The following is a 144,179-nucleotide window of genomic DNA, read 5'->3' on the forward strand; positions in this document are numbered from 1 at the left end:
CAAAGGTAGCCGCTACGCGAGCGTCGTTAAAGTACCTCGGAGCGGTCCATTGGGGCGGGACACTGGCCTGGACAGTGGGCGTCTACTTCCAGGGACTGCCGAAAGACCTCCAGAGAACATTTAGAAAGAGTTCCGAAGAAGTACTCAGTAACTTGAGACCGAGAGTGAGATCACATTTTGGTCTTGAACGGTCCTTGGAAACACGGTCAATAGGTCACGATTTGATTTTTTTTGTTGTTGTTGACTGTTGAAAGGGGGGCAGAAACAGACCTCTTTATACACAAATCGTAATATAGTCATACGGAAGTCACTAATGTGCCCGAAGCTCGCTCACTGACGCCAGCCACCCATCCTGCGTGATGCGCAAATATACGCAGTCCGCCACCGAGGAGCACGTCCCGCTGACGTTACATGAAGTCGTCGTGCCCACCTGGTTGGTCCATGTAGCGATTCAGTGCGGCGACTGGTACGTGGTCGGACTTAGTTGGCAAATTCATAACTTGTATCCTACTATGGCAGCATACCACACAAACCGGATCAATGACTATCAGCTTTATATTGCAAAAATGGTTTGAGGATGTTTGACAAAAATGTACACCGATATCCGGGAACGTTCTCGGGAAAAAGAAATAGATTGCACCAAATGATGGCACGGATGATCCAAGCAATGGTGTTGTGGTGTCACGCGTCTTGAACAATTGCCCATTCAAAGTCACGGATAAACAAATTAACTCAACACATGAGAAATTTGAGTGTGAGTTATACACAGTGTGATTCGTGTATAAACAAAACATGAACGTATTGGTACAGCATTGTTCTTCTTCGTTTAGAATCAAGTTGATTAAAACAATAATTGGCGGTTACAACACACCTCACCCTTTGGCCTTTTTTTTTTGTTTCTATATCTTTGTGTGTTCGTTGGTTTAAGTGGTGGCTTCTGTAGCAAGTTCTATCGTGATGAAAACAGCGTACACCATCCTTCTTTTGCTTACACAATACACTGCACCCCGAGCGCGAACGTCGGGTGCAGACCGCAACACTTTGTCCACTAGAGATTACGACTCCGCGACCAATCCGGAACCCACCCCTGCCTCGCGACTGGACGAACAGAGCCGTCATTAGTGACAATTCATTAGTCGCCGAGTGGATATCCATTCGATTTCCTCAGCACCGGCGTGTTTCCGTGCCACGATACATCGTTCTATGAGCCATTATGCAACCCTTTTTGCTTCGTTGTTGCTACTTTTCTGAGAGTTTTGATATCCGCCGAGACACACATCGATAAACACATCGGAAATAGGCAGCGCCCTTCGGCACGGCGGGAACATTTCCCTCGGCGTCTCGAGTACACGGGTCGTGCGTGTTCCTGTTCGGCATTGCTGCACCCAAGCTAAACCAAAATTGTCCCAGTGCTCTTAACTAATGTAGACATGAAAGTCATGCGTTGCGGCTGACATTCATTTTTATCTAACTTTAGCCTGATACAAAGAAAATCTCAGGCTGAAACAGTTATTGAAACAAATCTTAGGAAACAGGCAACCTGCTGACTATTGATCCTGCAAAAGAAAAAAAAAAGGAAAACGTTCCAGATAACAAATGTAGAGCATACGCCATAAGGCTCTTTCTCCGTTTTTTTCTTTTCTTTTTATACTTCGTTTCGCCATAAGCCCCGACGCAGCCGACGCTACGACCTGATGGTACCAATCAGAAAGCGTCGAAAGCTCACAATCATGGTGCTCGTCTTGTTTCTGCAAATGTTCTATCATCGCTGAACCAATCATAAACAAAAAAGGCCCAGTGACTTTGCTTTTCACGCAGCTTCATGGTCCCATTACGTCGTAGCGTCGGCTGCGTGGGAACTTAAGATAAAACAAAGTAGTGTATGGTTTTTTTTTTATGTTGTATCGTCTGTTTTATGATCGAAATATATTTTATTTGTGCTGCGTAAGCTTTTATCTTCGTAATGAATTTGCCATTTATAGGTAAAACGGACGACACGCTAAACCATCTGACGCCATAGTCAAGCTTTTTAACTTGTTGACTACACAATAGACAAAACCAGGACCTTACAGTGCTTTGTTAGTCCCTGGTTTTGTTTTTGTTTACATTTGTTAGCAGTCCTGTATTTGCCCTTGTGTGCTTGGCGCATGCCCTTTTGCGTCATTACTTAAGAAACTGGAGCGGTTTTTGTACTTGAGGAAGCAGACTTAAGTCGTCTTCATTTGACCTCTAGGATCTCGAATATCGAACATATTTTATTAATTTGGTGCATGGAGGCTGCAGAAAATCATTTTCAAAGAACCGCCGAAGGCCATCCTTCCCGGAGCGTGACGTCACTAAAGGAGCTTTCGGAATCTCGATCCGCTCTCGGGCGGATCGGAAAGGGCCGAAAAAGACGTCATGAGTGGCGCCAGTTCGGGGGAATATACCTGGCAAGCTTGGAGTTACACGCGTTTCCCGTGATAATCAAATTCATGGATGAAACTCCGCTAGAATAAACCTCTATGACATTTTTTTTTTTTTAAGAAGTGTTTTAGCTTTTTATGAAGAATTTAACTATAAAAGTCTTTGTGTTTAGATTTTAGCGTGGACCGTAACAACACTTATGCCACTGGAAAGTACGTATCGCCTCTATATACGTCGTTATGCCTAGTTTTCCATTTGATGTTCGTGTAAAATATATTTTCTGTATGACTTTGTCACCAGCATTACGACTCAGGAAAAACTCATATTCCTCGCTACATCTCTTTTTCCTTTTTGCTCTTATGAACGTTGCACTCTTCACCAAAATAAATTGCGCTACTCCAAAAACTAAATACACAAATGTGTACGTAAATAATAATATCTCGAAGAAAATAGAACAAAATGGTGAACCCTCTCCCTAAAACAGTGCATGAGGGGGACGATGTGAGGAGGTGCAGCAGTATACCCGGCGATTTCCCTGCGCAAGACTCGAAGTGCACTTGCACCGCATGAATGCGAGGCATTTTGGAGGGAAAAAGTGATGTCAGCAATATATAGACCTCTGGCATAATATAACGAACACCACAATAAGTAAGTCTTCCACTCCATCGTTGAAATGCGTATGAAAATGCCGTCGCTGCAACGTCTAAGTGCAAGTTTCAAAAGAAACCTATCTTCCAAGAATATACCTATACAAGTATCGGTGGCAGTATACAATCCGGTCGTGCTGGTAAATGATTCGTGACGTAATGTTGACATAAAAATTGATAAAAATGTCGTACAATGTGGACGGGGCGCATCGGAACGTTCAACACCATATGCGCAAGCGCGCACCGACACCATTTAAAAAAAACACAAAAAAAAAACATGCGTGGTAACAAAACGTTGAGGATCGGGGGCGGACACGTGAAGTGTAAGGAAGGGGTGTGAAACAGAAAACTGAAACTCAAGGCCACCACTTGACGGACAGTCGTGGACGATATGGAAAAGCCCAAGCGAGCGCGGGCCCCCGATGACCTCAAGTGCTATCTAACAGGGGGCAAGAGGCTGCCCTAAATAAATTTTTGGAGAATTTTAGGCGGGAGTCGAACCCACGACCCTTCGATTGAGAGCCAGACACGCTACTATGCGCCGCACTTCCTGCTCAATGGCAGGAATATCATGAGAAGGCGATGCGAACGGGGCCCAATAACATTATCGCGTTCCACTCGTAAAGGCGAAGCTTAAGCGCCCTCCAAGTTTTTTTTTTTGTTTTGTGTTTTATCGTCCGCGACTGTACCTACCGGTTCGTAACTCCATCGGAAGACGTGTTTCACCGGTCGTGATAGCATGCCAAACATTGCCTTTCCGTTGAGAATCTCAAATTTGAGTCATGAGTACCGTACACTGGAGGCGACACCTTGAGTTAAGTGTTCATAGCGCGTGCTCGAAACAAGTTCCCACCTGCATTCAGCAACAAAGACACTCTTAATAACGCGCGAAATGCAGGTTATATGCAACCATACTGGGGTGTCATGGTCAGCTAAATAAACGCGGGCTGTGATTGGTCGCCTTATTGTCGCTCCCCTGCCAGTTATATCGCAACATTGGCCGATCAAAGAGGAGCCAATCACGAAGCGAGAAGTGTAAACGTAACCTGGCGTTTCTTTAACTCACAGTGACTATTAGCGACGAGATGCTTCGGTGGCGCCCACTTATAGTTTCCGTTCGTGACGTCAAGACTTTGCCTCGACGTGGTTGGCAGAACTTGTCTGTGACTGGCCGTGGTTGGCAGAATTTTCCTTGCCGTGAGCCGAGGATTGGGCTGGCATTGTCAGTGTACATGAAGCTATGGCTTGGCCACTTGCGAACTTGGAACACGGCGACGCTTTCGGTCGTAGATGTCACTAATAGCGCTCATCATGAATTTACCCAGCTATGGCAAACCGTATTTTTACGTGGTGACGGGGACTGGCTAGAGCACTTTGATAAGTTTCTATTTTTTTTTCTTATAATGACTAGATGTGTGACCGCCGTACAATGTTGTTTTAACTCGTAAGGATCTTAAGTGCTACTCAGGTGGGTTCGGGGTCTTAAGTTTTGACCTTGCCATGACCGGTGAGGCACGTCTTCTGGAGCATCTAAGGCGTTCTTCTTCTAGGCCTCATACCCTGAAGCCGCCTTGAAGCGAGAACGTTTCGTTTGGTGGGAGGGTCCTCATGCACACGACACCCTTGTTTATCAAACAAACGTGAGTCTGCTCCACGGTCCTTAACAAACTTTGTCAGCATCCCTCTGCTTAAGCTTGGTCTTCCTTACGTGATCTGCTGAACATGGACATCGCTGCATTCCAGCAGTTCCTTACTTTTCGAGTCCTCCAGGAGGAAGTGTTTTCTTAGGCATCGTTTCTAGCGTGTTGATGTGGACAGCAACTATAGGCACGACGGAAGTCATTTTCCGCCTTGGTTCGTGTATCAAAATATACGTTGTTTTGAGTTTGAAAGACATGAACGAGCACTTTTTGACGAAAGCCGCCTATGGGCATGCACCGAAGACCGGCATACGCGGTGGGTGGAAATCCGGATTCCACGAAAGTGCTCGACCGCCGACACCCCTTCCGCTCAGGTCGCATTGAACCAAACTAACAACGCTTCGAGCAAGTGGCTAGCCCGCCTCTGAGGTCATCATTATTAGATAATCGCAGCGCCAGCTCGCGACAGGTATATGAACCTTTTCGCGAATATCTACATTAGAAATGCAGGTGAAATGAGCCCTAAGGCTGGGTTTACATGAATTCGATCGTAGAGGATCAAATCGATCAGAGACCAACCGCACACACTCTATCTTCCTACTTCTTTCTCCTCTACCCATCTACTACAAATCAAAATAGTCAAATCTCGATTCGATGTGCAACGGTCGCATTCATGTAAACGCAGACATTGACGCCTTAAATCTGCGCTTTAGATAGTGTATATTACTTTTTTGTTGTAAATGCATCAGGTAGAAGTAACGTTACTTTGTCTTTTTTTATAGATAGTTACCTAGCAGGTTAATAAAACAGTAGCAGGTTCGTGTCCCACACGAGCCTTCTACTTCCAAAAACATTGATGTCTCGTGTGCACGCACAGCCAAGGCACGATGGAGGGTAAGGCTTCTGCTGCATTCTCAACCTGTCAGCGACCATAGATCATCAGGCCATCTCAACATCATAAGCCTATAAGCTACGAGGCTCCAGTGCCAAAAAGTGCGAGCGACTCTACCTTTCGAACAACCGCAACGTCGCGACGTGCATCCAATCACGATTCAGCATTGTCCTATATCTCGTGACATCGTGGTCTTTAGCATCGAATTTTCACGTTGTACAACCGTCGCCCCATTTCCGCGTAAACGACGTCGCCCTCGGTAACTACGCGCAATAGCAAAACTCCAACGACTAAACTTGGCGGAGTTGAAATGCTGCACAAAACGAGGCGGCCAACCATCCGGCACGGAGGTCAGCCAGTGTGCATTTTCTTCGCCCTTGCCCGAGTTGTCAGCGACATCTTATTCTTTGGAATGAAGAGTCCGACTTGTCGTGGTGGATGGGTGTTCTCGAAGAGAACTAGAGGAGGTCGTCCCGTTTCGCTGGCTGTTCAGTCTCGAACGCTGCCACTCCTGGGAACTTGAAGCCGGAGACGCGGGACAGGCTTTGGTCCTGGACAGGAGGGAAAAAAAAGAAACAAAACAAGATCAGACGATTTCGTGTGCGTGCGTTTAGCTTAACATCATAAAATGGGTCACACGGAAAAACAAAACAAAAAATTTAGCGAGACGAAGAGACCCTTCTGAGTTTGCCCCTTTTTCTGTCCCTGCTGTCCCGTTTTGTGTTCAAGCCACAGGTGTTTGCTGTTGTTCTTATTGCTATCCAGTTGAAATCTCAGAAGGCACGCTTTATGACGCGAAGCTGTTTGCGTAAAAGTACTGGCTCCGAAAGGCGAATATTCTGGAAAGTAGAGAAAGTAGCAGAAATCAATTGAGGACGGATGATGAAGCCGACCTAATATTGACGCAAACTTGCAGAACCAATCTGATTCGCTGCGAAGCGACGTAAAATTCGCGGGGCTCACCGCGACATGCATTTCTATGGATGTGACTATATATCTTTTTCGGAGAGAACCCTTGGACAAACAACGCTTACCGAAACGAAGGGCATGGCGCGTTCACGACATCTATATTATCGATCCTCCGCGGCGAATGACAAGCGGTATTGGCCGATAAAAAATCACCGAGAAATAAATCACAAAGCAAGGAACATTATAAACACCATCCTGCGTTCGTTTATTTTTATTTTTATTTTTACTATCGATGATTTTTTTTTTTTTATGTTTGTTGTCATTATGTGGCTTCCAGAAGTTTCCAGAAGTAAGGTGACGGCGTTCAGAGCGACGACCTCTTCTCTGATGGATTAGGTTCGCGCAGCGCGTCGACGCGTCTCTCATTATGAGACGGGACTCATTACTCATCAGTCACCGCGAGGCGATCCCACCTTCGCGCCGGCTTCATTCATTTTGAGCCGGGGGAAACCGTAATTAATGCACGAGTCACTCCCGTATGTCACTCGCACGATTATGGCGCGTGTCGCGTTCATCAAACGATCTGCTTCCGAACCTCAGTAACAAATGAACCGGGACAGTGTGTGACCTCCTCGCTGATAAACCGTTTTTCTGGAACCAAGCACTACAGCTAAAAAACGGTTCTCCGCCAATATCATTTCTTGTTACTTGTTTTTCGTCAGTGTAATGCGTTCTGACATGTGTTTTCGGCCCCAACTAAGATAAGATGAGCCGTGCAGGAATAATCATGTATACCTTTAGGGCTCTAACCTCGGTGCGTTCTGCAGCGTCCTGAAATATTGTACGGGGTGCCGGCCGAGAAATAAGAACAGGGTCTTCTTGTTTTCTTTTTGCACTACTCGAATGAACTACGCATCACACAAAATCTCAAAGTCCGCTTAAGCGTAAAAGCCTGTTCACACAGGAAAATTTGCTTACGTTTTTTTACGCTACGCTAATAGTCGCCGGGACATTCGTGCTCTATACGGGGTATTTCACGAAAGATGGACAAATTCGATATTGCAAAAACAACGCGACGCACCAAAAAAAAAAGTCGTTTTGATCCTAGGCCAGGGGCCTATTGAGGAAAATTGTTAAAGTTCGGGATAATTAGGAAAACCAACCTCTGCTGCGCTGTCCTCGCGCAAGGCGGCAGAGGCTGGTTACACTATTTCTCCATGGGGTGCGGTGCCGTCGGTGCCGAGAGGCGCTCCGATTGCAAATTGAAGCTTAAAAACCCGTCGAAGTTGTGCGGTTTTTCAGAAAGCCATAAAATACCGCGCGTGCCTTCTATCGTTCCGCCATTTGTTGATTTGGTGTTTTTAGATGATGCTCAGCAAGATTCTAATTGAAACGAAACCCTCAAACTCAATATTTAAAAAAAAAAATAATTACGCGAAAATAATTAACAACTTAATTATCCCGAACTTTAACAATTTTCCTAATAGGCCCCCGCCCTATCACCAAAACGACACAAGCTTTTTTTCTTCTTTTTTTTTTCGTGCGATGAGTAGTTTGAGTAATATCTAATTTGCCCACCTTTCGTGAAGCCCAGTGTATTGCCTGCAGAGCTACTCGTTGGGTAGCTGTTCCGGCGACTTTGGACCTGAGCAGACGTACGCTCCCGCATCGTTTCGCAACGTAAGCGAGTGGTTCCGTGTGAACGGCCCTTAACTCTAAAGGCTCAATTAAAAAAAAAAGCCTGCATTCAATTGAGACGATCGAGGCGATTTGTTTTAGAGCCCATCTCTTAGGCGCCCGTTTCTGGGTTGAGCGGCGTCGGCGTAACCGCGCTAAATTCAGCGGGAAAATTGACGTTACGGGATTTCAACGCCAATTCAGTTTCCCCGCTAAATTTAGCGGGGAAAAAAGCGTCACGTGTCTTGGTGTCACGTCCCCTATGAGCAAATTCAGTTTCTCCGCTAGATTTAGCAGGAAATTTGACGTTACGTGCGGAGGAGGAAAAGGGGAAGGTACGGAGGAGGAGGAAAGGAGGAGGAAGAGGAGGGCAGGCGAGGAGGAGAAGGGGAGAGGAGGAGTAGGGGAGGAGGAGGATGGAAGGAGGAGAACGAGGAAAGGACGAGAAGCAGAGGAGGACGGGAGGAGGAGGGGCATAAACCTGCCCTCCGGCCTTACCCTTCCCCCTCCGCCTCAAGAGCTCCGCTCTGATTTCGCGTTACATAGATTTGCAAACGTCTAATTTTTTCCTAATTTTTTCATGAAAACATGGTGACGTGCACATGAGAAACAACAAAGTGGTTAATTGGGCAAGGTGGTTCATAGCTTTAAAAATATATAAAACGGCCGAAAACAACAGGGACCAGTAGGAAGTAAGTATAACGATACTAATCACCGGAGAAGGGGAATAAGGGGCACAAAGGAGAAACGCAAATCACCAAAGACAGCAAACACATTGGCTGGCTTGCGAGGGGAAAAAATCCACCTGGTCCTTTCAGTCGCGCACCAGTCACACAGCTTTGTTCCGAGATTTGTGTTCGTCCTTTGTCCCCCTTGTTCCCCCTCTCCGGGGATTATTATCGCTCTTCTTGTCCAGCTCGCTCGCACATTCGCGCTAGTTGCATTATTATCGAGGAGTAAGTATTACTTCTTGGTTTTTGGTGTTTTCGGCTCTTTTATATTTTTTAAATCGTGCGAAAAGTCCCGCTCAGTGTTCCATCGTTGACTTTTATTACTTGGTTCCGCAAATTTTCTACCGGAATGAGGACGCGCGCGTATTTTTGGCCGTGTAGGAAAAAACAAAAGAATTAAGTCGTTATTCTATTTTATCGTGACGAAGAGAAAGCAAACAAAACAAAAAAAGAATGCCGGGAGGAGAAAGAGGTTGCGCCAAGTGAAGGCGCGGTAGAGGAAAACATCCAAAGCGTCCCTGAAGATTCGAGGCGTCGCACGCGTCCCGCCCTTGAACGGGTTCGGGCTCTGTTGACCCACTTGTACGACCGGGTGTTGCAGCCCCGATAGCAGAGCCTGGGCCATCGAGACGAGTGGCGCCCAGAGCGGCCCAGAGGAGCTAACGCCGCGCGTCTTGCCGTTGTGCGGTCGACTATTGCGGCACTCAATCCGGTATTTGGAGCGCGTATACAACACACTCGAGAAACAATTCAGTTACGGCAATTAAATTACACCTCGTACCCGGTGTATAAGTAGCGGTTTCTTAGAAAACTTTCCGTCCGTGCGTCTTATACAACGGTGCGACTTCCATGCATTTCAGTATTTTCTTTTCTTCGAAAGTAGGGACAGTACATCGACATTAAGTCATTTCAAATAGTGTTTCGCCCTCGCCGGTCGTACAAATATATATATGTCCGACGCGTACAAAGGTCCAACTTTTTTATATTTATTTGAATGTTCGTTTTTATATTTACTTTTATATTTAGCTTTACATTTATATTTATATTTGTTTTTATTTCAGTTTTATTTATATATTGATTGATTGATTGATTGGTTGATTGATTGATTGACATACTTTGATCACCCATGTACCGTCACTTCCCGCATACTTTTCTGACAGCCGGTGGTGTGCGACTTATGGAGCAAAAGTTACGGCACTGTACTTTATCTGCTTTTCTGGGCAGTGTGTAATTCTCTTAACTGGTAGTAATTAAAGTTGTAGCTGAAACTGAGGACGCTCAAACGTGATGCTCAGTGTCGCAACGCTGACTTTTGTTTTAACTGGTGACGGCCAAGTGAGCAGACAGTCGGCCTTAAGCTGGAGCTTTAGGCCTTTGATAAGGTCAGAGGCGGTGCCGAGGCGACAAGCTCCGACCGTAGATTGCAACGGTTCGCTTTCCCAGCTGTTCTAAGAAGAAATAGACGCTCTATAAAAAAGAAAAAAACGCACGCCCAAACATTATTTTATTTGTATTTTTTTCTCAAGTTCGCTGCTCTAAATTGTTTTGCAAACGAGCTCACGACACCCGAATAAGTCATAACTCGGTGAATATGGGATATTCACTGAGTTACGACGAAAGCAGAAAAAGAACAAGCGCTTCGGTTTGGCGGGATATTACGAATCGGCTTAATTGAGAACGTCGCGAGAACCATACGCAGTTAGTTTTCAAATAGACGCTGGGAGATACCTTAAAATGACGTCTGATCCTGGAAACAAAACGCAATACCTTAGCTACGTAAAAATGTTTGCTTACACAAAAACGTGTTTCAGCCCGAATAAAGAACCTGGTCCCACAAGCACAACAAACGCTGCTCTTGGTCCACTAAAAACAAAATAATCTAAACCAGTTTCTTTTTTTTTTTTTTTGCTACTTGAACAATGTTACCTTGGATACTTCTCCGATATGTACAGTGTGCGGCACTGTTAGCGCGAACACAACATCGGCACTTTTACGCGATGTACTTCGAAATAGGCGGGCATAAAACTTTTCAGCTTAGGTAATTAGTGCCCATAGTGAGCACTTCCCGTAATACTAGCAGTTTTTTTTATGACAGTCTTTGTATTATAATTAGGGAAACTGAAGAAAAAACTGCGATTGCCATGTTCGCGCTAACAGCCTCGCGCGGTGTACTTCAGTGGCCGATGCATAGTGCTTAAGTATGAAAAACACGGATATGCATTCGGCGTGTTGTTCGAACGCTGGTCGGTTGCTCTAGCGAAACGAGGCTCGAAAGCCTGAACGATAAACCGCTCGCGTGACTGCATGTCATGCAACGCGAACAGTCAGCAGCGGCTAAACCAAGTTGCGCGTGATTCAGCTATCGATTAAGCTATTGATTGCCGCCATTGCCCCACGTGAACGCGGTGAAAGCCCCAGAATGGCTGGGCGCAACAGACATTCGCTCGAGCAACAACGTTCCGCGCGGAAATCAATCACGGAACCGCCTCACGCCCGCAGAGTTGGAGACAGACTGGAAGACGCGAAATTCAGCTTGGAACTGATGTCACGTACCGTTCGCGAATCAAGCGTCCGAGGAAGAAGATCCTAAAGCAGGGGCAAATTGTAAAAAAAAAAAAAAAAAAAAAATCCTCACGGGGACTTTTTTCTGGAGAAAAACTACACACACCAGCTTTTTTTTTTTTTTTTTGGGGGGGGGGGGGGGGGAATTGTTTAATGTTTCGTTAAAATGGTTGTTATTAGTTTAACAAAATAGAACTTGGCAATGCTTCGCCGGTGACGTCAAACCCCCTGGACACCCCCAAGCCTGGCTTACAAATCCGCCCCTGCCCACACCAATTAAATATGCCGTATACACGATTGCAAAGAAAGCATCTGGCCGCCGCCTGCCTCTGCTCGTGCGGGCAAGTGCGTGCCATTACAAGCTTGCCAAAGCATAGCCTCCTCTATACTCACGAAGCCTGGCAGTTCAACGACAGAGCATTTCTCGGGGAACCTGGACGGCAGCGCAAGGTTTTTGCAGCGGCGAGGACCCAACCCAAGCAGCACATAAACGTGAAGAAAACGTCGAAAGAACGTCGAAGACGTCTGTTACGTGACGTCGTAAAACGTCGAAGGTCCGGACGTTACCTTCTTTCGACGTCGATGAAACCTTTAAATGTCCGCGAGAAAAGGTGCACAGAAGGTCGAGGGGACGTTCCAAATGACGTTTGTTGAACGTCACATGCACGTCTCAGTGGGCCGTTGCGTCCTACCTCGACGTTTATGATACGTGTGTTTACGACATCCGGGCTACCAACGACGTTCACAGAACGTCGAGAAACCTTTTCAAATTACGTTCCCTAGCCGTCGTGGGAAAACGTTGTGCCCCCCCACCCCCCTCTAAAAAAAAAGTATTTTTTTAGTATTATTGCGAAGGCAAGTTGCTATCATGCAAGTTCGAAGGAAGTAACTAAAACACAGGTTTGGTACGAACTGTTTATTTGAGCATGTTCAGACACGAGATGCAATACGGAGCGCCTCCAAAAAACGTCCCTGGATGTGCCAGCCTCAAAGATATAAAAGAACAAACAAATTCACGTAAATAAATGAACAAGAGACGATGTCACGCGGCGCGGAATGTTCCGCCGCTTACCTCGTTCTGCTTCTGATTAATGCGCTGACGCGCGTGATTTAGCGCGTAACTGGTACTCTCGCTGCGTGCACGGGAATGGTTTCAGAAGGGGGATCCCGTCCGCTGGGCGTTCATGATTGGGATCGTCGGAGGCGTCTGAAGGGTCTTGATCGGAGACTGGACTTGACGCGCCGTTATGCGCACTGAAACTTGTTTTCTTGGGGGCGTCATTGATATCCTCACAGGCACCTTGATCCGAGCAGTAGTACGATTCAACGTGTGAAGCGTTATGGCCTTGAAAAAGGTCCTCGAGCCGTGACTGAATACGACAGCGTTTTTGGCGATCACCGACTTCTTCATGGGGGCGACTTGAACGACTCATCCAATCGCAGCACTTATACTGTATGCAGACTCGAACAAAAAAAATCACGGCGACATAGCAGCTTGCCTCGTAGACCCGTAGACGTGACGGCCGGTGCTAGTGACTGGCTTTAGGAAAAAGCTGGACCGGGTCCCAGAGCTGTTCTCTCTGGGCCAATTCGAAGAACAGAACATTCAGTGAAATATTTTGGGAACGACTGGGAAAATAATACGTGCCCCCGGAACTTAGGCTTGTCAATTGTTCGTCGTCGCATCTTCCCCCACTTTTCTCTCTCGCCCTCTTCTTGCCGAGTTTCCCGACGCATCGCATGGGGCTCTATGGAGATGCCATCTCCTCTGCCTACCTTTCCCCCTCTCTCTCGCGCCATGCCGGCTGTTTTTTTTTTCTTTCTTTTTTTTTTCGTGTTTTTTTTTTTTTTTTTTTCGGCACGTAAGTGCGGACTGGGCTTGAACGCTTTTTGAACCGTCATCTGCGCCATTCAGGGGTTGGCATCATGAATGTCAATTTCCACAAACCGTTGACAGTATCTACCGGATTTCGTCATTGCCGGGCATTCTATTTATCTTTTTTTTTTGAGTCAACTCCAAAAATGCGCAAGTGTGCAGTGAAGTTGTGCTCTGATATAGTGTGTGCTGACATGCGATTTTTGTCTGGGTACGTCACCAGTGGCCACGAAAGCCAGATCTGTACTGACAGTCACGTGACAAGACTTTGCACTCCGATCTACCGAAAGCGCTAAGGCGCTGGAAGGTGGTGTTATGGGTGAACTGTGATGTTGATGCGAATTTTTTGGTTGTGCGCAGGTGAGCATGGGTTACAAAATACGAAGAGAAATTGACGAACCTTAAAACAATCTCGGGTGGTCGCGGAGCAGTATGGATGCTCCTAGGAAAGGATGCAGGCCTGAAATCACCTGTGGAGGGGATAGTGTAGCGGCGCCCCTGAGGCGCGTGCCAGGGCCCAGGACCCATGGAAGACGACAACGCGCGTGCAAAATGCAAGAATGGTAAAATTCGATCCGTTCTAGACGCCATGGGCTTCGCAAATTAAATCCGTAACAATATTTTAAACAAACCAAAATTATAACAAGCACATCTAAAAGGAATGATATTCCCAGCATGCTTTCATATTATTTTTTTCCTTCCGTGTACATTGAGTTTTGTAAACACCCTCTTTAGCGTCATCGATGTGCAATTAATAGCTTTTTGAAATACGCAAATTAATGTATAAATGATTAAACTTCTCAACCTCTCAAAAATTAAGTTTTGTTTGCGGCTCTTGAGCACTGTCACCTTGACCACAGTGATTCTGCGGCTGGAGATTGAGCTGGAAAATCTAAAAACGACGAACAAAACGTGAGTGGTCGACGTTGCCAGCACGTCTTGTATGACGTTTACGACATTTAGGTGGGAACGCGACGTCGCAGAAACGTCACTGACGGGGCAATAATGTAACGTCACCATGAACTTTATTTTAACTTTGAAGACACGTGAGTGTTCGACGTTGCTAAAACGTCTTGTCTTGACGTCGTGGCGACGATGACGACGTTAAAGTTGAAACGCGATGTCGCCAGCACGTCACGGACAGGACGATAATGGGACGTCATTTATGAACTTCAGTTCAACGTCAAAGAAACGTGAGCGTTGGACGTTGTGAGAACGTCGTGCATCGACGTCGTGGGAACGTTGACGACGTTTGAGTTGAAATACAACGTCGTCACAACGTCACCGATTGGACTCTAATAGAACGTTATATTAGGACGTCACCTCAACATCGAAAAAACGTGATCGAAGTCATGCGGGACGTCACGGACGTCCGGGACTTTTTCTCGACGTTTCCACGACGTTTTGTGCTGCCTGGGAATACAAGGTTTTCAAACCCAACGAGAAAGGAAGCGGTAGCCCGAGGAACGCGAGGAGCACGAGCGGACATTCCATCGCTCGGGAGAAGTGTTTCGGCGTCTCGCCGCAGCAGGGCGCCCGTTATATTGTCACGGGTGGTGACCAATAAACAAGATATAAACAGGAATAAATAAACGTTTAATGTGGCGAACTTGTGCCAAAAATAAAAGGGTACAAAAGATGATAAGAGAGCGTCGCGGGCGTCGAAGTCGGCGTAACAGCAGAGTCGAACGCTGGGGCGAAACTGACTCCGCTCGCCTTGCGGAATCCCTTATGTACTATCGGGGAAAAATGAAATGCGAACAGAGGAGCGCGTGGCTCGCGGTACAGGCTGCGCCGCCTGGAAGTAAACCTAGGGGCGAGGGTGCGTGGCCTACTTCGATGTGTTCACGCTCCTCGATTGGCGCTCCCCCAGCTTCGGCATTGCGCCTCTCAGTGCACTGAAAGCTGTCACCGCTATCTTTGCCGGCGAGTGCGGCGAGCTTCCTTGCACCGCACGCGCTGAGCCAGCAAAGATAGCGGTGATAGCTTTCAGCGCACTAAGAGGCGCACTGCTGAAGCTTGGGGAGTGCAGATTGAGGGGCGTGAACACCTCAGAGTAGGCCACGCACCCTCGCTCCTAGGCTCACTTCCAGGCGGCGCAGCCTGTACCGCGAGCCACGCGCTCCTCTGTTCGCATTTCATTTTTCCCCGATAGTACCCTCGTGGGTTTCTGATCGTTCGGCGTAGAAGGTTTGGTGTGTAGAACATTCTAACCTCGAATCAGTAAGACGGTTCTCGAATTCACTAGAACATCAAATTACACTGTCAACAAAAATGTTTAGTCGCGGCCAGGAATCGAACCCTGGCCTTCTGCGTGGGAGGCAAGCGCGATAACCGTTAGGCCACGCGCGCGCTGCCTACTTGGCTAGCTGCGCGCGCGGCATTACTCCCCCCTTTAAAAAGTGCATCGTCCCGATGCAACCCAAAAACAAAACGAAGCAAATAAAACAGAACGGTAAACTAAAGGGTCATTTGGAACACATAAGGTCACATTAAACGTTTATTTATTCCTGTTTATTTCTTGTTTATTGGTCACCACCCGTGACATTTTGGTAGAGGTGCGGGGTACCCGCATGCCCGTGCAGCGCTCCCCTCCGAGTTCCCGCAGTGCACGTCCGGACCCAGCCTCCCGAGGACCGAGCGAAGACCATATCGAGACCCGATCCAGTCGCCGCACCCAAGGTCTACCCCCGGAACACGGACTTCTGCTACCCCGCACCTCCACCAAAATGTCACGGGTGGTGACCAATAAACAAGAAATAAACAGGAATAAATAAACGTTTAATGTGGCGAACTTGTGCCAAAAATAAAAGGGTACAAAAGATGATAAGAGAGCGTCGCGGGCGTCGAAGTCGGCGTAACAGCAGAGTCGAACGCTGGGGCGAAACTGACTCCGCTCGCCTTGCGGAATCCCTTATGTACCCTCGTGGGTTTCTGGATCGTTCGGCGTAGAAGGTTCGGTGTGTAGAACATTCTAACCTCGAATCAGTAAGACGGTTCTCGAATTCACTAGAACATCAAATTACACTCTCAACAAAAATGTTTAGTCGCGGCGAGGAATCGAACCCTGGCCTTCTGCGTGGGAGGCAAGCGCGATAACCGTTAGGCCACGCGCGCGCAGCCTACTTGGCCAGCCGCGCGCGCGGCAATATGACTCTCCTCTCATCCGCTGTCTGCCGCTCTACCTCTTCACCTTTGGCGGCCGCTTCTCGTGGTGATCTACCAAGCTTCGCCAGTATAGAGGAGGCTAGGGCGAAAGCTATACTTTCACGCGCACGCTGCACATGCTTGCACGCATGGGGCGCCAGTGAGTCGCCGACCTATTGCTAAATTACCCAAGTATCCTAAAAATAATCAAAAATAATGCTGGGAATGTAAGTACACGCGCCGAACGCGCTCGACATCCCGGTATAATTGATTCGAAGAAAATAACCAAAATAAAGCCTTGACAAACGCGCGTGCGAGAAATTTGTTTTGGGCTCTTGCTTTAGAAAAGTTACTACTGCAGACACCAGCATGCATGTGCAGAGCCTGTATCTAAGCTTGCATCATGACCCTTTGTGCTTGCGTTTGGGCATAGCCTCTTCTATACTGACAAAGCCCTAGCAGATCGCCACGAGTAGCTCCGCCGAAATGAAAAAGGTGGAGCGGCAGACAACAGAGCAGAGGAGAGCCACGTGACTGGCGCCCCGCTGCGGCAAGACGCCGAAACACACTTCTCCCGAGCGAACAATTGTGTTTCGGGTCCTCGCCGCTGCAAAAGCTGTGCGCTGATGTCTAGGCTCACCTAGGGTGCCTACATGTCTGTCTGTTTAAGGGTGAAGACATCCATTGTTGCCCTGAATGTGCCAGTGCGTGACGCTCTCGCGCACTCGGTGCTTGACTTGGGCGGTAAAATGGCGTCTATGCATTAGCCAAAGCTACGCGCTCGAGCTGAGTGACACCAGATTAGGCGCGCTTCAAAATGCATGAAGAAACGATTGGGCGAGAAAATGGCTGAGATGTCACCACTCAAGCAAAAGCGCGCGTGTGTATGAAGGCACTCTAGGCTCACCGAGAAATGCCTCTTTGATGCTCTGTGCTACCAGATCCTCGTGCTTCAAATCAGCGACCGGGCACTCTACGGCTCCGTCGTCCAACTGCCAGGATTTGTGAGTATAGAGGCGGCTATGGTTTGGGTATCGCCACCTGGCGGAATTGTTTTACAACCCAGAAACTTTAACTTTCTCTGCTGGTGCAAGAGCTACGAAAATAAAATATAACAACGTGGGTGGCACGTGCACTGTCCATAGTGAGGAAAACACAGTCGCCCCTAGCGAGCTTCTCACGACGAATAGACGCTTTGCAGCAGCTAGCAAGGGCACCACCCTAATCGACCTCCAATTTTCGTTCCCTCTTATTACGTTCACTTCGCTTTATCGTGACCCCAGCAGGGCAGGTTAGTGCCATTTTAGATTCTACCATATATTTCTCCCCAGCATTGGCCTTTGTGAAGGCTCATTAGCAACCGCTTCAGTGGCTCGGCATCTAGCTAAGACGAGAGAAGGTAAGGAATGGCGGCTGTAATCTGGAACGTATGCAAAACGTCCATACTTTTCTTGAGATACCCTCACTTCCTTGTATAAAATCTGATTTTATGACAGGTCGAGCTGGCAACAACATATGTTCACTATAATCTTTAAGAAAAAAACGCAAAGTATGGCTCATTATGATTTCGCCTTTTTGTTTGCTATTCTTTCTTCAGAATCGACTCATGTCTGAAATCTCATTGGTTGCGGAGGGACGGTAACATGCTTGGGTCACGCCCTTGATTTCTTCAACTTTCAGTGAAATGTATGTTTTTTTCTAATAACACTCGGAGGCTTTGTTTCCGCCAGACTATTTGCAAATTGTAATCTCATGGCGCATAGAGGTAAACCTGAGGCGGAGATATTTAATGACAGCGTCCTGAACATCCCTTAACCCTTCTCTGCATAAAAAGGGGAAGAGGGGAGGGGGGAGAGAGAAATGTCGCATTTACATATATGACCGATCGTTGGAGCGTATAGAGTGCAATACATCGACAAATACTCCAAGTACTCCCCGGGGAGAACGGAAGAATCGATATGTAAAGTGAGGTCGCTCGTATACACCAACTCAACTCTCCTACGTCACGCCGTGGTGGTCGCGCGCGGGACGCACTTCCGGTCTGTGGTGGTGGGCAGAAGTCGCCGTGCCAGACATGCATTCCGGTGTTCTTTTGGAAGAAACGAGACAAAAAACCTGCCTTCTCGTCAAAATGCTGCGACGGGGGCTGTACCAAGAGGGCTTGGAAAGGTGTGAACATCAGTTTTCATCTGTTTCTGCCCCTTCCGTTGGTCCGAGAAGGTGGATAGTAGCCGTGAAAAGGGCAAACCAGACGCTGTCAAACTGCGATTGCGTGTGCGGGCAACACTTTGTGGTCGCCAGATGTATTTGCTTTGTTCCACATGAACGAGAGAAAACCGCCAAGCTGTCCGGACCACCCACGGGTTCAGTGCGTCTTCAAATTCACTCGGCCGCCCGATCGTTCGAACTTTCGTCTGCTTTTTCAAACTTGTCTGCTTTTTGTCGTCTGCTCGTTCAAACAAAAGCGGCCCGTAGACCAAACGTTGAGCCGGTAATTGCAATAAGAAGTAATTGCAGGCCTCAAAAGACTTAAAGGAGCTGTGCAACGATATTCAATTGGAATGTTTTTCTCTCTACACGAGCTTACTGGCACACCTGGGACTCAAGGATACTCACACGCAACGCCACTGGCCAAGAAACTCCTTTGTTGTGGTGTAATTTCAAGGACAAAAGCGATCACTTTCATTCAATCTCTCCTTTGCAAAATTTGATGACGTAACTCGGGGATCGCAGTACACCCAAGTGACGATATTTGAATGCGGTTCATAGATTGGACCCGAGCATTGCGTCGGCACTCGATTTGGGCTCGTGACAATTGCTAGCTCGAGAAGCATTCAGGTTGTGACGTTGGTTGTGACCCGTGCCCAATCGCTGCAACGACGACAACAGCCGAGCCATAACAATATCTGGAACTCAGCGCGTGTCCTGCGCTTTGCCAACCCCAGCGCGTGGCTATGATCAACATTGGCGGCATATAATCGGCTCCAGATCACGTGGCCGCTTGTTCTGGCTGCGAGTTGAGGGAATGAACGCTGCTCCTTTTTCTTAACATTTTTTCTGGGACTTCTATTGCGTGGGGTGAAGTACGAACGCGTGTTTCATAGGTCATTAACGTTATGGATCCGTTTTAAGGGGTATTTGCGTAAAGTACAAAAATTGTTGCATCGCCCCTTTAAGTAGGCTCGATGTAAACAGTAGATACAAGATGTCGATCATTGGTACCGGTGGCCATCACCGACTTGTTACGCTATCCCGGCCGAGGTGCCCGCAATCTGACGGAGGCTTATTGCGGAGAAGGCGCCGTGTAACCGAGCTTTCGGTTGCACGCCAAAAGATCCCCAGGTGGTCTAAATTAATCCTCAGTCCTCCGCTGGGGCGTGCCAGATGCCCTTCGTTGGTTTGGCACGTAAAACCCCCAAATTTGACTTTCGACTTGTTACGCTTGGTTTGTTCCCGCTTCCGATTTTCAATATCGACGTCGATCATCGCCGCTACCTTCTACACTTTTGCAACACGAGCGACGTCGCGTCCGAAAATAGCTAGAAGAATCTCATCATGGCTTTGGCGTCCATTCTGCGGCGTTCACGCGAATGAATCGCCGCACGTCAAATTATTTACGGAAAGTTTAGCGGCGTAACGAGAATTGATAATTTCGCTCAGCCGATTAAAGTGGTAAGAAAGACATTGCGATGACGACGTAGAATCGACAATTCCAACCCGAAAAAGAGTATGCAGACTCACACAATCACCGACAACGAAACATCCGAATGGTTTGTTGACGCGGGACGCGGTGCTTCTTGCACTTACTCCATTGCGCATGCGTTCGAACTGTCGTCTGCTCTTTCAAACTTGGCTGCTTTTTGTCGTCAGCTCGTTCAAACGAAAGCGGCCCGTAAAATAAACGTTGTGAAACCAAACGTTGTGAAAGAACTAAGTGCAGGCCTCAAAACACATTTGAAGGTTGGTTGGGGTAAGTAGGCTAAATGTAAACAGATACAAAAAGATGTTGATCATTGTTACCAGTGGCCATCACCGACTTGTAATGCCCGATTCTACTTGCGGTTTTCAGTATCGACGTCCACCATCTCAGCTACGGTCCACGCTTTTGCAGTCCGAGCGACGTCGCGACTAAAAATAGCGAGCAGAATCTCATCGTGGGAGTCAGACTTTAGCGCCCATTCTGCGGCGTTCACGTGAAATGAATCGCCGCACGTCACATTATTCACGCAAAGTTTTGCCTCGTTAGTTTTGCTGAAGCCGCACAAGAAGTCAGACATTGTTAGGAGGACGTGGAATCAACAATACCAACGCGAAAAAAAGCACGGGGACTCCCACCGACGCCGACAACAACGCAATTCAATGGTTTGTTTATGGGTGACGGCGGGCTTCTTGCCCACCATCCACCGCTAATGCGCGGCGCCGGTGGCGTCCGCTAGGGGCGCTCCGGTTTGTTTGTAAACATGAGTTGGTGTATAGATTCAATTTTGATTCCGGAGCCAAAACAAAACCCGCCAACGTTTTGAGCATGGCCTATACGAGAGGGCGCAACTTCCCGACCATTTCGCCTCTTCCGCTTCCTTTCCATCCCTCTCTTTCTCTCTCTCTCTCTCTCTCTCTCTCTCTCTCTCTCTCTCTCGCTGTCTCCCACCCTCTCCTTTCCAGAGTGCGCGAACGCAGGTGGAGAAACCCAGCTGTTCTTTGCTGTCCGTTGAACCTTCGGATGCGCTTATTTTTATTTTTTTTATTATTAATAATATTATTACTGCACGCGACGCTTTTGTCTGTTGTTTATCCGCGTGATTTACGGATCACCAAACACGAACGTTTTCGAAAACGAAACCAGAAGCTAGAAAAATAAAAAGAGGTGAAAGCGGCAACCCATGTCTATAGCCCCTACTGGAGTAAGAGCGGCAGCAGGAGCATAACGGTAGTCTGGAGTGAACGAATGGCGAGCCAACGCGGCACGGCGGCACGAAAGAGAAACCTGGAAGCACAGAGTGCATCGACATTTGAACCCGCGGCGCGCGTTCATCTGCTCTTCACCAGTTGTGGGGCCTGCGGCGCGCCGTCTGCTCGCTCACGTGGCGTCTGATAACATACGCGTACGAGTATTCCATTCTACAGTGCAGTTATACTCGGATTCACCTCAAGAATCATAGTGGAAAAAAGAAGAAAAAAAATCGAGTTTCTCGCGGAGCGTTGCTACTATTCTCCTTCTCGCGTTGGATTAAGAAATGGAAGTGCATCTCAGATTAGATTTGTGTCATTCCATCAAGACGCACACGTTTCAATAACCAAAGGCGTCGTTTCCTTCTTCGACAACCAAATCTTCTAAGAACTACTTGTCGAAGCGCATGAATAATAAAAAAAAAAAAAAAAAAATTTCTTTCTTCGTGATGTCACAGCGAGTATAGACCGTTTTCACTAGAACTCCGCCATCTTGAATTGTCGGCACTTCCTGTATGGGCGAAAAGATTGTTTTGCCGTCGCCACGCCAATACAAGAGGTTTCAGATATAAGCGTAACCGTCACACATTCTCGTTTTGCCTCCCCTCTATTTTTTTTTTTTTTTTTTTTTTTACTATTTATAGATTGAAACGTTTTATTACTTATTTCGTCGCCTATACCAGATACGCATTATAAGTGGCTGGGGACGAGAGTACGCGAGAAGGCATTTTTAGTAGATCGTCCCGATAGCAGTGCACGATACTCCGCCAGCGCCTTACCACGTGCATCGTATCGTTATCGGGTACCGTTATCGAAGTAATCGGGACGATCTACTAAAACTCTTTAATCTCCTGTTCCACAGAGCCAAATACGGCCACGAATGACGAGCAGACAAAGTCGAATACGGGGCACAAGTTCGTCTGTCTCTTGCACAGTGGTTGCAGTGATGTCAAGCGCGAAGCTCTTATTGGCTAATGAAAAAAATAGTTAGTAGACCTTAAGGCATCAGGGTCCATATCGGATGAGCGAATGATAATTTAACGAACAGCGAAATTTGAGCGAATCGATGTTTTAGCGAATAACAGGGGTGCGTGTTAAGCACCCCCCCCCCCCCTTTTTTTTTTTTCCCCGCGCTGTGCTAACGCCGCTTCGCGGCCGCAGTCTGCGGCGCCACATTACAAAAATGTTAACCCCTTTGTCCCGCCCTTGAACGCCGCTTCTCGGCGGCCGACTAGTCGCTACAGTGTCATTAGGTGAAACGTCGGCGTTCGCTAAATTGTTATTCGATCAAGTGAGTGCCTCCCACCGCAACCCCTGCGCTAGAAGCGGACGACTTGCTCGCCGCATAGGGAAGATGCGTAGAGGCCTAAAAGAACGATAAAGCATTTTCTTTTTTGTTTTGTGTTTTCAGCCCTGGAGCCAACTTAGTGGCCATTGCGGCCACTAGAAAAAACATAATGCGAGCTAATTAGTTAACTAACTAAAACGGTCTAATTAACGTCTTATCTGTTTAAAGGGTAGCTTAAATACTTTCTGAAAAAAAAAAAGAGTTAGGGGTGATTTCTGACGTATTTTTATCCCGCGAATCTGAATATCACGTTCGTTTTCCCAGAAGGTGTAACTAAACGTGAGAAAACACGAAAAAAGCCTCCGACCAGTCGTGACGTCATACTAGGATCTTTGGACCGCCAAGCGTGTGTCGCTCGTGTGGGCAGAGCGTGCAACTGTATAACCCCAGTCGCGATGCCTACTTCTGACCTTTATTTAATTTTTTTTTTTTTTTTAACAATAGCAAGAGTGCGCGTGCATAGCTTTGATAGGCGCTGTAGATGCGCGAAAGCTGAGATTCCGAAAACTTCTAGTATGACGTCACGGCCCGTAACGTGGCCTAACGTGTTAACTAGGGGTGTGCGAATACTCGAATATACGAATTCGAATCGAATAGAAAGTTCCCGAATAATTTGATTCGCAAATATTCAGCGCTGCTTTAAAATTTAATTTCTGCAACCTCCGTGCACCAAACTGAAAAATAATCTCGATATTCATGATCGTAAAGGCCAAATAAAAACGATTTACTTTTTTTTTTGTTTTTTGTTTTTTCACAAAAATACAAAATTGTTTCATAGTCCTTTTAACAAAGAGTGTGTTTTAGGCGTCATTTTCGATGAAACAATTGTCACGGACAAGCGTCACGAGCGAACGTTACACAACATTAATGTTATAACTAAAATAAAAAGCGTACAAAAATAACAAAAAATAATTTAATTAACAAATTAAGTGTGCGGTTTGTGCGGGACACATTCTGTGCTCCTGGTCTTTTTCAGCGTGATCAAGCTTGTGTAACTTTTATTTTCTGGGGGTTTATTGTATTCGCTGAATCGACGCTCGACTTCAGTACGGTCTGGCTAGGCCATGTTGAAGCCAAGTGTCACGCCCCAAATACATTATTAAGGCGAACGCCTTATAGATCTCATCGTTCAGTCCACCTTCAAAGTCCTTGAGCGAAAACACGTCGATGATAAGAAAACGACAAAAACACGCCAAACGTGCGTCAAAAGTCCATCGTCAGAGAGCGCGCTGTCTTCGAAGGTTCGCAATCACGTTTACATCGGCGCTTGGGCTTTGGCCCTTCAAGTCGTCTCAGGAATAACATAGGAGAGCTTGTGACTTTTTATTTATTCAGTTATTTAGCATACTGCCAGCCATGAAGCCACAGCAGGTTCGTAGGCAGTATCATCAGCATTTTTTATGCTCTTTCTGTTATATGAGAAGACCACGAAATATATTTTCAGATATAATTCTACCAAGGTACCTAAACTCACGCACTAGTAAAGTGGAAGAGTCAGTGATCTTGTAAAAATACTCTAAAAGTTTCTTTCGTTTTTTTTAAGTGTAAGAGTAATGTCTTTTGTAGAATTAGCTCCATTTTTCAATCATAGCACCATGGCACAATAGATTGCAAGCTATGATCTAGCAAAACCTGATCCGAGCTCGAAGTTGCTTCATCAAAAATCGTCTACAAAAAGAGGCACGTTAACACCCGTATCAATTACCGGTACAATAGCATTTATGTAAACTAAAAATTAAAGCGGGCCTAAAACGCTCCCCTGAGGGACCCTGGACGTGACTGGCAAAACTGGGGTAGCGCTACGCCCGACGGTGACAGATGGCGTACGATGAGTAGGCGTCAACCCAGTTAACAAATCCAAGTGGCAGACCAAGTGCTTCCAGCTTAAAAAGTAGCAGAAAATGAGGTACCTTATCGAAGGCCTTGCTAAAGTCTAAAAACAAGTCAACTTGGCGGCCTTTGTCAATAATTTGTACGAACTCATGAATCGTTGTGGCAAGTTGTGTTGTTAGTAGACAGGCCTGTACAAATACCATGCTGGAACGGAGTTGGGAAATTCTGACTATCTAAGAGCTGACTAATATGGCTGCGGATAATGTGCTCCATCAATTTGCACGACGAGGAAGTTTACGAAATGAACGGTAATTTTCAAGAGCTAAGCGATTCCCTTTCTTTTGCACAAGAACTCACCTGGTAGTGAACCAGAACAAAATGATGCTTGAAGGATGATTAGAAGGAAATGGGCTAAGATCAGGCCCAACACTAGATTTGGTTTTCAGTGATAACAGCATGGAAACTATGCCATGATAAGATATGAACTCTAAGTAACAAGGTGGAATGACAGAAGGGACATGGTAAAAGCCACTGGCATCAGAAAACACTGACTGGAAGTACTCGTTGAGCCCGAAACGCCATCGTTTCAGGATCATTCATGAGTCATGGCAGCATCATTCACCTGTATTTGCCCTGCTGGTTTGTTTCTTTGGGCTAACGCCAAAACTTTTGATGGTCACGTTTAAGAAAAGGAAGAAGTGTCCCTGAGAAATAATTTTTCCTTGCTTAAAAAAAAATTGTTTATTGAGGTCGCTCTGCAAGTTCAACCAGAACACTTTTTTTTTTTTTGCTCGTTTAAATTAAGTTTTAGGCGTATGATGCTTCTACAGATCCACTGATTATCACAATGTGCCCGCTTATATTTCGTAAGCACGTATTTGTGAAGATAGTGCATACAGATGAACTTAAATTTTACCCAAAGTGCATCAACATTTGCGACAGAGAAACTATAAAAAAGTAAATCAAGGTAGTCTAGGATACTAGTATCATTGGTATTTGAGAAGTTATTGTAAGACAAATATATAGTTCTTTTCTTAGATGATAAGCGCTCAAGTGTACAGGACATCGGAACCTAGTAGTGGTCAGATATACCCTGTTCAACAGATCAAGGACAATCAGTAATCGAACTGTTCACGAAACAAGATCAAGAATGGAGCGAGTTGAAGCACACATTACGGTGAGATCCTGAACTAATTGCTCTAGATAAAAAGCGAGCATCGTATCAAAAATATTATCAGTGGAAAAAGGTGAACTGCACAAACTTATAGGGGCCATGAAACGATATCGTGTTTGAATGTTCCCGACTTTACAGAGGCGTACTGCTCCTTGTCTGACCCAAGTATACTGTCACGGATTACCATTGATTCAGAAGCCGCTTGGTCGCCGTGAAATTTTGAGGATAAAAGAGGACCACTTCTTTCGGTCTTACTTTCGCAAAGCTTGATGACGTAATTATGGGATCGAAACCACCCGCCTGACGACAATCGAGCGCGATTCAGAGATTGGACACAAGAACTGCGTGACCAATTGACTTCGGCTCGTAACGATCAACGCGTCGGTGGACACTCGGGTAGTGGCTCAAGTTCAACCACTGCGATGATGCGAATAGCCGAACACTAGCAATGCCTAGAGCTCATCACGCGTTTTCTACTTTGCCGACCCCAGCGCGTGGCTATGATTAACGTTGGCGGAATAGAATAGTCACCAGGCCACGTGGCCGCTTGTTCTGGCTCCGAGTTGAGGAACGGATGATACTCATATTTATCAAATTTATCTGCCGACTTAGAAATTAAACAATAAACTAAGGCATGTTTATTCGGCTATCAACGTTAGGGAGTGACTCTGGGTATTATTTAGTGAAAGTAGAAACATCGTTTTTTGGCCCCTTTAACCAGTCAATCGACGGTACATTGCAATCGCTCACGGGGATTAGCAATTAACCCAGTGAAACAAAAATGTATTTCATGCACATCCGTATTGTGAGTGACTTATTTATGCTCGTAACCGACAAAACTACGCGTTGGAAGTTGTAAAAGGAAATGGAAGGAAAAGCGAGAAGCGTTTACCCCGCCATTTCGCGGCCGGGCGGCCACATGGTCCGTCCGGTGCCTATTACGTGCCACCAACGTTTATCATAATCATGCACCGGGACACGTAGAACACCACAGTAATGTACAAAACGCGTCTTATGCTACGGATATTATGAAGCCGCGCTCATAATACTTTATATAAAATTCAGTCTGCCAACACTGTCTCGGGCCTTGAAAAAGGCACCCTCATGTTGGCCATGCAAAACTGCCTGCAGACATATTCGAAGCATATGAAGCCTTTGAACATGCTTGAGGCGTAGAAAGTTCTGCTATTATGTCTGCAGCAGCGATCACCACGTCTTTTGTATGAGCAGTGTGTGGGACTGTGGCGCTACTTTGTCAGTAGTTTGAACTTCGACACATGAACATTATTTGCCACCATTAACATTATGGCGCCACCATTTGGGGGGTGACGGCTGATATGATAACTGCAGTGTATCCTTTGAAATGCGCATGTTTCGAAGCGCAGCGTCTAGATGGCGTTTCATCGTTCCACCAGGATTAAGGTTGAATTATCTTTATAACTTAAATTACACCGCATAATATCAAATAGTTAGAGCTGGCCACTGAGAAGGAAGACTTCTGAAAACCACAGAGCCTCACTTCCTGTGACCAAGATAAGCCTTGCAGCGACATATCGGCAGCCATTTTGAAGCTTCCTCGTTTGTCTATTTTTCGTTTCTTTTTTAAAAAACCACATACGTAACATTCTCTCTTAATTCCGATGTACACGGTACAAATATGTTTGAGCCGTCATCTGGTGAAGAGGCCTATCATCCCCAGACCATCGTCCGCCTGATAGCGTCGTCTACTACCACCCGACGTCGCTGTTTTGGCGTTCCAATGCTCCTTTACACAACTTGCCCTGGAACGCTCATTGGAAATTCTGGCCACGCGTTTCATCGATTTATTGGTTCACTGATTAATGAAGCCTCTTTACAAGTCGATCCTATCGGACGACATCTCCAGTGGACATTCACCGGCGGCGGTTGGTCCGTCGCCGCGTGTAGCAGTGGTCAGCGGATTGATCCTTCCCGCTTGTTCGACGCTCCGTTCCACCTTACGACGGAGCGCAACGGACGCTACGGGACATCCTAGCCAATCCCAGTGCCGTCTGAGTGTCACGTGACATTCGCGAGCGGCGCAGGGACATGCCAGGCCGCCGCCGGGCGGGGGGCATCGGTAGCCGAGTGTGTTAGTAGACACTTTTAGATAATGGGTCCCATACCGGACGCCCCATAGGGGTTCCCGACGTGTAAACAAACACGTAGCACAATTATGAGGCGCCGGCCACAGAGTCACGTGATGCCTACACAGTGCTGGATTGGTTCTGATGGCTCGTAGCATCCACTGCGCTCCATCGGGAAATGAAACAAGCTGCGCCTTTTTTCTTCTTGCGGCAGATGAATACTGCATAGGGACTTCGTGTTTTATGATGCCCCGGGCCACCGCTCTGGCCGGCGGCGTTTTATCATTCGAGTTTTTTCCGTCGGTATGGCCGGTCGGGTATTTGTTTGCTCTAGCTCGTCATTAAGGGTACACCGTGCGGGCGAGATTAAGTATTCACCCTAAGTCGCGGAACTTTACGTCGTGAACTCCTGCATAATGAATAACGATGAAAATTCGAGCACACTACCTATTAACGCCGACATGCTCTGGTGGCGCCCTCTTATGGCCACACTCCGTGACGCCATGACCAGGACTGGTCTCCCCGTGACGAGACAATCTTGGTATGAATGTTGACCAGTTGGTTTGATCGAACGTTGCTAGACCAGCTCAGTTACGAAACTAACCGCAGGCGCTGCTTCCACGAGCGACCTCCCCCCACGTCTCGCCTCCCGTCGTTCGACGCGCCACCATTTTGGGGTGACGGCTGCTATGGTAACTGCAGTGTATCCTGTGAAATGCGCATGTTTCGAAGCGCAGCGTCTAGATGGCGTTTCACCGTACTTTATGGAACACACAGTTTGAAACAAAAATCTAAATGCCGCTTCAAATGATGAGATGTGGACTGAAGCAAGTGAAATTTCCTCAGTCGCAGAACTCCCCTCCAAGGGAGTTCCACGCCTGAGAAAATATAATAAAGTTGGTTTAGCCTCGCCATTACGAGACCAATACTGTCGTGATGTTGAGTAGTGGGCGTGTTCGTATTTGTCTTACAAGTAGCGCAAAATGCCCTAACGTAACAGGAGCCCGTGCCACCTCCTGGCTTTCGAAGCAAATAACGGCGAGGTACTGAAATGAGCTGCCCTTGGAAGCGAGTGGCGGCGGAGCACTTACTCCTGGCAAGTGTCTTGTGTACTCTCGGGACGATGGTTGTCCATACTTGAAAAAAACGCGCAGAGCAATTTTCATCAATGTGCTTTAGCCAAACGTTGTGGTATCTCTCGAGACACATGCCGTGCGCTACTTCTGGGAAGATCATGGCGTCTGAAATCTAGCTTAGTGCTGCGCTATGCCGCCATGATCTTCCCAAGGGCTGCACGTTGCACGTGTTCCATGCATCGACGCACCTTGCGCTACTTTTGAAACATGAAGGGGCTTTACTATGCTTTACCGATAACCATTGTAGTGGGAACGCGCGAAACTCGTGCCAGGAGCGAGTGCTGCACCGCCATTCGCTTCCAATGACTGCACGAGGCAGGGAGCTCGTCCTTTGGCGCATTTCACGCTACTTGCAAGACAAACAAACACGAGCACATGAAGTGGCTCTACGCAGCATTCACATTGACGGCGGAACCGCATTCGCAAAGTGGTTGCGAATACGGTTGCTTCAAGACACAATTTAAATTCACGCGCATTTGAAGATGAAAACAAGCGGATCCGCTTCGCAGTTGCGATTTGAAGGCCAGTGGGAATGCAGAATTACTTTCGGCTCTTAACATCAATTGCGAACGACGATAAGCTTCATGGCTTAAGCGAAGCTTCGCGTTGTCACCTCCAACACTCTGTGGCTTTGGGGCGTATTTCGAGCGCTTTTCTTTCTTTTTTTTTTTTTTCTTGTATCTTCTCGCGCGTGCAAGCGCGCGCTAGCATTTATCCCTCTAAAATCTCGAGCATGGAGCGCTTTTGGAGCACTCCAAATTCACCAAAGGATTACCCCCTAACTTGACTTTCTCAAATTGTCCTTATTTCCGTCCATTACAGCGGAATAAATACTGCGCAAGACGTCACGGTGTGCCCTTGACCAATCGTGAAAAGTCGACAGCAGCGACGCTTCCAGCGGCGCAGTCGCCACCATGCGTGTAGGAAACGAACTAACCAGAAGGACAGGTGTGAAGAGCGCCTTGTCTCAAAAGCCTGGTCTGCTTTCGTTTTTTCTTCTTTTTGTCAAGCCAGCGTGTGAGCTTTGGACTAAAGACTACAATTACTAGTAGTCTTCTATGAGAAGTGTAAGTGCGTCTGCTTCTTGCACAGGGGTTGTGATGATCTCAGAACGCCGAGCTCTTATTGGTTAAATGAAAAACAGAATAGTGGGTAGACCTGAAGGCATTTAGCATTCAGGTCTACCCACTATCCTTTCAATCAAAGTCAATCAGAGCTCGACGTCCTCCTGACGTCACCTCAACTCCTGCGCAAGAAGCAAACGACTTCCTCTCCGAATTACTAGTAAATATCGCGCAGTGATTCCGGAAATTAAGTTGTCACACCGGCCGTATAAGACGAAAGTCGACCCCTCCATGGTACGCAAAATTCGAGAAACTGCCACAATCCCATGCTCGCGCTAAAGCATCAGTTAATGACCTGTAGCTCTCAAGTTATGAACGGCGCCCCTGGCGAGAAACATCGGATATTTTTAGGTCGCGTTTTCACTGTGCGTAACGTTGCGTCCTTTCAAACGCTCTGTTAGTGAGCGTGAACCATGAGCAGACGCCGAGGGAAACTTACAGACGCTAGTTTATGCCCGTGGAACGTGCACGATGGAACGCTAGGACGCCGTTTCACGCTAGCATTAAACGGTCGCGTCTCGCGGACGCTATCGGAGGCGCGTCTGTTGTGGTCGCGTCTCGTGAACGCTACAGCGCCCCCTGGCCGAGAGAAACAGGCATATAACTGCTGGCACATGGTTCAAAAGAACCGCCCTATTGGAAAAACCGGCATGAAAATCAAACTGGCCAAGCTGGTAACTAAGCTGGTCAATCTGGTCAATGTGGTAGTCAAACTGGTTTAACTCGCAATCAAGCTGGTTTAAGCTGGGCAAGCTAGAATTTAAGCTGGTCAGTCTGGTTTAAGTAAAAGCCATCATGGTCTCACTAGAATCTGGTTTTAGATTCAAACTGGTGTAGCTGAGAGCCAGTCTGGTCTTAACTGGTCAAACTGGTTTTCCATGGAGCCAATGTGGTCAAGCTGGGAGACAAGCTGGTCATGCTGGGAGACAAGCTGGTGAATCTGGTCGGACTAATGATCGTGGTGGCCAAGCTGGTCATGCCGGGAGCGCGCACGCCAAGGTCGGCTAGAGATAGACGAACTGGCGTTGCTGGGAGCGCGCGCGCCAAGGTCGGTTTAGGCTGGAACGAGGCCACGTCATGTACTTTGCTCTCTCGTTTTTGGTAGACGACCGGGCGGGTTAGGCGCGCCGGAAGCTACCTTTGTGTGCGAAAAGAGAGAGAGAGAGAGTGGTAGGAACGGAGAATTTGCGACGCGTTTGGCTATCTTGGAAAGATTTTCGAAGGGACGGCTGTGTGCGCGTTGTTTGGAGACAAGTTGAATGACGGTGCAAGCGAAGCGGGTTTTGAGGAGACGGCGAGCGGCAGTCCGTTCAGTGTGGCAAGATAATGGACGTCCCGACTGAGGCGTCGCTTCATGTCTTCGAACGTGTGTGTGCTCAAGAATGATGGCGGTGCCGAGGAGTATCGCCAATGCCATCCAAGCCACACGGATTTCCTCGCCTCAGCCGACCACGCAAGTTGCCGCTTCGCTCCCATCACGGGCGGGACCCAGGTTCGCTTCTGTCATCCGTGTAGTATTTTCGTTTGCTATTGCCTGTTTTTGGCGTGTGTCGAGTATTTTTCGTGTTGAAAGATAAGCAATCTGGTTTTATTAACATTGTAGGCTTTGCACCGAGAACCACTGTCTGTGCGTCGCTTAGTACTGTGTCAGCGCCGAGGATGTGTAGCATCTGAGTTCATGTGAGGCGGGCGCAAGTACGAAAATAATAAATTTGATGCCGAGTTGGCTTTTCTGAAGAGCTTGGCTTGTTTACCCTGTGTATTAATTTAAACAGGTTAAACTGGTTGGGAAGTCCACCAGCATGACCAGCATGCAAAACTGGGCATGCTGGGGCAATAACCCAGCTTGAAGCTGGGACCAGATCAACCATCGTGACCAGCATGCCAAACTGGGCACGCTTGGGCAATAACCCAGCTTGAAGCTGGGACCAGATCAACCAGCATGACCAGTATGACCAGATCAACCACCATGACCAGCATGCCAAGCTGGGCATGCTGGGGCAATAACCCTGCTTGAAGCTGGGACCAGCTTGAGCTGGTTTTTTCAATAGGGCGGTGCTCGCTGCACCCATGAATTCTCCGCGAAGACGCCTCAAGCATATTCGAAGCACGTCTGCATCGTACATTTCTTCCAACATGTCACCAGACAGTGTTTGTATGACCATTCTGACAGGATATTCATGCAGGGAAGAAACGCACCTCGGGGTATGACTGCATTTCGTACGATGTGGTCGCAGAGGGACCGCTTAAAGGGGCGGCGCAACGATCGTTGTACTTTGCTCAAATGCGGCTTCGCTTATAACCAATAAATTACGCGTTAGTTTTTCTCTCCCACGCAATAATAGTCGCAACAAAAAATACTGGGTTCTGCAGCGCGACAAAATGAAGAAACACGAGCGGCGTCTGCTCCTTAAAGGGGTCATGAAACGATTTTTCTAGTTCTTCCTCCTTAGCTTTAAAGGGACACTGACAGCGTATTTTACTATTTATGGTCGCCAAGGTTTTTATTTGCACATTACATATGAGAGCCCAACTACCCTGGACAGAATTTGCGGCTCGAAATTCGGTTTCTTTCCGCCCGAAAACCGCCGATCGAGAACTGGCCGGTGTGAGTCGCGCTCACTCTCTTTTCCGTGGTCACGGGCCGTTTTTTAAGGTTTCGACGCAACCACCAAATTTAATCAAAGTCGTAGGTCATCGAAGGAACGCGCACAATATTAAAAATAGAAAATAAATATCATACTCATGCTTTAGCGGCCTCTAAAAAGCTGCAAATGCGTTAAGTTTGGGGGAAAGAAAGTATCACGGCCACGTGACTTCCGCCACCCCTCTCCTCCTCTATATTTCTTCTTCCTCCCCAGTCCAGTTTCGGTTTGGAGCAGTTGCGTTTTTTTACTTTAGTAAAAATATACGCGACGCTGAGGCAAAATGTTGATAAGGTTGTCTTCTGACACCATACTGAATCGCCTGGCAAAAAAATTAATAAAAAACTTTTTTTGGAGGGTGTCAGTGTCCCTTTAATCCCCAGCTCAAAGGCCAGTTGAGAAATTACGTCGTCGTGACATGCTTGGGCACCGGTGCGATGACTCCAAGCTTCCACCGCGCTTTTTATGCTCACCATAGAACTTGTCATTTGTAATTGAAAGTTCCGTCCCGGCACTCATTGGCACGAACGCCAATTCAAATATTCGTCGACGGATTGATTGTTGACGAGCGCATACGTCCGAGTGACGCAGTGGTCGTCTCCAACGCGGCTCCCTTTCTGGCTTGGAGAACTTGCGTTTCCGGTAAAAAGGCACACTTTACGTCGCGGCCACGTGATTTCACAAGTTGGTGGCCGAGTCCGGTCGAGTCGAGGAAAAGAGCAGACACGAGTTTTCATCTCTTTCATGCGTGCAAAACTGGAGGTAATATAACAAAAGCAGATTCCTCCTCCGGGTTTCATGAAGCTGAAAAATCATATCATGGTCCCTTTAACTCGCAGCCAGAACAAGCGGCCACGTGATCTGCATCCGATTATATGCCGCAAACGTTCATCGTAACCACGCGCCGAGGTGGGCAAACCGCAGGACACGCGCTGAGTTCCAAACGTTGTTAGGGTTAGGCTATTGTTGTCATCGAACCGATTGGGCACAAGGCACTACTAGAATCCTTGTCAAGTAATTGATAATCACGAGCCCAAATCGAGTGCTAGAGCAATATTCGCTGGTCCAATCTATGTGCCGCATTCAAATGTCACTGGGGCACACTGAGACCTTCAAATTAGGTAATCACGTATTTGCGAAAGGGAGATTGTAAGAAAACGACGCTCGCTTTTATTCTTGAAATTACTCCGCAACAAAGAGGTTTCTGGTCAATAACGTAAGGTCGTAAAAATCGAAAAAAAGAATATCCAACTAAATATCGTTCCACCGCGCCTCTTTAACTGGGCCGAGCGCTGTAAAACAACACGCAGAAACACCGAAAAAAATACAACGCGAAAAACAAACTCTACTTCGTTTCAGCTTCGGTCCAGACGCAGCCGATGCTACAAGCGCGAGCATCTGGCCAAGAACAGTGCTTGCACTGCACGAGCGCGCGTGCTTGGCAGGGATGCTGAATGCCCGGAGCTCGCGCTTGTAGCTTTGGCTGTATCTGGACCGAAGTTGAAACGAAGTATCGTAACCGGGTCTAAAAAAAAAAAAAGTAAAAACACAAACCAAAGCTTTCTCCTCCCCCCCCCCCTCTTTTTTTTTTTTTTTTCTTTGTTTTCGTAGCGTTTTTTTTTTCGGTTCTTCTTGCGCTCTGTTCTTTTTAATATTTTGCGTCATTCATTTTTGTTTTCTGTTTGTCCTATGTCCGGGCACCGAGTGGCATCGGGACTCGATGGTTTGGGTGCGAAGCGGAGAGCGGCATATGTTCCCATCAGCTGTCCGCCGGCTCTCCCAGGTATAGGGAGAGGGTCGTAGACACGGCGTCAGTGGGCCGTGGTTCGCGGATGGGGGCGCCCGGCCGGCAGCGCTGCGAACGCGGCGTCAGCTTCGATCAGCGTTCATGTGCGGGCACGTCGCCCCAAACTGGAACCGACAACTTCGCCCAGCTTTCCCTTAGCCGTTTAATCCCTGTATACAGTCACGGCTGGGCGTCGCAGGGGCGGTGAGCAACACAGGCACCGATTCTACGAGGAATCCCGTGGCGTTCCTCCGGGGCTCAAAGGATCTTTGTGTTGTTTGCCTGCTGTTTAACAGCGGCGGCGAGCAATACAGACACCCATTCTATGAGGAATTCCGTGGCGTTCCTCGAAGACTCGTAAGATTTTTCTGTTGTTTGCCTGCTGTTTGTTGGGCGGGAGTTCCCCATGTGGCACTAGGCAAGTTCAAACTGATTGATTTGCCTGTTAACTTGCCAGAGGTGGCACTGGCGAGGTTCAAACTGATCAGCCCGTTAGATGGCTGAGAAAAAGAAGCTGGAACCATACAGACGCCGCAGACGCGCGGGAAAGTTCGATTCTAGAGTGGACTCGAGAACGTTATCACGCGTCAATAATGCCGCGATTCTAAACTTCGCACGAATAATTAGATGTGCATAGTTTGTAAAGCTAAATTCAACTAATTTAACCTTTGGCAAATTTAGGACTTTGATTATCTCCAATTCGTTCTCTTCCCCCGCCTCATTTTTGACGCCACGGAAGGAACCAACTCTGCCTGTGCCAAGCCGTCATTTCCAAAATCGAGCGAATCTTTACTCCATCCGTCGCATATGTTGCCTCCATTGCCCCGATTACGCCATGATTGGCGTTCACATCAAAGAACGGAGTTTTATTCGAGGAAATTCCACCCACATTTCATTAACCGATTTTTTTTTAGCGAGTGCCGTCTGCCATTTTAGCGAATGATGTTTGAGAGCTGAAACCGAAAAGGGCTAAAATGCAAAAAACAAAATGCCGTCACATTGTAAAAAAAATTGCGTTGTCTATTTTTTAGCTGGTCACGCGCGAGGCGATCACTTCCGTTTAAGTGAGGAGCTCGCTGAGTGACCAGACAGAAACATGATTAGCGACCTTTATTTTCCGTGTAATTAACTGCAATTGTGTATATTCATACAGCCGGAAGTTAGTCAGCGCCAATGAACGTCTGGTGCCTCAGCTGTAGATGAGAAATTTAACCAGAGCAGTTCAACCGCTAGCCTGGCGTCTTTAACATGCATCACGCAGTAGTGATACACGGTCGCACGCCGGTACGGTGCCCATATAGATCGAAACGGGCAGGAGAGGAGATTGACGACCATTGAACCCATGACCCGTTCTGCAGCGCGAACTTTCGCTCCACGCGTTCCGAGCTGTGGCCAACGAACCCCCCTCTTCTATCTGCTAAGATGCAAAGAAAGCAGTATTCTGGGAATGATCGTTCAAATTTGTTTAGAACACAATAAACGGTCGTTTCGGATAATAAAGAACCTATTGTTAATTTGTTTCCCCGCTAAATTTTGCCGGGAAAGGTACGCCAGAGTTTCAGGTCGTCGTGTCACGTAATACGTCATGCGACGCCAATCTCCCCGCTAAATTCAGCGGGGAAATTGACGACACGTAATCTGAAATCACGTGGAATGGCCACGTGACTTGACATCACGGTGTCAAGTCGCGGTGTCACGTAATACCCTAAAGCAACGTGACGTCGATTCCCCGCTAAGTTTAGCGGGGGTACTACATGCACGGACGGTCGGACGTACAAATGTTTGGGGCTAGGGAGTTCCTCTATAACGCATTCCGAGCTCTAAAAGCGAAATTTCCGGTGGCAGTGCCTGAGGTAATCGGCTGTAGCAATACAGCCGGGAAGACAATGGCCTGGCCCTTTCCCCCTCCAGGCGTCATCACTAATGGAACCAGGCAGCGCCACTTTGCTTGCGTCAGCACCGGTGCCAGCGTTTCTCGCAGCGCCTCGCAACGAGCTCGACGCTAACACACGGCAACGCCAGGACGCTCGCGTTTGCCGCTTTGCGGCGTCCCTCGCCGATCTGGAGCGTGTTTGCCGCTTGGGCTGGGTCGGGGTCTACTATCGATGACGTCATTCGCAGGCCTTGTCTTTTATCGGCGGCGTTGGCTGTGGTGGCAGACGTGTATATAACGGCGCCACGCCACTCTCGCGTCCCAGTACACACAATAGACCTTTTCGAAATATCCCAGAAGGCCTCACGGCGATCCCCCATTGCACCGCGCCGAGACGCGGAGCGTTCGCTCCGGCGGGATTCGGACACTTCGTATATACTCGAAGCGGCACGATCCATGGACTCTTATCACTGAGGGTTTGGAACGTGAATAAAATAAAACTAATGCAACGCAAAGTCGATACGTGCTCAGTTTTGCTATCTATGTGCCTTTTCTTACGTTCTGATATTACAAAACGTTCAACCAACGAGAAACATATTTTATTCGTCCGTACTCCTTCGCGTGCCCTACACTGGATTGCACTAATGTGCCGAGAGGACGTCGGGGGCGCCGCATATATCTGCTCGGTCCATTGCTTGAGTTGAAGTCACTTGACCGATATTGGCTTTTTTACGCCTAATTATGTTTGAAAGATAATTGTTTCTTTCCCTATATTACAGCGATGTTTTATTAATGCTTCCTCACCTCCGCTATGATTACAAACGGCGATGTAGATATTTGTGTAGATAAAAAAAAATATGCTAGGCTCACCGTATCCCCATTCCATACTTTCCCGTTATCTTTTTGGCCGCCATTCGAACGCCTCATGAGTCTTTCTTGATTTGTTTTAGTTTCCATAGCGTGAACATAAGAACTGACCCCTCGATTAAGTTTCCGTCCTGGCTTTAGCGAAAAACTTGTGTCGCGAGATTGATCGAACCACACTCCTAAATAAACGCTTGCGCAGCCCTCGTGTCTAATTCGTGTCTCCTGTTGTACCAACGTCTCCAACGTACAGGCCTCATGTATCTTCCGCTTGGTAGTATCAACTTTCTTGATCAGCCTCAAGGAGGACGCCATTAGCTTAGTACGGAGGGCATACACTGAGGCAACTTAACTAGAACAACTCAGTTGGGAAACTGCCATAGAGCCTGCTTTCAAAAATTGACTTCGATCCGTACTCAAGAACCGAACTACTGGCGATCGCAACGCCACCATTTCTCCCGCAGCGGCCACTCCGGGAACTGCACGTCCTCATGCGTCGGTGCAAGTCGAGTCGCGCAAGGGCCGGTGGCGCGATCTTGCAATGCCATTTCGCAGTAGCAATATGAATGAACTTGCATGTTTTGACTAGTCGCTAAAGGGTGGCGCTCTTATCGTATTTAGTAACGTCTCGGTGGACGGAGCGGTCCGGGCTTCAAGGGTGAGTTTCCCAACTGAGTGTTTTAGTAACGTTGCACTGAGGTGATAAAAGCGATCAAATTAAGTTGCCCGAGTGCATTTTCAAAAGCGTCTATTGGTCATAGTCACGATTCGAAAAATGCGATTTCCTAAGCTTCAGATGCGGCGTCAGGAAGCTCGGGCGGTATGGATTTTGCTCTGTTGCAAACTCTTTTACCATTTCGGGAGGACATGAAGGCGTTTCCTGCGATTTCAGATAAAGCTTCAAAGGACTGGCAACCATGATGTTAAGCAACAAGATGGTGGAAGTGTTGTTACTCTGCAGTACGATGTCTAAAACGTGACTCCGACTGGTGTGTTTACCGCGTCCTAAAACGTGGCCCCTCGATTTCCGCCCCATGACGTCACGGAAGTGTCACGCTGCCGCCGACCGCGATCCTGGTGGTGTCACAGCATCGGTGGTGGATGGGGCAGACGCCTGCTCTGCTGCGCTTATGATCAAAACATCCAACGGCTCATAACATCCAACGAGTCAAAAAATACATTAGGTCACGTGACTCAAGAGTCAAAACATCCAACGCTTCGAGAAATCCATCCGAGTCAAAACATCCATAGAGTCAGAACATCAATTCCGGAGGCTTGAAAACCCTGAACCTTGAAAATTTGGAAGATTATATATATATATATATATATATATATATATATATAGCCAAAAATTAGCGGAGCCGGGATTTGAACTCTGGGCCTCCCAATGTCCGGTAGGGTGTGCTAACCTCTACACCACACCAACTTTTTTTTTTTTTTTTTTTTGCAAACGAAACTGTTTATTTACATGTTATTTACAGACATCCTTGCAGTAGGTTCCGCAAACATTATACAAGGCCAAATGGAAAAGGAATTCAGAAAACGACAGGTGGATAGCTTGTATAGAAACGTTATACAAACTGTAGAGACGAATGAGAAAGCAGATACTCCGAGAAAAAGAGAGAAATAATAAACTATCGCCGTGCGGTAAATAGCTGTCACACAAACCTGAAGTGCTTAGACCAGACTGGGCAGAAACGATTGAGAGGAAATGCAAACGATACAGTATGAGACCGCGTCAGCGGTTATGCAATCTGTACGAAAAAAAATATATCAATAAATCGAAACAATATAGACGCGCAATTCCAAGGGGGAAGAGCCACGGTCCGCTTTCGCGCACCGCGCACCTCATCCAAGAAACGAAATGTATCCAATCGGAGGTGTTCTGGAAACACACACGCCGCGTGGAACGCGGTACGACGCTTAGTGTCACGTGGTACGTGCTCGTTTGTGCTCCAGAAATCCTCCCACTGTTTGTCTCGCCCCGTGTACATGTAGTATTCTTTGTTTATGAGCTTTAGAGACACGGTATCATCATCATCTACGAGAATCAAGAGCCAGGTTATTGAGTATACAACACGGCACTTCACACCATCGTACGTGGTCTCCGAGGAGGATATGAACGAATATGTGCAGATGAATGAACCATACTTAATCCAATGAAGCAAAGAATCAAAGTTTTCAGGAACCCGCCGAAAGCCAGAAATTGGCGGAGCCAGGATTTGAACTCTGGGCCTCCCAATGTCCGGTCGGGTGTGCTAACCTCTACACCACTCCACCTTGGCTTTCTGGCGTTTCCTACCTGTCTTATTAATGCACGAGAAACGAAATGTATCCAATCGGAGGTGTTCTGGAAACACCTCCGATTGTGATGTGGAGGTCAGCCCACCCGACCGGACATTGGGAGGCCCAGAGTTCAAATTCTTGCTCCGCCAACTTTTGGCTTTCGGCGGGTTCCTGAAAACTTTGATTCTTTGATTCATTGAATTAAGTATGGTTCATTCATCTGCACATATTCGTTCATATCGTCCTCGGAGACTACGATATATATATATATATATATATATATATATATATATCTTTTTTTTGTTGAGTTGAGTCACTCATGTACACATAGCTATCATATTGTTTTTAACCTTTCTCTATAATAAGGTTGTATTCGTGGATGTTAAGTGCCTTATACAAAGACTTTGGTCGTTTTCGGACGCAAAGAACCAAATCAATAAATAACTTATAAGATTACTCTTGTACTTCGCAATGATGGTTCCGGGAAGGATGCAACTCCTTCTAGACGGATTGTAGAGCGAAATGTAATATGCTGCAACCGGTAAAGAACAAATATACGCATTTCCATTTTATTTTTATTCCTAATTAGGCGTTCAGCTAAAATAAATTGCTAAAATTTTTCTCCCATATATTTAGAATCATAGGTTCTCTTTAAGCCTTCTTGGAACATACCCTTCGCATACCTGCATGGTAAAGAATATTTGATAGGCCGGAAGCTTCATTATATCGTTTTCAAGCATGCAATCCGCTCACCCCATTATGGAGCCGGCCCCGCTGCGTATGACTGTTCCTCCTGGGTTGAATACGAAGCGGAACGCTAGAAGCGGTTTTCTCGAGCTCTGATGAGATACGACAGTGGCAGGGTGTACAGCGTCGCGAACCAGTGTACTGTACACTAAAAAATGATAAAACAAAAAGTAGAAATACATATTCCACTCATTCTCTGCGCTTGGCTTCTATTTCCTGAAAATGTGAAAGCATTGTTCGTCTCTTCGTCATTTATACAGGTTTATCGAGGAACATGTGGCCTTTGCTTACCGTATTTTTGAAAATTCGGTGACACAAAAGAACAACCGTTTCAGGTAAAATAGATCTAACACCCCACAAGCAAACTTTATATACCTGAATCGGATCCTGGATCGCGTCAAAACATTCAACGAGTTGGAACATCCCTGCGAGTCAGAACATTAAATTATTCAAACCGTCCATCGAGTCAAAACATCCATCCGAGTCAGAAAATCCAACGCGTCAAAACGTCCAATGAGTCAGAACATCCATCGAGTCAAAGATCCATTCGAGTCAGAACATCCAACGCGTCAAAACGTCCAACGAGTCAAAACATCCACGGATGGATGTTATGACGGGTTGGATGTTCTGACTCGGAATCCTCTGCTGCAGGTCGCTTTCCAGCTTGACAGTCCATGGAAGCTTCGGCAGAGAGGAGTTGAAACGCAGCGATGAAGGCGACACTCTCGTTCGCTCGTGCTTTTCGCCAGCACTTCTACGACCAACCGCCAGGTTCGCGACATGCGTGACACTCCGGCTCTTCTGACGTCATCTCTCGCCACTTCGGGACCAGTGTTGACGTATGGGCGGGACAGGACGCTAAAAACGCACCAGTGGGAGACTCATTCGAGGCACCATATTCTGAAGCGCAGCTTGTTCAGTGGCTCATAGTTTGAGCCGCGCGAACCACGACCGCTCGATTCCTCCGCTCGCTCAGCACAGACTGCTGCAGAAAAGCGCAGGTTGTACGAAAATGACGTCCCTTTGATCAGCGTTGCTTCAGAAGCAGCATATCCGCTGACTGCCCTCGAGTTTTCGATGCTTCTATTTTAATGGGGAGTCCAACCTTCATTTTGACATAATCCTGGGGTTGTGATCAAGTTACACTCTAAACAAAGTCTGTGAGTTAACTCTCCTGCAGAACATGCCGGCAGCCAATCGGCGCGAACGATACAATAATCCCAGAGAATCACGTAGCTCGGAATATAATCGGACTAAAAAATGCGACGTGCACAAAGATAATTCGCATCACGTTTCACTGGCTCATTATCCCTGTGCTCATCGCCCATGTTTCGGGTCCACAAATCTTATTTCGTGCTCCGTCATTCGCTGTGATTTTTCTTTTCTTTTATTTTTCGCCGTGACTGGCTGTTTCCGTGTTCTACAGGCAAGACAACTCACCAATGTTTTTTTTTGTTTTTTTGTTTGTTTTTTAGAGTGCATGTCCAAGCAAAGCGATATCGGCGGTTTCTGTTCACTTTCGAACTTGCAGCGGAGTTGCACTTTCAACGATCGGCAACAATTCAGTCGCTTGGTATACAGTTTGCCCATTATTGAGTCGAAGCGGGATTAGAAGCTACCATCATCGTCGTCGTCAGACTCCTCCAACGCCCCCCCCCCCCCCCCCCCCCCCCCCTCTTCCCCACCCTGTCCACTGGAGAATGCAGCGTGCGTCTCGAAGGGGAGCATTGAAAAACGCTTACTGTCCCTCCCGCACACTCTGTCCCGCGGTGCGATAAGAGCGCGTTCCATCGCGATAAGGAACGCACGCTGTGTGCCAGGGGCGACCAACCGCTTCCTGGCCTCGTCGCTGTTGTTCGGGTTCCGATATAAGCGCATTATACGAGTTCGATCCTCTCCCGGCATTTTCCGTAAATTCATTCGAACGCAGTGAAGCCCATTTCTGGACTGTGGGGTTGGCGACCGCAGAGCCGTATATTCGCGACTCCAGCAAAACGGACGCCACCAAGCGGGAAAACCGGGAACCAGCCGGAACAGGTCGCTTTGCGCCCCTCCGCGTCTCTGGTGGCTTTCGCGGACATGCGTTGTCGGCGCGGTGGCGGACAATGTAATTTCACGAAGGGCCGAAAATTTCTTAAGTTTGCTTGAGTGTTCATTAGTGTGCCCTTACAAAAAATGAATTAACTTTCAATTGAAAGTGTAAAGGACTCACTCAATAGACCGCATTCAGTCTCAATTGAAACTTAATTGACTTTCTCTATTGAGCCGTTATTGATCCGTCCCAGGGTATTGGCCACTGAGTCTTAATTGAATTTCTAGCAATTGCATTTCAATGCAATTTTGGCAATAGTGTTTCAATATAACTTTTGCTATTGAGTCTTAATAAAAATATTGCAATTGACTTTCAATTGAATTTTTGCAACGTGCTTCAATAGAATTTATTGCAACTACGTTTAAAAAAATTGCTCTGGTTGAGAATTTTTTTTTGTATAATTCTTTAAAGCATGCAACATGAAGGAAACAAAGCACATAGAGGAACATCGTAACTAAGCACTCACAACCCACTAATCGTACTCCCCTTGACTACCTCACCGCCTTATATACCCTACATAAAAAAGGTATTCATTTGGCCGGTGACCGCCTCAGCGTCTACTAAGGTTGCTAGTTTGCTATTTCCTCCTTGGAAGTCTCATAAATGATAAACAGTGTTTCGACGTCATTGGACTCTATATCTTAATAGAAAACCATTGGCACAAGCAATAATCGTTCGGTGCACACGGGTGCAGTAATCCACAAACAACCAAACTCAATTGCATTCCTAATGAGTAAATTCAATAGAATCGATATTGACTTTCTTATGACCAAACTCAATTGCATTCCTAATGAGTAAATTCAATAGGATCGATATTGAGTTTATTATGACCAAACTCAATTGCCTTCCTAATGAGTAAATTCAATTGAATCGATATTGAGTTCTTAATGACCAAGCTCAATTTCATTCCTAGTAAGTAAATTCAATAGGATCGATATTGAGTTTATTATGACCAAACTCAATTGCCTTCCTAATGAGTAAATTCAATTGAATCGACATTGAGTTCTTAATGACCAAACTCGATTGCCTTCCTAATGAGTAAATTCAATTGAATCGATATTGAGTTCTTAATGACCAAACTCAATGCATTCCTAATGAGTCAATTCAATAGAATCGATATTGACTTTCTTATTATAAAACTCTATGGCATCCCTAATGAGTAAAATCATTAGAATTGATACTGAGTTTCTAATGATCAAACTCAATTGCATTCCTAGTGAGTAAAGTCAATAGAATCGATATTGAGTTTCTTATGATCAGTCTCAATTGCATTCCTAATTAATAAATTCAATAGAATCAAAATTGAGTTTCTAATGATCAAACTCATTAGACATTGAGTTTATATTGAGTTTCAATTGACTCTCTAGGAACACAGTAGAAAGTCAATTGAAACTCATTGATCATTTTTGTAAGGGTGGTGAAGCCTCAGTAAATTGTTTCTTTCCATCACGTGTTTGAAAGCCGCTTTACTCCAGAGCACACGGTCGCGTGCTTTCGATTTCTTGGATGGGGAGGAATCACGGAAAAACGTTCTGATTGCTTGTCTGTCTCGAATCACATTCAAAGTGACGACTACTTGGTAACTGATAAGGTTTTTTTTTTTGTACGAATGCAGAACAGTGGACTGGAGGACGGCAGACGAGGTGTTTCACTGGAGGGAACACCAATGTTGCAGTCAAGGGAATGGGAGGGTTGGATAGCTACTTTTCTTGAGTTTGGTTGTGTTCGATTAGCTTCAAAGTTTGAGTCCCCATCGCCGGTCGGAGCGTTGGATATTCATCTTGGCTGCTTTTCGCCGAAAAAGCCTCTGGATGTTGAGGAGTTGGGCTGATTTCGCAATTAATTGATTCCGGAAAACCTGCTCGCTGTACACGACTAATGACAAAAATTGTCCGCTTTCAAAGGGTGGGGGACGCGTCTCGCAAAGTTAGAAGCTGTTACGGCATTAAGATCTATCGCACCTCAAATATTTATATTATACCCCTGTCGAAGCCAGCAGCAATATACGTCTACATTGCTCAGGTTGACCGGCTACAAAAAATACTCATTTTCTCTGATTCAATGCAGAGAGGTTCTGCGTGAATCTCCGATGAGGACTCTCTTCAGTTTTCCCGTATTAGTCTCTATGCTACCGGCTAGAACCATTTGGCTGAGTTTAAGTAGTATCCCTCTGTCTGTCAAATATACTTTTATTCAGCAGTTCACTTAATAGCTAGTCAACTAAGCTCATATTTCAACCCGAAGAATATACTAATATCGCTTTACTGGGACCCCCCCCCCCCCCCCCCCCCCGTAGTACGTAATATAATACATAACCCGTATATTCGTCAAAATGACTTCTCGATTGCTACTAAAGCCTGAACTGAAATACGAGTATAAGGTGCTTAGTGGGGCGCCAGCGGGTTATTATGCTCCTTGGCTCAAGAAGGGCTTACTTAATTTTCGTAATTTTTCTGCAGCCTGTGTTGTTGACCGAGCAGACGACTGGAGCTGACGCGGATACGCACAAAAACTCAATTTCGCGGACAGATAAGTCGCATGGCCGAGACATGCGAGTTAGCTCAAAAATTACACTCGGTGGAACAATTCTGTAGTCATCGCCAATTTCCTTAGCTGTTCGAAACTGATTAGAGTCTATTACCTTCTCTCCGGAGCCCTTAGTTTCGGTTTTGAACAAAATCTCCGAAAGTTTGACATAAAAAGAATTTAAAAAAAAACACCGAGAAAACAAAACTACGCTCTGCAACTTTATGTGCACCGGCTACACTTAACCGTCGCAGTTAAAATACCTATAAAATTGGGCATTAAACAAAAGAAAATCTGTTAAACTGAATGCGCCCCTCGTTCAGGCGTCCCGGCCGAGCCGACGCGACCTAGACCCAGCAGCAATGTTCGTTTGGAGGTGGCGCCCCCTATAGGTCGCTGGAGTCGCGAATACAGAGAGTTTGCCCATTCATAGGGAAGTATAGGAGTCAAATGAGGAGACGCCATGGGGACCGAAAGCATGCTGGATGTGTTCCAGGGCGTCTTCACAAATTCGAATGTGGCCAACCAGAAGCCGGGAATAATACTCTGGTTGTGGTCGCGAGAAATGAAATTCATAAGTGCGTCGGGGTAACTCTCGGTGACTGAAAATATGGTGCACGTGATGTTTCAATCACGGTCATCCAAAATCATAATGGACGAGTGCGACTAGCGGAACGATCGACATAATCCGTACGTCAGGCGCCGACGGCCGAGAACCTGCCGTCCGAGCGGTCACACTCTGTCTGAGCAAAACGGAGTTCGAGCGGCAGATTTGTTTCTTACATCTTTTTGCGCGATCATAATGGAAAAATCCCGCGTACCCTATTTTCAACCATAAAGAGTTACTACATTTAACCCTCACGCTCTTATTAAAAATGTTTCTCGCTATCACCGCTAGGGGATTCTTTTCGGCTTCTGGTTGGCCGAGAGAGTATGCCAAGCCCTCTTTTTGAGTCTGGTGCACTCCCTGACTTTGACCGCTCCTCCCACTGACCAAATTCTCTCTATACACGGCTCTGGGCGGCCCTCACCCGAAACAGGCGGCACCTAGCGGTTAGAAGACAAAGCTGTGGCGGCAGGTTCGCTCGCCACTTTTCTCGAGCAAATCGGGTATCTACAGCGCCTGGCGGTGTAAAGAGGAAGCCTCGAAAGAAGGTCCGAAAACGCGCGATGAATATCGCCAATAATCTGTTTCACTCTAAGTCCGAGCGCGGCCGATGTTACCATCCGATTGTACCAATCAGAGCGGTGAAAAAAGTGCATCGTCACGCCGCGCGTTGTTTCTGCGGGTTTGCTATCACCGGCTGAACCGACGAGGTAGAGGGCCTTAGAGCGATAAACTGGCAGCTGAAAGTGACCCCCACCCGGCCGCCGACATGTTGCCCATTTTGGACCACTAGACACGTGACGTTATAATTTTCCGTCTAGATTTTAACGAAGTACCGCGTGCTTAAATAATTGCTCATTGATGTTCAATAGCCGTACCGACGAGATAAGTTACTCCGGCAGCTTCGCAATGCCTCCGCTAGATGCCGTCAGCCGCGGTGCTGTATTTTGGGTTTTGATCGGAGCTAGACACTGACCTCTGGGGCTAACTGTATCGAAAACATAGTTTATCGTGTTTTTTTACGGCGATCGCGATACAAGTGTCGGTTCAGTTTTGCGTAAAAACTTAGCATTTGGTACTGTCAAGTGTCTAGTAGTCCAAATTTTACAACATGGCGGCAACCAAGGGGAAGTCACTTTTACGTGATGGACGGGATGCCAGTTTATCGCTCTAAGCCCCTCTACCTTATTAAACTAAACCAATCACGTGCGCAAAAAAAAAATAGATCGCAGTATCGCGGCACATTCGATGTGCGTGATTGGTCTGGAAGGTGAGAGAAAACGCACAAAGGTGATGAGAGCACTTTTGGCTCATCTTGATTTGCTCCGGCAGGTCCTAGTGTCGGCTGCGCTCAAGCTTACAGGGGTACAAAAACGAAAGTCAAAATATGCGGAAACCTTTTCTAAATGGGTGAAATATGACCTCCGTAAATGACAACCGCAAATTCGTATTTTACACAAATAAGTTTTCTTTTCGTTTGATTTTAGCGAGCGCTTCGAAATTGGCCATCGAGGCGCGCTATGCGTCGCGGGAACTTCGTCGCAATCGTGACGTCAGGCTCATCGGTACAGCCAAAGGCTAGCATAGAGTTCCTGTATAGCTACCTCCCGTAGGGAGCCTATACAGGAACTCTAGGCTAGCATGATTATGAGCGCCGCCACGCGGTGGCTTTTTGCGTGTTACATCCCGCGTTTCGGAGTGGCGGAGGATTGCGCAGCTTCACGACGACCACCGTGACGCATATAATCCGACCCCTGTAGACCCCCTTGAGCTCCACCATGGCCTATGAACTCGAGAGCGCTACCAAGGGGATTCGGAAGATGTCAGCGAGGACGAGTAGTCACGCCCGCGCATGATGACGGACAGGCGATTTGGGCTAGAACCGTACGAACCATCCTATACAGACCGACCGTCCACCCGACAAATTCTAAATGGGGTAGGAGTCGCTGACAAGTGCCTCGCATTTAATAATGACTGGCCAACTTCGAGGTATGCGCTATTGGGTGTTTTATCAACGGGATGCTCACTTACCAGTTTGCTTCACTTTTCGCGCGGTTCGCAGCTAGAGCTCTTCTACTTTTCTTTTCTTGGAAACAAATACTCGGCACAACCCCTGGTAACAATCGAATATTCTTGGTAGGAAGACCCAGACTCCCGAGGGCAGTGGGTTGGCTTTCATAGTCATCATCGCGAAAATGGTCACCTTAGAGGCGATCGTTTTTCTCCGGGTGCTGATGCGACGTGGAACATACCTAAGCAATAAGATGAGCTCTCAAATTTCGTTCCCGTACTCATTAATGTGAGCCGGAGAAACGCAAAGTACAAGGGCTGGTTTCGCGTGACGCAGGTTGTTACAATTCTGATAATTCGACTGACAGCTTAAAGGGCCCCTGAAAAGAAGAAAAAAGTTTTTCAAAAACAGTCTGGTTGAGACACGCGTGTCGAAAAATAAATTTTACGCGAAAAAAAAAATTTTTTAGAGCAATATTGACTGCGCCAGACGCAATTTAGTCGGGAGTCACCTCCTTTCCACTTTTCTCTCTCTCGGCATCTCGGGCGCGTGGAGGAGAGGTAGTCCCCGCCTCTTCGTAGTGGATCGGCTTGGCTGCTTTCCTGGCTTGGCTGCGCCCCGCACGAGAGCCATTGCTACTTCCTGGCCGTGTTCCAAAATTGACTCGATCTTACACCAGGGTGAGGGTTTTGTACTCTTGGCGTTCTAAAACCTACCCGCGTACAGCGTTTTTCAATCTGTGCTGTCACGTGATACGATCCGCCGGAGAAACTCGGATGCATTTGGAGATTTGGAACACAGCCCCTGGCCGGCTGTCTGCCGGTCGAACGACATACCGCGTCGTATCGTGCACGTACCGTGGTCACCGTGGTCGTACACACAGTACATAGTCGTCGCGGTGGACCCCGACCTGAAGCGTCGGTTGCTTCAACGCTGCCAGCAGCTGGGCCTTCGTCCGTACGAGGACACGCCTCGCCAGCCGGAAGGCGTCCGCTCCTATCGCCGCGAGGCACCCGCTTCGCCGCGGCGAAGCGGGTGCCTCGACGAGTTCGTTCGAGCCGCACGATCCTTCAAGCCGCCGCGAGGACACGCAGTGGTAACTGATTTTTTTTTTTTTTTTTTATTAAACGTTGAGTGCGGTGCCGCGTGCCTCAATAAACTCTTTACGGGAACCACGGGAACCGACATCTAAACAAACATTGGCACTGGCGCGCGCCAGAAAACAAACAAAAGATGAGGTAAACGGGACACACGAATCGCGCAAAGAAGAGCAGAAAAACAGAAACCTGTCACCCCGCGCCACTTCCTAAGTACTTACTATGACTGACTAACTAACACAAGCAACAAGCCCTCTTCAGAACGCGAAACGCGAAGACGGCGACCACGACAGAAAACAAAATGGCGAAGCTTTTGTTTGTTGTTTTGTTGTGGTATCCGAACGGAAGTTACGATTTTGTAAAACGTTTGTAAACAATTGCGACATTCATTCGATGGATTGTTTCTTAAACCTAAAAATATGTAATTCAAAAGGCGATTTAAAAAAATCACGAAGATTTTAAAACCAACGTCTAAGCTGTCACTCATTCTATTGGCCAATGAGAAGCTGAGTTGAATGACCATCGCTACCAATGAGAAGCCGAGCTGAATGACCATGGAATTTGCGCGCAAAACTTCAAATAAATCTCTCGCCGTCAATATTGCTCTAAAAAATTTTTTTTTTCGCGTAAAATTCATTTTTTGACACGCGTGTTCCAACCAGACTGTTTAAAAAAACTTTTTTTTTCTTTTCAGGGGCCCTTTAAGAAACACGAGGCGTGGCTTAACACGCTTACGCTTTGGGGTCCGTTCTTCGGCGTCCTTATTGCTGACGCTACAACCTCATTAGCAGATAAGATTCTCGGGGGAGTCATCACACCGTGCGTGGGAGTGGCATTACCATCTCCCCAATTTTGTATTTTCTAATCGTTTGAATAAAAGCGATTTATTATAATTATTATCGTCATTATTATTTTTATTATTATTATTATCATTATTTTTTTATTATTATCGTCGTTTCTGTTGTTAATAGTGTAAGAAAATCTGGACCGTATACTTTAATTCGAAGCCCTTAGCAGAGCCAATCGCTGCATTCCACGGAAAGCGCCCGGCGAATTACCAGACTGGAAATGTCCTTACACCTCAAGAAATGGTCCACGCTGTCACGCCGAGCTTTGTGTAACTTCGCACGCAGTGCCACAACGTAGTCTAGAGGCCAAAATTTCGCAATTTCACGAAAGGGGGAGAAGGGGCGGGGGAGGCTGGAGCCCAAAAAGCTTGTCTGCGCAAGCAACCCCCCTTCCGTAGCCCATGGTGTTGTCTGTTTTAGGTTAGACATATCTTCAGCCTCGTCCTTCGCATCCGTACGCTCCTTGGATTTCAGCGCTCTCCCGGGTGCTTCGCGGGCAATTACAGCCGCTCCGACTTTTGACACGGAATCTCTTCACCGAACAATAGTCCACGAAATACGCACGTTGAACGTCGAGCTTTTAAGCGAGCGCGTCAGGTGCGGTATGTGCACCGAGTGCGGACTATGCACGCCCGTGTGCCAAATGTATAAGGAGAAACGTCTTCTTTTCAGCCAAACTTCGCCGCTTCGAGCCCGAGAAGAACGAGCTCGAAGACACTGCCGGCGCGCTTTGAGAAAAATTTCGCTATGGCTCACCGTAAGGTATTCACGGGAGAGTCCGAGGCGGCTGTACAGTCGTCGACAATATAAAAGAAGCCCAAGCGAGTGCGTGGCGTAGAAGTCCTATCTATCAGAGAGAAGCTTCAGCGGCTAATCAATGTTTCAGGTTAGTCCTCGCATGACCAAATGCTCATTTCACGGAATATAGACGCGCTATACGACAAAAGGCAAAATAAGGGGGGGGGGGGGGGGGGGCGAGGTAAACGGGCTTTTTAACCCCCCCCCCCCTCCCCCCCCTTCCTCGGGAAATTCGGGAAATTGAGAACATTCTGCCTATGGACTACGTTGTGGCAATGAGCATGAAGTTACCCCAAGCTCAGTGCCACACCGGGGCGACAGGTTGAGCGATCAGTTTTCGAGCGTTTGATAATAAGTTCCCGGGATAAGGGATGATAGGCGGTTTTTATTTTATTTCACGGTTCACCGCTACTATCGGTGTTGACAAGGTGCCGTACTTGTCTTCTTTGTGTTACTGGATTGATGTGGTATTGAGTTTCTCACCTTTTTGTATCTGTGTTCCCTCTTCTCCAGGATTTTCCAGTACATCGTTTATTAAACAAAACAAACAATAACTTTGTTGACAGTTTTTTTAGATAGTGTAAAATCAGTCTGCCTCTAAGTTATGGCGACACCGGTGTACGCTATTAAAAATTTAGCCAGTGCAGTACGACTGCTTCTGGGGATCTTGGACGTGCATCACGCAGTATATAGTGACAGACGACCGCACGACGCCGATACGATGCTCGCTCAGATCGAAACGGGCAGGGGTGGCGATTGAACCCCGATGCCTGGGTTGTGCACGCGAGGTTTTGCACCGAAATCTTTGCCGAAGCCGTATAACTTTGGAGCCGAAGGAGTCCTTTCGAAAACGCTTGTGTCCGACATTTTTGTTATCAAAATTGGCTAGTCTAAAATTCCAACAAACAAAGAAGTCTTCTAAAATGTTTTTCTTTGCAGTAATCTCACCTTTGTTCTCTGTCTCTCTCTCTCTCTCTCTCTCTCTTTCTTTCTCTCTTTTTTTTTATGAGGGAGTGGGATAACAAGGTCCAAAAAGACGTCGCCTTACAAAGGAACCGCAGGCGGTAGCACTTGATAATCGAGGATGTCAGCAGTCTAATGTACTCGGGGTCTTCCCCTCCATCATTATATCTACTATATGGAATACCTAGCATGTCCCCGTTGCTCCCTTTGGGAGTGTTGTTATCCGGACGGATTATAATAAGGTGTCCGTTTTGTTTACCTTCTAAACGCATGAATTCAACGACGGATACCATATCCATAACCACCGCCGGTCGATTGCTCGCGTGTTCGTGCAGCGCAAGCGCGGTCCCCAGCCGAGTGTGCGAGTCAAATTCCTTATTAATAAAAGCAACAACAAAAAAAAATAAAAGTCATCGCAACGAATAGACAAAATTGGGTGTTTCTGCGTGCGAAAGAAAGTGTGATTACGTGGGCGAGTCGGCGGTGATCGATAAACACGGCAACCCTGAGACAACAAAATGCCCCGTTGCATTTCCCTCCCCCCCCCTCTCTCCCCTCGTCCTTTCCATTCCAATGTGCGGAAAAAACGGGCAGGTCCGGCAACAGATTCATTCGGCGACAGTTCTCGGGAAAATCACAGGACAGACGGAAACGCTCGAACGGGTAAGAAGAAGAAATGGTTATGAAATAATTGAGGACGATAGTGATCATTGTGAAGATGAAGTGAGCGTCGTTCACGAGAGCATTCGCATCATTCCTCCCCCTCCCCCCGATGGGTGAAGTGTCGCCTGCTGGCCACTCAGTTTTGACGATGGTGTGAGTCAGTGGGAGCAGAATCGTTTCGTGTAGAACTTCACGGGAGCGTCATCTGCGATCCGAGAGAACCTGCCTGGGCTCGACGAGGTAGTTCACCGGGGATGTCTGGACGAGTGCTTGGTAGAGGGCAATGTATCGCGCGCACCTTTATAATCTTTGTCTCTAAATGGCCTCGTTCATTGACACGTCGTCCACTGTACTCTATAACAAACAAAAACAACACTCTAAAAAAAGTGTGTGCGTCTACTTTCACGCACAACACTCGGAGAACCAATCGCCGAAACTTACGGAGGCAGCTGAGCGAATGACGATGCCGAAACATATGTTTAGACCAAAACACACAGTCTGAGTTGTGACATTAAGCAATGCAAAACGTCACGCTTGCATTGCTTAATGTCACAACTCCGACTGCGTGTTTTGGTCTAAACATATGTTTCGGCATCGTCATTCGCTCAGCTGCCTCCGTGAGTTGCGCGTGAAGTGGCCGCAATACAAGGAAATGACCAATCGCTGCGCCTCTCAAAGTGCGTCGAGCTAACGGCGAAATCTAAAAGGCGTAGTTCTTATTATTATAATGCAATTAAATGCAAAGGTGCAAGCGAGCTGGACAAGAATGACGAAAATAATCCCTGGAGAAGGGGAACAAGAGGGACAAAGGACAAACATAAATCTCCAAACACAGCTAGGTGACTGGGTTTTATCAGCTGCCACCAGTCACCTAGCTGTGTTTGGAGATTTATGTTTGTCCTTTGTCCCTCTTGTTCCCCTTCTCGAGAGATTATTTTCGTCATTCATGTCTAGCTCTCTTGCACCTTTGCATTTAATTGCATTATAATTATAACCTTAAATTTGCAAGCTTCACCCTTGTTGGTGTTCGACTGGTGGCAGCTGATAAAACCCGTTTGCTCTACTGACGTCTAACCCCTGGTTAGCTCAGTTGGTAGAGCGCTCCACTTGTAATGGAGAGGGTCCCGGGTTCGATACCCGGACCAGGCGGATTTTTTCGGTCGCTCACCAGTCACCTAGCTGTGTTTGGAGATTTATGTTTGTCCTTTGTCCCTCTTGTCCCCCTCCTCGAGGGATTATTTTCGTCATTCTTGTCTAGCTCTCTTGCACCTTTGCATTTAATTGCATTATAATTATAACCTTAAATTTGCAAGCTTCACCCTTGTTGGTGTTCGACTGGTGGCAGCTGATAAAACCCGTTTGCTCTACTGACGTCTAACCCCTGGTTAGCTCAGTTGGTAGAGCGCTCCACTTGTGATGGAGAGGTCCCGGGTTCGATACCCGGACCAGGCGGATTTTGTCGGTCGCTCACCAGTCACCTAGCTGTGTTTGGAGATTTATGTTTGTCCTTTGTTCCCCTTGTTCCCCTTCTCCAGTGATTATTTTCGTAGTTCTTTTATTCTTATTTTTAGTTGACACTGGTAGCAAGCGTTACCGAGCTCCGTTTCACTCCAAGTCGGACCGCAGCGCTCTAGGAATCGTCTGAAGACAATCACCAATTGAAAGTGCATCGTCACGGCGCTCGTCTTTTTTAGGCGTTTCCTATCTCCGGCTAAAGCAACAGTTTTGCTGGGCGGGATTGGTTGAGCAAACGCGCCATGACAACGTGATGACGCTCTTTTCGCACCGCACGATTGGCTCCATCGCATCTTCTGTGCTCGGACTAAAACGTAGTCTGCAGACCAACTCATGTTTGCAAACAGACTGGAGCGCCCCTAGCGGACGCCACCAGCGCCGCGCATGCGCAATGTATTGTGGGCCAGAAGCGCCCCATGTCCCATAAAAGAAAAAAATCGTCGGTATGCGATGATGTGGGCGTCGGTGCGAGTCCCAGCGCTCCTTTTCGCGTTGGAATTGATTCTACGTCTTCCTAGCAGTGTCTCACTACTTTAGTGGCCTCAGTGGAATGAACGAGGCTCGTTACACCGCGAAACTTCGCGCGAATAATGTTGCATGCGGGCCGATGCGGCTATTCGTTTCAAATTCACTCACAGAAAGAAAGGGTGTATCCTTACACCCTTTGTCATATATAAGACACCCCAAAACTTCAGCTAGATATACAGCGCACTGACGTCGAATTGATGATACCAACTTTCACCAGGGGGTTGATAGTCGTGTGCCGCTACTTATTAAATAGCTAACGTACGTGTTACTGACTACCAAAAAAAAATTTAACCTAGCTTTTCTTGGCCCTACTGCAAAACCGCAGTGTTTTTTTTTATGTTATCTTTAATACGTACTTTAGCTATTTAATAAGTTATATCGCACGGTTATCAAGCCCCTCGTACAATTTAGGACCGTCTGTTCGACTATAGTGCTCTGTACGTCGAACTGAAGTTTTGGGGTACATTATATGGGACAAAAATGTGTAAAGTAATACCTTCTATTTTTTTTTTTTTTTTTTTTTTTTTTTTTTTTTTTTAGAGTGCGGACGTTACAGAACGGATGCTAAAACCTGATTTGCACGATGAGGTTCTGCTCAATGTTTGCAGCAACGACGTCGCTGGGGACGCAAAAGAAGCGTGGACGGTAGCGGCGATCCTCGACGTCGATGCTGAAAATCGCGAGCATCACCGGACCATGTAAATCGGGCATGGCAAGTCGGTGATGAATGGCCACCGGTAACAATGATCGGCATCCCCTTTTATCTGTTGTTCACACCGAGTCTACTGACCCCAAAACAACTTTCGAATTTAAATCATGTTGAGGCCCTCACTTACTTGATTTGGTTTGGTGTTTTGAGCTCCAGAGAAGAAAAAAAAAAAAGGGGGGGGGGGGGGGGGGTCAGCCGGGAAACGTGTTGGCCTTCTCTACGAGGCGGGTCGCTACCCAAGTAGAGAATAGGGGAAGCCGAAAGGTGGCTAATAGAGATACGGTGAAAATTCAGTTAATATCAAGTTAGTGTGTGTGGATTTTAGCACAGGCTTCACATTTTCCAGGGTGCACTCGAGCTTTGGGGCAAAACGTTCAGAGGCGATTAGCTAAACCGGTCTCTCGTATATAGTCCAGAAGGTATTTGTGGGCTTTGTGGACGAGTAGACTTGTTGGATCTGGAATGAGTAATTCTTGAGTCGTAGGGCAGTGGAGACCACTTGAGGCGCGGCACTTTAACAAAACCTTGCACTCTTCCTCGTACTCTTCGCAGTCAAAAGGGCCGTATTTGATGTCCTCCCGTTCTTCGCAGTGTTGGCAGCTGGGATCACTGACCTGTTGAATCTTGTGGAAGGTCGATCTAGTGTTAGCGCAGTTTGCCCTAAGGTGAAGCAACATTGACGCTTCGTCTCTTTCAAGCTTACGGGAAACCGCTGGAGGAGGTCGTCCGTCAGCTATCCCCTGGGGCGGGTGGCGCTTACGGTAGAAGTCGCGTATGAGCCGCCATGCCTCGTTGTATCGGCGAAGAGAGATAGTGGATGTATCGAGCTGATGGGCCTCGGCAGCTACGGCATCAACCTTTTCGTTTCCAGTGATTCCAGTGTGTAGAGGCAGCCAATGAAAAACAAGCTGCCAGCCCATCCTCTTAGCCAAGCTGGCAGCTGCTACAACTGTTGGAATTATTGGGGTGCCGGATCTGGAATCCGTCAGGATAAGTGCTCTGCTCTGTGCCGCTGTTTTCATAAGTATATCCAAGGCCCTCCAAATGGTCACCAGCTCCGCTGCTGTCAAAGTTGTGGCGAAGTTTAATTTGTCTGCAACACAAAGATTTTGAGAAGGGCTGAAGACTTCTGTGGTGGCAGTCCCAGTCGCTGGACTAGTAGATTCGTCGGTATATACTTTGGTTCAGCCTGCGTACTCCGTGCAGATAACTTCTTGCGCTAGTGGGTGAGCAACCAGCCATCAAACAGCGGCGTTGTTGTGCACGTGAGGTAGAGTTGCCCTGATGTCTAGTGGCTCTGGATGTCGAGGGATGCACCCCTCCGGTCCTTTGCCTTGCCAAATAACCAAAGCAGGAGTTCGCCCGCACTTCTTATCGCAATTACTGCGTTAATATGTGGTATACGAGCCGTCGTCGATTGAAAGAGTAGACGATAGGTTGAACAAGCAGACGAGTTTGAAAGAGCAGCCGACAGTTTATACGATCACACGGTCGTTCGAACGTGAAGACACACTGAACGTGGTATGGGGGTGGTTCGGACAACTTGACAGTTTTCACGCATTCATGTTGGAACAAAAATTACAGGAGGACGCTTAAGCTTCGCCTTTAAGAGTGGAACGCGAGAGCTAAACATATAAACTCCTGTCGCTCCCAAACCGGGCGTGCGTGTCGGCGTGGCCTAGACCGTAGCGTGTCTGGCTCCGAAGGTTCGTGGGTTCTAAAGCCGCCTCCGCCTAAAAATCATTAATTGTTTTATAAGGCAAATCATTACTTTGTTTAAAGTGAATTCATTTGAAACATTCATTTCAGACCTTTAATTCGTATTACACGTCATGTTTTAACAACTTTCTTTCAAAGTTGTTCGCGCTAACTGGCAACTAACTTTAGTTGCCCGTTAGCGCTTGTCCTGTGTGCTCCTTCGTCTTTTTGTCCCGTCTTTTTTTTTTTTTCGCTATTTTCATATGAATGACGCAAAATGAAAGTGGGTTCTTTGAAATTTCCGCGCGAGGTCATGTGGCTGTGATGTGACCCAATAGACCAATGCTGGATTTTTCCGTCCTGACGACGCCGGCTTTTCTGCGACACGAGCTGCTTAAGGCTTAAGGTTTCGCTTTAAAATAAACAACTCCGCCGATCAAAAATATCAGTGAATTTGACTCAGTGTCCCGCATAAGTAATCATGGTCTGACGGCGTCTGGTTTCGCCTTTTCGGGGTAGCTATCCACGTGCTCGAACGAACCGGGCAGGCAGAAAACACGGACTAACTCTCTTGACACCTTTCCCGGCTTTTGTGGTGCAGCCACAGTCGCGGCGTTTTGACGAGAAGTCAGGTTTCAGTGTGGCTTCTACCAAAACAACACAGCAATGCCCGACCCGCATGACAACTTCCGCCCACACCCGCAGACTGGAAATTCTCCTGAAGCGCCAGCACCGCGGCGTGAGGTAACATAGTTGTTCCTTGCCTTGACTCGTACCTTTAAAGCACGAGCGCTCCTTCCGCCAAAGCACGCTTAAGAGCTACGACATCCTGCCCTTCGCTGCCCTCTGACAGAGACGCCAAGGAGACATGTAATGAACGATGCAGGGTTACCATCTTACAAATGGCAAGATAAGAACGACAACGCGTCTCTTTCAGATGCCCGGCATTCGCTCACTGTCTTCTGTCTCACTTTGGCTGCACGCGCACGCTCCAGGCTCACGAGAGGCCAAAGCAGTACCATAGACTCCTCTCTACTCACAAAGCCTGGCAGTTCGACGACGGAGCCATAGAGTACCCGGTCGCAGATTTGGAGCGCGAGGATCTGGTAACACAGAGCGTCAAAGAGCCATTTCTCGGGGAACCTGAACGTCAGCGCACACCTTTTGCAGCGGTGAGAACCTGAAACACACTTGTTCGCTCGGGAGAAATGTGTTTCGGCGTGTAGCCGCAGCGAAACGCCAGTCACGTGACTCTCCTCTCACCCGTTGTCTGCCGCTCCACCGTTTCCATTTCGGCGGCCGCTTCTCGTGGCGATTTGCCAGGCTTTGTCAGTATATAGGAGGCTATGGCAGTACCGAAGTGAGCTCGCGCTGGGTGCTGAGACAGTCGAAGGACCTGCCTGCTGTCCGTGTTTTTCGGTTTTAGTCAATTTAATATTCTTAGACCAACGTTTTTTGTTTTTGCGTTTTTGACATTGACAGGTGTTTATCGGTGCTTTTCGGTTAAAATAGAATCGCCTACGGCCCAAGCATCGCGTATCCCTCAAACACTTACTCCCGAAGCGACAAAACAAAGGCGCAGCCGCGTTAGGAGCCACGGGCCCGTCCGTCCGGCCAACAGAGGTCCAGGGTGCGGACCTTCGCACGTCCGACAGACAGCGGCCACCACGGACTGCCAGAGGTGATCGATGCCGCCCTCCTCTCCACTGAGGGGGCGACCTACGCGCCGATGGAAAGCTCCGATAAGCTCGGTCGATCCCGCAGTCCCTTAGACCGGCCCCAGTGGACACAGCAGCAGCGTCCGTTGTGCCCGTCTCCCCATAGAGCAGCAGCCCTGCCCGGAGCTCAAACTCCGAGGCGCCTGTTGTCGCGGCGATGAGGGCAACGACGCGCCCCAGTTTTGAAAGCTCGTTGTCGCAGGCGCATTTTTCTACGACAGTTCGAAATAAGTTAAGAGTGCACAGTTTTGATTGGCGTTTAGGGTACGCGAAGTCTGTGGGGGACCCACAGCTTCGGCTTTGACAGGGAAAAGTTGGACATCTCTACCCTTTCCGAAACTCGGTGCCGTGTAGTGCTCAAATAACAGTAATTTTTTTCCGTGCTGATAATGGTGGTAGTCATATTTCGTCCGACACTGCAGCTTTCGTATAACTCAAAGGCAGACAAAAAATTTATTCTTCAAGTAACTCTTTTTTTTTTACGAGCTTCACTTTTGGAAGGTTACGAAAAAGCGGCCGGTTTGTAAAACGCGCTGACTTCAGTATATTTTTTCTAATCCTTTAAATCAGAAGGCTTTAGAGGCGAGCATCTACCAACAGGTATTTTGAGTCTGAGTTTGAAATTAACCCTGAATTCACCCTCATCCTTTCAGGTGCATCTTCAACCCGTTCCTTCATCAGCCACCAGAAGGCCGCCATTAACATGGCACAGAGACCCTCTAATAGTGAGAGCGATAAAAGTGGCCCCACTGAATTTCAGAAAGAGCCTCTTCGTGTATACATACGCATTAGACGTCTTATTTTAGCACTATGTTGAAGGCGCATCTTCGGAACTTATTTGAAAGGAGCGTCAAACTTGATCAAGTGTAATACTCGTTGCTTATTCGTTGTGGAAAGTTAGACGCCAGCATGCGGTCGACAGCAGCGGGCTCAGCTATGGCCACCAGTGAATAGCTCATTTTGCCAGATAGGAGTTAAAGAAAGCGGCCGTAGTTCTTCCCACTGCCTCATTCCCTCCAACGAATGTTACTCCGCCATGCGCTTTGGCATGTCGCGCAGACGTCACATAACTCGACGCAGCTACATACTTTCCTGACTGGTCCGCGAAGCCATTCCATGCCGTGGCTGACGATTGGTAGTGCTCATTTTGCGCATTCTTAACTTGTATCTGACCATATATAGTCGTGTTTTGTTGGTTGTCCGCTGGGATAACTACCTTGTTTGGCGCACTCAAGAGGCAGTTGTCGAATATCTTCTTAGTTCAGCTGTTATATGCATCTGGACGACGTGGTTCAATCAAAATAAGCCTGGATCCGATATTTCCAGAAACTGCCTTGCCCCGCAGAAATCAGCATTTGGTGTAACTGACGATGCTTCTGCTTTGTTCTTTGTTATTCAAAGTTTTTTTAAAGATATTTTTCACGAGCGTCGGTGGATAAAATTGGGTACATAGCAAACGAAGGCGATCGCAGCTACGGTAACATTCCGCAGCCCCTCAACAACGGGGTACAGCGGCAACGTAAAGCCCCGGCCACGCTACTTATACGTTTTATTAAAAAAAACTCTACAGACGAAGCATACAATGTATGCGTCCAACATTCCTGAGGCGTGTCCGCGCAGATACTTTTTTCTCGTCGTGTCCTGCAGCGAGGTTTCTTCTTACGGGCGGTTCTTCTGAAGTCCTCCCAACCGCGTTACACACCAGTCGCCTGGTTCCGGACCGAGTCTTCCGTCCACAACGCCCATACGCGACTCGCCGACCAGCCCGCATTCATAGCGACGCGACACACCGTGCTACAAAAATGCCGCACCAAACACTGCCGCATTCATCTGTTGCATTTTTTTTTCATTTGTCTACTTATTTCGTTTCGCGCTGGGCAACCGCCTGCCACGTCGTCAATTGTTCCAAAACTGCCCCCCCCCCCCTTTTTTTTTTTTCTTTCTCGAAACCATCAAAAAGCAAGAAAGGGGGGGGGGGGGGGGGGGGGGGGGGACCGCCGCCGCCACGTGACGCGTCGGCAGATGGCGCAGCTGCCGCTAGACTCCCCTTCCGTACCCCCACACTTTTTCCCTCTCCCCCCTCAGGCGCATCTCCTCGTTCCCTCTCTCCCTCGCCCCCTCGATTGCCCCGTCGGCCGTTCGTTCGCCCCTCGCAGCGCCATACGCCGCCAGCAGTAACGGTCCCATCGTCGGCATACTTCTGCTCTCCCCTCTTTTCCCCACCCCGGCATCTACGTATTGTCCTCGCTCCCTTTCCATTCGCCGACGTATTCCTCCTTCCCCGTCGGCTCTTGCTTGTCCACAGTACCGTAGCCGCATCCTCCTCGCCTAGGCACCGATGGAGATTCATAGGCCTAATTTGCTCCCCACTCCCCGGTGTGTTCCGGTGGGAGCGGACAGTCTGTTCGAATAGCGGGACAGAAGGTGTGAGGCGAGCTTTGTCTACTTACCGAGTCTGTAAAAAATATTATCCTAATATTATTTTTCTTTGTATAATTAAGCTAGGCATCGCCGAAAGCTAGAACTCCGTGAGAATTTCACCCAATAGCGGCGGTGATCGAGTACGAAGGTTTGAGAACATGAAGTTACCTGGATCAAAAGATAAAACAGAAAACCACATTTTCTGTATAAGCCTAATGTTTGTCAAACCCAGAAATGGCACTCTGGACGTTTATAGCGATTGTTTCATTGAAAAGACATGTACGCCAGAAAAACAAAATTGTTTTCTTGCTGACTTTTTTTTTTCATTCAAATAGATATTACAGGTCTTAGAAATGTGTCATTTCTTGGCCTGACGAATATTAGGTTTTGGTGGACGTGGGCTCATAAAGAAATTATATGTTTCCGTTCTATTTCTCCATTCAGAAAACGTCATTTCCGCAAAACTTTTACATTCTACCACCGTCGCTAGTGCAACGTTTTCACCGATTTCCCTAATTCTCCGATTCGTAGTTTATTAATCCAGGATCAGAAACAGGTTCTCTCGTCCCGGCATCAGCTGAGCATCAGTATGAACCACTAGCTCAGCTTGAGCCTGTTAGAGGGTTTCGTTTTCTCGCACGAACCTAATGCACGCGGCCCACAATATGGGCGAGAGAAAACCAAAATATTGGCTCTACGTACGAAGTCAGAAAATGCGCGGGATGCTTTTACCGCTAAATTTAGCGGACACAGTTACGTGAAGTCATTAGCGTGCACGGATGTCTCGAGACACCACGACGTAACATCGAAGTCAAGTAATATAGTGGTTAATCGTCGCGTAACGTTAAGGAACCTAGTAAGGTGATCCCCTATATGTAATTATTAATCACGCGATGAAGTAGCCCTGGTAGATGGCGTGACACCTATCGTGTAACTATAGGTTGTGCCATCACGTAACTCTGTTGGTTCTATACGTACGTGCTGAGATTCGAAGCAGGGCGTACAAGAACGCCATGGATACAAGCGTGGCGCCGCAGAAACAATGATGGAGCCATGACGAAAGGGCTGTGTGTGTTCCCGTTCATATTACGGAGTTTTTTTACAATTAGAGACTTTACCGCGTTCCGCGCACCGCACTACCGGAGCCTTTCAAGCGTGATCTTAGGCGCGCGCTTAAAAGCACAATTCAAAGGTTCCGGTAGTACGGTGCGCGGAACGCGGTAACGTTTCGCTAGAAGTCCCCGTAGTTTCTGCAGTCGTCCCGCAACGCTTTTCCGGAACCAGCTAGGAGATCTGTAATCCGGCAGACGAGGCTAGCGGCTCCCGTGCGCAGCCATTAGTTGCGGAAAGCGGAGCGATGGGGGAAAGGACGATCTAGGAGACGTCCTAACTCTGCTGAATGGGGATATCGCGTTGTCTCCTTTCACTTGTTTCTTACTCGGTTCTTGCGTAGCATGGTATATTTGCAGCTCCGAAACAATTCTGAGGGGGGCACGCTCCTGCGATCCGAAGCCGTGGTCACACAGTTCGTGCATCGGTACATCGCTGAAAACATGGTGACGAAATTAGCTGCCATCGAGAATTCTCGGAGCGTGTTTGCTTTAAACTTTTGTAGGCTTCGAACATTACTGCAGACAGTTTTTTGGTATACGGTGAATCTGACATAACTGTCATGCAAGGAAGAAACACGCCTCGGATATACTCTGCAGAATGTATTTTGTATGAGCTATTAGCAGTCTGACCGAGGCTTAAAAGTTGCCAGTCTTAGTGCATAAATATTCGTGCATGTATAGCCCTACCGTAGTTCATAAAGTTTTATGCACGCAAACAACAAAGATATGCGAGTCTAAACAAAACAAAAAGATTTAATGTTTTGGCTATTTTTGCTTAATACCCATTTGATAATCGAAACTACGATGATGGCTCCACGAGTGACCTATTTCGCTGTTGCTAAGTTTCCGACTGCCTTCGTATCATTGGGCATACAAAATGAACTTGTAAGGGTCGATTTACTCCAGTTTCCGTGCATGTTCGTGTGCATTTATCTTTGTTTTTCTAATTTACATATTACAACTCGTTCGTGTTCTTGTGTGGGAATTTTTTGCGTAGATAATTGATTTTTTGTTTGTCCTTCTCTTATCAGTCCTACAATGGGCGTCATGCTCGTTCGCCACTAGAAACTACCCTCGCCTCGGAACTGCGTAAATAATAAAACAAAACGGAGCAACACTTCTTGTTCTGTCATAATACTACCTATCGCTGATATAGTCGCTTCGCGTATTGCGGCCACAAGCCTAGCGTTACCACACTTCTTTTTTTCAGCCAGTCAGCAACTTATTTTAGTATGCTCAAAAGTATTCCTGTTCAAATGGCACTCAGACGCGGAACCATCATAACTGGGTCTATAGACCCTTTTCAAAATTTAGTTTGGCAACTTTGATCACTATTATCACCGGAGTGCATGGCACGTGCGTCAAACGAATAGCGGCCTTCAGGAAGAAGTTGAACAAACTACCAACCGTAGGATATATGAGGCATGTACGTTCGGGGTTTTAGTTACAACACGACGCACGAATTAAATACAACGGCTGCGCTTACGTTTATTTCGGAGTGTGGTCTTGGCGCAAGCTCTTGGCGCAAGTTTGGCTCTAAAGCCTTTTGTTGGCCGAAGTTTAATCAACGGGCTTATGTGTCACCGTGTCACCGCTTTGTACTGGTCACTTCCTTTGTTTACACCATCGAAAATCAGACAAATGAAGAAAGAATTATGAGGTGATCTAAGCACCAACTCTCATCTGCCACTGACGTGTGAAAGTATCATGACCGCCACTACTTTGTCGAAAGTGTGACTGCTTTTTGAGGACACAAGATGGCACTGAATTTGGAAAAGGGTCTATTGCATTCATGCGTTCTATCGTACCGACAGAATTCCGAAATGTAATGGTCCCGCTAAAGTGCTCTGTAGATCCACTTTCTCCGCTCAGCAACCGTGCGTAGTGGGGAAACAAGCAACTTGGGGACGCGGGGCACGCAGTTCGTGTTATTGAATGGAGCGCCCTGAGACGGGAGAGTTCCGGATCTCCTGCCCGATGGGAGATCGGGAACTCTGCAGCCTCGAGGCTAACGGCGCGCATGCGCAGTAGCGGCGCTTTTGTTGCGGAGGGCGTAGCGGAGAGAAAAATATGGTCTACAAGCACTTTTCATTCACGATACTGCGGATTGAGGGAGATAGAAAATTTTGTTGAGATTTTGATAGACAGATATTTATTTTAAAACGCGCCGATTCTAGGGTGCCTTCGTGTGCCTTTGCTTAGGGTGATAGCATCTGACCATTTTTTTTTACAACGCTTTTGTTTCTTTTTTTTTTTATTTCTGAGCGCGAGCAAACCCCTCGGCACGAGCTCTTGGTATTGACAATACTGAGGCGGAATTTTGCCACCGGCTATTTCTTTGCATTTTTCTCGACAGCGCGTGCTGTCAACCTTGGGCACTACAAAGAATTTCATCACCCTAAGCAAAGTGCACATGAAGTCACCCTAGCCAAGGCCTTTGAATTTCCATTTTCTAACGCTTGACTCTCAATAATTGTTTTACAAATCGAGTTGAACGAGTCGAGATCTGTACGTGTGCTTTACAACTGCGTAGGAGGTAGCGAGAATCAATATATGCAATCCTAATTATTCTCCTTTTTAGGGTTTCTGTAAGGGCAAGTTTGGGGAATTCTATTCTACGAGCACGAGCATGTTATTTCCAAGGAGGCCTTCACCTCCCGAGCGTGCGTGCATAACAGTCCCACTCAATGAGTTCTGCGGGCTCTTGTATCTTCTTGTTTGATAATTTTATAACTATGGCTCTCCAAAAAAAACGCGTAGAAACAGGCCGAAATATGAGCGATGAAACACGCAGCGATCCAGACTCTGCGCCTACCGTTGTTTCCCATGGTGTCAGCATGAAGACGGCACGTCGTCTCCTACAGGTGCTCGGCCCCCAGAGCGCTCTCGTTGTCTTCCAAACCAAGTGAAATTTGGGTGTGTCACGTGCCAATCCTACGAAGGGCATCTGGCACGCCCCATTGGAGGCCTCAAAATTAATTTCGACCCCCTGGGGATATTTTCACATGCCACCGTGGTTACGCGGCGCCTTCTCCGCAATAAGCCTCCGTCAGGATGCGCGCTCCTCGGTCGGGACTCAAACCCGCCACCTGGAGATCCTAAGGTCGGCGCTTTGCCTCGGAGCCACTGACGCGGCTTCGTTGCCTTCCACCATGCTTTGGCTGCGCGTGCATACTCGAAGCTCAAGAGACGCCAAACTGTTACTGAAGGTAGCAAGTTCGTGTTGGAGGCAGTAGAACAAACGAATCTCCCTGTCGTTCAATTGCTGTCAGTTATTTGCCTAGAGATTCGATCGGCATGGCTCATGTAGCGAAAAGTAGAACTACGCTTTGTTTTACACTTACTTGCAGCAAAACCAATGCTACGAACGCGAGGTCGAAGTCCTGTGAGGCGTCAGCGGATCTTTCGCGCACCGGAATCAACTGCTAAGAGCTCGTGCTCTCTAACCTTGCAACTACTCCGTGCCGTTAGTGTGAATCAGAGCCGTGTATAGAGAGAGTCTGGTCAATGGGAGGCGCGGGCAGAGCCAGGGCGTGCACCAGACGCAGAAAAGGGCTTAACATGCTCTCTTGGCCAACTAGAAGCCCAAAAAAAAACCCCTAGCGGTGGTAGCGAGAAACAGTTATAATCATAGATATATGGCTTTAATAAGCCCCTAAGAGTTATATGTAGTAACCCTTCCCGGTTGAAAATAGGGTGCACGTGATGTTTCGATTATGATCATGCAGAAAGATGTAAAAAACGAATGTGGCCGCTCGAACTCTGTTTTGCTCGGACAGAGTGTGAGCGCTCGGATGGCAGATTCCCGGCCCTCGGTGCCTGGCGTACGAATTCTGTCGATCATTCCTCTAGTTGCGCTTTTCAACCACGATCCTGGATGACCGCGATCGAAACATCACGTGCACCATATTTTAAGTCACCGTGAGTTACTCCGACGCACTTATTGATTTCGTTTCTCGCGACCACCGCCAGGTTATTATTTCCGGCTTCTGGTTGGCCACATTCGAATTTTGAAGAGGCCCCGAAACACGCCCAGCCCGCTTTCGGCCATTGGCGCCTCTTCATTTGTCTCCTATACTTCCCAACGAATGACCAAACTCTCCACATATACGGCTCTGGCGTGGAAGCTTTGTCTCCGCCCGCATATCGGACAGAAGGAATCAATACGTGCCTCATAGAGAACCATACATAAATAAGAGCACGCTTCCCCTAAATTCAATCTTAGTCTCGAGGCAAGTGGCGCAGCTTCTGCATTGCTCTAACGCTCTCAAAGTCACTTGCGCGAGCGTTGGACTTTGCTTCGCGTTTCCTTTGTACGAGACCACGTGCTTGTGCAGCAGTGCGCGACTACAGCACTGTTGAAACTACACTAGTCCTGACAACGACGTCGCACAAGAACGCTAGTGCCAAGCATATAGTCGGTGACAGGTTCAGAGCAAAGTTGAAGCTCCTCCCACCCCTTTCCACTTTAGCAGAGCGAACGCTGGAAAGGAAGCGACCTCCTCTACAGTGTCCGCTCTGCTAAAGCGGAGAGGGGTGGAAGGAGCTTCCATTTTGCTCTGAACCTGTCACCGACTATAGTGTCAGTGACCTTCAGAGAACGTAGCAAGGAGTATACTCGCGAGCCATCAGGCCGGTAGCATCACAAGGTCTACAGCGGCGACTCTTGGAACACCTGGCGTTCACGCAGTGTCAACGACCTCAGCGTCCCCTCAGCATGTTTACTTTCGTCGGGGATAACGAAAATAAAAATACGGTGGTTCCGGCCACGTGCGTCTTTGATAACACGCACTCTACGCAAGGAATGATTTCTTGGGGCTTGCGATGTAAAATACACTTGATTTAGAAAGTTGCACGTTCCGCAATAGACCTTGAGCTTAACTTACCCAAGCCCCAAGGAGCATGCTGCGAGTGTAGTTACCTGCGCTGCACGTGCTGGCGTCTGCAGCCGTTACTGTTCTAAAGCGGGAACCTAAAACAAATGGCATCCCGCACGCGCGTTTGTCAACATCTTATTCTGGTTAATTACTTCGAATATTTCATACCGGAAGGCGAGCGTGTGCGGCGAGAATACTTACATTCCCAGCATTCTCCTTGATACTTGGGAAATTTAGCAATAGGTCTATTGCGCGAGAGCTAGTTAAAATGAGATGTGGGGAAGTACACTTCGTTTCACCTTATGTTGTACCACAGCGAAGGATAGATGCGCGAGCTCATATCGTTGGCAGCTGCTCTAAAGTCACGAGAGCTTGTGCCGCCGGGATGTGCCCCAGAGCAAGGAGCTCGCGCTTGTAGCCTTTCCTGCGGTACATCATAAGGTGAAACAGAGTATAAGAGGCAGACTATTTCAATTAGCTTTTTTTTTTCAAGGTTTGCCCTTTGATGTTTCTAAATGAAAAGCAAAAATAAGTCATTGCAATATCATTTATCTATGTTATCCAGTAGACGCCTGACATGAATCCACTGATGACACAAAATGCGGAATGAATACGTACGCAAAAAACCCAGTGCGTATTCGCAGACTTCCAACTTTGGACATCAGTTTTCGAAAGGACACATTCCAAAGCTCGAGTTTAACTTTGATGCGTCGGTAGCAGGTTCTCTTTAATAGGAAGGTGTGCCAGATGCCGTGATTTGTTCTTGCACGCATATTATGTGCTGTTCATTTTGAAAGTTCTTACCGTAGGACCTAGGACTAGCACTCCACGCCAACCATACAATCTTAAAACATCGGAGGTACGCTATTGGTCAACCTCGGCCATATCAAATTACCTCTAAGCAGGGGCCAAACTGCTTATACGTCAGACAAAAGACAGCCTGCATACATATTCAAACGGGAGTCACTGCGAGATTCGTGCTTCAAATGCCACATGGCAACGAGTTCAAGGATACACACGGCACACGGAATTCGAACCACGGGTGTTGCGGTGACTCGTGTTTGCAGACTGTCTTTTGTATGATGGTATGAGCAGTGCACACTGCTCAAACATAGACATAAGCAAAGGACTTACTGGAGGACCGCATGCCATCAGGGTGATCCTTGCGCGTGCACGACCGCGTGCTTGCGCAGGTACGCCATCCTCCTGAACCTCTTGGGACAGCCAGGACACGCATAGGGCCCGGCGTCCTCGTCGGACCCTGGCGGCGCACCGGGGGGCTCGCCCCCGGCCCTGGGACGGTGCCAGCGACGGTGCGACGCCAGGTTCGCCGGGCAGTTGAACAGCTTGGCGCAGTCAGGGCACCGGTACTCGAGGTGCACAATCCTGGAGCACCGATGCTGGGCGAGCCCGAAGGCGTCCACGAAACGCTGCTTGCACAGGCGGCACACGTACGCGCCGATCTTGTTCTCGATCTTGGCCAGCTCGGCTCGGGCCTCGTCGCTGGCGATGACCGGGTTCAGGGCCGCCGGGATGTCGTAGTCCAGTTCTTCGTCGAGGTCCAGGTCTTCGTCGTCGTCGAACGGTCGGATGAAAGTTCCCGAGACGGGAGACAGGTTGTCGTCGTCGAACAGGAGTCGCCTCACGGCAGACTTGCCCGCCGACGTCGGAGTCGTGGCTGTCTTTGAGCCGGCCGGTTTACGCGGAGGACTAGCGTGGTGTACCAGGGGCGGTGGCTGAAGGTTCGGCGCTGTTTTCGAGTTCGTCTGGTTCGAAGGCGGCGGTGAGGAAACGGTAGGCTGCAGTAAGGCGGTCGCGGTGAACAAGAGAGACTCGGACCCCGTGGACGCCTTGGAGCGTGGGGACTGTGGCAGATCATCGTGGTCTGAAGATGACGAGTCGGACCTGTTGTCTTCGCCGTCCGAGTTGTGCCTGGTGTAGCGCTGGAGGAGAAAGCCGCGCGGCATGGTCTTTGGAAGCTTGAGTCGGTCGCTTGGCCGACCCTTCGTAAGACCGAGCCGGCGACGAAGACGGGCCTAGCCGGGGACCGCGACCGACGTTGCGGCCAGACGCGACGTCGCCGATCTGGGGGACCACAGCCGCGCGCGAGCTGGGGCGCGTTTTCGAAAAACGGCGGCGCCAAGCGTCCCCCAGGGACCGCTGCGACCGCCTCGCCGGCTAAAGCGCCACGAGGGGGTTCAGTGAGGAATATCCGGACGCCATCTGCGTTCGCGGAGGAAATGCGCTAGGGGCGCTTCGAACTTCAACGATATCCGCACGAGCGGGGGGAATGCGCCTTTCGGGCTTTGCCAGGCCAAGGCACGTGCCGGTACAGTGCCCTAGAAGTTGTAGTGCCGGTTCGTTCGATGCAACCAACGTGTTTGAGGCGGTTGACGTGAAAGGGAACGTCGCCATGAATGCGCGGAAAAACTTGAAAGATTTTTTCTTTTTTTTTGTGTGTGTGTGTGTGTGTTTTTTTTTTTTTTTTTTTCGGAGCAGTCTTGTATTAGCATAGGCAGCGTCTTCTCGTTGGCGCACAACGGATTTTCGTGTGTGAGTGTGCGTCTGTAATTGGCCTGGGGGGGGGGGGGGGGGGGGGGGGGAGGGGGGGGGGAGAGAAGGGTTAGGATAGCTACGCAGACTTTTTTATTTATTTATTTGCGAGCTATAGATTGTGATTAAACAAAATTCTACGTGCTGGTTGAGATTGCTGTGCTGCACGTGCGCCTCGGAAATCAACCAGTTTCGGATTTATTTCGTCGGCGCAAATTTTCATGATTCGTGGTGTTGTCGTTACCTCGAGTTAAATTATTCGCGGTACTAGTTTTTCGTGATTCTTTTGAAATCGCGAAATCGGCGAAACGTAGGTCTTTATGAAAACCATGTCGTTTACCGTATGCTCCGTTCCACCACGTAACTTCGCAGACGACAAAAGTTGCGGCTCCTGCGACCCAATGCGAGCTAGCCAACCACCTGTCCTCCCGGCGCTGTATTGCCGCATGGCCACGCCTCCCAAGGCCATTGTGCATGAGAAGAAAACTTGGCTATATAGAGGAAAAAGTAATTCGGGTAGTCTCGAAAAAGAATGCTTACTGTAATGTAATTACCTGAAAAAAACTATTCATATTATCGACCTAAATACCCAGAGGGAGAGACGAGAAAAAATGTAAAACAATACTTTTAACTAATTATAAATTGTTATCTAATCCGATGAATTCAGAACACAGTGGCGTACCAACTTGCTCTCAAGCAAAAAACAACCCCCCCCCCCCCCCCCCCCCGAACTGTGTCTCTTGTTGCGCCAAATCTTGCTTGTTTTTTGTTTTTTTGTTTTTTTTTGTGTGTGTTCGTTTGTTTTTTCTTCTCCAAACTTAAGACGTATGTGTCTGAAGCAATAAACGAAACTCGACATCTGCATTTTCGTTGTTTTTTTGTTTTTTTTTTAGGACAACGAAAACAAAATGAAGACCTAAATTAATCGAATAATGAACAGTGTTAAAGTGCGCCTGCCATGGGCCCTATCCAATATAGACTTTGCCTATTGCGTCGAATTATGTTTCTGCAACGTGCAGAATAGCACAATTAATTGTGCATTTAAAAAGGTGAAATTTGTACAGACGCGTGACTTGTAAAAGCCCAACGTCCTGGAAAAAATATCGTAACCAAAACTCGACATTTTTTTTTTTTTTTTTTTTTTTTTGACGAAAACGGCCGATTGATTACCGACTGCTCTGAGCATCTCCCGCTTATCCCCAATGCCTTTTCCTCGGGCTCAGTCACCTGCCAGAATGAAATAGAACCCCGTATATCTGCCAAATAAAAAGTGAGCACTTTTTTTTTTTCTTATAAAAAAAAACGATGGTGGATATGAAACGTAATACGTATTGCCGCCGAATGATCAAAAACTCGTTGATGCGATGAAACTTTGAACACGCAGTGGAACGATCCATGCGATTTCCGGGGTGTCGAACCTGATGTCACGTTCCTAAAAATGAAACGTCCTTATGAAGGCCGTGCTTTTACTCGCATTCCTCCTCATAAAATTACTTTTGGGTAAAAATACTCGACTAAGCTATTTCAGGTAAAATTATCCCGTTCCATTGCTCCACAAGAACCCCCAGTCACACTCCACTTTTTCGGCCGCGATACACGCTAAAGACCGCAGAGCCGTCTGTCGCAGAATCGCGAAGCAAGATCAAACCATCGAACACGCCCCACCATCCTTTTCTCTACTGCTGCAGTGGAAAGAGGGAGACGAGCCTTCCCTCCCATTGGCCACCTGCGCCACCAGGTGAAAGAGGGAAAGCAAGTAAAAAAAAAACATTCACCTCCTCTCCCTTCCGCGTGGCTAACGGTCCTTTTTTTTCTTTATTTCTCGGGGAAAAAAAGTTCGCGCGAGATTGCTCAGCGGTGGCGGCGTTGTGTGGGAAAACTTTGGGCCGGGTACTTTCGGCGGGACTTTGGGGAGAAGAGGCACGCGCCGCTTGGGCACGTGTTGGGGCATTGAGAACAATGGCATAGCGCTGGGGAACCCACGGGGATTCGAATTTGGGGAAGGGGGGAGGGGGTCGGAGCAGATTTTGACGTTGACTCAAGCGCCGGCGCGGCTTCACGAGGACGAGGCCTGTCCCCCAAAATTGGGGAACCCTTCTGTTGAGGGAAGCTGTGTGAAGAATGGGGACACGATGGGGAAAGCTGTTGGGGCCGCGGATCGCTGAGCTCCAATCGAGTGCCGATGAGATGCGCGGCGTTGCGACGGGCTCTGCCGCCAGGGGGGACTGCGGAATCCTCAAGCCCCCGAAGGACGACCAGAAAGTGCCGTTACGTCGCGTTCTTGTCCGGAGCCGGCTTTGAGCCCACAGAACTGCGGGAATATTTAGCCCCATTTATTGTCCTTTGTCAGCGGCGTGTCGACTTTTGAGCATGTAAATATAGACCATATCTATAATAGACCGCTCTCACTAAGCGTTAGGCGCATGCGTGACGCCGCCATAACTTTAGTTCACAGGAGGCAGGTGGCGGTGCACGAGAGGGCTCGCGATGTCTCAAGTTCTACACACGCAGAGCTCCAGCGAGGTCGCTGCACGGGCTGAAAGAGTAAAATTCCCTCGATGCATTGCGGCAGCGGTGTCGTACTTAAACTGGCTGGTGAGATCGGTCTATTACCCATGCACTGCGCGCTGCCATCCTTGTCAGCAGTGCCGTGGAAGGAGTTCTGGGCATTCGCAGTAGCTCTCTTTTGGAAATATCAGACGCCTTACATGCCTCCAGAGCCCAGAGATTCGGCATTTTTCGCTTGGGTGATAAGCGTTGGAAAAGTTGCTACAACCGCGAGACACTTTTTTTTTTAACCACCGTGTTTTGTTTCGTTTTGCTGCTTTATTGGTTGGCATGGGAGTCTAACGATCGTCGATACGCCTCTCTAGCGCCTATCACCCAGTCCAAAAGGAGGGGGGGAGGGGGGGGGGGGGAAGCCGCTTACCACCGCCCCCCCCCCCCCCCCCGCCCTTTCCCAGCCAGAAGAGTGAAGGGCCTCTGTGGGAGGAGCTTGAGCAGTTTCTCAGCTCTCATGCAGGATGAAAGACAAGAGACCACTTCTCACTCGAGGCTCTTGTCAGGGGCTCAAACATCGCACCATGGGCTAAACACGCGAGAAAATCATGTGGAATGATTCATTTAACTCTTCTTGAAGACGGTGACATGAAAACACGGCGTTGAGTCTGTCACGCCTGAAGGGTTGCGAGTGATGAATAACGCGTTTGCTTGCCACCGGTTGCCGACCTCAAGATTTAAAGGCTGCCGGCAAGGTGGTTTAGTCGTGCTTTCGAGGAGATTTCGAACGTTCGTTCAACGGCACCTGCGGCTCTTGGGATATAACAAGACTAATCAGTAATAACAAACTTTTATTTTTATTTTTATTTCGTTGTCTTTTTTTTTTTTTTTTTTCATGCTTTACAGTTATTTATAAAAGACGCAATGACAAAAAGCTCATCCTACGCTTGGAACGTATCGAGGGTATCTTCAGTGTGTTGCTCTTTCTTCACGCGGAGTCACTCGGTGTGGACCATTTCAGAAAATAGACTACGTTTCGGGGCTTTCTAAGCATGATTCATCTTCGTTGCTAAGAAAATCATGTTCGCCCTAAAGTATTGTGTTCCCGACTGGAACTTCTCTTTTCCCGGGATCGTGCGGGAGACACCATAAGTCTCAATTTTAGTTTTTAATTAAGAAAACAACGCAATGAATTTTAAAAAGTTCAACTCCGTCGAATTTGGAATAAATTTGAAAAAAGTAAGGTGACGTTTTTTCTTGTTTACAATGAAATGGCGGATAATAGGAACTAAAGTCGCTCCAGCGTGAGCGGTCTTGCTTTGGAGTTGATCAAAAATAAAGAAGCCTATGTGTTCACTTACTTGGAGTGGACACCGGCACTTTTACTGTGCCTGAACCCAAGAGTCTCTTTTCCGCAATGTTCTAACGTAAATAGCTCACATAAATTTATCCAAAGTGTGTCATATGGCTAGCAATTATTTTGTTTTAATCTGTCTTTAAGAATATAAGGCGACATTTAGATCTAGCTCACACGAGATATGGCTGTTTTATTCTATTAATCATTCTATTAATCCTTACAATCGTGTTTTATTCCTTATTTTCGACTGTATCTTGCGTGTTTTGTCGTAAGTCATTATAATTTTAACGCCTGATTACAGCTTGAATGTCTTTTGATCTGCGCAAAATATGAAAGTACTCTGAAAGTCACAAGCCCAATAAAAAAATGAGAGGCGCAATCAAGCGGCTCCGGTGTAGCGTCAGGCTTGGCTACTGCGCAACGGAGGCGCACAGCTGGGTACGCGGCGGTGGCAGTGCGTCTGCCGCGGCTATGACGTCACTCCTCTGGAATGTGCAGACCGGCGAGGCGCGCGCGGCGGCGGCGGCTCCGGCGCGCCAGCTGTGCGCCGTGTGACGTCACTGCTCCTCGCGCATGCGCAGCACGGCTGTCCAGGGGCCACCGGAAACTGCTCAACCTCGGCCATTGTAGCTCACTCTGCAAAACTCGACTCTCTTCTCCGGAGAGATACGGCCAGTCGGATGAATACCAAAAAAATAATTCTGCTATTATTTTTTTTTGTTTTCGGGAGGGTGATTACGTAACATTTATGTTGATCTGGAATATTTATATAACCCTGATCAAATATGTTGATATAAAATTGTAATTTACTTGTTTCCAAGTTGAACGTGTTTCCTTTTTATCGGTGTCTCTAGAAGGGCTAAAATATTCGTGTGGCTAAATAACTGAAGCACGCATTGTGCAGAGGAATCGTAAATCCCTTATTTTTTTCAAATAATTATCTTTGATTATGCAGTTTAGGTCTTGATTTGTTTTTCTCGCATACCCAGGCCAAAACACTATGACATTATAATTTCCTTATTTTACCGTTGCACTTCCAAACGTCATTATATCAGCGGTTATTCTTTTTTTTTTTTTTTTTTTTTTCAACAAACGAATGGTTAATGATTAGCGCGCGAGTGCGCATAAGAAAGACTTCTGACAGTGCTCAGAAGCGTACGCAGCGCTTGCGCAAATCACGTCCCGCAACTTACTTTCCCCCTCCCTGAAATCGACTTTTCTCCGACTGACTGAGTTCTCGACCTCGGCGCAACAACGACGCCTGCAACTCCGCGACTCGCTGATTAACGACCCTCGCGCAACCTACAGACGTCGACGTCAGAAGGCGACCGCAGACCTTCGAGGCCCCCCCTCCTGCCAGTCTAAAACACAAGGCTTGAGCATGACTTCATCGTTAGTAGATCCCAGCCTCGCCCCAAGCGGCAAGCACGCCGAAGCTCGACGCCACGCACCAGCTGCACTGCCGTTGACCTCGTTCTAAGTCGCTGGGAGACGCGTTGACGGTGTTGGTGACGCGAGCTAGGCGGCACTGCATGGGGCCACTAGTGATGACGTATGTCTGTGTGTGTCCCGGGGAAGGGGGGGGGGGGGGGGGGGGCAGGCGAGGCGCAGGCCTTGCTTTTTAGGTGGAACCAATTTGGTGGAACTGTTCTCGCGTCGTCGCCACGGAGCCAGCGTTCTTCTGCCCCTCTTACCCTCGGCTCGTCTTGTCCTGGCTAATTTCCGGAACGTCGCGCCCTGTTTGCGCAGTGCCGCGCGACGCAGGGCCGGCACGGGGACCCTCAGTCAACACGGGCCGACTCGATATTTCGGACGGAGAATACCTGCACCGCAATCCCGTTCGTCGCGCTCATAAACGAAAAGGAGACACTCGTCTCACTCGTGTTTGCGATGCCATGGTGCTTTGGGCGACGACGCGAGGTTCTTACGGTTCCTACCTGTGTGTGACGCAGGCACGTAGCCAGGATTTTGTTTCGGGGGGGGGAGGGCCCGCCCATGATAAAAGGCTGTATGAGGGGGAGGGGGAGTGGAGGTCCCAGCAAAATGGAAAATTTGGGGGGGGGGGGGGGGGGGTGGGACCGGGCACCATAGGCTCTCCTCTCATTCGTTGTCTTCCGCTCCACCTCCTCCATTTCGGCGGCCGCTTCTCGTGGCAATCTGCCAGGCCTTGTCAGTATATACGAGTCTATCACTCGAGATGGTCAGAGCACGGCCGTGGTCAGAGTGAGCGCTTGATCAATCCTGAAAGGCCGACCACAGCGACGCTTTTTGGTAGCGCACGTCGCCAATAGCCACTGACAGAATGAGAATGGCAGGGCGTTTCTTTATGATGTCGAGCCTTCAGCACGCCTTCCGTCGTGCTCGAAGGCCGCGAGACGCCAAGGCGTTATCGAAAGTAAGAACCTCTCGCTGGAGGAGGGGCAACTTAAGATTGCTCCCTGCCGATTTCATCCTGTCAGTGATTAGAGAAGGGTTTCGCCGACTGTGAGACGGGACATTGGAGCTCTTCGCGGGAACGAGTCAACCTGGAAGCCCGGGCCAGGTTAGGGCTTGTGTCATATTTTTGTTTCGGTGCCCTGCAGGGCTTGTGCAATGGTGTGGCACACTTCCTGAAACGTTGAGAACAAAATGTTAATGCACCGATCACTTCGATTTGAAAGATCAATGCATATACCTAGAGCCGCGCTCCCACTACCAATGCATAATATCTGCAGACACTGTATCAGGCGGTCCCGTAACATTGATCTTACAACAAATGTGTTCAGACATGTTTGCAGTAATGCCACCAAATAAGCTACGCTTCAGTATAACCACGCTTGGCCATATTGTGTCTTAAAATAGTGGTTGCTAGTTATCTGAAGCTTTATCTAAAATCACAGGAAACGCTTTTCAGCCGTCCACAAATGTTTAAACAGTTCGCGATAGAGAAAATCAATATTACATGAGCTTCCTAACACCGAATCTGATGCTGAGGAAGTCAAACTTTTGAATCATGACGATCGGCAGTTGCGTCTGCTCTGCATACGCACCAATATGGCGGCGCCCACAACAATGTCGGGGAACGGAGTGCCGATACTCTAAGCGCAGCTCATTTAGTGACTCTAGTTTGCAGCATGCGCATGTATAAAATAAACGTGTTTGGAATGCGCTTGAGGCCTGTCCGCGGATAAATCTGTCGTCATGTTTGCTGCAATATCGCCTGTATAGCGTACGAGGCTTCGGCTCGAAAGGTTAACTCTGTTAACTTGACCGGGCCGTAAGAAACTCCCGCCAAAACGGGAGTATGAGAGTATTCTCTGGATGCCATATTTGAGAGTGCTGTTAGAGCTCATGCTCGGAATGAGCTCACTTTAATATGCTGCCAAGACCGGCAGCATCAAGGGTGCGGAATGCACGTTGCAGAAGAACTGTGGAAGTTCGCCGTCAGCACATTCTCAGCAGCCGCGCACACAGCTATGTTCGCCAGAAAATATTCCGTATACATTTCGCCTATACACGTTTTAGAATGTGCCAATCAACACGTACACCCCATGAAAAGTGAGAATGACTGATTACAAATGTCTCTCAAGAAAATGTTCGGCAAAGCGATTGAAGTGGGCTCGCTTTTACCCCCGGATGGTTCACGCCTTCGTAATAAGTTCTTCGTCGCTTTTACGATAGAACGCTCACCGGAGCGATAATAACTTATAGGCAGGAGCGAACTCATCTCTGTTATGTCACGGAGCGGTGGTGGCGCGTCGGGCGAACTTCCGGTCTAGGGCTGTGGGCGGAAGTCCCCATATGATACGTATATTCCTGCGTTGTTTTGAACGGAACCTGAGAAAAACCTGCCTTTTCGTCAAACTGCCGCGACTGGTGCTGCACCAAAAGAGTCGAGAAAAATTTGGAGATCAGTTTTCATGTGCTCGGTTTGTCCGAGAACGTGGATATGTGCCGTGAAAATGGAAAACCTGACGCTGTCGGACCACGATTGCTTGGGCGGGAAGCACTTTGGGTTGAATTCACGGATACTTGTGGTCATCACATTCATTTGTTTTGTTCAAACATGAACGCCGGAAAACCATCAAGTTGTACGGACCACCTGCGGACTACGTTCAGTGCGTCTTCAAGTTCAAACGGCCGCCTAATCGTTCGAACTGTCGTCTGCTCTTTCGAACGCTTCTGCTTGTCGTCTGCTCTTTTAGACGACACCGGCCCGTAGACCAAACGTTGGCGCGGTACTTGCGATAAGAAATAAGTGCAGGCCTCAAATGACTTAAGTTTGAAGGTTGGTAAGCAGGCTCGACGTAAACAGTAGATACAAGGAAATGTTGATCATTGTTACCAGTGACCATCACCGACTTGTTATGCCTGATTCTCTTGGTTAGATTCTGCTTGCGATTTTCAGTGTCGACGTCGACCATCTCAGCTGCGGTTCACGCTTTTGCAGTCCGAGCGACGTCGCTACTGAAAATTGCGAGCGAAACCTCATCATGTGAATCAGGCTTTAGCGTACATTCTGCGGCGTCCACGCGGAATGAATCGCCGCATGTCCGATTATTCACGCGAAGTTTTGCGGTGTAACGAGCCTCTTTAATTTCGCTGACGACGCTCAAGTAGTCAGACATTGTTAGGAGGACGTAGAATCAACAATCCCAACGCGAAAAAGAGCACGGGGGCTCACACCGAGGCCGACAATATCGCATTTCTATGGTTTGTTTATGGGCGACGGCGAGCTTCTTGCCCACACCCCCATCGCGCATGCGCGGCGCCGGTGGCGTCCGCTAGGGGCGCTCCGGGCGCTAAGGTTTGTTTGTAAACATGAGTTGGTGTATAGGCACTCACCACACCCTACGTTTTCTAAGCTGTCGTATGGAACAATATATTCTTTGAGACAACTTAGTGAAACGTTTCAAAACTATTCGCGCTGAGAAGTAAGCTCGCTAAGGGCGCTTCTGTTTTCCTTACTAGGGTAAAGTTCACGTGCTACCCACGCAGTTGTGTCTTAATTTTCATAGTGAATAAAAGCTTGGCATTGCACGTGCTTGAACAAGAGGAGTAAGTTGAAGTATCTTCGCTCTGGGTTGTGGAAACATTTCACTAGGCGGCGAGACCCAAACTTCTCGCCTCGAATAGCTGTTCGAGGCTCGTCCCAGCCCTAATAGCTTTCAAGGCTATGGTCACGCATACTTGAAAACAGCATAGACCGCATCATAACAACGGCGAAAGCAACCTTAGAGAGGCGGATGTCCAATGGTACCTCTTTTATATACGAAAGCAACAAGACATGTCTAGGTCTACAAATAACCTTTATTTGTCTAACGCAATGCACAAAACAGCGAACTTATTGAGCGTGGATGCTTGAGCTCACTTCCTGATAAGTAAAATACATTTGTCACTTCAGGTGTGAAAAGTCCCGTGAACATATGGGATTTCAGATTTTTTTGTAAACCGAGGATTACCTGAGTCAGTGACACCTAAACAAATAAAAGCCACTGCTCAAAAAATGATATGTTGGTGCAAAGGTTTATTATGCTGTATAAATTTACGTAGAACTGCGGCCGCAATTGAGGAAACTTCCACGGGCTCCTGCCGCTGCCGCATGACAATGTCGGATGCGCAAGGAGCGAATCCCCGTGGGTCGGAGTTCGGTATACGTGTAGCGCTCAACGCCGCCACCTCCGAGGCGCATAGGCGGAATTGCGTGCGATTGTTTTAACGCTTTGCCGAGTCGCGTGAGAGAGTCGCGTGAACTGCCCGTGCCGCAGAGCACGCGAGCTCGGCCACCCGGCCGCTGCCCAGAGCGATGAGTGAAGACTGTCGAATCACGCTGAGAATCACGGCTGCCGGAGCGCGTCGCGTTGAAGCGGACGAACAAGCAAGCCAGCAGATAAGAAAGGACGCGCGTGCGCACTGCGCAATTGTGACGTCACTTCCGTCACCAAGTTTTCGTGACATCGACCTCCCAACCTTGCACACCCTTTCAAGCGCGAAAAAAAAAAAGTAGTTCTGGTTAAAAACAAAAACAAATCGCTCATTTTGCTTTTTATTGATATATAAAAAAAAACGAACTTAAAGTGATCGACGAGGTCGCCGACAGCGGTCGCAATAGTGCAAGCGTTTTCGTCCTCGCACTCCCGCTGTGAGATGAATGGTATAAAAGTGAAAGTAAACGCAAATGTTATGGCGCTCTTAATGAAGTTGCGATCTGTTTCACGAGCCCTACTACTCGATATACGTATTTAAGCGAAGTCAGCATTTTCAATCATCACACAAAGATATGAATAAGCATAGAGCAGACAAATCGGACTAGTGACCCTAATTTCTGGTTCATCTTCTTTACAACGACGTACACTAAATATGTGACAGCGCATAGTCCTGAGCGCTAAATAAAAACAACCTTAAGTTAAAGCAAAATTTATGTTTACACATTAATGCACGAATGAATCATGGTTGCCAGTGTCACCAGAATCAAAATCAAAACGTGTGGTCCACATACCGATACCTACTCGTCAGAATAACATCGCAGACCTTCAACAAGGCAAAGAGAAAACAATTTAACCTAAATCACTCGGACGACATCAACAAAACGCATGTCCCGCAAAAGTTGGCCGACTGATTGATATAACCTGAAGCTATGTTGTTGTGGCGAGTAGTATCCAGATCCGATAAAGACAACACTCTCTGTGTAGCCACTAGCCAGTAAGTCATCAGTGTTTCGCCGCTCGTAGATTGTAAGCGTTCACAGGTTTCGCGTCTCTCAGCACCGAACTACCACTTTTCAGCCTGTGTCCTGCGGGATTCTTGAGAGATAATGACCCCGTGCGAACACCGGAGCCCCAGGCCATAGATACTCAGCGTAAAATCGAGCACAGTTCCTTGGCCCACTGCACTCTCACACATACACGGTGGTGGTGTTGTTGAAAGTCACAACCTTCTTCCGTTCTTTCTTGCCCCTCTCCGGTGGTCCCGCAGACTTGATGGCCGGCTGCAGCGGTCTCAGAACCAACAGAATCCGGGCCGGATGGTGGTACCCGTGGTACACCTGGTGGTACACGGGCGAGTTGGGTGGCGGTACCGACGACGACCTGCGGCGACGCTCACGATGCTCCAGAGGCACCGCTATCCTGACGGGTGGCGTCTGCCAGTTGTCCGCAGCACGGGCAGTCCTGGACCTCCTGGAAGCCGACGTCGCACCTCGCGGATCCATGCTGTCCAGTTGCTCACTGACTCTACGTTCTTCGTTGAATGCTCAAGACAGTATACGCCGTGGCAAGGAGGTCCCGCAAGACACGTGGTGCGGATGACCTAGATGGATGCCAATACATAGAAATGCGTGCCCTCGAGGGTGCTCGGATGACGCCATTTGTAATTGCCGCCTCAGGGAGCGCGCGGTGTCCTGCCTTCATCTCGTGCCGTAAAAGGAAGTGGCGCCGACCGGCGAGAGCGGGTGGGTTGGCGTGTGTGCGTCCGAGTTTAGCACTCCTGTTTATACCGTTCCTAAGACCGGAGGTGTGCCTTTTGATCTGTTCTTCCTTTTTTTTTTTTTTGCGTTTGAACTGCACGTTCCGCAAGGTGAAATCAACAAGACATGGAAATGAATAGGCAGGAAGGTCGCGGCCTTTACTGGAGTGCTTTAATCTTTTGTTGTTTTTTCTTCCGTTTCCGAGGTCCTCTTCCTCAATCTTGACCGCTTAATTGGAAGTGATATCTTGGGTAGCCGACCTGTGCGTGACCGGCTCGGCGTGGGCGTCCGCCGCCCTTGAGGAAGACCGGACTTATTGAATATTAATAAGGCCGGATCAAGGGCGCGGTGTTTGTTTTGAGGAGCGCCTCCGGCACGCGGTTTCGCCCCGAAGGATTGTCTTCTTGTGACTTCGATGTTATTGAATTGAAAGCTTTTGTTTTACCTTGTCGCGCAGTTCGCACTGTCCTTGTAAAAGGTTGCGTGGCTGTCGTAGGAACTGGTCCGGACGCAAACACGAAGCAAGCACGCCCATATACGCGTCGGTGTTGTTTCCTTACGGTGACTCAGACATCGTGATGTTATTCGTTAAAATAAGGCCGAGGTTACAAAAAGTGTAATGAGTCACATATACGGTAAAGTGAGGCCCGTGCCTTCGCTGAGGTTCGACCCGTATCGCGGCGTCAATTTAACTCGCGGGTTAAAAAGCCGCTCAGTTAGAGGGCGTGGCATCTCGTTGTAATAAACGGTCAATGAATCCAATCTTTAGCTCGCTCTTCTGGGTGATTGTAAACACAAAGCAACAATTCTCTTAGGATGGGCGTCTTTACGTATAAAACCTAGGGAAATAAACTGAACGAACAACGCAAATATACTTTATCTAAGGGAAAAATATGATTAAAGGATGCCGCCTGTGGCATTGTTTATTCCAGATCATTCCAAAAACAGGCTTTTGGCCGGTCCCATTTTAGGCGTTCGCGCGTACGTTTTGCTTTCTTTCCGAAGCGACAATATGCCCGTATAAGGCTGTGGAGATTCCATGCTGGGCAGTAATATTGTAAAGAGTGAAATGGCCAAAACCCATTGAAGATTTCGGAAGCTTTTAACCCCTAAACTATAGGGGGCACAAAAGAAGAAGGACAATCCTAAACGAGGGCACACCGAGGACAATGGGGACACAACCATCGGAACGAGTGAAAACTTAGACGTTGGCAAAAATAAAACCCGATTTATATTTGTAACCTCTCGGTGACACGGCTTCTGTGCGGCACCAATTCCATCCTCCACCTGGGCACTTTACCTCGAAGCGTCGACGCAATTCAATTTTAGACACAAGGAGATATCCGGGGAGCAAATTATATCGAACCAACGGCTGTTTCGACCCTAAAACAAAGCTATAGGTCGGAAGAACGTTCGGGGAAGCGGAGAGTGGGAGCGTCATAATGAGGAGCTCCGGTGATTCCATTACAAGATGGGCTTCCGCGACGATCGGGGGGAAATGTAGAGCGCGTAAGAGGTCCCCCTTCCGAGTTCCCGGATAACAAGGCAGTTCGCGGAAGTGGACGGCGGATTCGGGCGTCGCTAATCGTTCGACATCTCGAGTGTATACGTATACACATACGCCTCCGGGCTGCTGAACAAGATGCAAGACGGCTTTTGTTTCTGACAGCGTCCGAGTCCGCCGGCTATGAACGCGACACCTATAGCTCTTTATTACTATGTCTGTCTGTTTGTTGGTTTGTTTTTATTTAAAGACACGTTCGCTGTTTGCGTTTCATCCACATCAACGACCGTTAGGAAGCCTTGAGTAAAACGTGTTGAAACTAAAGACGTTATTTATTTTTCTTCTTTTATACCGAAAATGACATTCGTGCGCGTTAGTTTTCGCGAGCACGTATTCTGAGTTTGGTAATAAGTACTAATAACCAATTACCTTCGAAAGCCGATTCCGGCAATTGTATAATTACTTTTCGCTCATAGTAGCCTGACGAGTAATTTACATACTGGTTTCCTTTGGCGGTAATAAAACTATCACTATCTCTTTCTTTCAAAACCTTAAAAACCGTACGTGTTTTATTTTTGTTTTTGCTGTTGTCTTTGAGGGGACAACAGTTGGGCTCAAAGGTGATTCTGAAACATAAACGGACAAGCCAGCATGTGCAACCTTATTAAAGATGGCCGCCGTGGGGCCTGATACGCGCGAGTTAGAGTGATATATTGGGGTGAAAATGGTGTAGTGGCACGTGCGCTGCACTTTCAGGGCCAACTTACACAGCTTGTTTAGTTCGTGAAGAGCGGCATCGTCAGCTTCGCCGTGACCGCTTTTTGTCTCGCTCAGCCTTCCTCTTCTTGACAGTCAGGGACCGGAAAAACTAAATTCAGCAAAACGTTCATCCCTCCCGTCAGTTTTTATCTTTTGTTTTGCAACAGAACCGGTAGAGACATTGATCGTGCACCGACGACTTGAAATGCAAATGTGGCCTGCCGGCAAACGCTGTTTTATTTGAATTTACATCCAGACAAAGAGCGCGTTGACGAAGGACGTCTACTCCAACACGTATCGAGTCTCGAAAAACGTCGGACCCTTTTCCGAGAAGGTTTCCTTGAGCGAAAACTTTGCTAAGAACGTTTCCTTGCTTACGACCGCGAGTCCTGGCTTGACCAACACTTCCTAGATACGAAAGCCTAGGCGCTAAATTTGCCCGCGTCTCTCAAAGGAGCGACCGGGTTGGACGCGGCTTTTTTATCCAAAAGGCGTTGGCGCGACTAAAGTTTGACCCTTGGTCATGACGCCGCTCAAGCTCATGACGCCACACCAAAGTGGTGGCGCTATGGAATGGAGCATGCGTAAATCCTTAAAAAAACTGGTTTCTGCGCATGCGCAGTGCCCACAACCCCTGTAAGGAAGATCGCTCGCGTGCAGGCAATTACACTGATAATTTTGCTTTAAAGACTAGTCGGCCTTTTCATTTTTTTATTATTATCATAGTCTTGAGAGACACATAAAAACTGCTAAAAACTCCACCTACGAAAAAAAAGAGGTACATGTAATGCCCAAGCTGCCGAGGTTTTAGTTCATCCCGTAGACGGAAGGCAGTATAGTGCTGTATATTCCATTTCAAATACACGAGAGGTCAGTCAGACACGAATGAGCCAGAGTTCGGCTAGAACTCTCGTCTTACTGACAAGCGAACTCAAGTTCCAGCCGCACGCTGAAGCGGCACTGGTATCGAATCTGTTCGCCTCTTTACTTGGCCTATACCCGGCACGGCCTAACTTGGCATTGCTCAGGCCATAGTCTCCTTTAACAATGCCTGCTCAATCCCTAGTTTTTCCCATGCTTTGGTGTCGTTGCGCCTGTTTCACATAATCACCGCCAGGAGCGCCACCTCCCCATCCAATAAAGACTACCTGCTGCGCACTGCTGCTACTACCTTAACGTACGTGATTCCAATACTTACGGGATGCATATTTCATAGCGGATGAGCAACAACCGTCAGCATATGTAGATAAAAGTGAATAAATGTAGGGGACAGTATAGGTATGAGCCAACACGAATTACAGGCCAGACGAATGAGCTTGTAAACTTTTACAATGCCGAAACAGCGAACACAAAGTTTTTATTGATGGCCAAGGACCAAGCGAAGATAAGAAGGTGAAGAGGAATTGCAGCAGTCAGGGTCATAGGGGCTTACAACTGCTACGAAGTCCCCTAAGCATTGTGGAAAGTGTTAGCAGTGCCGGGGCTCATGTTTCGTATATCAAATCAAATCAAATCAGTTTATTTTTGCCACAAACATTTGTGACGAGGGCACTGGGAAAAAAAAGCTGCAGGATTGCAACTTGACGAGTTCTAGCGCCCCATTACGAGGTTGCAGTGGCACTGGCAAGAGGGACCATGTGTATGCATACGTACACATACATATATAGAAAAAAATGCATACAAAAATATACCTTTATAATTTTATAATATACAAAATAAATAATGCTTTCATATTACAATATTCCTTGGATGGTAACGACTATTTACCGAGGATACTTCAACATCACGAGAAAACAAAGTTTTAATAAAGCCGGTAATTTGTAACGGTATCTTTGAGTGCCAAAATTTGCTCTAACGGTGAGAATACGCCAGGGGGCCCGAGAGCGTGGTGGGTACATGGATTTTTTTATTTTTTTTTCGAGCTTAGCGAGATTTAAAATAATTATACATTTTCTTTTACAAGTTGTTGATAGTTTCGAAGTAACCTATAACAATACATACTTAATATATTGATAACTGTATGTTTGTTTGTTTTTTAAAAAGAGGAAAAGAGTGATGATCACCAGGAACGTTTTCAATTATCTTAATCAATTTGTTTTCTGTAGTTGTCGTAACTTGTCTAACTTTTCCTTTGAGGTTTATATATGGGCGTAACAAATAAGTGAATTAAAAATTTCATTATGAATTATGATTATAAAGCAATGTTGCAAGAATGGCAATACTAAAAACTGGAGAAAGGGAACAAAGGAGACAGGGGACGAACACAAATTTCCAATCACAGCTAGGTGACTTACCAGACACCTTGCTGTGTTCGGAGATTTGTGTTCGTCCTTTGTCCCTCTTGTTCCCCTTCTCCAGGGATTACTTTCGTAATTCTTGTCCAGCTCGCTTGCACCTTTGCATTTAATTGCATTATAATTAGGACCTTAAAATCGCCCTTGTTGGTGTTAGACTGGTGGCAGCTGATAAAACCAGTTTGCTCCACTGACGTCTAACTTCTGGTTAGCTCAGTTGGCGGAGCGCTCCACTGGAAATGGAGAAATACCTCGTTCAATACCAGGCAATGTTTTTGTTTGCTTTTTCGTCGCGCTCCAGTCATTTATTTGTGCTTGGAGATTTGTGATTGTCCCTTGTTTCCTTTGTTCCCCTTTTTCAGGGTTTATTATTGTCATTCTTTTCCAGCTCGCTTGCACCTTTGCATTAATTGCATTATAATCATAACTTGAACATGGAGACCGTTCATCCTTCTTGATGTTAGACTGGTGCCCGCTGATAAAACCCGCCTGCTCTACTGACGTCTAACTCCTTGCTAGCTCGTTTGGTAGAGCGCTACACTGAAAAGGGAGAGATCCTTGGTTTGATACCAGGACCTGGCGGATTTGTCGGTCGCGCACCAGTCACCTAACTGTGTTTGGAGATGTGTGCTTGTTCCTTGTCCCCTTTGTTCTCCTCCTCCATGGAATATTATTGTCATTATAAATTAGATTGTTTTAATGTTTGTTGGAAGAATATGTCTATAACTATTCATTATTCCCATAACTTTGCAAAGTTTCGTATGGATAATGTTACGTTAGCATTCCAAGAAACGTGTTCAGAAAATATTCCACCCAGAGATACACAACGAAAGGGGTGAGTGTTTGAATGCGTTAGTTCTGGATAATATGGGTTCTACTTTAGAGGAATAATCTAGGTGAGAAGAAATGTGATGAGCCGGAAGAATGAAGGTCCGGGGTGGCCACGGACTGTAATATAATCTGTGCATGAAAAAAAATCGGGGAAGTTTTCTTCAAATGGCAAGGGTTTGTAATTATATTAACTGTTTTAAGGAAGAGATGCTACCCCAGAAGTAACTTTGAGTGATAAAATGAGTGGCGCGATTTTGAACAGCTTCTAATCGGTTAACTAAATAGATTTGAGGGGGTTTCCATATGATAGATGCATACTCTAACTTTGTCCGGCCTAGTGTAGCGTAAGCTAAACGTCGAACAGGGTTGTTAGCGAGATGAAGATGCCTTCCTAAAAAAACAGAATGTTTTGTTAGCTTTAGAGCAGAGGAAGTCGGCGTGGTTTTTCCAAGAATTATCTTCGGAGAGATACACTCTTAAATGTTTAAATGTTACCACCCGCTCTAGGACTGAATAAGAAATAGCGTATGGAAGATACTTTTTCTTTGATTGTAAAAATTACATTATTTTTGCGTTTTTATTAATCGCCTTGAGCTAGGAATTACACCACGCTATTTTTTCAATATCATATTGTAATATTATGCAGTCATCAGTGGAATAAATTTTGCGGTAGAGCACCATATAATCATACGATGGATGTTAAAGAAATAGCAATATTGTTTATATAAATTAGGAAAGAAGCTGGAAAGGACAGAACATGGAGGAACACCGGAGATGGCATTATAGGGGGGGGGGGGGGGAAGGGGGGGAGTATAGCAGTGTCGACAATCACGGATTTGGCACGATTAAGCAGGAACGCTTGAATCCAGGAGACAAGATTGCTATTCACGTTCAGGTGAAAACGTTTGGATTTTTTCTGTTATCAGGAACCTTGTCCAAAACCTTGAGAAAATCTATAAAGATTGCAACACTTTGGTTTGAAGAATGCATGTTAGTATGATAATCATGGGTAAGTTTGAATCGTTGGGGAAAACAGGAGACGTTCTAAAGAAATTTAAACAAGCAAATTGGGGAACAACAGGTTATTACTATCTAAATGTAGTATTATATTGCTGAATACGACGTGCTTTAGAACTGGTGTCTCGGGTCTTGACAGCCCTGGTACCTTCATTTGCGAGTCTGCTCAAAACGCGTAAAAAAGCGTAGCAGAAGGAAAAACGAACAAATTGTCTAAGTGTGACCGTAGCCTCCTCTATTCTGACAAAGCCTGGAAGATGGCCACGAGACGCGGCCGCCGAAAGTGAAAAGGTAGTGCGTCAGACAACGGATGAGAGGAGAGGCTAGGGTGCCTACATGTCTGCCTTTCTCAAGACTCAAGGTGAAGACATCCATTGTTGCCCTGAATGTGCCAGCGCGTGACGCTCTGGCGCACTCGGTGCGTGACTTGGGCGGTAAAATGGCGTCTATGCATTAGCCAAAGCTATGCGCTCGAGCTGAGTGACACAGGATTACGCGCACTTCAAAATGCATAAAAAAACGATCGGGCGGAAAAATGGCTGAGATGTCACCACTCAAGTAAAAGCGCGCGTGTGTATTAGCACCGAGATGTTTCAGTGGCGCCCTCTTTCGGTTTCCCTCCGTGACGTCACGACTGGGATTTGCCTCGCCGTGACGTCACCAGTTGTTATTCTGGCTACTTACCATCAGGTGCGACGACGAGTTCGATGGTGTGATTAAAAAGCACAGTAGAAGCTAGGAGCTATCGCAATCCGAAACTAACACCGTCAAAGTTGAAATTCAGACAGTGCTCATATGCCCATGGTTTGGCCAATCATGGAAAGTAGAGCCCCTGATAAAGGCCGTTTTTACAAGTACCGCCAACCATTGTTGTGGAAACGCGCGAGACACGTGCCGCGAGCGCGTGCTCCGCCGCCATTCGCTTCCAAAGGCCGCTCATTTCAGTGCTGCACCGCCATTTGCTTCCAGGGGCCGCTCGAGACATGAGCCTCGTGCGCTCGCGCATTTGACGCTACTTGCAAGACACGTAAACACATCGAGGGGCTTTAATGGAAAGCTGACCACAGCGACGCTTTTGGCCGCGCACATCGCTAATAAAGGCGCTCTAAAAGAGGCACGTAACGGGCGCCCCGTTGCGGCGAGGCGCCGAAACACTTTTCACGAGCGATGAAATGTCCGCTCGTGCTCCTCGCGTTCTTCGCGCTACCGCTTCTTTTCTTGTCGGGTTTGAAAACCATGTTTTGGGTCCTCACCGCTGCAAAAGCTGTGCGCTGAACAGAGGTCGGCATTTTAGGTCTCCCTCACTCACCCTCACCCTCACAGCCACACTCACCTAATCCCCTCACTCACCCTCACCCTCACAGCTACACTCACCTTGAGCCCCTAACTCACCCTCATCCTCACAGTTCACTCACCTTCAGCCCTTCACTCACCCTCATTGAACCTCACGGCCCTCACGCCCCTCACGAACTCATGGCCCTCACGCCCCTCACGAACTCACCGCCCTCACGGCCCTCACACACTCATGGCCCTCACGCCCCTCACCGCCCTCACGACCCTCACGCACTCATAAACCTCACACGCCTCACGCACTCATGGCCCTCACGCCACTCACGCCACTCACCGCCCTCAAGGCCCTCACGCCCCTCACGCCACTCACCGCCCTCAAGGCCCTCACGCACTCACCGCCCTCACGCCCCTCACGCACTCACCGCCCTCACGCCCCTCACGCACTCACCACCCTCACGGCCCTCACGCACTCATACCCCTCACGCACCTCACGCACTCATGGCCCACACGCCCCTCAGGCCCGCTTCAGATCGGGCAATTTAACCCAGAAACTTGACGTCGCAACACCAGCAACACGGGCCGCCTGCATTCACACGCAGCAACCAATTGCTGCAATTTGCCATCATCATCATGAAATTTTATTTTTCGTGCACTATTTAGACACACAATTACGCGCTATAAACGTGTTCTATCCATTTAAATCACGTTGAGAATACTAATGCATCTCTCTGAAACGGTTTATTTCCAAAAACTATCAATTTCAAACCAGAACCAAGTCCTTTGTTGTCATCATCAACGGCACGAGGTACGTGAAAATATCGCGTCCCTGATGGGATGCACCCGCTTCAAACGTCTTCGAATTGCTCCGAGTTGCTTGCTTGTTTCGAGCCGGACCCGATCTCAGCAATTCGTGTCGATCTAGGGCACGGTGATCTAGGGAAGCTAGGGAAGAACTCACCAGCAATACCAAAATTGCTCAGAAGGTTGCTCCGTATGAAGGGGGCATCACGCACTCACCGCCCTCACGCCCCTCACGCACTCATGGCCCTCACGCCACTCACACACTCACTGCCCTCACGGCCCTCACACCCCTCACGCCCCTCACGCACTCACCGCCCTCACGGCCCTCATACCCCTCACGCACTCATGGCCCTCACGCCACTCACCGCCCTCACGCCAGTCACCGCCCTCACGCCCCTCACGCACTCATGGCCCTCACACCCCTCACGCCCCTCACGCACTCACCGCCCTCACGTCCCTCACGCACTCACGGTCCTTACAGCCCTCATTGCCCTCACTCACCCTCACACTCGTGAATTTTCCTGATTCAGAAACTCACTCACCCTCACCTCACCTGTGAAGATGAGGGTGAGGGAGGGTGAGTGAGGGCCCTCATGAGTGAGGTTTGCCGAGGTTTGGGCGACCAGAAATGCTCTCTGCGACCAGATCCTCGCGCTCCAAATCTGCGACCGGGCACTCTATGGCTCCGTCGTCGAACTGCCAGACTTTGTGAGTATAGAGGAGGTTATGGTGCGATTCCCAGCTGCTACGACCAATGCCCAAAATAGTGCCAAGAATACAAAAACGCACGAGAGGTTTAGTCACTTCGTTCACGTCGTTCATGTTTTCTGTCTTGTACGGGGAAGCGGCGCACCCTTGAGGTGATAGCTGGCAACTGGAGATTGGGGCGGTATTATCGGTATACAGGAGGCTGTGGTTAGGCAGAGCTTTGTTTCGGTGTCTGCGCCAAGCTTGAAAAAAGGGTGCTGAAGCACGCTTTTATCGTCCGGTGGCATCACAGAAACGCTGCGATCGTACTGGTACGTTTCTGCCTCAACTAAAAATGGGGTACCTTTTCTGGTGACGAATGGTTTTAACACTATATTGGTCCATATGTAGAAAGGTTGTGGTTTTGATTTCTAAATTTTGACCGAGGCAAGTTTGTTCCACGGCATCTTCTCAATACAAATGCATGTGTTTGTCACCTTATAATTTTGTGGATGTGTTGTATTCCTTGGCAGGCTGTATGCTCTATGTTTCTATCGTCGTTGATGTTTATCGTTGTACAATGTCACCGCTACTGTGGCTCGTCTTTTGTTTTTTTGTATAATATGTGAATTCGTGAGAAGATGGTATGTCATTTTAAATTAATTTGTAAGAACTTTGCAATTCCGAAATTTAAATGAGGTTTGGACATTATAACCTTTGTGAATTTGTGAGGGGCCCACATGTCCCAGTAAAGCCATATTTTCGGTGACTTTTGCTTCTTTTCTTGCCATCTTGTAATGACGGATGCCAAATAAAATATGCAATTTATTTAAAAAGTCAATCAATTGCGGAGACTACGCCGTGTCCTCGCACTTTAGGTTTGTGGGTATATGTTGGTTGGTGCCATGCTGTAAAAATTTGTATAAAAAAAAATTGGTAGGGGGCATTACGGGGAGAGAAATATCACTCGTGTACATTGCCTCAAACCGAAACTATCGGGTAAACAGCGGCGCTGTCGCAACCGGCTTCGCGTGCAGAGCCGGCGGTAAGTGGAAGGGATGACATCACTGACTCTCTTTGCCTCAGTATTTCTCACACGGGAAGCATATTTTAATGTAAATTTCTCAGTATGATTAGATCATGATGAGGTCAGGCGTAAATTATCCACGTGAGGCAACCAAGAACATTAAAAAATTCAAAAGGTTAATTAAGAGTGTTTGGTTAATGAGCTCACTAATTAACCAATTTCACCTCTTCTCAAGTGGCCTCCATGGTTTTCAACTTGAAAACAAGGCTAAAAGACCCCTAACGCAATACGTTTTCTTTTAATTCTCAACCATCTAACCTGTCTAACCTATTTTTCGGTCAATCTAACCTGTCTCTCTAACCAAGTTACCTATGTCGCCTAACCTATCTACCTGTAAATCTATAAATAGATCTATCTATCTATCTATCTATCTATTTATCTATCTATCTGTCTAAGTACATATATATATATATATATATATATATATATATATATATATATTTATTTATTTATACATATATATAATCTAAACTAATCTAAAAAATCCCCTGTAGTTGCCACTCGTGTGACAACATCGGTGAAGCATCAGAAAGTGGCTGCCAACGGTCGTTTTTTGTGCACTAAAGTGTGCGCTCTAGAGAGACGGGGAATATAGAATGCTGACCCTTAGACCTCGTTCAGTGAGGTTCGGGAAACGAGCTGTCCTCGATAGTCGTAATGGCACAGATTCTCGAACAATCAGCATTTCGATTACGGTCACCTCGGACATGCTGAGGAAACAGTTCCCGGAACAAGACCATTAGCAGTCATGAGATATTCGAATCATAAATTGAGCTGTAACATGATTTGAGTTTCCGATGAATCTATCAGTGCTTTTATCGAGTGTATGTATTTCTCCTCTTCGTTATAATGGCTGTATCGTTTCCTCCCAGAAACAGGGCTCGCTTTTTGCTTCTTGTTATTGTTTGGTATACACTTAGAACCACCCCCTTCACGCTCTATTGCATATTGTTGTTTTGTTAATTAGTACCTGAAAGAAGGAAATACCAGTGCGTGATAATTACCCGATTATGTATATGGGACTCGCTTGAGAAAAGTTTACCCGTGGCAGGGCCGTAACCAGGGGGGGGGGGGGGGGGGGGGGGATAGGGGGTTCTGACCCCCCCCCCCCCCCCCCCCCGAAATTTTTTTCTGTGTACGGCCCTGGTCGGTGCACTGGCAGCCAGCCGATTTTAATCTCCACCTCTGCGCACGCGCAGTGGCGCCGGTCGGCTACCGGGTACCAATCCGGGACCGGATCTCCGGTTTGCTGTAACTCTCCATTATATGCCACCGATGCACATGATTCATAGGCGAAAATAAGACAATAGACACTTTCAAAATGGGCCGCCGTTGTCCCCGAAACCCCCCCCCCCCCCCCCCCCCCCCCCCCCCCCCCCCGAAATTTTTTTCTGGGTACGGCCCTGACCCGTGGTGACCAAGTGAAGGAGTTTCTTCGATAGGCAAACTGCAGTGGTTTGAACGGAGTAGAGTAGAAAAGCGAAAGCTCCAGCTGTAGCAAACACTGATCCTGGGTTCGATTCCCACTCCTGCCTATTTTGACCTGGGATGAGCATCGTACAGGTGTGCTGTCGTGTACCAGTGTAATGCACATTAAAGACTTCGGGGTGGCAGTGGTAGTGCCACGCTGACTAAATTGCTCACAGCTGAGACACCAGACGCCCATTAGACCAACTTCCCGCTGTCTAAACATAAACAAAACACAATTACTTAAAACAATTGTGAATTAACAGTGAAGCAAGCTTAAAGTTTGCTCGTAGTATTCATGCAGACACTTGAGATCAGGGGAACAAAGACTGGAGCGTTTACATCGGAGAGAAAAAACGTGAGAGTACGACAGCAAAGTGGATAAAATGAAAGCAGGTGCAAAGTAGGCGCTTTTGGTTGGCCATGCGATGTAAATATGAAGGAATTTATCCAGGGTCACCCCTGCTGCTTTTCAAGGGGTGTAGGACAAAATAGGTCCCGGACAAAATGTTTCCGGACAAAATGGTCCGGGCGAATTGGGGATTATGGTCCCAGTAGATTATTTTACACTTTGGGCACTCTGATAGTTTTCGTGAACTGCTACTCCGAAGCTTTATTCAAAACTCATGTGATGTATAGTTTCTAAGCATTCAGACCTTTTCGGTGTACATATTTCAGGAAACACCTAAATGAGCCCATGAGTTCGTTAAATTTCTATTCTCGCTTACTCGGGCTCTATGCCCTGACAAAGCTAGAGCCTAGAAGTCGCTACCGTATATGCATACGCGTAGACTAAAAGCGCGAGGTCGCAACGCGCACTTTGAGCTGGAGTGGGCTAGCCGGTGATAACATGCACAAAAAGGTCGACGAACGTTAGTGCATTCTGTTTTCAGCACTGTCCAATCAGCTTGTAGCGTCGGCTGCACTCTTACTTTAGTGAAACTAGTATAGTTGTGGGATAAAAATAGTCGCATCTTGCGAAAGTATTTTCTTAAATTTCGAATTAGCGCACGGGAGTGTCAAGAAAACGCGTGTATATAGACCGACACGCGAAGCGGCTGTTTACCAACACAGCCGGAAGGCCGCGCATGCGCAGTATCTATGTGGGCAAAAGCGCTCCGGCTCTCCGTGTTTTCGCCATTGCGTTGTGTGGCGTGCGCTCGTTGTTGACGTTGTAGGGACGCTTCTAGCTTTATTTCTGCGTCGTATTTTCTGACAACGCATATCGTATGCTATGCCCGACTATTTGAGCTCGCTACCGGAGCCTGAGCGGCAACGGTATCGAAACAAACTCTGCGTGGACGGCGTTGACGACGAGGATCCGTACGCCGTAAACAAGGCCTGCTGGACTTCCGACGTGAAGTTGATGCCACCGAAGTCGACGGCTCAAGTCGTCGTTTATTTATTCTATTTATTTATTTCTTTTTTTCACCAAGCCAGTTCACGGCCGACACGGTGCAGGCGTGCCATTGTCTCGGGGCCTACGATTACTTCGATTCGAGGACTACGATTACTGCCGGCAGGATCGGCAGACTGTGGGTCTGCGGAAGTGTATTTATTAATTAAATAAATACACACAGCGTCTTCAAGTCAAGGTATGCTATTTATCCCACCCTCATGAGCGCAAGGAATGACAAGCAGTAACGCTTTGTCCGTTCTGCAGTTTTGGTGGTAACACGTTACAAGTAACGGCGTTACCAGGAATGCGTTACTTTTTTCAGTAACGTAGTAACCTACACGTTACTTTATTGACAGAGTAACGGGTAACGTACTTACGTTACTATTTCAAGTAACGTAGTTACATTACTCGTTACTACTTCTCAAGCCTTAAAGAAATTACACTTCAATTTTTTCCGTGTTTTTAGGCGTGAAGCCATGTTTTTCTTTGCGTTCTCTCTCATGAGTATTTAGGTGAAACTGTAAAATAAGATAAAGTAATTATGTTCAGTTTCTGCATGAACATAATGTTTCCTGGTATATGAGCTTATGCACACCTGCATCGTCAAAACCGTAAAACGTGTTAAATCATCATTTAAAAAGTAACGCAGAAGTAACGTGCGTTACTTTTTATCGGTAGCGGCAACGCGTTCCTTTTATTTTTACGTAACGGAGCTCAGTAACGCGTACCTTTTATTTGCAAGTGACGAGTAACGTATTTCGTTACTTTTTTTCGGTAACGCCTACAACACTGCCGCTCTGTCGCCGATCCCCTTCTGCTGGGCAGCACGGGCGTAGCGAGCCTCCGACGAGTGCTTGGCCGGTGCTTTGTTCGCGAACACCATGGAAATCAAATCCAGGTGGTCTCGATCAGACAACGGTTTCCCTGCACGTACGCAATCCTCGGGAAGGAGATTGAAATGGAAGCCGCACTTGCCTTCAAGAAAGTGCTTGCCGCGAAGCGACCATTCTTTTCAATCCACGGATATTATCCACCTTCTATGCCTTTCAGAGTCTGCCGCGAACTTGTGGAAACTCACTCCGCTACTTTTTTCGTACATTTCGGTGCAATTAATGGCAATACAGCTTCGCGGCATGCTGAAATGCTATGACGCCCATGCGAAACATTCGCGCTTTTGCCCACACCACTCGGCTCCGTCGCGATCGCAGCGCCGCCGCAGCTCCGTGGCGTCAAGCCCGCGTGTCGGTCTATAGAATGAATCAAAGTCATTATCATGCACATACTAGATAGTTGTGATGGCGTGCTATGGAACCTTTTTTTTTTTATTTTCTCGTGCTGAAGTGTCAATTATGAAGGACGCGTATATGTTACTTCTATATTATACTTTTCTCCTTGGCTCAACTACTGGCATGCAGTGTGACTTAAATTGAATATATGAACTTTAAAAGGGTTAACTTTTCATAACTTAAGCGCCTTTCCCACTCTTGCGACCGAGTAAGACCGAGAGAGACCAGACCGGTTTTTAAGCCTTTGGCGACTTCTTAGGACCGGATGCGCTGCAGCGGAGCTGGTCCTAAGAGATCGCAAGAGGCTTAAAAACCGGTCTGGTCTCTCTCGGTCTTAGTCGGTCGCAAGAGTGGGAACGGGCCTTTAGGTATTCAGTAAAACATTATATTTTCTCTATGTTCAATTTGCATCAAATACAAACAATCGACACACCTCAGTAGAGCTAGTAGAGCTGGTAAACTATGTTGCCTAATTTACCCAGGGCCATTTTGTCCGGGACCATTTTGACCGGGATGATTTTGTCCGAGGTCATATTGTGCAGGACCATTTTGACCGGGACCATTCTGTCCGGGACCATTTTGTTCAGTTCCCCTTTTCAGCATGTAGTCCCCTTCGAGCCGTTTCTTCCAGCGAGGATTACAATAAATTTATCCCAGCTGTAAAAAAAAAATTTAAAAAAAAATGTTTTTAGACATGTGAGAAGGTCTTTGTCCATGGATAAGACATGAGCATATTTTTCTTTGTCCTTGATTCCCTTATGCATTCGCTGCTTTGTGGCCTGGCCTTGAGATACAATTCATACTCTGGCCACAAATTTAACGAACGACCCCATGATGCCTGCCGCCAATAATTTATTTAGTTTTTTTTTACATATAAAGTTAAAAGAGACTAGGTAAAATATCACAATGCAAGCGCTATTTTACTAGCCTTTTTGCGTTTATTAACTTGCAGTGAATAAGCTGCGCCCATCATCATCGATAGCACCCTTCGTGACTCGCCGTTCCGAAGCGGCCTGAAGTCCCATGTGCGAAATCCGTGGGAAAATGGCGGTCGTTTTCCTCTAGTTTGAAGGGTTTGAGGTGTGCTTTAATGATACGCTGGAGATACAGATGTAGGGAAGATTTCTTTTACTGAAAACAGTTGTGATGTTTGCATTTCTGTAAGGCACATTCATTCAACTAGGGAAATTTGAATGCTCCTATGTGCGTTGATGCGATTGGCTGAATTTGAAGCCGAACACGTTTCCAAGAAAAACTCGACCCCAGGGCCAAGAAACGTTCTTCGAGACGAGTCATTGGGTTTGAGATTCTCTCACCGGCGTCCCTAGTAACCCTAACCGAGTGGACTGTGATTTCGATAGGTGCAGCCTGCGTGGGCGCAATTTCAAACACTGCTGGCGGCTAAATTCTCGTCTTTTCCCGCTAATTTTTTTATTTTTTTTATGGTGTATGTATTTTTTGTAGGACATTGAGGAAGCCTTTTACCGCATTTGAAACACACTCAAAAAAGAAAAAAAGAAACTGTAATCTATTTTTGTAGGGTACGCGCGCAACAGAACGAATGCTACTGAAATGTTAGTGGTCGTTTGCTTGTTTTTCGGTAAGTTTTGACGGCGCCGCCCGATCTGCCGCGTGTCAAACGACAAAGCGCTTAGCTCTCGGAAGTAATTTACAACAAAAGATAGCTGAAAGGCTGGCATTTTTGACGCTCACAAATAACGTGTTTACCGATGGACAGGACACGGACATACACTTTAGCAAGTGTTAACATTCGAACAATAAATTGTACGTACCACACGATACAGCGTTATCTGAAGAGAATTTATTTGAGCAAGATCTGAAATAACACAGTCGCAGTCGACGACAGTCACTTCTTGACGATCGGACGGAATCCGAGATGATTTCGTTTGGGGCAAGTTTTGGAGGGAGCTTCCTTTTTTCACACCAGTGCCAAGGCAATGGAATGGGCGCGACTGACCCCGATCCGAACAACTATTTTTTGGCAATGACTGGGAAGGACTCTACGCGGTTTATCTCAGGGAAGGGGGAGGACAGTGGTGAATTTTCGCAAAATCGCGTCGAGCTCCGTTCTACGTCCTTTCTCTCCTTGGTTTCCCGTGAATATCGAGCAGAAACGCTTGAATGGCAGGCACTTGCCAGCCTTATTTCTCGCAGTGGAACAAAATTCCAAAAAGGGTACGCAGCATGCATAAGAAAAATTAAGTGGAAACTTCCAGGATAAGGCCAGAAAACTTCGAATGAAAAACCGCAAAACATCGGCGGAGGATCGCGCTGAGCGGGTTTCCACAGTCCAAGAGAGCGGCAAAAAATTTCTAGCTGATAGGGGGCGCGAGAGTCGCACCAGCCGCATCAGCATCAACAACGTGGCGGCGGCCTAGGAGCATTTTTTGGAAAGGTGGATAATGATAATGATAATATTTATTTGCACTTAGAAAGAGATGCCGGTGAGAGCAGAAAGACCAAAGGTCCATGCCAGAGGCCTGCAGCACCAAAAGGAGAAAAAAAATATAAAGGAAAAGAAGGACGACTGGGAAATCCCTATAGTGAGTCGTGGCCGACAACGCGGAAGCCCCAAGACCAGCCAGCGGTGCAGGCGCCCCACTGCACCCTACATTCAGTGGTCACGGATTAGAAAGGGAAAGATATCAAAGTGTCGCAGCCGTCAGCTGGATTTTCGGAGTTTATTTTTGATGAGATATAGAGGGTCTCTCAAATTTATTTTAATCTCAAATTAACTAATTGCCATTCAGCGATGATTGGAATTATTCAAAGTGCTGCCCTGCCAGGCTAACTGTTAAACAGCCTAGAACTTAATCTGCCTAAACGGGCGACTTGTCTCCCTTCTGTATATGAGAAATTTAGCCAGTGCAGTACAACCTCCAGCCTGGGGTCTTTAACCACGCAGTATCGTACGATGCTCATCCAGATCGAAACCGGCAGAGTGGGGATTGGACCCAGGATCTCTGGGTTCTGTAGCGCGAGCTTTCGCTCCACGTGCTCCGAGCTGGTGTGTGCTAGCCCACTCGGCCACCGATCGCATAAATCAGTTTGTAACATGCAGAGGTGCCGGTGTGTGGTGCATTTAATATTTCAAAGCATAAAAAAAGAGTCGCTTAATAAAAAAAAAGAGAGTCTTATTTTTAATTAACCAACGTTCAGCTATAGTTTCTTTCGCGAAGCTATCGAATGGCTTTGTGGGCGATTGCGGCGGTTATTATGACAAAAACGGATGGAGGGAAACTAGAATAAAACGCACAACAACAGAATCCCCCCCCCCCCCCCCCCCCCCCTTTGTCATTTTGTGGTTTCTCGCGAGCTCGGGTGAATTTATGTTTGTACTTAAAACACTGCACCATCTAGGTACACCCCTGTTCTAAATAACATCGCAATCTGCCCTTCAAAGCTTCAAATGGCTAACGTGCCATCGGCCCTGATCGGGCCCACGGGGCCCACGCTGTAGTTATGTCCCAGACAGCACTTGGACATCCCCAGGATATCCTCAGAACAACCATTTGAGGACATTATGATGTCCTGAGGATGTCCTCAAATGATCCTGGAAACATCCTAAACACATGCTATTGTCCGGCCTCAGGACATCCTCAGAACATCCTCAGGAGGGCAGCCAAAGATTTTTCTAGTACATTTTTAAGACAATGCACTGCAGGTGCAGCTGTTCACTGAGCTGTTAGGGTGCTTTCATTTTTATTGTTTCTATGCTTTCTCCAACTGGATTTTGAATCGGAACATGCCTGCAAGAGCTGCCTGCAAAAAGAAATTCATCGTTGTGCACTATTTTAAAGTGAAATTCACACACTAATTCTAGATTACTAGTCAGTGAGAGGCTAAGAACACAGGGCAAGGGAAAGGGGGAAGAAAGCTGACGGAATGCTGAAGAGGAGAGAAGAAAACCTCTCCCCTCCAGCATCCCGTCTGCTTTCTCCTCTGCGTCTTTCTTTGCCCTATGTTCTTAGCCTGTAACTATGATCATGATCATGCCATTCATTATTGCAAACAAAGGTAACTGTTCAAGAAATACTTTATTGGAGAGCAAATGTCATACATTACTTTTTTCAATGTCTGCACCAGACATGCAGTCTTGCTTCGCATCTTGGCCAGCACTAGTTCGAATAGTCAGCGGGATCTAGAAAAAAAAATCAATTCCATAAGCACTAATAATAAAAACAGGTAATCAGGTAACTTACCATCATGTGGAACATCTCCGGCTTTTGACTGCAGATTTTTCAGTTTCTCTCCAGCGCGGCGCAGCCACACTTTGAGGATGGTCTCCACGTCAGCTTTGTTTGCACACTCATCATTTGCTTTCACTGCCCCTGAAACATTGATTTGTGATGACAGTCACAGCAGAAAACAAAGATAGTCTAGAAAAGAATCACAATTGTTGTCAATAAAAATAGATGTTCCAGAAAAGTACGTCCCTTAGTGCTAACACAGAACTATATATACATGGCTATGTGACCCCCACAGCAAAGGTTTCACCTATTTGAAAAAAACTATGTTCAGAAAATAGTATCATTCTCCAACTCCCGAGTCAGGTTAGTTTGTCAGTTTTCATGTAGAATCAGTTTTGCTTAATTTTACCGCCAGGGCAAGAATATTCAATGCAATCTGCGTTTGACGTTAGCTCTGAACCCGACAAGGCCCTTGTATAATATTTTACATAACTAGTTTAGTGAGTAACTTAGGTGACTCGCACACGACAAACAAAAGCGTCTTACTGTAAATGATGTCTGCCACATTGAGATCCCGAAACTTTCCTTTGCCTTTCTGGCCTACCCAGCTGAAATTGCCAGCCACTTTCTGGTATAAGCAGGACCTCCAAGATGTTCCCGGTAGCAGACCCCATGGATCTGCCACAAAGGCCAAGGCCAGTGAACTGATGCAGCTAAAAAGAATGTATTGGATTACATGGACGTTCTTATTAAGTCAAAGGTTAGAAAATATAACAAGATTGAGAATCCTTCATACCAGAAGCGTTCCTTTTCTTTCATCCCAAGATAGACTCAGTGATATATTTCTTCTTCCTCAAATCGTCGTCTTCTTCTCCTTCGCCGTTAATGAGAATATTTAAAATTTTTAAGCACCAGAAACCAAATAGCCAATAAATATTAATAAGTAAATAATAAATAAATAAATAAATCACTACTAAAATAAATAAAACAAAAAATAAAAAATGATTTTATTAGAAAATAAATTATAATTAAAAAAATAAATTTAAATGTTTTTTTTTAATTTTTAAATTTTTTTTGTTTTCTTTATTCTTAGTTGTCGTTTATTTATTATTTATTTATTAATGTTTATTGGCTATTTGGTTTCTGGTGTTTAAAAATTTTAAATGTTCTCATTAACGGCGAAGAAGTTGAAGATTTGAGGAAGAAGAAATATAGGACTGAGTTGTAAGTCAGCGCTGCGAGTCTGTTTCCTTCTTGTGTGCCTGTGAGTGTGAAGGCCGGTTCAGACACTTGCGTTTGAGTGCGTTTGACTGCGTTGCGTCGAGAACAGAAAGCGAGTCACCGATGCATCTGTGCTTCGTATGAAGCGTGGAATCCTATTCAAGGAATCATCTTGGCACGCGATATAAGCAGCAGGGATGTCCTGGTTTCTCGCAACCGCAACGCAGTCAAACGCAGTCAAACGCAACCGTCCGAACCATGAAGGCACCCTAGTCTGAACCAGGGTAGGGTGCCTACATGTCTGTCTGTCTCAGGGTGAAGACATCCATTGTTGCAATCAATGTGCCAGCGCGTGATGCTCTCGCGCACTCGTGGCGTGACATGGGTGGTAAAATGGCGTCCATACATTAGCCAATGCTACGCGCTCAAGCTGAGTGACACCGGTTTGCGCGCACTTCAAAATGCATAAAAAAACGATTGGGCGGAAAAATGGCTGAGTTGTCACCACTCAAGCAAAAGCGCGCCTGTGTATGAAGGCACTCTAAACCAGGGGTGCTATGTTGCGCTTTTTGCACTCCCAGGAGACGTGGAAGAGGGAAGTGACGTCAACGACACAGCAAATGCAGATTGGATGTTGACAGAAGAAAACGAAATCAACACCCATTCTGCGTTTGCTGTGTCGTTGACGTCACTTCCCTCTCCCTAGTCTCCTGGGAGTGCAAAAAGCGCAACATAGCCCCCCAGGCTTAACTGTCTCCGCGCTGTTCAATCCAAGCATGAATTACCAACTATACTCCGTTTCACCTTATGTTGTACCGCAAACAAGGCTAGAAGCGCGAGCTCATAGGGTTGGGAGGTACTCTTAACGCACGAGAGCTTGTGCCGCCGAGATGTGCCCTAGAGCAAGGAGCTCGCGCTTGTAGCCTTTGCCGTGGTACATACATCATAAGTAGGGTGTGTACTTTCCGGTGTTTATTTGTGAGAAAAATCGGCGGATGTTTTTCGGTGTTTATTTATTTTCGAAACACCGGTGTATTTCGGTGGAACGTCTCACGACGAGGCTAAAATCGGTGATTATCGGTGGAAAAAAATGCGATTGGTCACAGACAGAGAGTTCCAATTTTATTCACATATTTCATGCACTTCTTCTCGAGGAAGCATCTATTTCTCACACTTGGTTATTATAGTAGATGCAAGCATACTTCGAGAGGCTTGCATCCGTCATGGCAGCACGTTCCTTGCGGTTCACAACCCGCAATTTTGAAAACGCACGCTCCACATTTGCGCTGGACACAGAAAATCCCAAAATGTCCAGCGAGGCTTGGGGCAGTAGTGACCAGTCAGGTAAATGAAGTTTCCAAAATAACACTGGATCAACGGTGCTATAGCATACTGGCGGTCACAAAGAAACTGATTCTAGGTCACTGAGCTAGCTCTCGTCTCGGAGGACCAGCCGATAGGTACTTTCATAAGGCACAAATCCCTCTGGTAGCTCCACGTTTATGCACGGGTTAACAATTGGCACGCGGAACCAGAACGAAGATTCATCCATGAAATCTGTAGCGTACGTAGTCCATCTTGAGCTTTCCGCTTACTTCCCATCCTGGTGGCCTTCTACTTCGCGTGACGACGAAGGGAAGCAAGTCTCACGTCGAAAAGCCGCAAACGCGGGACGGACGCGCCTTCTCAAACACGTCTACAATTTTTTTTTACAGAACGGTCCTTTTATATACAGTGAAAAACCCCCACACCAACAAAACCTTTTTTCCGTTTCCCCAAAAGCCCGTGGAAACAAAACAGATAACAAGGAACGCATCTCAGTTCTGAAAGGTCAGTAGCCCCATACGACACGGATGTTGGCAGTGTCTTCCAGGAACTACAGCAACCTCTGAATACATGCTTGCACCGACATTACTTGGCCAGAAACAATGGGGAAAGGGCACGTGAGAGCGTACTCTCCACTGCGTTAATTTTTCCACAAAAGGGGGCCGTGGGAGACACAATGAAGGAGAGGCGTGTGAGAGCTTAGCTTCCACTGCGTTGGCTCGACGATTTTGACCCCCAGAAAGGAGGGCGGACTGACGCCACGTGCAAGCCATGTATAGACACTAGAAGAATGCAGGATCCACGAGATAACACGTTTGACGAACCTCTACGCGGAAAGGGTTTCGCTCGACGCTAGGTCGGAAACGTGCAACGACCGGTGTTTTTCGATTTTAACCAGGGCGAAAATATCCAACCACCGGTGTTTTTCGGTTTTAACCGATTTCGTATTTTCGTCACCGACGGATGTTTATCGGTGTTTTTCGGTTAAAACCGGAAAATACACACCCTAATCATAAGGTGAAACAGCATCTGCATTATCAAGCCATCATCAACTTCGAGCATGCTTACTTCGAGGCTATTTCTGTTTCTGTCCTGGCTTGGCTTAGCCAGCTTAGCCAGCTTAGCTTGCTTTGGTCTCTCAGATGGGTGGATAATTGCAATAACGGTACGCCGTGTAGTAGGCGGTATCTTGCACCACCTAGATTGAATCTTGCCATGGGAACTGAATTCCTAAATACTGCGCAAGTACAAAACTAACAATAATTGTAGTGCGTCCTGGCTTTATTAAAGGAATTGTTTCATCAAAGCTATCGTTAAAAGGTATCCTAAACTTACATAACTACATGTAATAATTTGTTTGTGAAATTTAGTTTAGCATTTCATTCATTTTTTTTTTAACGCAATCAAACTGAGGACGGATATATTACGTCTGCTTTGTATCCTTCGTCCTCAATAAGACCTCAGAAGGATGTTTCTAGGATGATCCAGCGACTGACGTTCTCAGGATGTCCTGAGGACGTCTTTAAAACCGTGAGGACGTTTGTACCTTTTGAGGACGTCCTGTGGATGTCGGGTGCTGTCAGGGGTAGTTCCTGTTCATCTGGGCTCTTGAAATAAACACTTCTAAGCACAATGCTACATCTAACCTAACCTGACATCGTTCATGTGCATATTCAAGTGCTCGTCTGCTACTTATTGCGCAGGAGTTGCAGTGACGTCAGAATTTCGACGCCGAGCTCTGATTTGCTTTGAATGAAAGGATAGTGGGTAGATCCCAATTCTAGACGCTTCAAGGTCTACCAACTATTTTTTTTTTGTTCTATCAGCCAATAAGTGCGCCATCGCAACCCCTCTTCAAGAAGCAGACGAACTTGCGCATAAATTTTAAAAATCCGCCTCCCCACAAAAAAAAAAAATAAATAAATAAAAAGACTTGCACTGACATCACCCTTAAAGATAAAAAAAAAAAAAAACGGACAGTACATTGAAGTTTTTATGACTGCGATCACCGACTAGACTGCGTATTTGTTTTCGTTTTGTTTTTTACATTGGAAGCAGAAGTTTCGCCAAATATGGCGAGTCTGCCGACTGTCATCGGGAAACAATGTGCACCGCCTTCGCAACATGGCGAGCATGGTGGTCGCACGTTCGCACGCAGACTCGAGCATCAACGAGAGGCGATTGCGACCCGTCTACGGTACGTGAACGCCCCAGATTTTCACCCAAGAAACTTAAGAAGTCAGATAACCCAATGTAACCAATACCGCTCCCCTTCCGTCGACGGTCACCTCGTCTGAACGCGGTCGCCGCGTCGTGCACATGAGCACGATCGCCCAGGGTGGACGCCGCTCGCCGGACATCCCCTTGATAACCGATTTATTTCGAAGTTAGCGTGCTTTCAACGAGGCTACCTGTCGCCCCGGTTTGTTCCTTACGCTATAACCTGTCAGGTCCCGCCAGAAATTGAGGGGTTAACCTAGAAAATACGATTTGTTGTGCGACTAGAATTGGAAAGAATGCATCGTGTGTCCAGCGTTTCTCCGCTCTTCCAGACTATTTAGACAATGGGAACCACAAGAAAGCGCTGCAGGAGGCGGAGAAGCTGCTCAAGAAACAAAAGGATTTTTCCTGCGCCAAGGTAAGCGGAAAACAAACAAAGAAATTGGAAGCGAAAAATCTCCTGCGAAGTTTGCTGCCGGTGCTCTAACGCAGACCGCGCGCCGGCACCTGTAGTCATTTAGATTTTTACCTTCATTTGCTTTATGAGCGCGGAAAAATTTATCGCTCTTTAAAAGTGCCTAAGAATAGAAAAAAATATATGTTTCCTATTTGAGTTTTTTTATCCCCTGGGTCATTTTTTTTTATGCTTTTTTATTTGGTTTAAAATGATGTTGTGTTCTTGGAGTTGTTTCCTGCTTCATTCTGATGGCAGAACGATACTTAGTGCACCGATTAGCATGCGGTGATATTTTGTGTCTTGCTTGCTTGCTCGATTGCAAGAAGCCAGCTTCTCGGTATCTCTGAGATTTCGTCGTTTCGACGTGGTTTGTCTTGCTTTGCGCAGGTGTTCGCCACATTCATTATTTCAGTTCTGGGGTCCCCTTTTAGGGTTATTGTTGAGGTTATTCTGCATTCGTGTTACTTTGACTGTGGCCTTAGAATAAGTGTGTTATTAAACATTCATTCTATATGTCTTTTGCTTGACAACTTACGCATTTCACTGACACCGTGCTAGCATGTGCAGTTCCATGCAAAGGATTCACTACAGAAGGTTTATATATACCACGGAATGAGATGAAAATGCTCAGCTGCATACCACCTCAAATACAAGCTTGTTCAACTCTTGAAAAAGTCTGCCGTAAAATAGCTAGCGCACGGCATCCGATTTTCAACAACTTCAGAAACGTTTGGAGAATATAAAGTTACATAAATTTAACGTTCGCAGGCAGTCATCCCCGAGTATTTTCTTGATTGTCTCATGCCTTTTAGTGGTGTGCATATTTTCAACATTGTATGATCTGTTTAGCTATCTTTTTTATTGCAACTGCAATACAGGTTGTGGAGCACATATAATGAAGAAGAAATGATATTTCTTATTAAGAAGCACTAAATAGGTCCCTGATGCATGGGAGATTAAGGGGAAATTGGTGTCACATGGGACGGTAAAAATAGATGTTGTGGGTTACATTTTAATTATTGTTTGTTATTTTAAAGTCATTTATGCATGGTTTATGGATGCTGGATAGGGCAAAATGTCCATTACCATCAGTAGGAAGAACATTTTTTTAGTCTCAAGCTTTTGTAATTCTAATGTGGAATGTTTACATGGCTTAAATTGCACTTTTCGCATCAGTGGCAAATGCAGGTTTTATCAATCTGTGGCAAAAGTACAAGCAGCAAACACAATTTGATAAAGCTGGCCTCTGAAGAGCATTAAAGGGGTACTCCATAGGTTTTTTGAGCTACCTCAACTAACTATATTTTCTGACTCCTCGGCCTTTACCCTTTCCAGTATGTTATTCAGTATCCCGAAATTCATCTTAGTTATTGTGAAATCGGCAAATGAAAATGATGCAAAAACCAACATTTAAATATACCCACACTTTTCAGTGCCGTGACGTCAGTGGCAGGCAGGCTTGCTAGTCGAGCAAGCAGTCTAAAAAATAGCATGTGCCAATCCTTTGTTCCGTGCTGGAGCGCAGATACTGGAGCGAGCTTCCAAAGCATTCATTTGACACCATGAAACTGTTTCGAACCAGTTGGGAACAAATTCTACAGTCCAAAGAGTGAACCTCTGCCTTCCACTGATGTCACTTTGTCGTTGTTGCCACTAGAGACTTTCAGTTTGAAAAACACGGTGAGGACCAAAACTGTAAATTCAATAACTTTGCGAAAAAACAATATTTTGACCTAATGTTTGTGATACCACTTTAACAATGTTTGTTGGTGAGCTTAGCAAAATTTCAAACAAATCGGAGACACTGAAAAAACCTGTTGAGTACCCCTTTAAAGGTGGAAGTGTTTCTGAGATCTGAAAGTCTAGATGCATTGGGGTAGTACGAGAACAAAGATTGCCTTATTTTTATATTAACTCTATAACTCATTAAACCAATAGCTTAATCCATGTGTGTGCACGTAACACATTTGTTTGATTCAGTGAATATGTAGCTGCGTTTATTGAGCTCACAGAAAAGAAAGTGTCACATGCATATTTGATACAGTCAAGTCTAAGTCACTTTATCTTCATAAAATTTTGAGCTGGCAGCTTAGAAACAAAAATCATTCTGCTTACGTTTGCCCAAACATGAAAAACTAGCCCAAGATATGTCAGTAATAATTGCATATGGGTTTTTCGTTGTTACTCACAAGATTTCTAGCGTCCATCTGTTTTGGATTGCTTGCAAAGAAACCGCATAGGGAGCATCAGAATGGGAGCTGACATTTCTCTAGTTGGTATGTCGAATTGTTTTTGGTGATATCAAACTCCGAGTTGTAATCCCGCAGGCCCTCAAGGCCCTTGCGCTTGTGAGACTGACCAGGATGGATGAAGCGTATGCCACGCTCAAGGAGCTTCAGCAGGAGGCAGTAACAGACGATCCGACGCTCCAGGCCATGACACTCTGCTACCGAGAGCTTGAAAGACGTGAGTTCCCCTCCTTGCACCTCTAACGTCTTTCAACTCTTTGTCTTGTGTGTTGCTTTACACAAGTGCGTACAGTTGTTTCTGGGACAGTTCATAGACCTTTCTCGTGTTTTCTGGGCATTGCTTGTACCTGTGCAAACAAGCACTGGGCTATGTGACATACTATGTGGCATACTAGTGAGTGTGCCACATTGCAGAGGGTTGACGTGTCCAAGCAATCACGCGGCAGCTCCTGCAGTCATGTCTTTATGTACTTGTCTTCTAGTTAACTGATGGAGGGAGACCTTAAAAGTAAAGCCTCGGGCATGTAATAGGAATGGGTGATCAAAATTAGAATTTGAGTGTAATGATAATGAAAAAGAATGGCAGGGGCCAAGATAAGACGGGTGGCAATGACACTTTTAATTCAAATGCTCTTTCGCCGTTCATATAAAGGGAGTGAATCATTTTTACCTACGCCCTCTGTGTCACAAGCATAAATGGTGGCAGTCAGGAGAAAACTATTCTTTAGAGGTGGTGGTATCGTTTTTTTTAGTTTCTATAAAGTTAAAGGGCTAATCCAAAAAAGAGGTCTATTTCTTTTTATTTTCAAGATTCTGAATGACTACTCACATTTATGCTGTATTTAATTGTGTGCAGACATGATTTTTACAATAAAGTGCAGTATTTCAGATCTAAAAAAAAAATTAGGTTTTGTGTTTGTTTATACAGCCTGAACCTAGTCTGCCTCAACGGGCGACTTGTCTCTCAGCTGTAGATGAGCAATTTAGCCAGTGCGTACAACCGCTAGCCTGGGTCTTTAACGTGCACCACGCAGTAGGCATACATGATCTCACGCCGGTACGATGCTCATCCAGATCGAAACGGGCAGGGGTCGGGATTTATTTCAGATCTAAGGTACTATTGACCTGTGTTTTTAGCTGTAGTTAGGCTTTCATAAATGCCTATCTACAAGTTATAGAGTTTGTTTCCTACCTTCCTTTTAAATGCTGGTTCCATAACCAGCCTTGGCAGATTGTAATGTTTCATGACCGACAAAATTGGGTTTATCCCTTTCTTGATGCAGTTGGTTCAGGATACCAATTCCTGGCAAGATTGGGTTTTGCCCAAACACAGAGCACTACTTATGTTAAAAATATGGCTGTGCAGATATCAAATTTGTGACTGCAAATCGAATAAGAATATTTTAATCTGTCTGTTAATTGAATTGAAATATTCTCAAATAAAACATTTTAAATTAATGTTAATTTAACATAGATACTTTAAGAAGCCATGGCTGACAGGCTTTTTTAGAAAGCATACATATTAGAAGGAAGAGCTTTATTACATAAGAAACGTTTCACACGCTCTTATTGAAAAAAAGAAAGTTTCAATGAGTTGGGTAAAACATAATGTAATACGGAAAGTAAAGCAATGACCACCCTTTTTATTTAAATGTAATCCGAGATTTTCTTTTCTATCAATGTCGTTTGAAATCAGGGGTAAAACTATAATCATAACCCAAGAAGGCTCACCTACGATAGCGAACGAAATTTCCTGACACGTCAGCCGTTTCTCCTGACACGCTGGTGTAAGGCAGTGAAGCTCGACGGTACAAAGTGAAAAATTTTTAAGACATTGTTCCTCTTTTTTAAATATTTGGACAACTCAAGTACTTTGCACAACAAAAGTGTGCTCCGATTCTAATCGATTAGCCAATAATATTTGCGTAGTATATGAAGTTTAAAATATCTGCACCCCTCTATACTTCGTTTCGCCGTAACTGGGCGAACGGCAAAGGCTACTACAGTCCTGGCGAGCCAATCAGCACGTCGGAGGGCAACACCCAACTAGACTCTACCCTGCTAGATGCGCGCAGCGCCGTCGAAGTCGCAGGCGGGAGAAAGGGGAAAGCCGCTTTTGTTTGAACTTTGAGCGATAGGCTTCACATGCTTTGCTGCCGTCACTCTCGTTCACTCGAAAGAACCGTAGCATTAGCTCTTTGCCAAGTTACAATAAAATGAAATATAGTCAGCTACAGATTTTGCCTCCTGAGCAGATAAGAGAGCCGCTTCGCTTCCTCCTCCCCCCTCGCAGCGGAGCTGATCGTGGAGGCGTACGAGCGCGCCTCGCAGAAGGAGCCCCAGAACGAGGAGCTGCTGACGCACCTGTTTATGGGCTACGTACGACTGGGGCAGGCCAAGCAGCAGCGCCACGCGGCCCTGGCCCTGCACCGGCTGCGCCACAAGAACCCCTACTACTTCTGGGCCGTCATGAGCCTCGTGGTGGAGGCCGGCCAGCCGGACACCTCAGCAGTGGAGCGGTCCACACTGCTGCTCCTCGCGCAACGCATGGTCGACAAGTTCGTCAAGGAGGGACGCCTCGAGGCCGAGGCCGGTGGGTGTTCGCGTACCCTCGGTTACCTGTGTGTGCGACGCGGCTCCGACCACCACGTTCAAAGTCTCATTCCGCCCGCGCATCCAAAGTTGTTCCCGAACACCAACGAACGACGTCACCTTGGTCAGAGGGTCACGCTGTCGTACGTCACAACCCTGCCGGTTGGACGTAAAGTGGTGGTCCACCGATGTTTTGGGGACGCCTTTTGGATTGACGGAAGCGACGGGGGACCCAATCCGCCGAGCGGGTGGGGTGGGGAAGGAAGGTAATTGGACGATTACTGTTACAAGAGGGTAAATGAAGATATCCAAGTGCCTGCAAACTAAATTTAAACTTCTGAAAGGGAGAATAATCGATCCTACTCACTTGGCACACATGGTTTGGTCTATTTAGTGTTGTAAAACAACCATAATCAATTTTTAAAGAATTTAAAAAAAAATTATTGCTTGGTTTGATTGACAGTTGAGGCTTTAAGGGACCCTAAGAAGGCTTTCAGGGACCCCAAAGGGTCCCCGGAGCCCCGTGTGAGAACCACTGGCACAAACGTTCTGAAAAAATTAACGTGAGAATGCGCGTGTTGCTGTCGTCGCGGCGTCCCAGCTCCTGGCTGCCGAAGTTTATTGTGGTTTTTTTGCGATTCTGAAGTCGGTCCTGAAAACCTTTCGGGATAAGCAAGGACAAAATGCGTTGTGCCTGTGGGAGCTCATTCCATGACAAGGACATTTTACGACTTAACCACTATTTCGAGATAGCCGTGTTTGAGTTAACAAGGTATTATTGCATTTCACCTACTGTGTCGTCACCGCACATAATCCTGAAAAAAGAAGGAGAGAGCTGCCTTGAATGGCCTATTCTTGACAAATGGCTTTCGTGAAAAAAAAGAAAAAGAAAACCAACTTGTAAGCCAGAAATTTTTTTTTATCAGTAGCTGAGCACTCATAGGTTGTCTCACTAGAAATGTTGGTAAGCACGAATACCCTGTCGCTGTCCCTTTACTGGACTGTCTGGAGAATGACCATTTGAGAAGTCGGGACACTGGAGGTTACAGCTTAAAGGACACATGCAAAGGAAAAAAACATTTTTTTTAAGCGGCTTAGATGGAAAAAGGACGCCAGAAAACGATTTTGCAACGAAGAAAAAAAGGTTTTTAGAGCTATATTTACGGCGCAAAACGAATTTGTAGTTGGCGCCCGCGGGCACCGCGGAAAGGTGGTCCGTATCTATCACATGACTGGTCTTTATTTATCACGTGGTGCTTGCGTTCTTTCGGAAGCTTCCTATGGCCTCTAAAAGTAACTTATTCATCTTTGTTTGAAGTATAACAAAAAACTAAGATGAATAAGTAACTTTTACAGCCCAAAGGAAACTCCCGAAAAAGCGCAAGCAGACGTGATAGACCTGTGCGCCGGTCAGACAACGGCGGCGGCGCCCCGAAGCAGACAAACTTGTGCGGCGGCGGCGACGGCAGCGTGGAGAAACGCGTTGAAGCGACGTTCGCACAACGCTCAGCGTGCGGCGGCGCGCGGGCCTACCACGTGACCAGCGGCGGCTCCCGCGAGCGCCAACTACAAATTCGTATAGCGCCGTAAATATAGCTCTAAAAATTTTTTTTTTTTCGTTGTAAAATTGTTTTATGACATCCTTTTTCCATCTAAGCTGTCTAAAAAAAATGTTTTTTTCCTTTGCATGTGTCCTTTAAGATACACTGGAGGTTACAGCTTAAGATAATAAGAATGTGTGCACCAAGTACACTACGACGGCCAAAATAACTTAATAATAATAATAATTGCCTTTATTTCCATCAAAGATGCGGGAGACCGAGTAAAAAAGCTGCTATAGAGCAGCTTGACGTGTCCTCGACCCCCTAACTTGCTGCGACTAAGCGACCCATTTCATTTTGTCTCTTCTTGCTAGTTTATGTTTCGGGGTTAAACGTCAGCCAGCACACTAGTTTTCTAAGCATGTACATAAAGTTTTTATCATAACCTGAAGTGATTTTTACTGTTCATCTTCAACTCTTGCTTGAATCTTCCACAGAGGTGCAGCTGTACCTGATGGTGCTAGAGATGCAAGAAAAGTACCAGGAGGCACTGGACGTGCTGGAGGGACCCCTCGGAGGTAGGACCACGTATATATTTGCTTATTTGTTACTGCATTCACAAAACAGTTTGGAAACCGTGAACCACTATCTCTACTAGTGCCAGCTATCATGTCATCCTTCAGCACCATTCAGCGTCCCGGAAGAAACAGGTGTAAAAGTCGGATGTTTCACACATGTTAAGCTGTAATTTGTTCGAGAAGCATGTCTAGGGGTGGGTAGCTTAGGTGAATGTCATTCACAACTTGATGCTTGCAAAACATAGTAGGACTAGCAAGTTAAATCAAGCCCAACCTGCATTCACGCAGATGCTCAGTATTTTCAGTAGGGCCGTCTCCTACTAGCATTTATTTTGCTGACTACCTTGTTATAAATATTTTGAGGGACGGGCCCGTCTTTTCTTTCTCCTGGGCATTCAATTTATAAATGAGTTTCCTATCTTATTTTAGTCCAAGTGACAGTTGTGCCTGAGGACTTTCACACAGTTTTGCTGTTGGGGTGAGCCCCTTGCAAAAACAACTTCTTCGTCATTCGTACGTGACGAATTGGATACCCTAATGACGGGTGGAGGTGATGCATTGACGTGGCTTTCTCCTCTCTCAGAGATCCTGACCTCATACCTGGACTTTGTGCCTCAACACAAGGTGGAGCTGCTCTCCAAACTGCAGCGCTGGCCACAGGTCAACTCGATCTGCAAGTCGCTCCTGCTTGACAAGTGAGACCCCTCTCCCCGACTCTGCCGTCCAGCTTTGGGCGTTTCAATTGAGTGCCCGGTTGAAAAAACATTCATACATTCCCCGGCTACATGCAGGAGACATCGTTGTTTGGTGTCCGTTGTCGTATTACCCGTTGTATGGATTTTTGCCCTGGTATTACAGGAGTACTTGTTTGTAGACTCCATTAAGTTGTGAATGGTGTAGGTTCTTAGACTTTGACTCCTACATATATCTCTGTACACTACCAACTCATCTGGAGCCAGGCAGAAGCGTATAGCTTATGCTACACATCTGTCATAAAGTTGATTGCCGTGCTCAGTCGTTTACTATATTCAGTAACCGGTAATGCAGAAAACGGGTGGCGATTAGATGAAAAGTCAGCCTTAGTTTGGCTCCGAGTATAACTACTGAGAATGTACAGGCGAGGTAATGAACTTTTGATGTCTTCAAAACCCTTGTTTCCAAGTCTCAAGTTCTTAAGATGTGGAAGTTCTTAGTTTGGAAATCAGATTTCGTGCCCTTTACCAGAGATTCGGTGGTCCTTTGCTTGTACCAGATTTGTTGTGGGGACGGTGCCCGTTGGATGCTCGAAACAAAAAATCTAGCTTGTTCTGTGCAACATGCTCATAGCTAGGTCCATTTCGTGGCGCAGTTCCCGCCACTGGTGCGTTATCCGGAAAAAGAAACGGTTTCTCGGTCAAGAACAAATTTATCTCTCTCTCAAGACGGTTCTGTGTTGCAGCCCCGACCACTGGCTCTTCTACCAGCTCTACCTGGACAGCGTGGAGAAGTTGCAAGCATCAGGATGGACTCCAGAAACGCAGAGGTGAGTTTATCGCTGTGCCTCAACGGGAAGGGAACAGTGGGAATCTGTTTTTCTCGGACGGAGAGGCAGTGCTTTGCCAAGTCCAAATAAAAGGAAATTACTTGGAAGTCGAGAGATTTATGGTGTAAAAAACAAGTTGGAAAACATGAGGTCGGAGTGCAAGAACTGTGCAGGCACAGTACTGTCCCCTGTCTACTTTGTCCTTGCCTTTTTTACGGTTCTTTTTATTTTTGGGTCGGATTTCCTACTACTCTATGGTCACTGACAAGATGAGAACGGCAGGGAGGAGCTTCAGTTGCCTCCAGCGCGACCTTACTAGCTTCGGTAATGCCGCGGCGTCTCACGAGCATCGAGTGTGCATGCGCAACCAGAGCGCTGCGCAAGGCAACAGGTGCGCGCCGGAGGCTGGACGTTCGAAAGAGACACCTCGTCATTCTTGTCCCGTCCGTGAGCGTGGGTGCTAACTGACCCTTTTCCATGCATCGCTAGAAGTATGGCGCCCAGAGCGCTTCTCCCACAATAGTGTGTTTAGCCTCCTACCTCGGCCGTACATCCAAAGTGGTCTCGAAGTGGCAGCAAATGACGTCGCAAAAGCCGGAATGTGATACTGTCCGATGTTGCGATCCAGGCGCTTGGTCATAGAAATGCTGGGTAGAAGTACGAACAAACGCAAGCGTCGCTGTCATCACGGCGTTTCAACTTCTGGCCGTTGAAGCTTCCGCGGACCGCCACACTGGAGAGCGACCTGCAGCAGAACAGGCGTCTTCCACTACCAGTACTAGTCTTGTGCGAATAGTGGATTTTGAGTTCAAAGCGAATTCGAAGCGAATAGTGGGTTTGGCCGAATATTTTCGATTCGAATATCGAATAGTTTTTCCACGCCATTCACTACCATAGCAAATGCTTAGACGAAAACCCAGCTAAACCTGTGAAGGTTATTCCACTTGTTCATTTATAAGCTAAGTTTAATCTATCTATATTTATGAACTGTGACCTCAGAAGGTCTGATGTCTTGGGATGACAAGTAAATGACGGATTTGACATAAAATGAATCCTATAGAGATGGCCAACTATACCAACTGAGTGAATTTACAAATCTTGCTATATAAAATAGTCTTTCTTTAATCTCGAGTTAAAAAAGAATGAATCGCACATGATGAACACAGGTTGTGAAAGCGTCTCTGCCTAACATAGTATACTCTTGCATAAAAGTTTAATTTTGAAACTTTTACTACAATGTAGATATACACATTCACAAAGTTTCCATTTATTTTCAAACATAGTCGGCACTCGGGTGCATTTACAATTACGATATTGGTTATCGCGGTGGGTTACCCCGTTAAGTGCGCTTCTCACCGAGCACCGATGTAATGCAGAAAAGCAACACCCGAAGAGCTCACTTTTACGGGTTTGGCTCCTCCGCAGCGCACCGGTGCTTGGTAAGAAGCGCACTCAACGGGGCTAACCCGCCGCAATCAACACTTCGAAAAACGTGAATAGTGCAGTTCTTTTCGAAGCGAATATCGAATAGTGTATTATTCGGAACTACTATTATAAATTTCGAATATTCGCACAACCCTAACCAGTACCACTGCTGAGACACCGCCAGGGTTGCGGCCAGCGACAGCGTGACACTTGGCGGAAAGCGAGGAACCACTTTTTGGACGCGGTGAACACACCGGTCGGAGGCGCGATCCAGGCACCATACTAAAAGCGAAGACTTGAGAAGGAAGGTTGTTAAGATGGAAGCTTGGGCTAATTGATTATTCATAATAGCAGCAACACGTGCAAAAAATTTAGCAGTCCTGCGTTAATTCACTGTATAGTCACAGTGATAGCTGCGACATCGCTGTGCATGTGGTTGGGCATCGGCATTGCGTTCACACACCATGGGGTGCGTAAGCAAGAGCGCTCGGAACAAAATAGACATCTTTTTTATTCCAAACACTTGTTTTGTTCCATTTTGTTCCTAACGTTTTTTGTTTTTTTTCAAAAGTGCGTGAAAGTGTTTTCTGGCACGAGCTCTTGGCATTGACAGTGCTACGACAGCATTTTGTTATAAACAAACTCATGTTTACAAACAAACCAGAGCGCCCCTAGCGGACGCCACCGACGCCGTGCATGCGCGATGGAGTGTGAACAAGAAGCTCACTGTCGCCCACAAACAAACCATTGGAATGCAATGTGGTCGGCGTCACTGTGAGTCCCCGAGCTCTTTTTCGCATTGGAATTGTTGATTCTACATCTTCCTGGCAATGTCTGACTACTTTAGCAACCTCAGCGAAATTAACGAGGCTCGGTACCCTGCAAAACTTCCCGTGAATAATGTGACATGCTGCGATTCATTGTGCCTGGGCAGCGCAGAATGAACGCTAAAGCCTAATTAGCACAATGAGATTCTGCTTGCTATTTTCAGTCATGACGTCACTCGTACTGCAAAAGCATGTTTACAGACATGAGTAGCTGAAATTGCCGACGTCGATAGTGAAAATCGCAAGCACGATCGGACCAAATGAATCGGACAGAACAAGTCCATGATGGCCACCGGTAACAATTATCAGCATCTTGCATCTACTGTTTACACCGAACCTACTTATTCCAACCAACCTTCAAACTTAAAAGTCTTCTGAGGCATGCACTTCTTACCGCAATTACCGGGTCAATTGGTCTGAGGACCGCTGTCATTTGAACGAGCAGATGACAACATGCACAAACATTTAAAAGAGCAGATGGCCGTTCGAACTTGAAGACGCACTGAACATAGTCCACAGGTGGTCCGCATAGCTTGGCGGTTTTCCTGTATTCATGTTGGAACAAACCAAATAAATCTGACGACCACAAGTATCCAGAAATTCAACCCAAAGTGCTTTCCGCATAAGCAATCGCGGTCCGACAAAGTCTGGTTTTTCTTTTTTTCACGGCCCCTATCCACGCTGTCGGACGAACCGAGCAGTCAAAAAACGCATAAAAACGCATAAAAGCTGACCTTCAAGCTTTCCCGACCCTTTTGGTACAGCTCCAATCGCGGTGTGTTGACGAGAAGGCAGGTTTTTGTCTGCTTTCCTCCAAAACAACACTAGAACGCACGTCCCACACGGTGACTTCCGCCTGCAGCTCCAGACCGGGAGTGCGCCCCACTCGCCATTACCACGCCGTGACATAACAGAGCTGAGTTTGTGTATAGGCCATTCTTTATCCAGAGAGTGCACGCAGCGGGCATTGGGTACTACGAAAGCCCTAAGTTTAGAGCGGGTTATTAATGCTCTGGCATAGCTCAGTAATAATGTCTCTGTTTCGCGTGCAGTGGACCCAGGCTCGATTCCCAGGGGCAGCGGGCTATCTCGTTCAAGGATTTTGCAACTTAGATGTTAGACGACGGACGCCGTACATCGCCAATTACAACAAAAACCACTACAGCATCAACAACGGATGTCATTTTCAGTGGTGGGAAGAGCCCGCAACAGCAGTCGCCGTAAAAAGAATTTTTTGCACCGTTGCTGCTATTTTGAAAAGGAAGCCCCAGACTGGCAGCCGACATTTTGCCGAGGGTCTTTGTTTAGCCTTGGAGAAGCCAATTAGCGAGACGTTGGTTTATTTCAAAGTCGCCTCCACCAGCTTCCGCCGCCGTCGTATTTTGTTTGAAAGTGAGAGAAGACGGTCGACGGAAAGTTGTGTCGCGAGCCTGACTCTAGAGTGCGTGGAACGCATGTCCGACTGGTGTTTACTGCGTTAAAAAAAAATGATCTCTCGATTTCCACCCGAAAACATCACAAAAGTGTCACGCCGTCGTCTGCCACGATCCTAGCGGTGTTGGATGTAGCAGACAGCTGTTCTGCTACGTGTCAGACTCCAGCTTAGTAGTCCACGGAATCTTGGGCAGCCGGGAGTTGGGACGCCGCAACAATGCGACACTCACATTCTCTCATGTTTTTTTCCCGGAACTTTATACCTAACTGCCAGGATTGTAACATCTGACAGCATGACACTTCGGCTTTTGTGACGTCATTTGTTGCCATTTCGGTACCACTTTCGGTGCACGGACGGAATACGACGCCAAACACACCGGTCGGAGATGCACTCCAGGCGCCGTACTGACGCGTCCCACGTTGAAAGTGGTCGGGCCTTCCCTTGCAGCGAAAAGGAGGCGGAGCTGAGGCCCCGTCCGGACCACACGTTTGAGCTGGCCCTGGACTTTGTGGAGTCCCTGACGGGGGCTTGGACCTCCCGGCCGGGCAGCTCGGTGCTCAGGGGCCCCTTCATGGCACGCATCTCGGTACTGGCCCGGGAGGGGGCCGGCACCAGCCGCGACCTGCTCGGTACGCCCTCCCACATGGCACGGAGTGGGTCCTCTTTGTGGCGAAGAGGCGGGAGTAGAGTGCAGTACATCCTGGGCTCTGGCGTCGTTGGCCCCAAGAGAAAATACGAGGAAGAGCGGAGAAAGAAAGCAGACAATGTGCTAGGCGCGTTCGTTTTGTCGCGACGAGTTGAATAAGTTTGAGTGCTAGTCAACTTCATACGATGCGCGACGCCGGTGTTTTCGTGCAAAACTAAGCTAAAAAGACTAGGTACATACCTTGCGAGTGATGTTTTCCCGCTTCTTTGTGTACATCGAAGCGTCGCCAGCAATGTGATTCTTTTGGGACCACCAATGTCCGCGTCTGTGCCCCGCCGTTCTGAAGCAGCTGAAATGCGTGGGATTTTTCCTTCTTGGTTATTATATTAACTCTACAATAGTGAAGCATAGGATGTTTTCAGTTCTGCAGCTCGCTCTCAAATTGGCCAGAAGAACCTGCGCCTGCTCGGAGTAATCCCAAACTTTCATCAAAACGGTATTTTATACCATGCCGCACGGTAAAATTTAATCCATCGAACGACATTATGTTGTCAGCCGATCGGCGTGCGACACTCCCGGTGCGGTGCATGCGTGATGCATGACGCTTGCAGTTTGGATTGCAAGCTAATTTGCCGAAATCTTAAATGTCATTTGATAAACATGACAATAAATTTTGCTGCGTGGCAATGGTATTAATGGTGAATCTCACCTTGCTAATTCTTTTCTTTAAAGCTAGAAATTTGTTTTTCCATTACTTAATCTTTGATGCATGAGAGCAACAACCGCGTATTGCCGTATTGTCAGATCGTCCATAGCCCAAACTAGCACAAATTTGTAAGCAGTGCTGTACGGGGCCACTTTTTGAGCACTTATTATGTGGGCAATGCCACCGTTTAGGAGGGCACCTCATGACCATGAGCTTTGCAGCAACATTCATTTTCTTATCAGTAAGATATAGACCTTTGCAAAAATCGCCTTGTGCGCGCTGCCATCCTTGTCTGCAGGGCTGTGGATTGCCTTCTGAGCATGCGTTGTTGCTCTGTTGTGCAGCATATCAGATGCTGCACATGCGTCCACAGGCATGTTTCCACAGCTCAGTGACTTAGCATTTTTCGCCCGGGTGATCAATGGAAAAATCTATAGGAATGTGGGAATGCTTGTTCAAATCGTATAGCACTGTGTCATCCCTAGTTTCTGCTCCGGTAAAAGAACCCTTCCCTGTGGCTTTTCCTTGCAGTCTCGATTCTACGAATGACTCGGTGCTATTTGATTCAAACCACAATTCGCACGCCCCTAGTGGAATTTCAAGAAACGCGTTACAAAGCCTCGCGATGATGCTTTTGCATCGCCTTATTTCCAGTGAACCTTCTGATGGAGTTCTTCGAACGGACGGGCCACAAGGCGTCGTGCGTGCTGGACATCTCGCACCTTCTTTCCTCGTTCACATTTCCAGAAGAGGACGTTGTTAGGGTGAGTCAAAAACGTCGCCATCTTACCACACCCGCTAGAATAATTGTATAGACTCCTTGCACACGCGCCAGATTACAGCCATCATTGCTGACCTTCTCTCGTCTTACCGGAGGTCGAGCCAGTGAAGTGGGCATTGATGAGCTTACACAAAGGCCAATGCTGGGAAGAACGACAGAGTAGAATCTAAGATGGCAATAACTGGACTGCTGTGGTCATGAACATGGACAGCTGCCACAAAGCGTCTATACACTTTGAGGGAATCGACGGGCAGCCGAGGAACCTGTCCCGGTTTCGGTAGGGATGCAGTGATGCAGTTGAGGAGCCTACGGAGCTTGCTAACAAGAATGCAGATGCTAGAGAGTGGCTCATGGTTGTGCATCTATGAGTGGCTTAGATCTGCTAAGACAGTGCTTAGACTAGAAAAACACTTCACTCAGCGGCAGGGACAGTGGACAAAAATTGGAAGCTCAAGGGGCGTCTTGCAAAGGTTCGCGCAGAGGTGCATAAACTTCTTAGTGTTTTTTTATGTTTTGTTCACATTGCCATGGAGCAATGTAGCAGTTTGTTAAATCTTTCATGATTACTATATATTTCGTTTCACCTCACGATGCTTTCCAACGGGCACTACGAGCCATCCTGCCAGTCCAGTGTTGTGAGCGTATCATGTGACTTCAAAGCCTAACGCATCGCTGCACCGCTCTGGAAGTTACTTGATATGCTCATGTCACTGGGTTTACTCCGACGGTTTTAGCGTCCGCTGCGGTCGATCACCATCGTCATCTCTCTATTTCTGTTCCCATAAACGACAATTTTCTGTAATGTGGCACAACGTAATGGAATGTAGGTATAACGTGTTGAAATAAATAAAATGTGTAATGTGAAACGAAGTAGAGCTGAAGTTTGTGGCTTACGTTCTGTCACAAGGTCTTAGTGTAGATTAGCATCTTAAAGTTTATTAATAAAATAAAAATATAAAAGACTTCAGGGTCGTTCGTGAACTAAGGCTGCTAGGGAGCTTGAAAAGTACTCAGCTTATAGATGGATTTTTTTCAGGTGCAAATCTCATCTAGTTTTAATTCGGACGAACCTTGCAAGGCTGCTTGCACCGGTTAATTAGTCCGGTAACAACCATGCTCATTGCAATGCCCCCAAAGAGTGCGGGAACCGATACTCCGTCGCATCATAAGATGGACTAAGCGTTGAAGCTAGGGGCCGCCAGGTCCAATAATGAGCCAGGCAGAAACCACGTGCCATATTGCTCCAAGGCGTGTATCAATGCAGAAAGAAAATGTTTCCTGCTTATCAAAAATTCGAGGTTCGGGTACAGTGGTTCAGGCGTATTCCAGGTGCGTTTTACCCTACTACAGTTGCGCGATTGTATGGCGGGAACATCGGCGACATACTGTTGTGCTGTAACGCAGTGGGGTCATCGATGGAAGCAACGAGTTTGCAGTGAAGGTAGCTGGCAATGCGCTCGGCTTTGAGATCCAGGAACCACGTGTGTTTGACGAGCTACGTGCTATCGCTCGTATCGATTGGTATTACAAATGAAGACCCGAGCGAAGTTAATTTGCCTGGGGTTGGTCTATATAGCATCCAAATTAAACAGTCTGGGCATTTCTGAAACGCACAACGTGTCAGATGATTGTCAGGGTTGCTCCTGCCCGAACTTGACGTGGAACACTCGTTGCGCCGGAAGAAACAGTGCTGGATTTGCCGGAGGTGGTGAAACGAGTCGAGAAAACTCAATGTGGCCGGAGGCCTCCCTCGCTTGGTGCGTACGGTTGAAGGTACTGACGGCGCACCAGTCAAAACAATCTTATCAACAAGTTTCTTTTCCATCGGAAGATCATCGCATAGTCCCGTTAACTCTGCAACACTCTGATCGATCAATCAACGTAGTGGTAGGGTGCAGTTGGAGTCTTCATACGAAGCTTGCAGTAAATGTTGAGAACAACCTGGCGTGCTTGACTGTTGAAGGTACTCTCCTTAAAAAAATGTTTGAAAGTGATATGGCAATGGCTCCTCACGATCACACGTGCTTGCCAGTGCGGAACCAAAACACAAAAGTAGTCGACACAGAAAGCGCGGATTATGCGAGATTGGACTAGGTTGTGAGGGCTAAATTTGGTCAGTGTTACCAGTGCACGCTCTAAGATAGGTGTGACATTTTTTTATGAAAATATTTCATTTCTAAAATATATCAGTTTAGAACAGCATAGATTGAAAAATCTTTTTAAAAAAATTACCGCATCTCCACGTGGTGAATGATGTTGATTGGAGCGAAGCGCTCGAAAGAGGAAAGATCACACGTGCCTAGACCTCTGACTGCATCGCCAAGAAAAGTTGTCCCTAAGTATAGTTGCAGTTTCAAACTTGTTTTGAAGAAAAGCACGTAACGAAGTTTACCCAAAACCGAGCGGGTGTACAATTCAATTCCCTACGACGGAAGGGCAGTTTTCTTTTGAGAAGGTTGTTGTTTGTCTTCAGCAGTCTTCCAGCAGTGTTATGTGTTCCCTCGTCACCAATCTGTTCTTTCTGGCTCTGTGCTGCTCAGTTGCTGGACAAGATGGAAGACTCCTTGAAGGTGGCCCTACCCGACACCTGGCACGTGCCTCCAGACGTGAGTGTTGGCGTACGAGCAACCAAGTGACGTAGTGTATCCTAGAATAATAATTGAGTGTGCTAAACATTTCGGTCGAAGAGCAGCACCTTTGCTTTCTATGTTATCGGCCATCGTTTGAAAGGCCGCAGCAATTTTAGCTTTGAAGGAATTTGTATTGTGTATTTTGTATATTGTCTATTTTGGCACAAGTGAGAGAATACGCGTCATCCTCCCCAGAAATACTGAGATTTCGCTGCAGTTGTGTGAGGCAGTCATCGGAACTGTGGTGCCATCTATCAGAAGTGAACAAAACCATTTCCTCGCCACCGCCGTCCTCCCTGTCTTTCCCATGGCGAACTGCCATTTGTCTCAATTGTTCGCCGCCACCTTTAACGATGCCAAGCAGGTGCGACGCTCTATTGTAGCCGAATCAAACCTTGAAAAGTCTACAGTCGCGGAAGAGGGGCTGGGCATGCCAGACAAGAACCAAACTAGGTACTCCCATTGTCGTCACTGCGCACCTCGCTCGAAAGACTGTGTAAGTTGATGTGTACTCCAGCCTTCAATTTGTTCTGTTTCGTTTTATAAAATCTAGCAAAGGCAAGAAAATATGGTTTTTTGTCCTTTGTTCTATGGGTGACGTAGACTGATTTCCACAGTTAATTGGTCAAAGTACTCCAATCGTGGCACCGCTCCTTTAAAACTGGTGAAACCCACTTGGTCGTGTCTAGATTGCTGCGATCACGAGCTGCTCCTATCTGTGAACCGACCTTTAGTCCGAGAACGCGTCGTGGTATTGGTGACGCCCCTTCGCTTAGTGTGGCGTGGTCTATGTGGTGCAGGTGAACACGATGCAGCGCCACCTTACCTGGTGCCAGTTGCGGTACTACCTGACCAGGAGAGACGCCCCCCTCTCTAAGGAGCAGAGGCTGCAGCTGGTCAGGGACCTCTTTGAGAGCTACCAGAACGGACTGCGCTTCGGTGCGTTCGGGAGGGCGTTCCTTTCCCCTTTCTATTTGAGACGTCTGCCAGTACTGGAATTACTGGACGAGTTAGAACGGGAAAACCTGCCAACACGTTGGCAACCTCTAATTAGTAACAGCCCGCCAAGTCGATTGGGGGTCGCGCCAAGTGGTGACTTACAACATTCCTGGTAAGCGCACGTTGGATGCGGATGTTTTCCAACAAAACTCTCGCACCCGACATGGGCTCCATCTCAACAGTGGTAAGTAAGCTGGCAGTCTATATTTAGTTGTAATAGGAGGCCAGTTCTTGGAATCTTAGGATACTTAAAATCAACTGAATGTGGTATGTGATGTCAATATGTTTTTTAAGCGACTTTTAAGGTTTAGACTCGGTACATATTGAAAGAAGGTTTTAAAAGAAGATTGATTAATTCAGATTTAACAAAAAGTATTGGGTCAGTGCTCTCATTGTAATTACCCGGTCATAATCGTGTTTTTGTGGTTCCCACAGGGATTGGCCTGCTCCCGACAGACTTCCAGCCTTCGGACAACTATGCAATCCTCGCAGGATGCATCCTTCTCGACGTGTGGCAGGAATCAGGTTAGGGACATTGTTATGTTAGCGGTTCCTCTTCCGATGGATGGCATTTATACAAAAATGTAGCAATACAACTAAAGCGACTGACTCACCATGTGGCAGTCACATTCATTGTGTGCTTGACTGAATAGTTTAACTAGGGCATTAGTGGCAGTACCTTGAGTTTTCATCGATTCTTGAAATTTTAATGGCTCCAAACACCCACACGGCACACGATGCATGTGTTGTGGTCACTCCTTTGCCAAAGATTAGTGACTGAGCTGCAAACTCAGTTTTGCAACCATTTGAGAGACTTCCTCTTAAGGGCACACACGAGTCCACCTTAATTCATCGGTAGCACTCCACAAGGAGCCAAACTTTGTTTATTGCGGCTCTTGAGATGAAAACGTGCATAGCACCCTCGGAAGAAACGCTTCCTGTCGGTCAGGTTGCAAGGACATATTTTGAAGGCAGAGATGCACGCCTAAGAGGCCTAAGTTGATTGATCTGCAACAAGCCCTTGTTTCTGAGCGAAGCGCCACCCCCGTCGTGCAGGGGACAACCGCGTGCTGCTGTGGCTGCTGGCGGCCCTGGAGCGAGCCCTGCTCAACAGCCCGTCCTGCTTCCAGCTCAAGCTGCTCCTGCTCAAGGTGTACGGGCGCATCGGTGGGTAGACGGCCGTTGCAGGCCCCGCGCCAAACGTCAGGCGCTAGTTGAGGGACGTGGGAGACTTTGCTTATCTGCCACTCGCTCAAGTTTCCTCCAGAAGCTGCCTTAGGACGGGCCATGCTACAGTACCTTTCATCTGTCAAAATGCATGAGCCTTAGCTTCCTATAGACTATTCTACTAGGGTGAGAGGAGGGATGGAAATGGGCCTTTCTGGCTGAGCAGTTCCGGTGGTACAGTCCGTCAGGACTGCCCAAGCGGTGAAAATGGCATGTGCCCTTTCCCTCTTGTACCCCGACGATTACGTTGAAATGTTTAGATGTACATAGATGGCGCTGCAGTTGAACAAAACGGCGCCGCCCAGAGAGCCCTTAGTGGAATGGCCTATACTTTGCCTCGCCTTAGGGTAAACTACAGTCAAAGCGACGGGCTGCTAGGTCCAGTCGCTAACGAGCTAGAAACCATGTGGTGTATTGCTTCGACGTGCATATCAGCGCGCCGATCTTACATCCACGTCGAATTGTGTGGTTTTTAGTTTGCACTTGACTGGAACTGTTGGCCCATGGCTTTGACTGTGGTCCACTGTAGAGCGGAACGAAATCTTGAACGTTATCAGGTGGCCATCGAGTCCAGTGCACAGAAACGAGTGGGGTGGAGGAACGCGAAACCTTGGAATGGTTAGTGCATGGTCATGCACGTAATCCAGTGTGGCACTACTGCCTTGTCTTGCCAAAAAAGGAAGTAGAGGGAAGGGAACTTGGCAAAAATTGCACATTGTAGGACGGGTTTTGTCGGAGCTGCCTTCGAGAAGCCTTTGAAATCCCCTTTGGGAGGTTCTCTTTCAAGGTCATCCTTTTTTGGGGACATTTTTGATCATTACTGGTCAAACATTTATTTCAAAATTATTTCTTTTGTAACTTTTGGGGAGAGTTTACATGCAGTACGTTTAACGTCGCTTCAAGGAAGCCCCATTCAAAGACATTTGAAAATATCAGTTTAAAGTTGTTTCTTGGGGAGCCTTCAAGGCCTGGCTCAAAGGACTCCTCCGAGACGCCTGTCAAAAGAGCACCACCTTACCGTCTGACCAGTGCGTCGTCTGGCAATGTTTACAGCACGTTCCCAATTGCCATTTTGGCATCAAAATTAGCTCGCACCCGTCTCTTTCTGTTTCTAATGTGCTTCCGGCCCGCTTGTCAGGGGCAGCCACGGCGTGCCAGCGTCTCGCCGAGCTCCTCGACATCAAGCACATTCAGCACGACACCCTGGGGTGAGCCTTCGTCCTTCCTCTGTTGCCTCAGCAACAAAATTCGCCACTTAGTAACTCTCAGAGCGATGCTGACGTAGAAAAGGCGGATGAATATGTGAGGCTCTGGCTTCCATCGTCTAGTCCAGGGGTTCCCAAACTTTTTTTATCCCAGCAAACATGCTCTTGTCAGTCACACACCATCATTCAAAACAGAGCGTCATTTCTAGAATTCAAGAAGTTTGAAAATCCCCGCCGCATGCACAGTTGCATCCGTTGTCATCTTCGTTTGCACTTAGTATGTGCGGTGGCTCGCTTGGATGAGTCGTGGTCGCCATTCTAATAATTGTTTTGAGTCTTTGAGTGCAGTCGGCTTTTTAACTCCGGCCTGTAGTCGTCAACAAGTTCCCGCATCACTTTGGGGAGAGCTTGCAACGTGTTTGCAACGTGACTGCTGCCCTTATTTGGAGCCGTGTTTTTGTAGCCCCGCATTTTCTGTCTGCGCGATTCATTCCGTCACATCTGAAAGAAGTAAACCCATTTCGCTAAATGGCAGTGCTCGATGGTAGCGGTTGTCACCTCGGGCGCCTTGCTTGTCCCAGGTACCTGGTCACGCCGGTGTTCCTCAAGGCCGGTCACCTGCAGGCGGCTGGCACCAACATGAACAGCGCTCTCAAGCTCTTCACGGGAAACTACAAAGACGTACGTTGACGACGCGGCTCTATTGATTGGCTCCTTCTCGGCTTGTTGCCCGCTCAAAGTTTTGAGAAACTGTCACCTTTAACTTTTTTAATGCCCAGCATTTATAGTGCCAGCTTTTAGCGTTTTCCTGTCTCTGGCACATAGCCTCGATGGTGACGTCACGCTGTTTATGTAGCATCGTCGGCGTAAAATAGGTTCACCGTGACGTCATTACGCGAACGCTAATGATTTCACGGTGTTCATGTTACGTCGTCGGCGTGACGGTCATCGCATCAGACTGACATCATGCGACGCTCTGATGCAAAGCCCTGACTAGGCGCTCTCGTGATGGTCACGTGACTCGGCAATGTCACGTGACACCATGACGTCGGATGACAGCGTGATGCCACAGAAGACCTATAAATGATATGCATTTGGAGCGCTTCTGAGATATTTACAGCTTTCAGCCTAACATCTGCAGGCAGTTGGCCTTTGTTTGGTTTGGCTAGTGCACGAATTATAGCATGCCCATTGCAGGTGCAATTGAAATGCTATATGAAGTGACATTCCCAGTGGGTTTACCTTCCTCTTAATGGGCATGCGGTGCAGTGGTTTGGATGTTCACGTGTCAGAAGCTCATGACTGCTGCCCTTTTGTTTCGTAGAGCATAACCTCAAGAAATTAATACATAACCTTATTATTTTACAGCGATGGCTGTTATGGGCTCTTCCTGAATCACTGCAAATGACATTCATTGTTGATGTTGTAGTCAGCGGCGTAGACTTTCCATTTTCCCGAGGGGTGGGGGGGGCAAGCTGAGCAGTTCTTTGGGGGGGGGGGGGGGGGGGGGGGGGGTGCTGCGTGTTACCTTTTTGCCAGGACTGGAGATTGAAGCTAACAAAAGCACGCTGAGATTTCATTTCCCATGTATTTTGTCAATAAAGGCAACATGGGCGTTATTTTGTTTACATGCCACATTACATGGCACGTAAACAGCATCTCGGTAAGGACCATGGCCCGGGCCCGGGGAAGAAGGCCTCCCCCTCCTGGTGCACGAGCCCCGATGCCCCCCCCCGAAGTCTACGCCTATGGTTGTAGTTGATGATGTATGTGGTTGTTGATGTTATATAGGGTGTCTGAAGTCACCAGGCTCAATCTCAAATGGGCCGTAAAAATCGGCGCCTGCACACAGCAATTTTAACTTTTTTGTCAAAGGTGTATTTCACAGTTCGGTTTTTTCATGTAAAATGACATAACATAGTTATCTTTCTGTAAAAAAACTTGCCAGGGTCAACAGCGGGTGACGACGCAGACGACCAAGTCGAGTGGCAGGACGCGTTTGGAAGACATATTGATAAATGACGCTACCTCCTTATCGAGACTACTTGCAACAACCGTGGTCTACTAAAGTGAACATAATCTTTTTGAAATGTAGCAAAACTTGAAGTAAAAGAAAATATATGGTTGCGTAACGACGGTGCTTATGCTGCCGGCGGATTTCGTCTGCGTGTCGTCTGCTTTCATTCACTGGCTGGCTACACCTTCCGACGCTGCTCCCGACGCCGTCTATCAATACATGAGCCAAACGTGACCTGCCACTCGACTTGGTCGTCTGCGTTGCCACCCTCCGTTGACCCTGGCAAGTTTTTTGGCCCTATTTTTTTTACAGAAAGGGAGCTACACTTTGTAATTTTGCATGATTAAACAGACCTGCGAAATGCACCTTGACGAAAAGTTGAAATTGCTGTGTGCAAGTGCCGATTTTTACGGCCCATTTTAGATTGAGTCTGGTGACTTCATACACCCGTAGTCAGCATTGTAGGGCATCCGTCATTGATGTTGCCAAATCCCTGAAAAAGATTGCTCACTGCCTACGAGAATCGAACCTGGGTTCACTGCATGCGAAGCGGAGGCATTCCCACCGAGCTTCTGCCACTGCATTAACAACCCGCTCTTGACTTGGGGGTTTTGTAGTTCCCACTGCACGTGCTCTCTAGAAAAAGAAAGATAGGGGGTAACAAAATGTCATTGTAGCACTGTCAATGCCAAGAGCTCGTGCCAGGAGACACACCTCCACACGCTCCGTAACAAAAGAGAAACAAAAGTGTTTGGAACAAAATTGTCAGATGTCTGTTTTGTTTTTGTAGTACCCACTGTTCTTCAATATTCAATAACAAAATGTTGTAACACTGTCTATGCTAAGATCTTGTGCAGGGAGACGCACTTTCTCTTGCTCGGGAACAGAAAGTAAACAAAAGTGTTTCTGGAAAACAAAATGGTCATATGCCTATTTTTGTTTCAAATGATTTTGTTCATGCGCCCCACAATGCGTAAGCGTGATGCCGACACCCAACGACTTTGCCGTGACGTGTCGCAGCTATCACAGTGACTACAGTGTGGATTAAGGCGGGACTGCTCAATTTTTTTATGTGTGTCATTAAGGTACCTTATGGGGAGCGCAAGTTCGTCTGCTTCTTTCAGAGGTTGTGGTGACGTCGGAACGCCGAGCTCTGATTGGTTCTGATTGAAGGATAGTGCGAAGACCTCAAGGCAGCTTGCTTTGAGGTCTACCCACTATCTTTCAATCAGAGCCAATCGTAGCTCGGCATCATTCTTACATCACCGCAACCCGTGCAAAAGAAGCAGACGAACTTGCACTCCGCATAGGCTACATTCTTGGCCTCGTTTATAAAACCTCATCTTTTTTTTATTTTTGTTGTACTACGGTGCCTGGTGCATGTCTCTGACTCAAGCACCGTAGTACCACCGTAGTACTGGAGCACGTTTCCGACTGGAGCGTCCTATTCCGCCCAAGCATCGAAAGTGGTACGGAAGCGGCAACAAATGACGTCACAAAAACCGGAGTGTCATGCCGTCGGATGTCTCGATTCTGGCGGTTGGTCGTAGAAGTTCCGGCAAAGAGCACGAGCAACGTAAGCGTCGCCGTTGTCGCGGCATCCAAGCTCTCGGCTGTCGAGGCTTTCGTGAACTGTCAAGCTATAGAGAAATCTGCAGCAGAACGGATGTCTGCTACATCCAGCACCGATGCTGTGACAGCGCCAGGGTCGCTGCCGGTAACAGCGTGACACTCTTACGACGTCATTGGGCAGAAATCGAGGGACCATTTTTTGGGGCGCAGTAAACACAACAGTCTGAGACGTGTTCCAGGCACCATAGTAGTACTGGAAAGAAAATATATATATTGTATGCTTTTTGTGCGAGTTAAGACTTGGAAATAAAATTGGGCGTATTGGAGTAGGCTATTTTATTTGGGTCTGCTGCCAAGTGTGCAACTATATGTCCTACTGAGTTAACTGTTGTGAAAAGTTGGATAGCTTTCTACAATGAGTGTTGCTGCTTCGTTTAATTCCAGACAACAGATTATCTCATTTCTTGTTACAAGTATGGCTCATTCACTAAGGTGAGTTGTATCTGTGTCTGTCTTCTACCTGTGCTTGCATTTGTCACTGTTTTTTTTTTGGTTTTTTTTTAGGGTTGATAGGGCAGAAATTGAAGTTTGCATGAGATTAAGTGCTCGCTATGAATTCAACGAACTGTCTTTTTTTTTTACACGTGTGAGTAAAAAAGGAATTACGAAATCTGGACGTTTGTGTGTGGTGCTTCGCTAGGCCTTGTTGCTCAGAATTCAGATTTTTATCTTGTCCGTGGAGCCTAAAATTCCAGGCGTGTTTGTGTTGCGGCTTTGCTGCAACTTGGTCACTGAACCTTGAATAGTGCATGGCTGTGCGATTGAAGTTCCATTCTTATTAAGCAGTTTTAGAAGAAGGGAGCCAAGTCAGAGGCTTAACCATTTGTTCCCACGCACAAGCCTTATTGGATTATGTAGGTACAGAGCGAAATGTATTCAAAAAAGAAAATAATTTGTACTGCATTTTGAGACTGGCTCGAATCAAATATAGCATTTTTTCTATCGCTTTTCGTGATGAACCACCACCGACGACTACTTTATATGTCTAGGTGTTCTTTAGGCTCCAGTGTGTGTTTTGTGGTTGCATCGCATGTTTTGCTCCTTTGCACTCACAGATTCAGGAGATTGTCCGGTTTCGAGAACGACTCAACAATTCACTTCAGTTCGCAACCCTGACAGCTGAGAAGATGATTCTGGAACTGCTGCTAGAAGTCAAAAGGTATATGGGGAGTCAGTTATATCCTTGCTCATCACAGTAATATTTAAAAAAATTAAAATTAGTCAACAAAAACAACATTTTGTCTTTGTACCGTAGCAAAATGCAGTTGCCATGATTGCTTGTCCTTTGTTCCCTTGCAGTCAAGAAAGTCTGAAGCAAGTGATGAGCTGCCTGGAGATTGACCCCGTTCATGGTAAGTAAACACTCTGCTCTTAATTCTTTTTTTTTTCCTTCTTTTTTTTTTATATTGCTATTGCTGTTTTAACAGCCTAAAAGTAGAGCTTGCATGCTTTGGCGCCTGAAACATGCCCAGGGCCACGAAAGAGCATCTCACACAGCATTACTATAATACTATATACTAGCATTACTATAATACTATATACTAAATACTATAAAAAAATGACCTTACTTTCCCCCGCCCCCCTCCTGTACAAACTGTTCAAATTGTTCCGCCAGCAAATTATTCCACCAGTAGAGCTCGATTGAAGTAGGGCCAAGTTACTTCGCTCCCAACCAGAAATGTTGAGTCGGTGTCAAACTCAAATATCAAAGATACCGGACATGTCTGTACATCACGAAAGCTCTAAACCTCGACTAGTTGGTCTTGGCTCTTCGAATGAATTATAAGATTTGCACAAAAAATTATAGGCTGTATCGTACCATACAGTCAAACGATCGTATTGTGTGGTACAAAATAACAGTTATTCCAAATGATACTGTCGGCTGTCCCTGAGGTAGAGGAGGTGCTAGGAAATGGGCAGCTCTAAATTACATAGTTTACATAAGACTATCAAAGAAAGATGGTTAAAAACAGGTGTGCTCTTAACAATGTGCCTGTCATTACTATCAGAAAAGCTTGGGTCGTCCCGCCTCCAACGCGAGGACTCTTCGTTTGAGGACCTTTGAGGACTCTTCGACGTCTCGTGCACCTCGAGTATGTGCGCTGTGCCGGACGCCGGACGTTGAAAGACGCCCCGGCGTTCTCATTTTGTTGGCGACCATATCCGACCAGTATGAATCGTCGGCATCCATGTACATATGTGTTTCCGCTCGCCCTTATGGTACAAATAGCCGCAGCCAGGTTTGTTGAAGATATTATCCCTTGCCCCTCGCGTGTGCAGAGCCTGAAACCGGAGGCCAGAGGTATTTCACGACGGCTTAACGACGTCGGCGCAAAACGTACAGCATCTTTTTTCTCGTAGATGGTCCGTGCATGGAGTGTTTGCGCTCTGTTTCCCGACCGTCTTGCAGGCAGCATCGTTTTAGTGCTTGGTGCGGAGCGGGTGCAACTAGCGATTGTTTTGCTTCGTCATGGACCGTTTTAACATGTGTGGGAATTTCAGATAACTGGCAACAATGATTTGGAGCACCAAGATGACTGAACTGTCTTTACCCCGAAGCGTAGCTTGTTTGGTGGCAGCTCTCGACTCGACGAGGCTTCTTTGGATCGGAGATGTGCTGAGGTGTGTCTCGATCCTTGCCCCGCCTTGCAGACAAGACGGCCTGGCACGAGCTCAGGGACAACAGGGACGTCCAGATATTCCGGGAGTGGGGAGCCAGCAGGAAGTGAGTGCTCGCCCGCGCGTCCCTTGGGCCGGGAGCGGAGCGGGAACTGCCGGCCTCGGTTCTGCCCACAGTCCCTACTGACGCGGCTCCACACTTTGCTTGCAGGAAACTTTTGGCGGATGCCCTAGAGCGGTCTCGGCAGGAGGAGGCAAGTCTGTCTGTAGAGCCATTACTCAAACTGTTTGCAGGAAGCCCTGATTCGGTTCATTTTAGAGCGCAGTTCTTAGGCGCCCGCTTGCGGCTTGAGCGGCATCGCCTGCGCCGTAACTGCACGTTGCATTATGGGACGTTTCTCATATTGACATCATACGTGACGTCACAAAGGTACCTTTTGAAGGTCATGACATTCATAGTGAAGGTCACGACCTTCACATGACCTAAACTTGTGAAGGTCACGACCTTCACTAGGCCTTTACGAGTGATGCCAGGAGGGAGGGGGAGGAGGAGAGGTACAGAGGAGGAGCATACCCTCCTCTCTGTACCCTCCCCTCTTCCTCCTCATGAGCTGCACTCTAATTCGGAATTACAGAGAATTGTAAACGTCTTCCATTTTTTATAGAGCCGTTACTCGAATCCTAGTCTCTTCGAAGCTTCGAATCTATTTATAAAGCTATTTACTCGAAGCTTCGAAGTCGTAACGACGCAATTAATAGTTTGTCATCCAAACACACTAAGAAAGCTAGTCAGTGATGGGCAATAATGCCGCCTAATGCAGAATGCGCGCATTGCCTAGTAGAGCTCCACAAATCAACTGAGCTAATAATGTTAGTTGGAAAAACTGTAGTCACTCACAAGGTGAGAAGGGCAGGGAGGAGGTTCAGTTGTCCCACCTCCGGCGCGAGCTCCCTACCTTTGACGACGCTTCCATGTCCCGTGCATCTCGAGCACACGTGTGCAGCCAAAGCACGGTGAAAGGCACGAAGTGTGTTTTGGAGTCCGGGCATTGGAAAGCCACGCCCTGCTGTTCCCGCCTTATCAGTGACTCTAGAGAGAGAAGATAGTGACACATTGGGCTCATTTAATTTACCTCCACCTTCCGCTCCATCTGCACTCTGTGCACACCGCCGTGTTCGATTTACGAGTGCAGTCTATCTGGAAACACAACTGGAAGTGCAGTGCCCTGCACTTTTCTGCACTGGTGTGGGTTGGCGTAGGTAAATCGAATGAGCTCGTCGCGTGAGACGAGCCCGTGCCTCCCGCCCGCGCCTCGCCCTTCGTCGAAACGTTGCCTTTGTGCATGACGTCCTGCGCAGGTGATGTGGCTGCGGATACGGAACCTGCTGCTGCGGCTGCTGGCCGCCGGCCATGCCCTGACGCAGGGGGGCCCCCAACGGCCGGGGGGACGGCATGCGGACCACGGGGACGACGGCAGCTGCCAGGCCAATGGGGAGCGGCCCCAGGCGGGGCTCTCGGTACTTTCTGACCTCCTGGGCTCCCTGGGCGAGCTCGCACGCGAGCTGGATGCCTCGACTCTGGCCTCCCCCGCCTCCTGCGTGAGTTGGGGCCCACCAAGGGGGGCAACGTTAGCTCTTTTCCAGAACTCGAGGGATATCCCCGCGTAAAAACTTACCTTTTTGGAACCCGTCGAGCGACGTTGGCAACCATACTCCATTCGCCCTTAAGCCGAGACTAGAAGCTCCGCCTTCGGCACTAACTCGCTGGCTCCCTCAGTACTTTGGTCGTGCGTGCCTGCGCGTTCACACTTGTGTTAGCAAGGACAGAAAGCTCGCGCTGGAGGTGGAGCTTCTAGTCTCAGCTTAAGGGTGAACGGAGTATACCGCTTCCCGGGGGCGCGAAGCATGTTGTTGGATACGAGCCCTGCGCTACCTTGAAGCACAATTATGTCACGGTGCCCAAAAGCGTGTCCAGCCGGTGCGTTCAGTGTCCCATCCCACCCATGCATCGAAAGTTGTAACCGAATGATGTCGCAAAAGCCATAGTGTCATGCAATCGTTTTTTGCGACCCCGGCAGTTGGGCGTAAAAGTTCTCGAAAACATTATGCAAACTCGACCATGCCACGCTCCATCTGTCGTTCGTCTAGACGTCTCAGTCTTTTTATAATAATGTATAACTCCTTCTAATTTTTTTTTTAACACGGTGTTTTTGTTTGCATTTTCTTGGGTAGCTGTGCTATGCAGCTCGGCAGCTATAGTATCCGTCCGCCGCCGCACTGGCCCGGGATCAAGCCCCACTAGTGCATCTTATTTTAGTTTTACATTTGCCCTACGTACCTACGTTCACAGCGCTCTTCATCAGATAGTTTAACGCCTTCCATATCTACACTCGATAGTTTTCTTTCCTAGAATGAAGCGACACTATTGCTAATCGAGCTGATAAACCTGGTGATTTTCCAGAGCCCTCCATACTCTCAAGCTCCTCTCCCTCAGTGCACAAACATGGTTGAGTTCCCTTTCGCCTACCTCACTCCTCCTCGTCTACCCTCTGGTTGCGGGACCCCGCTAACCAATCAGTGTCGAGCACCTCACTCCCCCTCTCCAACCCGTCAGCCAATCGGTATCGAGCCTCGAGGCCACACTTTTATCTGGGCTTCACGAAATGCCGAACACCCAGCCAAAGAATGTTTCTCGTTAAAGCAGATTCTGCATTAATAAGCACGAGGGAACGCCAGTGTCCCTGTCGTCGCGGCGTCCCAAATGCTCGCTTCCCGAGCTTCCGTGGACTGGTGAGAGCGATCCGCAGCAGAACGGGCGTCTGCCACGTCCACCGCCGCTACTGCAACGCTGCCAGGGTCACGGCTGGCATTGTGTGACATTTCCGTGACGTTATCGGGCAGAAATCGAGAAACCAGTTGTTAGGACGCAGTAAACACAGCAGTCAAGCCGTTTTCTAGACACCACAGTAAAAGTAGACCCTCTACAAAACCCCGTCAACCAACGTTGGCGGTCGCCGTTTCCTGGCACGAAACATGTGCTTGGATTCGAGTCCTGTGCTCCCCCGAAGTATGGCTATAGCCCCATTCACAGATCAGTGGCCCCGCCCATTGCTACTGGATTGGCTTGGCTGCTCAATCAGACATGCTTGCATGCCTAGTGTCTGCCTTTCGCGATGTCCGGTACGTCTAGCCTAGCGTCGGACACCGTCTGCTAGCCACGAGTGCAAGCATGCGGCAGCCCCTGGCATCGTCTGTTATTCCACCGCCGTCTAGCTTCGTTTCCAATGCTCACCAGGTGCATCCATGAAAGTGGCACGTTGGCGTCCGTTATCACCCGTGTCCGTCTGCTATTCCGCCCCCGTCGGCGCAATGCTCACAAGACGCAACCATGAAACTGGCGTTCTAGCGTTCCATCATGCAGGAGCCAAGTGTCTGTCAGTGTGCGATACAAAGCAACCGAGAGGAGTAAAGAAAATCAATGAAATTAATATACAGTTCTTTCAGCTCTTCTGTTCTTGTTGTTTGTTTTGTGTTCCCGTGGCATTCGCAAGCAACGCGGCTGAGCGTCATGACACACGATTAAAACGCAGCCTGAAAATGTTCGCTTTGGCTGGCCAGGTGTGCCACAAAACTTGAGAGCTACCCGCTTGCGAGGCAAACACCCGATTGCCTCCAGCCAAATAGCAAATCCATGCCTGTGTAGGTATCTTCCCGGTATAGAAACCGTAATTGCAATCACAATGATCGCACAATTCACGGAGCAACAGGACCGCTTTTACGGAAACCAGTGTTTTTATTCAGGATCAACATGCATAAACAAACAAATCAAGCCAGATCAAGCGATACTTGCTGTGGGATGCTAGGCTAAGGCTAGTCCCGCTACTAAAACAAGCACCCGCACAGCGCTTCCAAAGGCGTGTGCTTGCAACAGTTGTTTGTTGCACACCAGGTAGGTTGGGGAGGTCTCCCTCTAAACACCTCGGTGAGCGCAAAACAACTCGCACCCATAAAAATAGACGAGCTGAACAAGCTACGCTCGAGCACACCGCAAATGCCAGCAGCCATGTTTGTTAGCGGTTGAAATCGAAGCGGAAAAGGCAATTTCGGGATAATTTTGAAAACAGTAATGACTTTGTCTAGATTACTTGTCTCAAGCTTAAAAGTATTGCCGTTAAAATACTATTGCCATACAATTTTACAACGAAAATTTCATAAGTCAATCATCTCTCCAACCAAGGAGAGCCGATAAACGGTACTTAATTATTCATGCACTTTTAGTTATGAGCGGCGTCTAGAGCAGAACTACCTCCAACTGAATTGTGTCAAGGTAAGTATTAATTTTAAAAATAGTATAAAAAATTTCGGGAAAAAATTTACAAAAACATTACATCCCATCCAAGCCCTCTACAAAATTTCTCATTTCGTTTTTTTTTTTTTAAGTGAGAACAGCATGGAAGAATGACTTGCAAATTGACTCTAACATTGCATATTTTCTCGGTGTATTCGTAAAGTATCGCGCTGAGCCTTGGATTCTGGTCTCGTACGTCTAATCCAAAGCCCTGACTAATGCCACCGATGCACCCGTGCGGTTTCAGTTCCCAGTGCAGTGCCCGGGACCCAGCCGGCTGCCCCTGTTTGTGGGTGGGGGCTGCCTGCGCACTCTCCAGGGCCTCTTCCATTGGCTGGAACAGCTGTACCGGCACTGCGAGGGTGAGTGCCCCCTCCCCCCTTCTCTTTCCTGCTGTCACGGGCAGGAAATGTTCCGGTGGGGTTTATCAGAAAGACGAGGAACGTTGCACGTTTGTTTGAAAGTGATAGCTTTATATGAGAACCCTTTACGAACCTCGTTTGCTCGAGCTGGGCACACCGTAGTAAGACCGTGGGAGGGACTACGTATCAGCAACTGTTTGTTTGTTGTCATAGCACGCAAGAGGCGTTAATCGATATCTTCCACCATCGCTTCAATGTCAGATGTGGTCACAAGACACATGAATGCCAGATGGGTAGAGCTTTATTCAAGTTAAACTATAGTGGACTGAGGCTTTAAAAAGGATAGGATGCTCCAGAAATAAAATATGACAACTATACTGCTAGGATCCATTGTATGTTCCCAGATTTCTGCTAAATTTGTTTCGAAAATGGCGCTATACTTTCGTGGATACTGTCGAGACCGGTCATAACAAAGTCGGTTATAACGAAATAGCGTCTACAGCGAAGTGATCACGATTTGCCATCTCCCGTTTGCATGTTTTCAATGCATTTATGTCTGTATTTAGAGAAGGAAATTGATCGGCTCCCTCGGATATAGCGAAAAGAAATTTTCTGATAATTTAAGAAAAATATATAAAATTCGGAATGTTTTTTTAAGTCTTAGACCACCGCACTTTACTGTCGCGGCCGAGCAACCAGCCAGAACGGGCCGCGAACGTTGCTGAAACTGTCGGCGGCGGCAGCCTCTGCATCGTCATCTGCTCCCCGCTTCTTATCTGAGAAGCGGCTTTTCCGCATCGCACATGGAGGAGCCTCTGTGGCATGCCGATGGGGCGTTCGGAGCGCTATAAAAAAAACAGACGTACAGGCAGAGATGACAAAGACATCCTGGATCTAAGAGAAGGAACAACTCCAACCATTGAGATCATTTGCAGTTTAATGGCAGACGCCTCCTGGGCAGATAGGCGCAACTATGCCTGCATTTGGTTGTCGCGTGGCCAGTGTGGCGAGGAAACTGGGTGGATTGGCGGACACGTCTGCAGAAGGGGAAAGCTTTTGAGTTTTGACTCCTTGCATGCTGCAGCTCATTTTGCAAACATGGCCCACAAACCTCGTGACCCCGATCAAACAGTTGCCCCCTCTGTTAAATCTAGGCTTTCTATACCGACAAAAGCTCAAGGTACACCTAAGCACTTCTTATGAGTTGTGAATGCAGAAGCATGCAAGCCGCTCGTGCGTTCACTTTGTCGTGTGCTGCATACTGGCACGCGTGCGTGTCGGGATCTCGGAGGCCATGGCGCAGTGGCCAAAGGGAGCCCCGTCAACTCGCGCCAGCCGATGGAACTGAAGGCAAATTGCTCCTATTGGGATCGCAGAATCGCGGAAACTAGGAACCGTTTTCGCGCTTCAAACTGATGACGTCAGCTCGCTCCGTGAGACAGTTAATGCTTTCGCATTAAAAGACAAGCTTGAGCTCAAACTCGGTGCCGTGCACGCTTCCTTATTTGCTTCGTGTTCCGTGTCGGCGTGAATGGTCGGTGTGGTCGCTCTTGCGCAAAAGTCTAACTTTGCTCAAGCACCGATTCGGCGAATCATTGCCACTCAACGATGAAGAGTTCCAGCACCGCCAGCACCTCGACTTGGAAGACAAAGACAATCTCCTTGAAAAAAAACAAAAAAACATGCCATCCTCGACAAAGTGTGCATAAATGTAAAGAATAATATCCCCTGCCGGCGTCCTCCGTGGCAACCGTTGCAGCAGTCGGCACTGTCCATACGTAGCTCACAGGATCTTTTCTAGGGGTGTGCGAATATTCGAAACTTCGAATACTTCGCGAATAATGCTTGCTATTCGATTCGATTCGCTTCGCCCTTTCGCTGCTCGAACTATTCGAGTTCTTCGAATACTTCGAAAACTACGAATAACGCGGAACTCATTGATTAGTGTCTGTTTTGTTTTTGGACTGCGCAGTATGGTTTCAAGCTTGGCAAACCTACACAACCAACCTAAGTGTCTTTTTTTTTTGTAGGAAGGATAGGAAAGTTATTTGCACGGCGGTAGCGCGATCTGTCCTTTGCTTGCCGTGATGTCCGGATTGCAGAGTTGGCTAAGTGGTCGTGGCGCAAACGCTGCAATAGATAGGATGAAGGACTACGATTTGCAACGGCACATGCATCGTCGTGACGGACCGCACGAAGGTTTGGGCGTCCGCCCGAGACGTCTTGTATACGTTCCTGTCCACATTCATTTTTAATGTAGCACAACCATATATTCGTGATTTCGTACCTACAGTAGCCAAGGTGCTATGGATTCGGATATGGATTTATGGCTCACCTCGGCTATCGGTGATATCTGGCTTGTGTTATTTTCCGCTTGATTTTCCGGTTCATCAGTTTGCCAGTATTCCTTTTGCTATTTATTTCTACCCATTTTCACTGGTAAAAGTGAGACTTCCCCCCCCTCTTGCCAAAAAAAAACATATTCTTAATTTACTGCATCTTTGTGGCGCCCTCTATGGACAGAACTATTGCACACGGTAAGAGGTGGTGCATAGTCAGTGCGGTTGCGCAACGCGATCGTGCAATCTGAAACTGTGCTGTGGCCTGTCGACCCGCCTCCGCTTGTGTACTTCCGTTTACGTTCACGTGGTTGCGTTCACGAGCGTAAAAAGAGATCGCACAAAGTAGAGATGCAATCATCGACTTTGTATTGCGGCTTGCGGACCCGCCACCACTTCTGTACTTGTGTTTACGCTGAAGCGCCTCCTTTCGTCCGCGATGCCATCTCCGACTGCGTTGTGGCTTGCCGAACCGTCTTCACTTTTGCACTTTCATTTACGTTCTCTAACCTCACTCAAGGAAGGGTGTTTTAAAGACTGATCTTTTTTTCATCTGTTTTTCTTTAAGTCACATGTGTGACATTTTTCTTATTGCAATAAAAGTAACCTTTTCATAAACGTTTGTTGAAAAAAAAATCCAGTTGTGTTTTTTATTAAGCATTCTTGTTTAATTCACATCAAATAGAAAATATTTGTTTTCAAATACGGTATCTCCTTATTTGAAACTATTATTCGTATTCGAAAATATTCGATTCGATTCGATTCGTAACCTTTATTATTCGATTCGATTCGCTTCGAAAGATTTTGATATTCGCACACCTCTAATCTTTTCTTGATCGGAGCTTCTCGCAGTTGGCGAGAAGCGGCTCCGATCTAGCAGCAGAGAGCACGTGCAGGGAAGCCTTGACCGCTTTCTACATGCACGATCAACATGTGCCCGTACTAACCCGTTTTGGCTTTTTTTTTTTTTGCTTGTTGCAGCATTTTTATGAGTTTAGATATATCAAAAAAGCGTTTACAGCGAATTGGTTTTGGAATCCCATTGTCTTCGTTATAACCGGTCCCGGCAGTACGTCAATTTATCTGGGGACTCTCAGATCCACCCTGTTTGGGATTGCCGCCATGCTCGTTGGCCGATGACGTCATTCGCCCCATGCGCGGCATCCCCTTGCACGCACTTTCAGATTTGGCTCTCTCGGCCTCCCGTGCTTCATTTTCCTCATACACTTTCCGTGTTTCGAGCATGCAGTTCACAGTGACTACACTTACGGTATCGCTCGCTTTGTCTGAGTTTTTTACACTAATCGCAGCAGCGAGGAGAGTGGTTGTTATGGAGAGATGTTGGTAGCTGGTCATTGTGACTGCGACCTGCCGGTGACTGGCTCCAGCGATGACAACATCGTCACGTACGGTCTCGCCATGGTCGCCATCGTCTGCGAAAATCTTTCACAGGCATGCAGGGGGGAAGGTCAAAGGGCTGGGAGCGAGAGAAGCGTAGGAGTAGCCGAGTTGCGTGAAAGGCTTTGATCGTACCGTGGGAAAGGCAAGCTCGGTTAAGCATGGGGGCGCCTAGAATGAGAGAGAGTTCATGATCACATTGTTTATGGGCACCATGGTTTGACCAACTTGGGCAGTATTGCCTGGTCGCCGGATGAAAAGGTTCAAAATTCGTAAATTGATTTATTGCAATTACTAGAGCTCTAAAAATTGTGAAACCTGGTGTATATAGTAGTAAGTAGCCTATGAACATCCCATTTCGAGAATAATCTACCGATTTAATTTTCGTGTCTTAACCCTTTGAAGTGTGTTTTTTTTTTCAGTACGGTGTCTTGGGATTTTTGGCACTTCATTGCAGGTGTTGCCGCTGCCGCCCCCCCCCCCCCCCCCTCTCCCCCGATTGTTGGGGGCAGCCTCTTATTCGTCTCGTCTTTACTTGCAGACTTGCCGGTGGAGTCCGTGCCAAGCGAAGATAGCAAAGTTAGGGACAATCTTGTTCCTCTAGTCAAAAGTAAGCTTGCCCTTTGTTCTACTCCCCATTTTGAGATTTGTCTAAATTTCTAAAGCTAGCCTTATGGTAATTACCCTATAATATAACATAATAGCCCTGCCTAAAATTTTTGATGGAACATGTTTTTGAGAATCTTGAGAAGTATAGATTGTGTCATCAGTCCTTTCTCTAAGGTATTAAGTAAAAATAAAGCTAGGTACAGTATAGACCACTTACAACGTAACCGCTTATAGTGCAGGACCGGGTATAACGCGGCTTTTTTAAACCACCGGTTCGCCTCCCATAGAACTCCATGTATTTACATACCGCTTAAAATGCAGGCGCGCGAAGGGAAATACCGGTTATAGTGCGGTTTCTGGAAGAGCCCGGCGGCCGTGCCGACTGACCGGCGCAGCGAGCACGCTTCCCTTTGCGGCGCTAGATAACGGCGCGAGCCGCGAGCGGCACTCGCGGGGCAAGGAGGTTGCTCGAAGAAACCGGGAGATGCGAAGAGAGAGGCTGCAGTTGCCATAGCGACGGAGGGACGTATACACGTGTCGTTCTCGTGTGCGCGTCCCTCCGCTGCGATGGTAGGAAACAACCGCAACGACAGACCAATCGCAGGTCGAGGAGAAGTGTTCGCGCGCGTTGCATGCCGGCAGTGCGTACACACTATTGGCTCTCTCCTTTCCCCCCCAACCTCTATTACAACGCTTCTCCTCCTCTCCGGTCGCGGGCCGGCTGCGTCTATCCGCAAACATGGCGTTGGTTTTGATCGTCGACGTAGATTGCGTGATGGAGGCTCATCGTTCCGCGTAAAAGCGCTACCCTTGACTGTGAATTTTGGTTGTGTGTCGTTATGATAACCCAGCACGTACTAGAAGGGAAGATCCACCTACTCGTGCGGCGATGTCGTGGCGGCACTCTCAAGACGGCAGAAACGCCCGTGTCGTCGTGTTTGTTTACTTCGACTAGAGTGGTGCTTTCTGTGTTTTCGAACATCGCCCGGATTTCTTATTTGGAGCATTTCATGCCTGTGCTCAAGTTGAAGGTATTACTGGCGCGTACCGTATAAAGGATGCGAATTTTCACGCGTTTTCATCGCCGGACAAAAGTGATTAGGGTTAGCAATCCTGAACGCTCGCAACGTCCGTCCGCAACCCGCGACGCTGTTAAAAGGCTGCGCCAGGCAAAAGTCGCTCATTTCTTTCAAAATGTGTGACACGCTTGAGACAGAACTGTTCTAGTCTGGTGAAATAAAGACTTTCCTCAAACTAAGCTTTATTTTTCACCTAACATAAAGTAAATTCTTTTACAAACGTAAGTAGTCTCATGGCATGTATTTTGGTCTGAAAAATTGATGTTTTGGTTATAACGCGGTACCGCTTATAGTGCGGATTTTTGCGACTCCCGCGACATACGTTATATGCGGTCTACACTGTATAACACTTGCTTTATCTTTTACATTTTATCTTTACCATGTCAGGGCGGGATGAATTTCATGCATGATACCGATTTCCACATTTCATGTGCTACCGTTTTTCTATCAATGCTCTATGAAATCTATGTAACCTATATGTGCCGTGATGGAAATAATTGATGCATTACTAAGATCTGCCTGATAAAAATGACACTGCCCAATGCGTAATGCACGTGGAAGGTCAATGTCGCGCATTGTGGTGTTGCAAGCGACCAAGCTTTTCCCTGGAGTTGACAAGCACCGCGTCTGTGCAGGCCTAGTTTCCGACGTCCGAGCCCGAGAGGTGAAAAGCCTGCTGGATGCACAAATGTACTTGGAGCAGCTTGTTAACCTTGCAGAGGTGGGTGAAACTGCTGGTTCTATAAATGTTCAGTGAGCTTTATTTTGTTTTTATTGTGGTGTGTATCTGCATACCTCTCTAAAAGTGAGGGGCTTGCACCGCAATATCAGCGGCCAGTGGCTCTGCAAGGTATGGGCATTCGCATGTTTCGAATTGCAGCGTACCGCAACACTTCCACTGTCGGCAGCAGCAGCAACTGAGGCTGCGGTTGAATGTCAAGGTTTCCAGAAGGTTGTCAAAAACGCTTCCCAGTTTACCGTCGAATAGTGGCAAACATTTGCACAAATTTCGTATTAACATCATATTATGGACAACCATGAAGCTTCTGCATTGTCCATCCTCCTAGATATTTTTTATCTTGGGTTTTCAATGGTAACATCACATGATGCGTGAAACATTTATGGAAAAATGAAGTGAATCTAGGTCACTATAATCTATACCGGGTCTCTCATTTTAGTCCGAACAAATTTTTTAAAAATGGGGGAAGGGGGGGGGGGGGGTTACATTAACCGCCAAATTTCACATACCTCACTCCAATTGAGGCGCCCCTCCACTTCCTCAAGGGAGGCACGAGGGTCGGCGCTGGCCAATTGCAACGACGAATGAGCAGCCTAGGCCGCCTATCCGTCGCCACGATTGGCTAGCGCCAGCCCTCGCACTTTTGAAGAAGCGGAGGGGCGCCTCAATTGGATTGAGATCATGGGTTGATCAGGCTCAACGGAGATTAGATGAAGGAATAGTTGTCACATTAAGTTGACTAATTAACTAAAGTTTCTTCATTAACTTTTTAATTATTGCTTGTAGCAGTTATGTTGCAATGGACCTTTTCCGAGAAGGGTTCTGCGCACGCGCGAGCGTCCGATGTCAAGCAGCGGAAGTCGGAACGAAAAATCTAGGAAATTCGGAAGGAGGCTGTATATCAGCGAGTAGAACACGTAACTGCGGCACAAATATAATTGTGTTACACAAAAAAAGATGTCGACAGAAAGGAAAACACGACATTTGGGTGGACGCCACGGATGCCCCTCTTTAAGGTCGCATTGGGCAGGCACCACTGCTCAGAGAGCGAAGAAACTGGTAGCGTAGCTTCCATTATCGATTGGTAGCGCAGGTAGGTCACTTCCTCGATTTTTAGTTTGTGCAGCCACCGCCTGGTGTTGTCGGTATGTGGAAAAGGTCCATTGCAATATATTGATGGCAATTACTATTAAAGGCCAGACCATTTTAAAGAAGTTGCAAAAAGGTAATGGTTTTTAAGACATAAGTCAATCAATATCCGCATTTTTCCACCCGATTTAAAAATTGCTAAAAAAACGAGTGCATCAAGCCCTGCCCACAACAACACCAGGAAGAGCGACATAGTTGTTAAGGTCACGTCGTCACTTGTCGTCGGCGCACCCGCCAAGGACGCGCTGCCAAGAAAGTGACTGCATGATTGAAACGGCAGCATCACTGTTCCCAGCATAATGGGCAGGGCTCTCGACGCTCTTCTTGGGCGGAAATTTTAACTCTGGCAGGAAAACACAAAATGGTATTGATTAATAACTAAGCTGTATACTTTCCGGCGTTTATTTATGTCAAAAATCGGTAGATGTTTTTCGGTGTTTATTTATTTCCAAAATACCGTTGCATTTCGGTGAATTGTCTCGAGCAGACGCTTGAAACGGCTATAATCGACGGAGAATATCGCGAATAGAAACATTCAAGACGAGAAACGGGTCAGTTTTCATTTACATACGATGCACAGTGTTATTCACGCACCATCATTGAAATATATGCATGCATACATTCCAAGGCTCGCAGCTGTCATTCCCACCCGCTCCTTCCTGTTGACTGCGTGCAATTTTGAGAGCTCGTTCTACATTTGCGCTGGACGAGGGAAGTCCCAAATGTTTAAAGAGCCTTGGGACAGTACTGGCCAGTCTAACGAATGCAGCTTTCGGACGCGCTTCGACATACAAAATACAAAAGACGCTTCAAACCCCCCAACTATGGTCCCCAGAGAAGGAGGGCAACCTTCAGCGGACTATCTGCAAAAGGGCACAATGAGGACAAACTTTTGGGGACATAAACAGATGGTCAAAGTAATGAGCACTGACAGAAAAAACTCATCTCGATTACTACTTGAGAACACAGAAAATCTAAACGACGACCGTAAAGAAAAAAGTATGAACGAGTTTGAGGAACGTTTACAAAGGACACTTTCAGCGAAAAAAAAACAACTGCCGCTTGTACGAAAATATCTAAGAACCAGTGTTATTGGTTTTAACCGATTTTTTTTTTTTTTCGACACCGGCGGATGTTTATTGGTCTTTTTCGGTTAAAACCGGAAAATATGCAGTCTATTAATAACTTAAAAACCATTGCTACCTTCTTTACAAATTCCTTAAGTTAGTCTGGCCTCTGTAGTAATTGCAGTCAATATTTCAATTTCAGCATTAGCC

General features: G+C 47.2%; 2 protein-coding genes across 2 annotated transcripts in view; one reads left to right on the top strand and one right to left on the bottom strand.

Moving 5' to 3' along the window:
• Positions 1-6,088: 6,088 nt before the first annotated feature.
• Positions 6,089-68,505, bottom strand: LOC8031613 (insulinoma-associated protein 1-like). The gene is made up of 2 exons (XM_029981805.3): positions 67,673-68,505; positions 6,089-6,136 (listed from the first exon to the last, which is right to left on the bottom strand). Exon 1 carries the CDS (start codon positions 68,503-68,505, stop codon positions 67,690-67,692), a length of 816 nt encoding a protein of 271 aa, XP_029837665.2. The 3' UTR covers positions 6,089-6,136; positions 67,673-67,689.
• Positions 68,506-103,672: 35,167 nt separating this feature from the next.
• The window catches only part of LOC8031610 (N-alpha-acetyltransferase 25, NatB auxiliary subunit), a 47,388-nt gene continuing 6,881 nt past the window's right edge, over positions 103,673-144,179 (top strand). The window contains exons 1-24 of the mRNA XM_029981798.3: positions 103,673-103,768; positions 104,124-104,209; positions 106,576-106,714; positions 108,791-109,090; positions 111,128-111,208; positions 111,792-111,903; positions 112,647-112,730; positions 116,865-117,046; positions 118,424-118,533; positions 121,091-121,156; positions 121,981-122,119; positions 122,615-122,704; positions 123,236-123,346; positions 124,545-124,614; positions 125,193-125,292; positions 128,645-128,692; positions 129,316-129,419; positions 129,560-129,612; positions 130,913-130,985; positions 131,091-131,133; positions 132,239-132,478; positions 135,475-135,589; positions 139,868-139,936; positions 141,650-141,735. Coding sequence (XP_029837658.3) covers positions 103,696-103,768; positions 104,124-104,209; positions 106,576-106,714; positions 108,791-109,090; positions 111,128-111,208; positions 111,792-111,903; positions 112,647-112,730; positions 116,865-117,046; positions 118,424-118,533; positions 121,091-121,156; positions 121,981-122,119; positions 122,615-122,704; positions 123,236-123,346; positions 124,545-124,614; positions 125,193-125,292; positions 128,645-128,692; positions 129,316-129,419; positions 129,560-129,612; positions 130,913-130,985; positions 131,091-131,133; positions 132,239-132,478; positions 135,475-135,589; positions 139,868-139,936; positions 141,650-141,735 — 2,574 coding nt within the window. The 5' untranslated portion in view covers positions 103,673-103,695. The remainder of the gene's footprint in view (positions 103,769-104,123; positions 104,210-106,575; positions 106,715-108,790; positions 109,091-111,127; positions 111,209-111,791; positions 111,904-112,646; positions 112,731-116,864; positions 117,047-118,423; positions 118,534-121,090; positions 121,157-121,980; positions 122,120-122,614; positions 122,705-123,235; positions 123,347-124,544; positions 124,615-125,192; positions 125,293-128,644; positions 128,693-129,315; positions 129,420-129,559; positions 129,613-130,912; positions 130,986-131,090; positions 131,134-132,238; positions 132,479-135,474; positions 135,590-139,867; positions 139,937-141,649; positions 141,736-144,179) is intronic.

The sequence above is a fragment of the Ixodes scapularis genome, unplaced genomic scaffold (assembly GCF_016920785.2).
Source record: "Ixodes scapularis isolate PalLabHiFi unplaced genomic scaffold, ASM1692078v2 PGA_scaffold1__304_contigs__length_218370807, whole genome shotgun sequence".
In the NCBI taxonomy this organism is placed as follows: Eukaryota; Metazoa; Arthropoda; class Arachnida; order Ixodida; family Ixodidae; genus Ixodes; species Ixodes scapularis.

What these genes read in the sequence shown, in the direction of transcription:
- LOC8031613 (XM_029981805.3), bottom strand. Translation starts at nt 68,505, where the DNA reads ATGCCGCGCGGCTTTCTCCTCCAGCGCTACACCAGGCACAACTCGGAC.